The 104,653-nt window shown below is 41.8% G+C and overlaps 4 protein-coding genes across 6 annotated transcripts; 2 read left to right on the top strand and 2 right to left on the bottom strand.

The window, feature by feature from the left end:
• Positions 1-9,032: 9,032 nt before the first annotated feature.
• Positions 9,033-46,283, top strand: AGXT2 (alanine--glyoxylate aminotransferase 2; the record flags this gene model as incomplete). Its single annotated transcript, XM_084233334.1, has 14 exons — positions 9,033-9,123; positions 17,641-17,726; positions 18,835-19,019; positions 20,903-21,026; positions 22,625-22,719; positions 24,875-24,968; positions 25,601-25,694; positions 30,941-31,041; positions 31,630-31,722; positions 33,478-33,610; positions 35,425-35,516; positions 37,342-37,491; positions 41,744-41,842; positions 46,089-46,283. 14 exons carry the CDS (start codon positions 9,033-9,035, stop codon positions 46,194-46,196), a joined length of 1,545 nt encoding a protein of 514 aa, XP_084089460.1. The 3' UTR covers positions 46,197-46,283.
• Positions 46,284-65,123: 18,840 nt separating this feature from the next.
• DNAJC21 (DnaJ heat shock protein family (Hsp40) member C21) lies at positions 65,124-84,736 on the bottom strand (the record flags this gene model as incomplete). Of its 3 annotated transcripts, none has more annotated exons than XM_084233975.1 (12): positions 65,124-65,429; positions 65,942-66,017; positions 67,240-67,412; positions 71,211-71,253; positions 71,676-71,834; positions 73,068-73,155; positions 75,024-75,178; positions 76,242-76,546; positions 76,895-77,017; positions 77,313-77,436; positions 78,645-78,738; positions 84,625-84,736. In XM_084233975.1, the coding sequence occupies 12 exons, from the start codon at positions 84,719-84,721 to the stop codon at positions 65,265-65,267; spliced, it is 1,602 nt and encodes a 533-aa protein (XP_084090101.1). In that variant the 3' UTR covers positions 65,124-65,264. The 3 variants fall into 3 exon arrangements, with proteins under 3 accessions (XP_084090101.1, XP_084090102.1, XP_084090103.1); XM_084233976.1 differs by having other exon boundaries at positions 65,124-65,426; positions 71,211-71,289; positions 84,625-84,721; XM_084233977.1 differs by having other exon boundaries at positions 65,124-65,426; positions 84,625-84,721.
• A 3,409-nt stretch (positions 84,737-88,145) lies between these two features.
• Positions 88,146-97,082, bottom strand: BRIX1 (biogenesis of ribosomes BRX1; the record flags this gene model as incomplete). Its single annotated transcript, XM_084233333.1, has 10 exons — positions 88,146-88,572; positions 88,805-88,933; positions 90,169-90,270; positions 90,395-90,445; positions 90,600-90,673; positions 90,773-90,822; positions 91,091-91,161; positions 93,066-93,109; positions 94,471-94,582; positions 96,924-97,082. 10 exons carry the CDS (start codon positions 97,080-97,082, stop codon positions 88,303-88,305), a joined length of 1,062 nt encoding a protein of 353 aa, XP_084089459.1. The 3' UTR covers positions 88,146-88,302.
• Positions 97,083-98,441: 1,359 nt separating this feature from the next.
• Positions 98,442-102,909, top strand: RAD1 (RAD1 checkpoint DNA exonuclease; the record flags this gene model as incomplete). Its single annotated transcript, XM_084232863.1, has 5 exons — positions 98,442-98,636; positions 99,500-99,608; positions 100,201-100,459; positions 102,279-102,377; positions 102,726-102,909. The coding sequence occupies 5 exons, from the start codon at positions 98,442-98,444 to the stop codon at positions 102,907-102,909; spliced, it is 846 nt and encodes a 281-aa protein (XP_084088989.1).
• Positions 102,910-104,653: the final 1,744 nt, after the last annotated feature.

The following is a 104,653-nucleotide window of genomic DNA, read 5'->3' as shown; positions in this document are numbered from 1 at the left end:
GGACTATTTGGCAAAGTCGCCCAAATTCATTCAAGCTACTCACAATATTTTCTAGTGACTAGTTACAATGGCATCACCTGGGCACTGCTTGGAAATGCGGATCTCAGCCCCTCTGCACCAGAAATATAAAATCAGAATCCATGCATGTGTATATTGAAGCTTGAGACTCAATACCCTAGATGACCATTTCCACTGAAGTTTATTTTAGTGCACTAGGCAATCCTCTCTTGGAAAGTACAGGTCAAGTCTGATTGACTTGCACTGAACAATACTGTATGTATGAAAAGGGCATTTTTTTTTTAAATCTGTACATGGTTAAAGATTCACAAAATAATAGAGAATGATCTGCAGAAGTACATACACCTATGAAGAAGGATGAGTACATATTCTACTTTGAGAGGAAATGGTCAAAGACTTTGCCCCCTCGAAACCAATACAGACTAAACCTTTCCCCCAAATAGTCCACTCCTCTCCAAGATGTATATAAATCACTCTGAGGGTTTGAAAAATAAAAAAAAAAATAATGTGCTTTCAATGTATAAATTTGCATATATGGGGGAAAATGCTATGGCTGAAGACTCAACTTGAAATAAATTCCAAAAAAAAACAGCAATTAGCTGCTCACTAAGTAAAGCCAAGAATACCATTCTTTGGTCTTTCTTTAAAATAAGAGTTTTGCTATTGTTGGTTTTTATTTTATTTCATTTTTGCTTTCATGGTCTAATATATTTTCTATCAAGGAGAAAGTCAAATGAAAGGATGCAAACTAGAACCGAGGGACCCAGGTTCTAGTTCTGATGATTTGCCTTAGGCAGATCAATTTCCTCCTCTAGGCCTCAGTTTCCTCTAAAGGAAATGTTGGACCAAATAATTTCTACTGTCATTTTACACTCCGACTCCTTGATTCCATGACTCACTGGATATTTTCTAGTGCAGATAATTTAAAGCAATGCCTGTATCTTCATTAAAATAAATAATTGACCCTCATCATAGAAATGCAAGTCCTTTTCTGTGATGTACTCTATTTCACTTTGAGTCATCAGTTCCAGTTGGTCTTAACATATCCCACACACATTAATTATGTTGGTACAGTTTGTTTATGGGCAAATAATTGTGTGGAGAGAAATGACATAAGATATTTTTTAAAGACATTAAATGAGGCTTTAATTTTCAGAAAAAAATTATCTTTTACTGAATCAAGCCATGTTCATTCCTTGTTGAGTCCAGTCATCCCAAATCTCTTACATCTGGTTACCAATACTGGTTTATTTGTTTGTTTCTTCTCTCATCACGGATCACAAACCACCATTGCACAACTAGTTGAAAGAACCTTATGTTCCAAGCTACGAAAAGTCATATTTTTATACACAAACACCTAAGTATTCGAGTTACTAAGCACTTTGTAACTGGGACAAGCCAATGGGTGATTGGTGGAGGCTTATGACCCAAACTCAAAATGTTCTCTGTTCAGTTTTAATAAATGGGTTTAATGCACCCCAATATGAGCACAAGTGATTATCAGCCATGTCATTGATACTTTACAAACTCTACACTCTCCTAAGTGCCTGAGACCATTCCTGGTAGGCAGTCAGTACCGAAAACTTGCTTTCGCTGGTTTGGTTCAAAAGGGATTGATTAATCCCTTACCACCTCTATAAGAACAAGAAGCTTAATTTATTCTCTGCAGCGACTCCACTGAATCAGAGAATCCTGGGAGTTCATGAAAATCCAGAGCAGCTGGGCTCCGGGGCCGAGAGGAAATCTGGAAATCTGCTACTCAAGGCTGCCCTGCCCCTGCCCCACACTTCCAGAAAGACTTGGCCCTGCTTTAGTAACTTCCCTATTTCCTTAGAGTAGACAAGAAAGAAACAGAATTGTACACATTATACAAAGTGCCTTTCTTTACTTTTATAAAGAAAAGAGTTTTATTTTGGCAAGAAAATTGTATCAATTGGGAAAAAAACGGCTTATTTATGGAAATGCAGGGAGGAGCCAGAAAAGAGAATGACTAAATGATCTAAGGTCCAACCAGCAGCTGTTCAGTGGATTGTTTTAATTTATCATTTAATTGAATTACCATGGAGCTGATGTTGTGAATAGCATAACTCACTTTGATGCTGGCTAGGATGGGGGGTGGGGTGGGGGAAGTAAACCTGCCACCCCGTGATTCAAGACTCTCAGTTTAAAAATATATTGATGATGCACTTTTGAATACCTTCAAATTGCACATCTGGGTCTGAAAAAGACAATGCATGCACAATGGAACTTTGCACACAGAATCAAGCAAGTGACTCTGGGTTACCATTCCCAGCATTGCTAATGCAGATTTGCCATTGATGGAAGTCTCGTATGTACTTCAATGAATGCACTTCTTTTTCTGCCTTTTCAGCTCAAACACAAGTGTGCTATCACTAGAGAAGTGTGCTGAGTGCTCTCTCTCCATGTCTAGGTTGCATTACTGCCACAGAACAGGCTGAGTGACCTTATGCAAGTCCTTTAAACTCTACCCACGGTTTCCTCACCTGTTAAATAAGTGGGTTCACCTAAAATATTCCTAAAACCCCTCCCCACTCAAACCATCTATGATTCTCATGAATCATAGTCAATCAGTCTCATAAATCATAGTCAATCATGAATCATAGTCAATCAGTCTCAAGTCAGCATCCCGAGAGCAGCGCAGGAAAGCATTACTGATGTGCCCTTGGCCTGAAGCTGTGAACGGTGTGGCTATAACAACGCTTAAGGGAGAAACAGAGTTCTGTTCCTCCAAGTCAGATTTGACTTCCTTGCTTCTCTTGTTAGCTTTTCATACTTGTAGACATTTTATCCTCTCACTCTACCCTCACTATATTTTTTCTAAGAGGTAATTATGTGCCATTGCAAAAATAGGAACTATAAAAAACTAAATTATTCATAAGCCAGTATTACTTGGTCCTGCATGGATGGAGTCAATGTTCAATCAGCCACACTGATAGGCCCAGGTTGAGAGTCACATGTTACCTCACTGAAAGATTTTGCATGCTTAAAGATTCTAGCTCCGTTGATGAAGTCAAAGATCATTTAAAAATCCAGGCTACACTGGTGACTCAGTCCTGGATGTCTTAAGCAGAAACTTAAAAATACTGAATGATGACTTCAGACCTTGTGATGTAATCAGAAGTTCTATTTATAATTATGGCCTAAACTTAGCCTAAGATTACCATACATATCACCTGCGAATCAAACAGGAGTTTTCTGCCCAAGCTTATGCTTTTTAAGAAGGGGAATTTTGGTCTGAGAGCCTTGTGGTATCTATTTCAAGGAAAGGCAAAAGATATAAAATAGGACATTTCCAGAGGTTTGGGAATTTCAAGATTCTATAAAATGCTGAGAGTAGCCCACCAAACACGAATTTTTTGGATGTAGAGAATCTGTAATCTAACCTGTGTTCTGAGTTTATGGCTAAGGGTCACACATAACTCACCACACCTGCCACTGTTTAGTCCACATGGACACCTTAGATTTATGCTGTGACTTCAAATTAAGAAGCACTGAGACTTACAAAGTAGAAAAGCTTCTCTCTATTAAGTGCTTGTGGTCAATGAATAGAGACCCTTAATCTATTGGTTAACTTTTCACCTGCTGCTGATTAAAAAGAAAAATCAATTAGCCCTAAAATCTTCCCTTATTCAAGTAGTTGAATCAAAAATAATCTTTACCAGTAATGGTCAAATTACCCTTTATCTGGATCAACTTTAAAACATAGTCTGAGTTTCCCACTCAAATTTCACAAATCCTGGATAAAACCTTTTGTAATTTAACTGAAATTGAAAAACTACATGAAGTAATTTGCTTATAAAATTCTTGATAAAATGATTTTGAATTTTTAAAAGTACCTACCTCCCCTTCTTATCCTGATGTCCTTCCTCCAAAGCTGCTTATTGTGTAGAAATGAACCATGTCACGTCTCCTGCTTTGAGTGGCATATTTGATGTAACTGCCATGTGACCTGTCTGCTTTCACCTTTATGTTATTTTATATTACATTGCTTTATGTGGTTCAAAACTGTATGGCACATTGAAACAGAGAATCCTCATATTGTGAAACTCATCATGAAATACAAATGAAAAGAATTATTTAATGATTTATAATCTATCCATATGTATGATTGTGTCTGTCTGTAGAAACTGAAAAAACAAATCATGTATTTCTGTTGAAACCGTGAATGTACTAATTTTTTTCTTAATCTTTGTCTAGAAGTGGTATAATATGCCATTGTACAGATGATCTAAGGTGTTCAGTGTGTAAAGTACAATCCCACGATTGTTTAAAAGTCAACCCCCAGCTTTGCTTCACGTGCGCTCTGGTACTTCTTGAGTGCCGTTCGTGTCTTCAGTGCCTGCTTCTGTGTTCGATTGTTCATTTTAAACAATGTAAGAGTCTCATGTGAAAACCAAAGCAATTTAGAACCAGCCTGTTGGGTGATCTGTGCGTTCTGTAAAGCCATATTGAAGTGAAAACTATGTAATAGCATAAGGTTCCATATTTTCAAAGCTACCACTACCTCTGCTTTTTCTCTTTCCTTCAAAAATGCCAAGCATCATTCTTCAACATGAGGTGGGAAATTAGAAGTGATTGTTACAAGCTGCTGGCGTTTGCTTTGATTTTGTTTTACATAAGAATGTACCGTCTAAGTCACCACCTTGCAAGTTTATAGTAGGATTTCTTAATAGCCATTTTCATATTTTCTAAAAACTGGTTGATAATTAAAGGCCAAGAAGAATACATAGCAAGTCACCAAAAAAATAAACACTACAGATTTTTTTTTTCCTAAGTCACCTAAACGTGGTTACCTAAAGCCCTGGTAATGATATTTCTCACCAGTTGATTTCCCTGTCTCCCACTAGAAATAAATATTTTTATTGTTTTATTCTAACCACCATATTATAATAAGGAAAAGTTGGCCATATAGCATAAATAATCTTGTTTTTATTTTAATAACTCATTTCTACATGTACTTATTATCATAATGTCTATATTTTTCTTTTTAGCCTCAGTTATAGGAAAAACAATTTTAATTCTTCAAGTCTTTGATTCTTGGACATTGTTCTTTCTGTTACCCAGGTGTTTAGTCATTTGTCTCCTTTCATTTTGAGGGGATAACATGGACAGTTAAATCTTTGTCAATAATATAAGAGGGTATGCTAATTGCTATTATCATAACATCTTCATTTTTACTGCACGCCAAAAAACAATGCTTGCCAAACAAAATCGTAGCCATCCCAGTATAATATGGTCATTATATTTCTATTCATGTTATTGAAAATACCCAGCTCAGTGCTTGGCTCAAATAAATGTTTATTTCCCTTGACTATTCCTGCTCTATTTTTTTTTTATTATTTCACATGGAAATGGGCACAACAACATGTGTTGCTGAAGCAGTTTTCTTCATGAATTTTTGCTGCTAAAGGTAAACTATAATCTGGAAATCGTTTGTGTAAGTTAAAACAAAATGATGTTCCCCCTTTATCTTTGCCTTTCCATGTGATTGCAAAACATAATCTCCTTCCTCTGTCCCATCCCTTTCATATGAAAAGCTGCTAAAAATAAAGTGGGGTGGAATCAGGAATGTGGGAATCAAATCAGAGAAGCTCATTTAAATGTGAAATAAAGGAAGGATCAAACCATTTTCAAAATGAAATCTTTTTGAAGGGTATGATTCAACTCTATTACTAATAATATCTTCCCTGTCAAAATCCTTCAGATTAATAGATTACTACTTCCACTTTGTAGATAACCTTTTACTTTATGTGGACCCAGATTTAGAAATCTTTACCTACTCTTCATGTTTGTGTTACAAAATTGTGAAATGGTATGGAGGGGGCAGGGGTGGCTTTACAAATTCATCTCTGCCACCTAATTCTCTAATGTCATATCTCACAGAAAGTTAAGAAATTTCTTAAAAGGTCACAATCTAAAACATGTCTTCCATCAAAGAAACTGACCTGCCAGGCAGATATTGGGGCCATCTCCTTTAATTCATGGGCATAATTCATTTTCAAACTGCAAAATTAACAGTGTCATTCACCAGACACAGCAGTCATACAATTCATGATGAGTTACAGAAGATGGAGCTAATTTTCCAAAATTACTGGGTGTGCTGTCCTGAAAGAAAACAAATTGCATTTCCCATCTTGCCAGAATGTCATCTGAAACCTTAAGCCCATCAGATTTCCTACAAATTACTAACTAAGCTGTACACATCCTAAAGCCTCTCTGATTTGGAGATATAACTTCCATTTAGAAGTAGTGGACATTCTTTTTCCTGACTTTTCTGAGAATGCTGCTAAAAGTCACCACTGAGTACAATGTTTTCTGTCGGTTTTTGCAAATGCTCTTGGTTAAGAAAATTCCTAGTTGCCCATAATTTTTATCCTGAATTAATGTTAAAAGCTCTCAAAATATTTCTACATCTATTACTAACTTTAGAGAAAATATATTAATGTTAAATACCCCTCACATTCTTGGGATAAATTTTACTCGTTTGTAATGCATTTTTTGCAAAATTTGCTACCTTCAATTTGCTAAATTTTATGTAAGATTTTGCCCTTATGAGATTCATCTTTTTTGATATTTGATGTGTAATTTTCTGAGGTGATCCTACAGGTTAAAATCTTCTAGGATTATGGAAATTCCTCTTTATCTTTGTACTATCAATTCTTGCTTTATATATTTTGTGACCATGTTATTAGGCATATATATTTAAATATTCAATCTTTGTAATGAATTAGCCATTTAATTTTAAAATATTATCCCTTTTAGCTTTAGTGATTCCCTTTGTCTTAAAATCTTTATTTTTTTCCTGATACTAATACTTCTACAATAGCTTTATTTCAGGTGGTAACTCTGGTGAATCTCCATTCATTTACTTTCAACTGCTCTAGACCATTATGTTTTAAATCTATCTCTTCTAAACAGTATGTAGCTATTTTTTTTAACTTGTTCTCTCATTCTGAGATTTTTTTACCTTTAGATAATTTTCTCTCACCTGGTACTCCCTTCCTTCATTTTTTTCTTTGCAATCTACATCTATTTGCAATTTGCTGATTCTTTAATAATAATAATTTAATAATTTCTAGAATATAATTAAAGGTCCTAATCGGATAGTTCACTGTATCTGGGGGCCCAATTTTAGGGAAAGTTCTTCCCCCACACAGCAACAATTTTCAATGAAGCTCATTCTGCTGTGACTGGAAGATACAAAGTGCTTTGGTTGTGAATTTCAAGGGAATGAACAGCTGGAGAATTCCTACTGCTAACACAGAGAGCTGTGCAAAAACATGTTTCTGCCCTACATACTACCAAAAAGAGCATTGATATGGATGTTCAAGATCCTCCCTGCAAATGCAAATCTTCCTCACTTATCTGTCATCCATCCAAACATTATTATTGAACAGCAAGTTATTCCAGGCACCGTGCTAGAGGATACAGTAAGAATTATGAATTTACTGCTCATCTCCCGGAGATTGCAGTCAACTGGGACAGTAGAGGTAACCCAGGTACCCCCAGTTCTCACCAGAATGACATTTTTTAAATACTAAGTACAATAATTTCTCATGAGCTATATCCAAAAAGCCCAAATAAATAAAGCAGTATGCTCTCTGCTGCTTTTTTTTTTTTTCCAGGAAAAGTACTGCATGAAACCGGAAGGGTCACTCACAGTGTCTGAGCCATATCTCTGTGCGGTGATTCTTTTCTAACTGACCTGCTGTCACTGCCCCTCAGTCTGCACCCCCTGCACACACCGTCCTCACAGTCATTCATTATAAACTGGAATTCCTGTGATGCGTTTCCTGTAAGCCAGGTAGTTTCTGAAATCCTTTGAAAAATGTTCCCTTCCCTTCAGTTTCATGACTCCTCCATGAGTTAGGAAAGAGAAAGAATCACTTTGGAAGAGCAGTTATGTATCCTTGGTTACTCTTATAGGACAAGGCCGGGGTGTAAAGAGCAAAGTTTAGTTACACTTGGGACTTAACTCGGAAGTCACTGGTAAACCTGTGTGCAATTATAATTATTAACAGAACTTCCAAAAATTGTGGCTCAATTTCCAAAGGTATAATATACGTGAAATTGAAAATAGTAAAAAGAGAAGAACTATTTAAGGTAATAATGGCCAAGAACTTTTCATGTAGCCCCCAGTGCCTTTGTCCTTGTCCCCCATCCATAGGGCCACATGACACAGAACCCCTGCTGCAGCGGCTGGAAAGCTGAGAGAGATGAACTCCTAGGGACGTGAATGGATCTTAAAATCATGCCTGCAGCTGAATCATACATACACAAATTAAAAATGCATGCACCTCGACAATAGTGTGACAGTCCACACCAAGTGGAAGTATGTATTACGCCACTAAATAGTTGCCTATGAAGATTAGAGGTGGCTGGAGGCAGGAGTGACAAATGGGAATTTAAGAAATTAAATTATAATAAAAATAAAGTACTCGAATTCCTACTTTCTCAACTTCTTGCCTCACTCTGACACCTAAGGGGGTGCGCAGCTGTCCACAGGCTCCTCTAGCTGTTTGATGCGCCTTGTCCTTTCCTATAGAACACCCCCTCCTGGATAGTCCCCTTCTCTCATGGCAATTCCTTTGTCCAGTCACTTCATGTACATTCTCCTCTCTCTCCTGCACAAACCTCCGTTCTCAACTCCTGAGCCTTTCACACTCATCACCATCCTCCTGCAGAGAGAACCACATTCAGAGACCCCAGCAGAATAGAAAACTCGCAAAACCAGTCTAGAGGAATTTCACTTGGCCTATCTGCTTTCTTTCTCTTTTCTCATTCACAGACTCCCCTTCTCTGTCTCTCCCTTTAAGACACTTTGGCCAGCCCCAGAGCTCTGGGCTAGCCCTCCCTGGAGGCAGCAACCACTCCAGAACTCCCATCTAAATCTCCTCCCCTTCCTCCTAGTCTCAAAGTCCAACTTGCTGGGGAGCAGTTGAAACCCTTCCCTGGACCTGCTTCTGTGGGGACTTGTTTCCTACCTCAGAGAGATGACTCTAACCTGGAGACACCTGCCGAGAGCCTTGCACCTGGAGAGCTCCTTTCCCAGGATCCTCCAGGCGTGCCTTTCCAGGAGCCCCCGTGAGTGGACACCTGGGGAAAGCGGGAGTCAGCAAGGGGTCAGCAGGAGGGGAAGGACCGAGCTCTGGAATCCGTTGCCCGGATTTCTACAACACTAGACCTGTTAGGGGGAAAAGGCTGTCCTAAAGCTAATCCCATACAGGCTTTGTGGACTCCACAAAGGCCAAAGCCAAAGACACTGGGAACTCCAAATCCCATCCCCACCAAAGGGAAGGTGGCTGGGACCTGAGGGTGGGGTTCAGCAGCCAGGAACAGACCTAGATGAGCCCTTAGAGACAGGTCATCTCACGCAGGGTTCTCACCGTCCGTCCAATGCCCCCCCTTTCATGTCCAATATTTTGTTATGTCCTTTCTCCTCCAGCCATGAAATCCATGGATAAGACCTGACCATGCATAGTGTCAAAATAAAAACAACGTGGTAACTTAGTCATACTATATGAAGAAATAAAAGGAAAAATTAATTTCAATATATAGATGCTCGTGGATGACAACTTCAAATAACATAAGACAGCCCCACAAATTTCTATCTTAACCCCAAGAGGTAGTCCCACCCCCGCAATAACTCTCGGAGAAACTGAGGCTCAGAGCAGTATGGTCATCTTCCAAGGCAACCGCAGCCAGAACTAGACCCCTCCTTCCTCTCTCCCCAGCAAGAACAGGAACGTGAGGAGGCCTGGGGTAGCCAGACCCTGGGGGCCTCTTGTTTGACAGTCTGGTGTTTGTGATCTGCACGTGCATCTGGTTTCACCAGCGGCCCGCCCCCTGCCACCCTCCCTCAGTCAAACACCAGTGGAACCAGCCACGTGGTTCCCTGGCCCTGTTACAGGGCAGCCCCGATATTGAATGGGTTGCCTGGCTGTGGGTCCTCACCCCGCGCTTACAAGGGACTTATGAATACTCCACTACAGGCACCCACAAAAGGTTAATAAAAGGTTTATTTACAAGGGAAAGGGAAATGAGGAAATGTACAACTCAGGGAGAAAATAGGGAAATAAAGTCTTTAATGCGTCCTACCCGATCTGCCGACCTGGAAACCCAAAGGCACTCTCAGAGCTGGCCGGATGCTGCGAGCTGGCGGGGAGCCAAAATGGGGGACCCCTCCAAAGCCCACGCGTCTGGCTTTATACCAACCTGGCGCTTAACCCCACCCTCAGGTCCCAGCCACCTTCCCTTGGGTGGTGATGGGATTTGGAGTTCCCAGTGTCTTTGGCTTTGGCCTGGGGTGGGGGTGGAGTCCACAAAGCCTGTATGGGATTAGCTTTAGGACAGCCTTTTCCCCCTAACATCCCCACAAACCGGAAGGAGGTAGAGGCAACCCATGACTTTCCCATCATCATCAATTTTATCTTTCTTTTCTCCTTCTCTTGACATTTTCTCTCCTATTTTCTCCCCATCATCTCAACAGTTGCACCTCTTTGAAACCTAAGCACGCTTGACGCCTTAAATACATTATGTGCCTTCACCCTCAGCACAACATGCTAGTGAGTGCTCCTGCCCTTTCCCAGAGGCCTGCGAATGGGATAAGAGATGGCAGAAGAACTGAGAAATTTGGTCAAAAGCAGAAACAGCAGCAATAACTCAGGCTTCAAATCCAGGTCTGCCTGGCCCCAAAAGCAGTGTGATTCCACCAGCCCCTTTCTCGCCCTCCTGTTTGGATTTCTCTTCCCCACCCTACCCCCCACTTCCCGTCACAGCTGTTCCAGCCGGAGCACCATTTAGCCCCAACATTTTCCGAGGAACTAGAATTGTACACAGTCTTACACTCCGTACGGGGGACACTATGTGAAAATAGCAGGTGTGGGCAGAGCCGGGGAAAATGCCCTCTCTGTCACCCCTTCCCCTCGGCTCCCCCACCTCCTGGGGGCCATGGAGCTGGCTGGGGTGGTAGCCGGGGTGCTGAAATGCAGGTGAGGCTTGGTGCCTGGAGAGTTTAACTCACTGGGACCCCTTCACACAAGGAAACTCCAATGTCATCTTCACCTGGCCTTTCAGAGCCTTCCTTTCTCCTTTCACCTGCACATGTGCCCACCAGGGCTTATTTATCTAAACACATCCTCCTTACACACACCCTCCTTGAGAACTTGCTGTGTGTCCGCCATGCATTCCATCAACCTTTACTTGAACACCTACTATGCGCCTCCGTCGTAGACAGAGTCACAGCGAGCAAAACAAAAGCCCTGCTCTGTGTGCCCCAGTGGGGGAGACAGAACACAGACAGACAAGTAACTAGGCAGAACAGATCCAGCAGAGATACATGCTGTGAGTAAGCCCAACCAGGGCGAGGAGACAGAATAAAAGCAGGGGAGGAGAGGGCAGGGCAGGGGAGGGGAAGGGAGGTGGGGCCTGTCATAGGCTGGGATGTCACCATGTGAGGTGTGGTCAGAAATGCAAACATAAATACCTCCCGATCCTTGTATTATACCTGCATGTATAATGTACGACATGTGTGCATACAATCGTTGACTCAAACATGCTTCAGCCGTAGTTAGACAAAGAGCTTATTAGCTAAACAACGTGAGGATTCAAACCTGGGAGACAGGCTTGACTCAGTGAGCTCCAACACCACTGGTCTGAGTTCCTTTACTATCTGGTGTGGAACAGAGAGTCACCAGGGAGCTTTTGGTTTTCACCTATAGGTTTAGATCTTTGGGTTGATGCTATCTTTATGCAAAGGAGGGCAAATGCCAGGGTTTAATCATCTTCCTGACTTCTAAAGAATGCAGTGTGGAGGCACAAAGCCTGGGCCCCATTGTTTAAAACTTCTTTGCAGGCCCTTGATGGTCAGTGGAGTGTGAAAGGCAGCACATGCCTGAGGGGCCGCCCCCAGACAGGACAGGACTGCTCAGACTTGTCTTTGCTCTCTTGCTTGCTAGACTGGGGAAGGGTGTCCCAGAAAGGTCACAGGGGTTCACACATCATGTCTTGCCTCTGTTCGATAGTACAGTCACTTTGGGCTAAATAGCGACACTGAGAAACAATTTGTTTTCAGTATAAAAAAAGTAGAGAAAAGGGCCTCCCTGTTGGCGCAAGGGGTTAGGATGCAACCTGTGAGGATATCTGCAGCCACTGCAGCACGAGTTTGATCCCCAGCCATGGAGCTATCCATGGTTTAGCAGACCTCTCCTCCCTCAGCAGCTGCTCCCCTCAGCCGTGTATTTCAGTCAATCTGCCCATTCTGCTCCCCACTCTGTCTCTGGCGAATCCTCTCAAACCCACCCATACACCTCTGGCCTGTACCCCAGTTCTTGTATGCATAAATAAATAAATGTTTTTTTAAAAGTGGAGAAAATGTTACAGGGCAGTCTCCTCTGCAGCTTCTTCTCTCCCGGCTCAGCTCCACCCTCCATTTGGGTGGGCCAGGGAACCTGGAACCTCCCCCTTTCCTGGGGACCACCCTGATACAAAAATATCTCAGAGTGCTATCTTTTGTATTTTTTTTTAGATAGAAGATACATTTTTCATTTTTGTACAATGTATGCATTTTTACCTCAGTTATAGTCCCCGTGAAATTTCCACCACCCATTTACCATGCACCATCACCATAGTCCCCTGTGCTCTTCCCACCCTTGTTTTGATCCTTCTCCCTTAATCAAAGTTAATTAAGTTAAATTATGATTAACTTCATCGTATTTCTAAGGTGGGGTATGCCCCTGTCACAGCCTGCTCACCCACAGGAAAGGGGCTCTGGAGGGCAAATGAAGCCCACTCCAGCTAAGAAACTTCCCAAGACGCCTGCGAAGCCTTTTCTGGGGAAAAAAAAAAAAAAAGAAAAATTTAATTAGCCCTAAAGAGAGGTCTCCTGCCTGTATGGCCCAGCAGTCCTTGCTGCAGTCTGCAGAAATGATTTACCCTGATTTAACCCCCAAAGGGTTGACCTCAGGGAAAGCTGCTCCCAAAAGTGCCCAAAGGGCAGACTCACCAAACTGGGAAACATGCAGCTCTTGCAGAAACCATCTGCAACTGACCCTGCTCACTAAAGGGGCATTTACTGGGAGGCTAGGGAGGGAGGGAGGGGCTGGAATAATCAGCCTGAGGGTGCTGAAGTGGGTGGGATTGGGCGAAAGAAGAAGCCCAGATGGGCCTGCAGGAGCAGCAATCTCTCCCGACAGGAAAAGCCTCACAGGTACTGTCTGGCTCTGGTAGGGCCTGCTATTCCTCCATCCAGGTCTTTCTCAGGACTTCAGAGCCCAGAGAGATGGCATCCTTTCCCCCATCAGTGTCTCAAGCCCATGTCCCTGTCCCCTGGTAAGAGCCAGGCTTCTGGGGGCCTCCGTGGTGGCCCAAGGGGTTAAGACACAGCACTATGAAGCTATCCGCAGCCACTGCAGCACTATGCAAGTTCGATCCCCAGCCAGGAAGGTGACCCACATGGCATAGCAGACCTCTCCTGTCTCGCCCACTGCTCCCCTCAGCAGTGTACTTCAGTCAGTCTGCCTGTTCTCTTCCCCACTCTGTCTCTGTTGAATCCTCTCACCCACCAGACCTCTGGTCTGTACCCCAGTTCTTGTATGCATAATTTTTTTTTAAAAAGGAACCAGGCACCTGGTATTATTATCAGACAACTGGGCAGAGCGGGCGCCCCACGCAGTGATGGAAGTGCTCAGTCACCGCCGTCCTAGGTAGCTCCTGCAAAGCATGGAGCAGTTTACGAGGAAAAGGATCCCTTCCTGGGCCTGGGGCTGGCAGCTGCAGTTCAGTAGGGAGAGGATGAGAAAAAATTTCCCCCCAAGCAACCACTGCTCCACTAAGTTGAGCAGACCTCAACTTAGTCTCAACAGGCCTCCATGGAGGTGGCATCTCAAGCCCTCACATTTCATCTGCACTGCCTCAGCTCCAAGGTGAATGCTAAGAGCTGTTGTTCCTAATTCCTTGGCTACTCTAAGTATCAAATGAGATACCCCAGCGACAAGATTTTTTTAGGTTACCTAATATGCTATACAGAAATGAGGCATAAAATTAGCTCTTTAATAAATCAATGTTCTATCAACTGTGATCATTATGTATTTTCAAATATTTTATAAACTTAATTTTTTTAATAATTGGAAGAGTAAGAGAACTCCTGGGTAGATACACTTCCTGTGCTGAAAGTTGGTTGTGGATGTTAGAATAATGTCTATCATTTTGAGAATTTTCCCTAGTGTTCAAATGCCCACAGGAATTGATTTCTCTCAACTACCTTGCTCAACAGGTTTTTGTTTTTTGATACTATGATTTGGTGGGTAAAGAAAACAAAGTTAAGGGAACTTGTCTATGAGAACTAAGTGGTTTGAAAATTAAACCCTGTCAGCCATTTGGCATTTATTATTCAGGGTAGTGTTTTTCTCCCAGTTGAATGCCACCTTTAAATGTCTTGTGCTGTCCAGGTAAATTGAAGTAGAAATTGGATGAAAATCAATAGCTGCTTGTGTTTAATATCAGGCTTTAAAAAGGCAACATCAGACCAGTTAAAGTGATTTTTAAAAAAACCATTCAGCAATCAAAAAAGATAAACTCATGCAATTTGCAGCAACATGGAAGGCGCTGGAAGGGATCATGCTCAGCAAAATAAGCCAGAAAGAAAAAGAAAAATACCGGATGTTCTCACTCATAGCAGGAATTTAGAAAACCTAAATAAGGGACCAGGAAAAAGACTAAATATAATAAAGTAAAAATCAAAATCAACAAGCAACTATAAACCAGAGACACACGGGGGGTAGGGGGGTTGGGAGGAGGGATTAGGGTGAAAATAAGGGGGGGGGGTGTGGGAATTGTATGGGGACTATAACCAAGATGAAAATGCATCCATACATTGTGCAAAAATGAAAAATGATGTAAAAAATTGTATAAAATTTTAAAAAAAGAAACCAAAGGATGCCTATCCAGAAGTAGATCTGGGATTTGATTTTATTAACCCTGCTCTCAGTTATCCCATCTCCACACCTTTTGTCTCTGTTCCCTCCCTCACTCACACAGCCACCTGCTGCAGACAGGCACAGGCACACACACCATGTCCAAAACCCAAGAGAAGTCTTATCAATCCTTAACTCTTATGTCATCCTCAAAACATAAACTGTTTTGAATAAGAAATGCAGGAAATCATTGAGATATTCAGATTTAAATTTTTGTCCAGCAAATAATGGAAACCAAAGCTTTTTTGTTTCTTTTTGTCCATCCATTATTATTGTGGTTATTTTTATTACTTATTTTGGGTTATTTAATGAGAAGGGAGAGATGAAATGCAATAGATTTCTGAGGTGTTATCTAGATTGATTTTTTAAAGATTTATTTATTTATGCATACAAGAACTGGGGTATAGGCCACCTGTGGGGGGTGAGACAATTCACCAGAGACAGAGTGGGGAGCAGAACAGGAAGATCTACTGAAATACACTGCTGAGGGGAGCAGCAAGCACCATGTGGGTACCTCCCTGACCGGGGATCAAACTGTGCTGCAGTGGTTGGTGATAACTTCATAGTGCTGTCCTTAACCCCTGCGCCACCTGGGTGGCCCTAGATTGATTATTGCTTTACTTATTGACTAGTTTTCCTCCTTGCATGTTTTCTTCCTTTTCTTTCCTTCCTTCCTTCCTTCTTTTCAAGCATAGAATTTTATGTATTTCAGTCGGAGCCCTCATTCCACCATCATATTCCTACCAGTTTGGTGAGTGAATTGACGATGAATGAGTGAGTGAGTGAATGAACAAATCTACCTTGACTGTTAACATGTTAGGCTTTTATCAAATCTTTCTCTCCAACTTTCTTCCCCCTCCAGCCTATTTTTGTAACTCCTAGAACCTTGGAATCAAGACAGCTTACAGCTTTCTCAATGAGCAGTTCCAATTTTGCAGATAGGAAAATAAGATTGAGTGAGTGAAAGGAATTTGAATTCTTAGAAATACTCAGGATTTTTTTTCCATCTACCTTAGAAGAGTAAATACTATAAAGAGACACAATGAGAGCTTTTCAAGAGATGAAATTCTCAGAAAACTTAAGGTATCATTTTTTTGGGTCATGTCTATACATGCACAGCCAAAAGTCACTTGTTTTAAAAGAGCAAAGTAATGACATCAGCAATTATTTAGAGCAGAAAAGTAAATGAAATCTCTTTGAAAGAAACCATATTCACAGCGGCTACTTCTAGCTTCATTTAAAAACACAATTGTTCATTGTGTTTCTCAGGACTATGACTTCAGCCACACAAAACACTCACATTTTATCCATGGATTCAAACCCCCACACTGAATAAAAGCCACATTTCCTCAGCGCTGAGAGCCTCCCACCTATAAAGTTATCTCGATATTGACCTTGAACCTTCAAAACTTAGCAGTGTCCTTTCCCAAGAGTACCTATAAGGTCTCTAGACACTTCTTTCAGCCTGACATTCTCCAATCCCATTATTCCATTCCACTTCTATAGTGAGGTCAAAATCTGCCAGAAGTGGGGAGAGAGAGTGGTAATGAATGATCAAGAGTACTAGGCAGCGAGTCCAGAACTTGGAGCTTCATTCTCACTCTGTAGAGAGCTCGCTGAGTGGCCCTCAGCAAAGTAAGTCAGCACTTCAGGCTCATTTCCTCATCTATAAAATGAACATCTTGACTTACAAGACAAAGCCTGAAGGCCCCTGCTAGCTCCATATATTGAATGGCCCTCTGGCTCAGTTTCCCTTTGCTTTGTCTTGTGTTGTCATGAGATTTGTGTTGTTTGAGGCAAAGTCTTGTCTCCCAGCTCACTTGTACATGAATTTGTTAATAAAGGACATTGCCTAGCTCCTCTCTCTCCTCATTCCCTACAACAGTGGTCAACAGTCCATTATTGCTTGTTTATTGATAACCAGGGACTGGGAGTGGGCTAGGTGCTGGGATTTGGCTCAACACTTAGGGAACACCCCCAATAACAGGACTCACCCCCACAGCACACCACACTGGCAGACATTTGGTCAACTGAAAATGGAATCCCTGCCAACTCGGAGCAAAGAGCTCCTCACATTCGTGAGGGACCCTAGGAAAATAATCGAGACTAGCCCCAACTATCCCCCAGGCCCTTCCTGACTAGATTTGAAAGAAAGTACCTTTTGCTTTTTCCAAAAAATTTATTATGAGATACTAAGCTCTTAAATCCAGGATGGGGGCCTCCCTAGTAGCACAAGGGGTTAAGGCACAACCTATGAAACTACCCTCATCCACTGCAGCACAAGTTCAATCCCCAGCCAGGGAGATACCCACATGGTGCAGCAGACCTCTCCTGACTCACCCGCTGCTCCCCTCAGCAGTGTATTTCAGTCAATCTGCCTGTTCTGCTCCCCACTCTGTCTCTGGTGAATCCTCTCACCCCCTGAACCTCTGGCCTGTACCCCAGTTCTTGTATGCATAAATAATCTTTAAAAAATAAAAATAAATAAATCCAGGATGATTTAAGTGAATTTTTAAAACTAAGAAGTAACAAAGGTGCCAAGGACCTTGATTGAGGTAATGGAGATAGTTTTCACAGATGGGCTATGTGGTGTTTCATTGGGAATCCTAACTCATCTCACCTTCAGTAGGCGCTTTCTGGATGTCTGCAACCAAGCTTGGACTTCATACAAAACCCCAAATGCCTCCGTGTGACTTTACACCAGAAAAATATCAGGTAAGCATTCAAGCTTTAGGAAAACTCAAAAGAGGTTGTTCTTCTTGTAGGACTAAACTGTTTCCTCTGGAAGAACACACAAATGACCCTGCCTGTCCCTAAGGCATCCCATCTTAGTCTGGCCTCTAAGTCACTGTGGGAGCACCTGAACTCTCTTATTTATTGTTATACTGTTGCACGAATTGGGGTACGTGAGAGAAAGAGGAGAGAGAAAGTGACAAAGACACAGAGAGAGAACAAGGAAGTGACAATATCTGGATCACAGGGATGTACACACAGACTCACACACATACAAATAGAGAGCTGACCTTCGTTGTTGAAAAAAGCACTTATTTGAAGTAAATGTCTGAAGCTATGTTATACTATCCTTGAAAATAAAAAAAAAATAATAAAATAAAAAATGAAGTGCTGGTGCTGTAGTCTTTATCAAAAGAGATATGATGACCCAAATTTGCCTAAAACGCAATTTGCTTACAATTTTGCCTGTGTCACATGGCAATGCACATCCTGACTGTCCTAAGTCCATCACCAAGGAATAGAAAGTTATTTTGTTCTCAGACCAATAAAGATTGCTCACTCTCTCCCTCCCTCCTCTTGTATCCCTCCACACTCTCCTTACCCCAAGCATCTTATTCTGCTTAATATTAACAGGTTTGAGGTTACAGAATCCATAGCTAGTCAGGAAGCACCCAAAATGGAAAGAAGTATGGTTTTAACTTGATAAATGAACATTAGAATTTCACATTCTATATTTTCAAAAAAAAAAAACCTACAGCAAAAAAAAAAGAACTTGGTTATTCAGACATTTACTTCCAATATTTAGATTTACTATAGTAAAGCGTGAATATCAAGTCAAATGCAAGCTTTTCCAGAGGAAGGAAAGTTCATCCACCTTCTTCATGCTGGACCTGGCAGGAGATAGGAAGGCTGCATTGCCTGCAAGGACGACCCTGGGCAAACGCCCCCATGAGCCTTTGCAGGGAAGCAGCCCAGGGCTCCAGCAGCAGAGGCGAGGCCCTGGGATGTGGACCTGCTGCTGTTGAACTTGTGGGGAACACGGAGATGAGGAAAAGGAAGTTTTAAATACATAACTCTTGCCTTTCCACAGTCGCTTGCCTATCACCGCGTCCTGGAGACCCACGACAAGCATCTTTCTCCGGTGTCGACAGCCTATTTTCCGAAACCTTTGTTGCTCCACCAGGGTCATATGGAGTGGCTATTTGATCACGAGGGAAAGCGATACCTGGATTTCTTCTCTGGGATTGTCACTGTCAGTGTTGGGCACTGCCACCCGTGAGTAGCCTTAACAATCAGGGGTTTTTGCTCCACAAGAAGGGATGGGAAAGGCTAATGGTCATGACAGTGATTCAGAAACCCAGCTAAAATCCCTCTCCTTATGGCGATGTTTATGGTGAATGTACTCATATTTCTTAGGTTCAAAAAAAATGAAACACTGCACATTTTCTTTTCTTAACAATGCAAGAGTTAGTCATTCTTACTGCTCATGCAACGTGGCATCTACCAGTGCTCGGAGTGTGGCTGTGTTTCTCCTTGCTAGCCAAGACTTTTCCGAGGGAAGGAAAGGGAAAATGCAAGGGCAGATGTGCCTGGTGTGGGATGATGGGAAATGAGAGATAACTGTCAGCTCGAGGATCTTCTATGTCAACAACTGAGTGATGAAGGGGGAAGGATAAGAAGATGTAATCACCGCTGGAAATTGACACTGGAAATGTAGGGTCCAGTGAGCTTGAGATTCTCTGCAACCCTGACCGCTAATCACCTCTCACAGACGCCTGCAGAGGACCTTGTGCTTTTGGCTTCAGAGCAGCCATCTTGTTTTAATGTCCATCTTTGCTTGTCTTTAATAGTCTGGCCAATAAAAGTCACATTAAGTGGGACAAAAAAAAAAAAACACCAGCAAATCTAAATAATTGATCTGATTTAGATTCTTCTGTTAAAGTAGAAGCAATGAATCCTTTCTTAGTAGTTGTCAAGCATGCGGAGTTGGACCTCTGGGGTCCAGCCCTCACCTTCCCACCTGTAGCTTTCTCCTTCCCCTTTTCCATCTTCAGGAGTCCCATGAGGGGTCCTGACAAGATGCAAAATAAAGTTCACATGCAATTTAAAGCACAAGACAAAGACAGATGAAAGAAGAAAAACGTAGGAAAATTTTACACATTCTCATTGAATCCTCCCAATAACTCTCATCGCTGTCCCCAGCAGGGAGCCACTCTCGCTGGATCTCATGATCTCTGTGCCTCTTGTGATCTTCTGATGCTTCAGCTTGCCCCTCTAGAGCCTACAGTGGGTGTCTTGGCTCCTTCACAGCACTCTTCTCTTCTCCCTGTACTCCCTTCATCCCTTATTATGCTCCCTTATTATCATTCCCTCCAGAGAATCAGTCCCACCATATCTCCCCTTTCCTGGTCATTTAGTGGCTGTATTTCCTCAGTCTCACCCAACATAGTCATAAATACTGACCCAGATATTGAGGGCCACATATTGGCATTTCCTTAGAAGGAAAAGTGATCTTCTATTCATGCAATTCATGGGTCCATAATTTTTTTTAAAGATTTATTTATTTATACAATAGCTGGGGTACAGGCCAGAGGCACGGGAGGGTGAGAGAATTCACCAGAGACAGAGCAGGGAGCAGAACAGGCAGAAGGACTGAAAGCATGGCTGAGGGGAGCAGCGGGCGAGGCAGGAAGGTCTGCCGCGCCATGTGGGTTGCTCCCTGGCCAGCTGGGAAAGGAACTGGCACTGTAGAGGCTGCAGACAGCTTCGCGGTGCTGAGTTCAACCTGCTGCACCACCAAGGAGGCCCAGGGTCCATAATTCTTGAGAAGAATAAAATGGGAAGACACCCAGGCTTACATCTAGTCATTGTTTTCCAAACCTGTTGAAGGTAGAAGACATTCCTTGGAAACAAAGAATTTCTTTTCTAGAATCCCTAATGATCATTCCATCTCCTCTTGAATGCTTCTCTGGTGAGGAATCCGCTACCCTTGAAGCAACACAGTCCATTGCAGGACTCTGATGGTTGAAGAAGTTCTCTCATGTGTGGCTGAAATCATCCTCTTGAGACTCTTTAGAAACAGCCATGTATTTTGGTTCAGTGGGAGGCGGGACATGCCCACTGTCTGGGTAGGTAACTCCACTCCCTTGTTTTCCCAGGAAGGTAAACGCTGAGGCACAAAAGCAGCTTGGCCGCCTGTGGCACACAAGTGCTGTGTTCTTCCACCCTGCCATCCACGAGTATGCAGAGAAGCTGTCAGCGCTTCTTCCTGAGCCTCTAAAGGTACAATGTTCCTCTTGAACATGGGCACCTCAGGAGTCCTGCACGGCAGCCCTGGAGCAGGAACATGGGCAGGGAATTGGGTCTGGGTGCTGAGCTTCAGAAAGGCTGAGCTAATGGCCACAGCCGAAAGCAATCAAGAAGAAAGGCCTCTGTCCCCCGGTGGCGCAGCGGTTGAGCGCTGGGTTACGAAGCTGCTCGCGGCCTCTGCGGCGCCGGTTTGATCCCCGGCTGCGCCCCGGCCACCGCAGGAGGGTCCCGCATGGCGCGCAGACCTCTCCTGCAGCCCGCTGCTCCCCTCAGCAGTGTACTTCGGTCCTTCTGCCTGCTCTGCTCCCCGCTCTGGCTCTGGTGAATTCTCTCACCCTCCCGCGCTTCTGACTGTACCCAGTGCATGTATAAACAAAACAAACAAACAAATAAATAAATAAAAACATGCCTCTATAAAAAAAAAAAAAAAAAAAAAAGAAGAAAGGCCTCTGACTTTGGGGAAACAAGCCAATGTTCCCCTCATTCCCCGAAGCTGCCTCTCCCTGGGTGCTCTCCTCACCAGCGCTGCAGAGCTCACTCAGCAGCAGCCCCAGCCCTGCCGGCACTCTCCTCTCAATACCTCAAAAGATTTTCCTCTCCTTCCTCCATAGCCCCTCTGAAAAGTTTTTTGCATTTCTTCTTTTACAAAGAACAGAGTCATGGTTTGGTTTGGTTTTCATAAAACTAATATACCATTCAGTTCATTTAGTCTAAACGCACTTAGTGTGAAACTTAATGTTTCACACCTGGGACAATCGCTCTTTTTGCTAAATGACATTATTTTTATGCATCTGAAAGGACCAATTTTTCAAATCAAATAAAATGTTAGTTTTAGCCAAGATTTACATTCAGATACTCCATGAGTTTGTCCATACGCGCTACTTAGAGCAGTGTCCAGTACCTGAGTTCATTATTTTTATTATTTGACTGTATTATCCAGGTGCACTATGTACTGTATTATGGGGAAGAAACGAAAGAAGCTGCAGTAGCTGCAACTAGCTCTGCCCAGGCATGTTCAGGGAAGGGCACAAGCTAGGAAGTCAGCGAGGCACGCCACAGTCCCCAGAACCTGGGGGATCAGCCCCTTGCATTTCTCCCCTTTCTTTGGACCAGGATGGCTGCATTTTTGCTTTGTTGTATCAACATTCGCACATGCTGAACGGACAGGCTGGATCAGCCTCTGTGGCTGCAGGATCAGGAGGCTGCCCTGCCCGAGCCTTCAGGACCAGATGGGTGCCTTAAGTTTAGCAGTCAGGAGATCCGATGCTTGGATCCCCTCAACCACAGCCTTGTACACCCCTCAACAGGTCTCCCCACCTTAGCGTTTTGTAGGTCACCAAATAAAGCCAATGAAAGTCAGGGATGTTTCACAACTGGGACAATCGCTCTCTAGCCTTTAACTGCTGCTCAATGAAGAGCTGTAATTAATAGAGAAATTAAATGACAGGACTGCTGATCTGAAGGGAGCGCTCCTTAATCAACAGAAGTCGGGAGACATGTTGTTGGCATATCTGAACTAATTGCGTAACTTGAATTAAAGCAGGAGGCCATGGTCTTCCTTTTCCCTCCAGGTCATTTTCTTGATGAACAGTGGCTCTGAAGCCAATGACCTCGCCATGCTGATGGCCAGAGCGCACTCAGGTCGCATGGACATCATTTCTTTCAGGTAACCACACGGGTCAGCTCTACTGGCGTTGTCTCACCCACATGCTAATGTGCATCTTTCAGCTCACATGGAGTCGTGTCATTTAGTGCCGCTCAGAGGGCCTTTCCCAGGGGTATTTTTCTCATCTGAGGCTTTAGAGAATGATCAGCCCAATGAATTTTCTGACTCTGCAGCCCCATTCAAATTGCCCTGGTCCACGGCAGGGTCCTTGATGTGGGTAAAAACAGCCTGAACTCCATTGCGTCATAGGTCTTCTTATAGAATTAAAAGAAAGGGGGGCCTCCCTGGTGGCGCAAGGGTTAAGACGCAACCTATGAAGCAATCTGCAGCCACTGCAGCATGAGTTTGATTCCCGCCAGCCAGGAGCTACCCACATGGCGCAGCAGACCTCTCCTGACTCGCCCGCTGCTCCCCACAGCAGTGTTCTTTGGTCATTCTGCCTGTTCTGTTCCCCACTCTGTCTCTGGTGACAGAGACCACACCTCTGGCCTTACCCCAGCTCTTGTATGCATAAATAAATAAATCTTTAAAAAAAAAAGAATTAAAAGAAAGGTCACATGACATCTTTTTAACTATGAAGATATTGTTTGACTATAACAAAGGCCCATAGCGTGCTTGGCCCTGGGACAGTGGTGGGTTCATTTTAATCTCTTCTTATGAAAAGAAGCCCAACTTTTTCATGGTGCCATCTGCACCAGTTTGTCCCCTTTTATTCTCTGTCAGTTCAAGAGATGCCTAACTAACCCTATTTCTATCTCTTTGGGTATCTTTGAGAACCAATAACTATAAACTCTTGTATTAAAAATAGTACAAACCTAAGCATTTTGCTTATAATTGTTTCCCTTAGGTAATTTTATATAGCATATTTGAACAGGCTCTTAAAAGGCTCATGTAAAAGACACAAGTGACATGGTATAAGCTGACACTATGCAGAAGTAGTCCTACTTTTTTCACCTGTCTAGCCGTAATGTCTACCTAAATTCAAAAAAAAACCTGACCACCACAAAATGTGCTTACTATGACATGTTCAGTACTACACGTTTCACATAAAATGCACATGCAGTTATTACAGGCATAAGGAAACATTTGTTATCAAAGAAATACAGCAGTAAGAGTGGTGAGAGATATTTTATCTAACTAAATATTTCAAAGGGCCTCCCCTGGTGGCGCAGGAGGTTGAGCGCCGCGCTGTGAAGCTGTCCGCAGCCTCTGCATTGCCGGTTCCATCCCAGCCGGCGAGCGTACCACATGGTGTGGCAGACCTCTCCTGTCTCGCCCGCTGCTCCCCTCAGCAGTGTGTTTCAGTCTGTCTGCCTGTTCCGTTCCCCACTCTGTCTCTGGTGAATCCTCTCACCCTCCCGCGCATCTGGCCTGTACCCAGATTCTTGTATACAATAAATAAATCTTTAAAAAATAAATAAATGAATAAATAAATGAATAAATAAATACCCCAGAATATGTGTGGCCAGGTAAATATTGATCTATGCAAAGCAGTCGTGGTAACCCTTGGGCTCAACACAGTCTGTAGCTCTTCTTTCGAGACCTATGACCATCGTTTTGAATCCCCTTACTAGCCTTAAATCCTCATGTAAGGGTAATTTCATTTGGGAAATTGTCAAAACTCACTTGAAGCCAAGGCTGGTGATTGAGATGATTTATACCAAATACGACTGTTTTGGGTCAAAAAGAAAGAAAACCTGTTTCTATCATATGCAGAATAAAGTACTCAGAAGGCATTAAGAGAGGAGTCCCCAGAGGTCAGTAGCTGCATCATAGGAACACATATTTGGCTTCCTGAGGTGACTTCCTTGAAGACTAATTATTCACTGAACATAACATTTCTGGCATGTTGGGAGGAGATGAGTCTCGCTACCTTAGAGTAACTAGGTAGGGCAGGTGCTAAGGCTGAGTGCTTGACCAGAAGGCCACCAAAAGCCCTCTCATAATTTCTATGACACAGTCTAGAAATGGTAAGTAAATTCCCCAAAATAGAAGATTTCTTAGAAATCATTGGTGTTACTTGTTAATGGTGTTGTTTCATCGTCACAGCTTTCACAGACTTTCTCCTTTGTGGTGTCAGTGTTCCACAGGCCAGCGATGAAACAAAAATGAACTTAGTGCCATCCCCTCCCCCACACACCTTTTTTCTCTGCAGAGGAGCCTACCATGGATGTAGTCCTTATACCCTTGGCTTGACAAATGTGGGACCCTACAAGATGGAACTCCCCAGTGGAATGGGCTGCCAGTCAGTGAGTTTTGAAATTTTGTTTCGTGTCTCTAATGGTTTCTGGGTACAGGGAATAATCAATTGGAGTTTCTAGGTATTAAGATTAGCAACTAATATAAAGCCTATCATTTATGGGGGGTTCAATTTGATGTAATCAAATTGCAGATCATTTGGGGGAAATATGTCTTAGCAAGGTCTTTAAAGTCTGAATAATAATTAATGATAGGGAATTTTAATTTGATTTTCTTATATATAAAATCAGGTAAATGGAAAATAAATGCATTCAAATTAGTTCTCAGAGCCTTGAATGCATAAAATTTCTAGAGCATCCTCTTTACACTCACCACTGTTCTCTCTTGCTAGTCCCACTTTACAGCTTCAGAATCAGATATTTAATCATCCTTATTCTTTCCAATGCCCTGACCATCAAGCCCTTGAGCTAGTTGTTCCCAGAGTGACACTGAAATTAATTCCCTTTGTAGCATGCCCACATAACTGGTTTCTTAGAAAAAAATATCTCTTCAAAGCAGAATACTAGGTTTTCATTGTGAGTGGGGAAGGTGTAAGAAGCCCTCTTGCCTCGATGGTAACATATGTTCCCCAAATGGGCTGTCTCATGTTCATGTTTTGCCAAACTCCTTTTGTCATTTTCAGACGATGTGCCCAGATGTTTTCCATGGCCCTTGGGGAGGAAGCCAATGTCGAGATTCTCCAGTGCAAACAATTAGGAAGTGCAGCTGTGCACCAGGTCCAACCGGGCATGGAGGGGGGACATGGTAGAAGGTGGGGTGAGGGTCGGAGGGTAGAAGGAACTTGGAGAAATGAGACCATTCCTGAGTGAACAGATTTGGAAAAAAAAAATTGGAACGGGAAAAGCCAAGGAAGCAAAAGTAGAGATAACCTCTCATGGATCACGTGTCTCATGCCCACGACCTCTGCACCATCAGCGCGTCCACCCAGCTACGCGGAAAACAGACACTTGCCTGGTACTTCATTCAAGGAGCTGTTCATTCTATTAGCAAGAGCTCTGCAATCAATTTTAAAAGAAAACCAGGTTGGTGGGATTGCCAGTTCCCAATGGAGGAACGGGAGGAGGAAGAGAATACCTTCATAAATCTCAAAATTCCAGTTAAAATCCCCCCAGGACTCCAAATGCCAGCCAGAAGGCAAGTTTCTGTCAAAACATGGGGCCATTCCCGAAGGCTGCTGACATCTTGTGAATGTTTATAAGGCATTCTCACAGGAGCGTTTCTGTTTATCAATAACATTCTTGTTTGCATTCCTTGCCTGTTATTAACGCGAGAGAGAGGAGGCACGGAAACAGCATCTGTTCTTGGCTGATCAGCTGACACCACCTCATACTGGCCATCACAGTTCAAGACCTTGTGAATGGCTGCTCCTGAGTAGTGCTGGAGGAACAAGTAAATGCTCCAGCCAAATGATCTTTAATGGAATAGCATGAGTCACAGGCTTGAGAGGAAGCATGCAGTTGGAAGTCATAAACATCAGCTTTGAAAGGAAGAAAATTCACAGTGTACTTAAAACTGGGATAATGGCAAAATGGAGGTAGGTGGATGATAAGGTGAGCCCTGGAACAAGATGTCACTGTCACAGAACTTCAAACCATAAGAAAATTTGAAGCTAAAATTCAAACTATTTTTTTAAAGTTGAGGAAACTGGAGTCCACACATAAGAGGCAGGAACATGAGGACATGACCCCAAGTCTTCTGGCTCCCAAGCTCTGAGCACCTTGCTGAAACTGATGCACCAGGAGGACGAACCCAGGCTTGAAAGTACTTCCCGGACCACTGGCCAGGATGGAGGACACACCAGAATTCAGGAGACCCGACTTCCCCCTGCCCTTACCATGGATCCATGATGATCAAAAGCTCCATCTTTTGCTTCAGTTTTCTCATGCATAAAGTGATGATAGCTGTGGCTGCCTCTCTGTCCCCTTATCACAGGTCTTCATGAGCACAAGGAAGGAAAAGCACATTTTGCAGAGAAAGGACGTAACAGCCAGGGGCAGCCACATCTGTATATTGTCCTTCTCAGGCCTCAAGAACTGAAATTGGTTGGATGCAGCAATCAGGTCTCAATCTAACAGTAAAACCACCGGTGCAGAACCAGGTAGGCAGAAGCACTCAAAAGATGGTTCTTTCCTCATATGTGTCTGCCTCTCTCCTTCCTGCCTGCCTCCTCCCTCTTTGAGGTCATCTCCTCTGCCTTAGTCCAACTTGAAAATCCCAGAACCCTATGGTGAATTCTCTAGTGGCATCTGGAAGCTGCATGATAGTGACAGTTGTCCATTTCTATTCCTCTGACCCTGGCGTAACTGAAGTCAGCTGGTTTCCTAATGACCGTCTTGAAGAGACAAGACTGAGCACATCCTTTACACAGAATGGGAATACAAAAGAGGTTCCAGCCTTCTCTAGTGCTTTAAAACCCAAGAAATGCTTGGTCTTTGTGGTTTAAAAAAAAAAAAAAAAAAGGTGTTATCTGTATCTGTTTACAAATGCATCTCAACACATAAGGACTTTACATATGGGAGAGTCTAGATCTCAGAGCCTCCCTGGCTTTGCTCTCTGGCCCATGCATGCTCCTGTCTTGACAGCGGTTGCTTTCATCTTGGAATTATATCATCACTTCCTGCATGGGCAGAGGCAAGGATCCATTATGTAAGCCTGATAGAAATGTTTACATGGTAGGTTTTATTAAGTTCCTCCACCATCTCCATCCCCCAAGGAGTTTTTCTTACAGGTATTCAGTTCAGGCCCTGAATTTCAGATGTAACCTGTGATAAAATTCACCACTTGACACCCACTGCCCACACCTAGTGCTGACCATGTTATTCTCCTCCTTCTGCAAGATAAGATTCTTTTTCTTAAAAATTGCTACTCTTTCTTGGTTCCTTCCTCTGCTTAACTATTTCTATACCACCAGCGAAAATTCAAACCTCCAACCTGACTCTTGCTTGCACAGCATCTCAGCAGAACGGCCACTGTTGGCCCCTTGGTGTTGTCATGGTGACACCAATGCCCCAAGTCGCTCCAGAGGCGGCCTGATCTGGACTTAAGGCACCGAGCCAATGAAGTAACATGCAATGCAGTAAAAAGCTTTTGAACAAAGGTCTAATCCATCCTTAAGGGTCTGTGTAGGTTGTTTTCCTTAATAAAAATAGGACATTTCAATCTCTAGAAGCATAGATTTATTTGTCTACTTTATTCTGTCCATCAAACAACATAAGTGATACTAAAAATGTGCTTTCTGGGTTTGCCATCCTTTTCATTACTTCCTTCTTCACACACCCCCCACCCCCAAAGCCAACTAGCCAAAAATATCCAGTATTTCTGCAAGCAAGCTTTCCCAAACATCATATGTGGATAGAACTATGTTGGAGCCAGGTAGTGTTTTTCCTATGTTTTAATGAAGGCTGAAATATAAACTATAGTCATGTTGCACTGCAGTGGAAAATGGCTGAGGGTTTCTAGTCCTAATCTCTGGTCTTCAGGAGACAAGGGCACATGCACGCCTCTCAGAAAGCATTACAACAGGGGATCTCCCCACTTGCTTTCACTGTTGCTGGGGCTGGGGTCTGCATCACATCCACATCTCTCTCTGCAGCCTCCTGTTCACCATGGTTTAAGTCTGGAGACCATGTGGAGCGCTTTAGAACCAATTACAGGGCCTCCCCTGGTGGCACAGCAGTTAGGCGCTGGGCTGCAAAGCTGCCCGCAGCTTCTGCAGCACCGGTTCGATCCTCGGCCACCAGCAAGGGTCCCACATGGTGCGCAGACCTCTCCTGCGGTGCCCACTGCTCCCCTCAGCAGTGTATTTCATCAGTCTGCCTGCTCTGCTCCCCGCTCTGGCTCTGGTGAATTCTCTCACCCTCCCGCACTTCTGACTGTACCCAGTGCTTGTATAAATAAATAAATCTTTAAAAAAAAAAAAAAAGAACCAATTACAAGTGTGGATGAAAACTCAAAATGTTCATCCATACATGGACATCACCAGCCTGTGAACTTTGGTATTCCAGAAGCTTCTGTTCCCTGTGTTTCCTGCTTATCTGCCAGTTTCTACCTTTAGTGATGACATTCAGTTGGAGGCTTCTGGAGCTTGGATAAGTCTCCTGCATCATCTTCCCCTCTTTTCTGGGGCTCCCCATCCATACGCTGTCATGTCTGCCTGTGGGGTAAGGCTCTAGTGAGGGAAGACTCTGTCACCACCCCAGGAATATTTCTAGCATCATTAAGCAGAGTGTGAGTGTAAACAGGGTGAGTACTACTAAGATGTCTAAGTGAGATGGACAGGTGTTACTGGTAATATGACGACCTGGGTTATCTCCAGCTAAAACCAATTTAAAATTCTGAGTAAGATCTGAAACAGCTTCTTCACACCATCAGTACAAGAAAGTAAGAATTCTCAGAAGCCCAAAGAGGCGATGACAGCACAGCAGCCAGTTTTGCCAGTGCGTTTGTCAAACTCGTTGAGCTTGAACTTCACTGTTAGGGCTCTGTGGGGAATAGGAAAGAGACAACAAAACCTGGGGCCCAGCCAGAATATGGGCTCTGATAAGAGAGACTCTCCACCCATAAAACTGGAAATCCCCACCACTACCCCTCTCCTCCATGGCTCACTACAACAACCTGTCACACGCCAAAGTAACTGCAAGGTCTGGAGCTGAAAGGAAATGGTGGGCACCAGAGGGAAAATTCAAACTGCAGACTGACCACGGGGGGAAGCTTGCAATCCAAGCTGCACTGCTGCCAGGGGACCATGAGAGGAAATTCATACTGCTCGCACCTCTGTTCCGGGAAGCTGCCCATGGTCTCTGGGGAAATTTCTTGTCTCCAGAATGGCCTCCACAATAAACTCAAATTCTCAAAGAATTTTGACAAGTGGCATTCCAAATAAATTAAACCATCAGCCCAGAGTCAAAAATAATAAACATACAAAGAAACAAAACTCCACCATCAAGAAACAGACCCATCAAGATTGCAAATGATGGGATTGTCAGACTGACTATCAAATGAATAGGCTTAATGTGTTTAAATCAAAGGAAATACCAGTTTGAAAATATGTGCAAGGGATAAGGAATAAGAGAATGACAGCAAATTTTGAAAAGGAATATATATTTTAGTAATCAAAAAGTAACAACTGCAATTTAAAACCTGGTGAGTGGGTGTTTCAGCAGATTAGACCCAGGCAGAAAGAGGGTCAATGAACTGAAGATACATCACTGGACCAAGGACACTCTGATCTCTTTCCAGATGAGAAATATCTACAAGTAAAATTGTTCAATGCCTCACTCCAGCCACAATTTCTACCATTTATTTCCCCCTTTGATTCATTAAACATTTATCAAGCACCTATGTGGGCAGAGATTTCAAAAATGAAAGAAGTGAAGTCCTGCCCATAATGGATTCTGGCCTTATAGGGAGGCAAGACCTGTAAACCATGAGCACAGGACCAAGTTCCAAGGGTTACAACCGATGGTGTCATGCAGCTTTGTACATTTCTCTTTAGACTGAATTCTAATTTCTACAAACATATATACTGACTCCAAAGACTGAGACACTTTGTAGCTTTAAAATGGTCTAGCAGTGATGTGGCAATCGAAAGGAAATACTGTTCTTTTCCAATAAATTAAACTCACACCACAATTGCATTTGAGTTAAATCTACCCAGCTGAGAGGGTGGGCATCCTGTGGTCAAACAACGATTCATACCAGACTCTATGGCCCTTCAGGACATGTCTTCCCCAAACAGAAACCACTGAAGTGGTTTGTTTATCCCCGAGCAAACCTGAGTGTGGCTGTTAGAAGCAGAGTACAAGTTATTCTGACAAAGAGTTTGCCTTCAGAAGTTGAAGTCTCCTGGGCTGGTTTACTGTATTCATAGGGACCTGGTCATCCTGCTCTCTTGTTTCCACATTTCCCCATCCTTCTAGATGCCATTGTCACATCTTCAAACTCCGTGTTTTGTTTGTTGCAGGCTGCTGCCAGGCTAAAGACCAGTATATTGAACAGTTCAAAGACACTCTGAGCACCACTGTGGCCAAGTCAATTGCTGGATTTTTTGCAGAGCCAATTCAAGTAGGTATATTAAACCTTAGACATAAGTGGAGCTGAATTTTAAATGATCGGAGAGTTTTGACGCCAGATAGTCTAGAAAATTCCATTTGTTTAAGTGACTATTGCTGTGTCTTTCTCACAAAGGTAATTCATTTTCTTGGTCTCCTTGAAAAATGAGGACGCTCATTTTCCACTGACCTTTAAAAAATCCATCCCCTGAATTCCTGGGCTGAATGAATAGACAGACAAAACTACTGAATTGCTAACATTCTAAAGAAAAAGACACTTTGACCATTTTTATTTGCTTAATAGCCACCCTTTCTTTAATCTTACCAAATATCTTTAATCTACTTTTTTTTCTAGTTTCAAAAGAGAATGAACATTTTCCTCCTTTTCCAGGAGGCAAGGTATGACAGCAGCGCCCCCTCTGGTCACCCAGAGCTGGAACAATTCTAGAGACTAAAGTAGAGTATTGCTCTGGGAATGATGTTAACAATCTTCTCTCTCTCTCTCTCTCTTTTTCTCTCTCTCTCTCTTGTCTCCCCTTTTATTAATATTTCCAAAGGCCTTGGCTGTTATTATAGGTCTTCATGGTTTGGTCTTTGGCAGGGGGTGAATGGAGTCGTTCAGTACCCAAAGGGATTTCTGAAGGAAGCCTTCGAGCTGGTGCGAGAGCGGGGAGGTGTGTGCATTGCAGACGAGGTAAGTGGCCAGGAATAGGTGTGACCTGTGTAGTCAGAAACAGAAAGACATGGAAAGAAAGCTTTTTTAACCCTCCCCTGAATTCCAGGCAGAAAGCATCTAGGAGATCCAAGGTGTGGGCATAACAAGGTAATGAAGTTTTTGCTAGTTGACTGGATGGCTTGTTAGTAAATGAGATGGCTCATTGAACAAGTAGACCAGCCCTTACACATCCAAATTGAGCTCTATCAAATCACTGCCATCAGGCATAGATGATGCTGTATCACTGACCACACATTTTAAATTCCGACTTGCAGATTGCCTCAGTGGCAGTTTATAAACCACATAGGAAATTAAATCTCATAACCAAGTTTTCATTTTAATTTTTGCCAAAATTGCATGAACTAGCCTAGCAGCAATCTTCTTACCATAATAGCGTATATGGAAAGTATATCTTAGAGGGAAAGAAAACAGCTCAAATTCAGGAGGACCACCATTGCGGATATTCAAAAAAAAAATAGTTTTAAAAAGTTCTAAAATTCCTTGAGTTAAGGCAGCATCATCAGAAGCAGCATGCACTTCCTCCAAGAAGATGGCTTTGAAGGAAGTAAAATCACTGGCTCTGTGAATTCTAGCCTCTGTGTTTTTAAGAGGGATCGATTTACTTAGAATCACACTTAATATTAGAGTCTATCAGAAAAAGCAGTCATTTTCCCACTGAGAACAGCAATGGAGAGAAAAGACCAGAGGTTGGCCAGTGATGCTGCAGCTGTGCTCCCGGCTCATCCCTGGGTGACCCATCGCGACTCTCCTTCAGTGGGTGCACCACCCAGGACAGGCAGGAACCAGTGAGTCGGTTTTGCCTCTTTTCTTCCCACCATCTTAGCCTGAACAGTTTTCCTCAAAGATTCCCTACAGCAGACACAAGGTTGTCCCTCCAGTAGAATTCTGTTGCAATTTCTTTTCTTCTATATCCAAAAAGGCCAGGCTTATTAGAAAAGAGGAAAGGGGAAGAAAGCACTTGCATAGGCACTAGTGGGCAGAAAGGGCTGCCTCTGAAAGGGACAGGTTTGTTAAAGATACACCCGCCCAGACACAGGCGGGATCTTGGGATAAGAGCTGCCTGCAATGCATTCCTGTGGAGCCAGGGCTCTGTCATCCGAGGTGAATGGATGACCCCATGGCAACCCAACTTTCCATGCCTGTCCTCTCTTCCCCCTCCCCACCCCTCAGAGCATGAAAGAACCAAAGACCTAGCTGAAGAAAGTTCATCAGCTATTAAAAAAGAAAAAAGAAAGTATATCCATGGGTTTACAATGAGCTGTATGAATGAAGAGTGTAAATGGGGCCTTGGGAATACTGAGCTGTCACTAATTTGTTGGACTAATTAGAACTGAAAGGTAGATTGAACGCAAAGAAAATACAATTTTTAGACTTTCCTATGAAATGTGCTTTTGCACTTTCGAAAAGATAATTGGAAACTGTTTAGCAGGGGTGGCCATCAGCGTTGCTCTTCATATTTCTACTGACAGGTGAGTTAGTAGAAATTCAGAGGAGGGCTTACAATACATCCAGCATTGCTCAGCTAGTAAATGACTTTTGATGCCTAAAAGCCCGGGCGCAGATTAAGCTATGTCTGTGATAAAACCAGGATGTGATGCTGATGGCTGGCCATGAGGCAGTGGCAGAGAAGGAGGAAAAAATGGGAGATCAGAGAGTCTGAAAAGTCAGCATTTCTTGGAAGGTTTCCAATGGCTTGGGATTTGTTTCTATCAGGTGCAGACAGGATTTGGAAGGTTGGGCTCTCACTTCTGGGGCTTCCAAACCCATGGTGTCCTGCCAGACATTGTCACCATGGCCAAAGGGATTGGGAATGGCTTCCCCATGGCAGCTGTTGTTACAACACCAGGTAGGACCTGCGGGAAGGTTGTGTTTGCTTCTGGGCCTCCTGCATCAGTGATGATATAAAGCACGTGCATGGTAACTCATGTGGGCTGGAGTGATGGGCGTTACATGATGTATTCCTCAAGCAATGCAGAAAACAGCCTGTCTGCCCAATGGTGGGACAGGAGAATATACACTTTCACTTTCTACATCCACATGTTGACCTTTGAGGTACTTCAGAGGCAACCATGTGGATGTAGAAAGTGAAGTATGATGACCCAAGATATACTCACCCTGAAACACTTCAGAAATATGTCACTAAAGCCTTCCTGTGAGATTTAGAGATAAACATATCAAGATAATGATATATATTTCCCGTTAGCCCCAAGAGTGGAGTGTGGGGAAAAAGGCTTAGCTACTGACGGTTCCATGTAAATTGCACAAATCAAGCTTTAAGGTATTTTTGATTCACACCACATATTAAAGATTTGGTTACCAAACTCTTGAGAAGCTATTTTTCCTTATCCATAGTCCACTAGGGCTGCCATAACAAGAAATTAGAAGATGGGTGATTTTATTTTATTTTTTTTAAAGAATGTATTTCTTTTTTTTTTTTAAGATTTATTTTATTTATGCAAGCACTGGGTACAGTCAGAAGCGCAGGAGGGTGAGAGAATTCACCAGAGCCAGAGCAGGGAACAGAACAGTCAGACTGACGAAACACACTGCTGAGGGGAGCACTGGGCTAGACAGGAGAGGTCTGTTGCACCATGTGGGACCCACACCGGTGGCCGGGGATCGAACCGGCGCTGCAGAGGCTGCGGGCAGCTTCGCAGCCCAGCGCTCAACCACTGCGCCACCAGGGGAGGCCCGAAGATGGGTGATTTTAAACAACAGACATTTATTTTCTCCCAGTTCTGGAGATAGAAGTCCTAACTCAAGGTGCCAGCAGAGTTGGTGTCCAGTGACATCTCTCTTGTATATGACCCTCTTTTTGCTGTGACCTCACATATCATTTTGCACAAAGAGAGAAAGCTCTGGTGTCTCTCCTTCTTACAAGGACACCCACTCCTTTTGGATTAGAGCCCCACCCTTATGAACTCCTTAAAACTTAACTACCTCCCTAAAAGCTGCATCTCCAGACACATTCATGTTGAATTCAACATATGAATTTGGGGGCACAATTCTGTCTGTAACATACACTCACAAGTGAGTAAAGAATGAATTAGAAATGATGCTGTTTACAACACGAAAGTCAATCCAGTAAGTCCTCACCATAGTTGGGAGGTTTTTGAAACTAAGTGAAATAACAGAATGAAACTAATTTCACCAGAGGCTAATTGATATAACTAGGAGTTAACTTCCTAAGGTATATTTCTGGTCACAGAAGCATCACCAAATTCCTAATGGAAGGCTCAACTATTCAACAAAAGCTTTCTAATACACAACTCTCACTTGTATTCATCCATTCATTTCCCAACCCAATTTTTTCAGTTCAGATCATGGGTGGTTGGAGCCTATCCAGCAGCTCAGGGCATCCAGTGGGACACCACGCCTTTCCATCCGGGCACTTCATATACACTCATAGTCACTTAGACAGGGACGATGTAGACACGCCAATGAACCTCACCTGTACATCCCTGGGATGCGTGAGGAAACCCACACCGACATGGGGAGAATATGCCAACCCCACACCAACAGTAGCCCTGGCTGGAATCTACTTTTTTCTCATGGTTGTTATGAAACATTATTTGAGGACCTGCTGTATAATCCATAGTGTGGTCGAGCTGATAGATAGGAGTGTGTCACTCTTTATCCACCTTCTATTTTCTCTCCCAGAGATTGCCAAGTCCTTGGCTAAACGCCTACTGCACTTCAACACCTTCGGAGGGAACCCCCTGGCCTGTGCCATTGGGTCTGCTGTGCTTAAGGTACGTCCCTGAGCCTCACTCACACCCGCGCCTCATCCAGTCGCTGCTTCCACACAAGCACCTGTTACCAGAACCCCCTCCTATTACTAAAGGGGGGAGTTAATGACCACATCACAAATTTGTTTCCTGGTTAGGATTGCAACTTCACCCTTTTTGCAAAATCTAGTTTGGGTACTTGAAATATTGGATAATATATAACCCTCACATGCCTGCCTGGGAAACAGGTGACCATAGGTAGCCTGAAAGGTCTGTCATTTGAATGACCTCTTCCAAGGACTTGCCAGTTGCCATCCTTGGCTTCCTCTCCTAGTCTCCCTTCCCCTCGTACTATCATAAGCAGAAGCACTGAAGAGAAATGCCCTCCTTGTGAGGATAAGGATGTGTTTCAGCTCTTGAAACACATAAATGACTGCACAGCCCCACTCCGTGGGTTTATTTAGCCTAGACTCTCATCTGTTCAAAAACTAATTTTTAATTGCCCTTGCTAATAACATGTTTCTGGAAAAATGTCCAAGAAATGAACAGCAGTGATTGTGGGGAGGGGAACTGGGTGGCTGAGGGAGCAGGGATTGGTGGGAATCACTCTTATCCTCTATCCTTTCCTATTTTCTGATTTCTAAATGAAGCACATGATTTACTTGTTCAAAAAATGAAAGGTAACGGTATTTGAAATAAAAATAAATAAGTAAAAACCATCCTTTTCATGAAGAAGTATGTTCTAATATGATTCAATCATAAATGAGCCGGGGTGGGTGGGAATGTGCCGTTAACTTTTTGAGTAAACGTCGCCACCTTTTATGTAAGCACTGTATTAACCTCAACCAATTTTGAAGGTGCAGAGAGCGGAAGTGAAGAAATAGGTCTTAAAAACCCTCAGGATAGCCTGGAGGCATGTGATTGATAGCAGCTAGATGGAAAAGCGGTACAGTTCATGTATCTGGTCAAGAATCACTGGTTTCTGAACAGAATAGGTGAAAATCCTTTAATGTCTTGCAGGCCTCAGCTCAGCCTGCATGGCCACAGACCTGTGCACGGGCCTTGAGCAATAACAGCCGGCATCAGGGCAAAGGTCAACAAGCCCCAAGTGGGCAGGCCTGACGTGTCCCTGATGGGAGCCTTAGTCTCCAGTTCTCTGCAAAACCAGACAAACATGAACCTCAGGACTATGACCCCTGCGGTACAGAGTGTATTCAGACGTGGCCTTTCTTTTTTGCATTTATACCATTTTCTATTGAGGTAACGCTGACGTGTACCGCTGTATGACTTAGGAAATAGGATCACACCTCTTCACACCAGACCAAGGCACCCCAGTCCTTCACCCTCTTCATTGGGCTGCCTTTTCTCTCCACTTCTGCACCCCCTCTCTGGTCACCTCAATTCTACTCAGATCTCTAGCGGGGTTTGTTTTGGTTTAGTGTAGTTTTGAGTCTTGCTTTTATATACATATATTTCACATATGAGTGAAATCATCTAGTATTTATCTTTCTCCTTCTGATTTTTCTCACTCAGTATAACCCACCTCCAGTCCCATCCTTGTGAGATGTAGCTTTTACTCTTTCCTCAATTCTTACTTAACCTTGAGGATGAAGAGTTAAATAGTCCCTACCCTGTACCCAGACTTTTTGTTTCTCCTCACAGTGAATCTTGTTATAGTCCATGACCACGCTGACCTCTGGGGTCCATCTGTGGGATTAAGTCTCTGTCAAGGAGTCATACACCTTTACCTTTCCACGTTTCTCAGTCAATTTTAGAAACTTTGTTAAATACCAAGTCATTTGGGGTGCGCTCGCTCTCTCTCTCTCTCTCTCTCTCTCTCTCTCAACAGGTAATTAAAGAAGAAAAGCTACAGGAAAACAGTCAAGAAGTTGGCACCTACATGTTACTGGAGTTTGCAAAGCTGCGGGATGAATTTGAGATTATTGGAGATGTCCGCGGCAAAGGCCTCATGATCGGGATAGAAATGGTGAAGGATAAGGTGGGTGCGGACCTGCTGCTCAAGGGAGCTGCTAGGGGACACAGGAGGTAGAGTGGGAAGTGGGGCAGAAAGCTCCCTTCACGGATTCTCAGAGCGAGTAGGAAGGACAGTGACTCCACAGAGGGAAACGTTTGGAATAGACGCAAAACACCAGCCAGTCAGCAGGAGGTCTGGAGGTGTGAGAGAGAATTTGGGAGCGAGGCTTGATGCCCTTGCCAGCCTGGGCAGAGGGCACTGGAGATGACCAAATATTTCCAAGTGTAAAATATGGGAAAGGGAGGGAATTACTTAGCGAGGGGCAGGTGGTCCAGAGAGCTAATGGCAGGGAGATGGGTCAGAAGAAGGTCATGGCTTCAGGTAAGGATTTAAAGATCAACTTGCTGGGTTTTGTGTTTGATTGTGAATTTCAGTCTCTCAAGGAGCCAGGGAGACTCTGACTTTCTGATGAGGTTCCCCACTGTGACTTCAAACTCAAGGTCAACAACTGAATTTAGCATTTTTCTACAAATCCTTCTCCTCCCCCACCCTCAAGTTCACAGTCTTCCTCAGCCTGCCCTGCTCTCCCAGCCTCTACACCAAAACTAGAAACTGTGACTGCTTCTCTTATTTCTAAGGTCATGTCCTGTTGATTCTTTGTTGGGTCTCTCAAATCCTCCTCTTTGTTTCTGCTACTGCCCCCTACAGTCCATGTCAGTGGGAAACTGTCCCTCTTCTCTATACAAGCAAAGCCCAGATCCTCTGAGGAGAGCAACACTAAGAGAATCTTGGCACAGGAAGAATAGCAGACCAACACTTGGCCCTAACACTTGTCCACAGGGACCCAGCCTTCCCTTGGGGAACTTCTAGCCATCTGGTTTCATCCTCCCGTCCTAGTTTAGGAGGGTTGATGCTCAATTCTTCCAATATTCAGACCAGACTATGGCTAGGAGACTCTTCCATCAATATTACACAACAGAGCCAGCTTAAAGCTGGAGTATTTAAATAAGACTTTAAAGTGGAGGGAGTCCTCAGGCAAACAATTGTCACAGAACAGTAAGCCCTCAGGCTCAGCAGCCAAACACATTCATCTTCAGCTTGTGGTCCAGTCAAGGTCTGTTTCAAGGCTCAGAAGAGTCCATCCCAGTCCAGGGATTACTCCGTAAAAGTCCAGACTCCAGATAGTAAAACCTCAGAATCCTTCCAAATGGTAATTGATACAGAACAAGATAAACCATGGGACAGCCATGCTATAATGCATAGCATCTATTTGACATGGAAAGATGTGCAAACTTTATTATGGAGAAAGTAAAACAGGCTATAAAATGGTAGTCATAAGTATGGACTCTGAAAATTAGACCACCCAGGTTTAAATCCCAGCTCCTTCTTTCCATATTTCTATTCATTTTACCCTCAATGTCACTTACATTCCCACCTGCAAATATGTCACTCAAACATTTCCCAAGAGGGGCTATACTACTCTCTTCTCCCTCTGCCTCCCTCCCTCTCTTTCCTCATCTTGCCCTCCCTCCCTCTGAAAATCCAAGCCTTTTCAAGATCCACCTCTTCATCACACCTTCCCCAAAACAGGGGCTCCCGCCTTCAAGCATCCCTGGCTCTCACTATCTAAAGAGCTCCTTTGAAAAGAGCTTTCAAACCATGTATATGTTGCCTCCATTTTCAAGTGCAAATGCTTTATTTCTCTAAATAAGTTGTGCACTTTTGAGGCCAAGAAATATGCAGCTGGTAAGTGCTATTTCAGTGTTTGCTGATTAATTTCAGGATCCTGCAACACTTCAGACCACATTCATGTAGTTGTGACTGCTCAGAACTTAAAATTATCCTGCTGGACAGTAACCCCCAAATCAGGATTTTATACTATAAAATACTATTAGTGGGGCTGTAAATTCCACATCCTTTAGACAGCAAATTATATCTATCAAATATTTAAATGTATACATTTTGATCTAGCAATTCTACTCTTTGAATTGTGTCCAAGGAAACACTCATGGAAGTGTGTAAAGATATACACACACACATTTGTGTATACATATGCACAGGTATGAAGGTACATTTGCACCATGGAACACAAACATTTGTTTATAATCATGAAAAACTGAAACCACATAAATGCCCCCAAAACGGGAGAATAAGCATTTACCATCAAACAATGAACCATTAGATAATCTTTCAAAAAGTTAAAGTCCAATTACATTAACATGAAAAGATGTTAAAATGTTAAGAGCAAATTGCAAAATATGACAAAGCATGACTTCCTCTTAAAGATATACATGGAGATGTATTGGGGTGCAAAGAAAAGTATCTGGTTCACACCAAATTATCAAGAGGAGTTTCCCTAGGAGTAGGCCTGGGGGAAGGTAAACTTCCCATGTTTACCTGATGTTCTTCCATACTTTAAAGGTTTTTCCCAATAACCCTGGGTTACTTTAATAATCATTGAAATGCAGATTTACAAAAAAAAATGAAAAAAAGATAAGCATCGAGCCACACTACACGGAATTCAGTGACTAACGTGATTATCATGCATCACCCCCCCACCCCAGGGCGGGGTCTGAGCCGCCTTCACTGTGGCTCTGCCTGTTAGTTTCCAAGGCTGCTTTTTCCCGTGGAATGTGTACAAGCTGATCATTAGTCACAGCAGAGGATGCCAGGACATGATAAAATGTGCAAGGGAGCAGGGGGGGTGCTGGCCTCCTTAGCTGAGCTGAGGCCAAGCTCCACCTCTTGATCCTTAATATCAGCCAAGAACCCACCAACCCATCTTCCCCTCAGGAAACCCTTCAGAAGGTGCAGGCTCCTGACCGCTCTTCCCTCAGCAGTATTTTATTTCTTTGCTGTCCTCACAGTTTAGCCCTAAATGATTTTGTAGCATTTTATTTCATTTATTGTATTGTATTTTAGTTTTCCCACTCTAGTAGATGAGATCCTTAGGGGAAAGCAGAGATAGGTGATGACATTTGGGGGACCATGAGGGGCTCCTAGTCTTTCCCCCATTCCAAATTCCATTATCCAGTGGCCTCAAAATAGTATGAACTTTCAGACTTTCAGACAAAAGACAGGTGCAAACATCTCTGGGAAGTCCAGCCTTATTCTGCCCTGGGACAGGGACATCTAACCAAACTGAAGGGTTTGGGGGACCGAGGTGGAGCTGCAGCTGTGGGGGGAGGGGCATGGGTCCTGAAGCCCAGAGGGAGGGGAGGAAGCTCTGTGGAGAAAATGATGCTGGAGGGAGCCTCTCTGCCCTCACAAGGACCGCAGGGCTGGCCCACAAGCCAGGAACATGCCTTGAGCGTCTGCACCCAGAGAACCAGACACGGTGTTGATGCCTTTGAGTGTGTGTTGCAGACGAGCGGGGGCAGCAGTGACGCTCTCCGCGCTCAGTGGGAGGATGGAACCGTAGTGCTCAGCCCTGGCACTTGAGGGGCATTTTACAAACAAGGCTGCCTAAGCCCACCCCAAAGATTCTAATGCGCTCAGCCTAGAGGGAGGCCCACACCGCTGTAGCTTGAACAGGTTTCTAGGTAAGGCCGACTTGAAGTGCAGTCAGTCTTGAAAGGAGTCAGAGGGAGGACAGAAAACACAAGAAGAGTGCAAGCCCCCCCAGTCCACTGTCACAGGGGCAGGGGCCGGGAGTCAGCCGGCTGTAACCCGCAGGTAGGGACCAACTTCAGATGCCTGGTGACCTGCAACAGCTTCTTGGTTCCCACCCCGCTTACCTCTCCTAACCCTGGTGGGGTCAAGGGAGTGGGAGAACTAGTCTCACTGCAGGAAAGATGAGGACAAAGGGCCCCACCCCAGCAGCCCAGGCCTGCAGTGGCCCAGGGAAAGCTTGTGCTCGTGCCCTTGCACAACTTCTGAGCCGTTTCCTGGACTTTGGAATGAGCTCTTCACAAGAGCAAAACAAGTGAAGAGTTGAGAGAATTTCCACATCATAACACGACTCCAATTTAAAGAGCCAAACTCCCAGGGTAGCCATGAGCAGAGCCAAGCTTTGGTGGCTCTCTGCATTCGACTTTATATTGTCTTTGGGAATTTAGGGTGAATTGGAATATAAACAAATACTTTCAATAACACTCTCTGCCAAAATCTAGTCCAGCAATCAAATCTGATCTAGCTTTGCTCAATTTCAGAGACGGAGACTGGAGGAAAGAAAAAAGCATTGGTTGTTTCAGTTGCCTTTTTTTTTTTCCTCTTGGAAATAATGCCTTTAGCCCTGCAAACACAAAATGGGAAATATTTTCAAATGCATTTACAGATGAGCCGTCAGCCTCTTCCCCGTGAAGAAGTAAACCAAATCCATGACGATTGTAAAAACATGGGGCTTCTAATTGGCAGAGGAGGCATATTTTCTCAGGTAAGAAAAAAGTTGTTCCTTTACTTAACACATTGGGGTAAGTAAAGCATCTCCCTGATGACTCACTTTTCTCAGATACACCAGTGGGCCCCCAGCCTCACGGCCCCTAAGATGTGCTCAGGGATTTTCAAAAGAAAGGTGCAGTGAAGCCCTCAGACCACGAGGGGGCGCTGTGCTGAAAGGCTTTGGCTGGTGCAGGTCTTAGAGGCAGAGCATACTGGAACAGGCTATAAAAGAGCTGTGCAGGTACATCAGAGACTTTCAGCACAGGTCATAATAGATCGTGCCTGCTTCTCACTCTGTTTCAGTGAGGTCTCCTGCCGCACACTCCTCAGAGAAACTGGAAGCTAATAGGCAAGCTCTCTCTATAAATCCATCTCCCTACACAGCCAGTCCCCTTTCCTGAAGGTTCAGAGAAAGCGATGTCTCTTCTGTTCAGATAGAGACCTTGCACCTCTACTCTTCTTCCACCTTCACTCCAGGAAACATCTGTGTTCTCTCATGTCATCTGCTTTTCCTCAACGTGTTACACTGTAAACAAACAAACTTCAAAGTCTCCCACCCCAAACCAAACCACATCAAACAAAACCAACCAGAGTGCGCACTTTTGCTGGGACATGCTTGGTTAGTTTTTGTTTTTTTGTCCTGGTCACAAATATTTTTTGGTACAAATCAGACAGAGCAATTTAATGATTAAAAATCCCAAGGCCTGTAACTTATAAAGACATAAAACAATTCATTGTTTACTTGCTTAGTTACTCCTTAGTTATTTGGCAAACACGTAAGTGCTAAGCAGCAGTTCCTGTGCTGGATACTAAAGGTACAATGATAAATAAATCTTCATGGAGCTGTTGGGAGAGAAAGACATAAACAGCGAATTACCATACAATTTAGTCAGCTCATTTACGTCCATAAAAGGGGATTTTTTTTTTTTTTTCCCAGAGGAAAGAGATGGAATTCCTAGGTTAGCTTTTCTGGCTCAGGTGACCTTAAGCAGTGAGGTCAACTCCAAGCATGCATGGAAGCTCAGAAGATGTGCAAGCACACAGGTGTGGCCAGAACAGAAGGGTCGGGCAGTAAGTACTAGTAATGAGAAGCCTGGGACTTGTCAGGCACTGTTTGAAGCACTTTGCATGTGCTGACTCACTTACCGCTCACAACAAATCTGAGATCAATACTATTGTTATCCCTAATTTACAGATGAAGAAAAAGAGGCACAGAGAGGTTAAGTAAGTGACCCAAGTCACACAGCTAGTAAGTAAGAACTAAGAACTAAAACCCAAACTCAGGCAGTCTGATTTCTGAATCTGTCCTCTGAAGAGGATAAGTACAAGAGAGTACAAGACTGGAGGCAGGGAGCCCGGGTGGAGTCACTGATGCTGTTTGAACTCAAGCAGTCATGTTGGGAATAGAAGACACATTCTAAGAGCAAATTTGGAAGTGAAATTTCAGGCATGGGTATGAATAATGAGGGAGAGTTAAGGGCAAATCTGGGCTCAGGGAGGTCGTGGATGAGTTCGGCGTTGAGCATAGTCCATTGAGGCATATGGGCATCGGTTCTGCAGACAAATATGTAGCTCAGAGGGAAGGACTGGGGTGAAGAGCCAATCTGGGAGTCATCAGCATGTAAGTGGTGAGATGAGGAACCTCCTGGGAGGTGAGTCTACATAAGAAGTGTGAAGAGATGAGGGTAAAAACCTGGACCACACCAACATTTAAAGGATAGATGGGGGGCCCGCCTGATGGTGCAAGGGGTTAAGATGCAACCTATGAAACTATCTGCAGCCACTGCAGTATGAGTTAGATCCCCAGACAGGGAGCTACCCACATGGCCTAGCAGAGCTCTCCTGACTCACCCTCTGCTCCCCTGAGCTTTCAGTCAGTCTGCCTCTTCTGTTCCCCACTGTCTCTGGGGAATCCTCTCACCACCACCACCACCACCCCTCCACACACACACCTCTGGCCTGCACCCCAGCTCTTGTATACATAAATAAATCTTTTAAAATAAATAAAGGACAGGTGGAGACTAAACAGGGGTAGAGACAGGAGAGTGGAGACAAAGGGGGCAGAGATCAAAAGGTTGGCACTAGCCTGAGGACAGCTGGAAGAGCATTGCATTACCATAACAAAAGAGTGAGGTCTCTGAGGAAGAGGGAGGGGCCAAAGTGCAGCAGAGAAGACCTAGGTGGGTAAAGGGGAATATGGGCCTGCTGTAGCCCATACTCTGCAGTCGTCCAACACATGGAGTGTCAGGAGGTGGCTGAGGACAGAAACCAGACTTGGATTGACATTTGAATAGAGGGAGGGCAGAGAGAAAAAGAATGGCCAGTAAGCATCAACCAGTCTTTTAGCAAGTTTGGATAAAAAGAGAGACTTGCGGGGCCTCCCCTGGTGGCGCAGCGGTTGAGCACTGGTTTGAGCTCTGGGTTGTGAAGCTGCCCGCAGCCTCTGCAGCGCCTGTTCAATCCCCCGGCTGCCGGGCGAGGGTCCCACATGGCGCGCAGACCTCTCCTGTCATGCTCGCTGCTCCCCTCTGCAGTGCGTTTCGTTGGTCTGCCTGTTCTGTTCCCCGCTCTGGCTCTGGTGAATTCTCTCACCCTCCCGCGCTTCTGACTGTACCCAGTGCTTGTATAAATAAATAAATAAATCTTAAAAAAAAAGAGAGAGAGAGACTAGCATTTGGAGGTAGCTAGGTGGAAGTGGCGGGGGTAACACATTTTTATTTGGTATGGTTTGGATTGGGGTTATGAGGGCCTTTAGCCTGTTTGTTATAGGTGGAGAGAAAGTTCAAAGAACTGAAGATACAAGAGAATATGGAAATGTTTCCCAGAGTGAAGGCCATGAGGACACAGGTGAACAATTCTTTCTCCACATCTTCAGGCAAAGGCATAAGAATAGATGTGGGCGCCAAGTTTATGGAAAGATCTTGCCTGACAACTTCTAAGAAACATGAGGCAGGATTGCCTCTGAAATTGAGTGAGAGGCATAAGAGTTGAGCGAGGAAATTGAGAAGAATGACAGAAGGTTGAAACAGGAAAGGAAGCTGAGAGAGGACAAGAAAAAAATTAGAAGTTAGAGATCCTGAATACAGACCTAGTGGTGTGATTGCCTGTAACCCTTCTTGGCAATCTGCGTGGGAGCCGAGCAGTTCAGTTATAGCTTTGATCAGGGCCGGGACTTGGCTGTGGTGTGGGTGTAACCCCAGAAGGTGGAAGTGCAAGCAAAGTGAGGGGGCAGCTGGGAGAGTAATTCAAACAGTCAGCCGAGTGCTCTGAGTTGGGAGGGGACGGAGGGAAGAGAGCTGAGCTGAAGGTAGTGGAGGAATAAGCAGACTGAAGTGCTTCGTGGAAAGGGCAGCTGGAATGAGAGTCAGAAATTGAGTTTTGCCTAGTGAAGAAGAGGCTGAGGGCACTGGTCGTGGGTATGGGTGGATACAGAGCAATGGGGATGAAGGTTATGAAAATTGTAGCAGAAAAGAAAGAGAGAAGCTGGTTGTAGGCATGGAAAGGGAGGTCACGCTCAGTGGTGGCAGGATGCAGCTTAGATAGGAGCCCAAGACCTCAGCAAAGGTGGTGGAAGGACCAGCAGCAAGTAGATGACAAAGAAGAAAGGGGCAGGTGTGAGTGGCACCAGAATTTTTGTAAACAGGAGTATGAATGGCCTGGGTGTAGCCGCACTTTTCTCAGATACACCAGTGGGCCCCCAGCCCCACGGCCCCTAAGATGTGCTCAGGGATTTTCAAAAGAAAGGTGCAGTGAAGCCCTCAGACCACGAGGGGGCGCTGTGCTGAAAGGCTTTGGTTGGTGCAGGTCTTAGAGGCAGAGCATACTGGAACAGGCTGTAAATGAGCTGTGCAGGTGCACCAGAGACTTTCAGCATAGGTCATAATAGATCGGGCCTGCTTCTCACTCTGTTTCAGTGAGGTCTCCTGCCGCACACTCCTCAGAGAAACTGGAAGCTAATAGGCAAGCTCTCTCTATAAATCCATCTCCCTACACAGCCAGTCCCCTTTCCTGAAGGTTCAGAGAACGAGATGTCTCCTGTGTTCGGACATAGATCTCACACCTCTACCCTTGTCCCTGGACACTCCCTCCACCTTCACTCCAGGAAACATCTGTGTTCTCTGGTATCTTCTACTTTTCTTCGACTTCTCACACTGAGAATGTAGCATGGTAAGGCTGGTCTATCCTCAGTCATAGTTGATTCTGTGAACATCCCACTGCTCTGTTTTCCCTTGTCTCTGCAGACCTTCCGCATCGCGCCCTCAATGTGCATCACTAAACCAGAAGTTGACTTTGCAGTGGAAGTATTTCGTTCTGCCATAATCCAACACATGGAGAGAAGAGCTAAGTAAACTTTTAAAAATAAACCACAAGCCTCAAGAATTTCCCATTTATGTTCGTTAATTCGAAAAATTCCAGAACCACTGTAAAAGTTGTAAAAGACACAGTTGGTTGCCATGTTTATTAGCAGAACCCTTGGTATCTTGGAGACTGTCCTTCAGGAAAGGCCCGCTATCCCTAGCATTGAGAATGAGTCCTAACGAGTCTAACTGAATTATGTAATTGATTGGTATGTGATACAATTTTGGGCACCGAGTCCTGAAGGAAAATCTTTCAGTAGAGGTGCCTTCAGGGAAAGATTTCTGCACCTTTACCTCTTCACTGCTGGAAGAGTCCTCTCCTTGCACTGAAGTGTCCTGTGTCATGATGGTTTGCTCAACCATGTCAGCCATTTGAGAGGCTGGAAGGTGGAAGAGAGCTGAGAGCTTATGGACATCAATGAATCATTGACTTAACCAAGCTTGGAGCCGACTTCCCTTGGAATATCTTCTTATAAGAGATAATAAATTTGCTACATTTCCCAAAATTTTTGTTTTCTCTCATGACAGCCAAAGTATGCCAAGAAATGATGCAGATGACTGTCCTACTCTCCTTTAACTCCCTTAAAATGTCTGTCAGAGTCTTCTCCACTTCCATGGCTATCATTCTCCACTTCCATGGCTGGACTAAACCCTTGTTATTCCTATTGTAACAGTCTCCAAGACCAGAATTTCCCAAATTTTAGTCACTTGAATACACTTTCACAGTGTTTCTTCCCACATGTGTATGCTGTCTTAGAACTGACAATATTTTTTCCTTAATTTGACTTTCCTTTACTTAGATATATTTAATAACCCTTCTATAATTATGATAAATGAGAAAATCAGTACTTCTGGTCATAAGTAGAAAGTAATCATAAAACTAAAGGCAACTCAATGGAATGTAAGTCAGTTTGAGCAAGCCAGCACTGCTTGCAGATGGTCTCTGCCTGGGTTCTCTATTATTCAAAATGGAAATTAGAATTTATTTGAGGGGTGTAAAAAGACACTGACAAACTGAGACTCTCTCCCCAACACAGTGGAAGAGGGTGCACAGAACTGAAAAGGAAATAACTTTCTCAGCAGGCAACTTGATGTTTATTTAAACTATGTCCCAGTGTGGAGACAAGTCCTACTGGTCTACCCCCTGAAGTGTTGGCTCCACTAACACATCCGACACCTCACTGCCAGATCTCTCTCTCTCTCAGGAGTGGGCTCCAACATGGCATTCCATTGCACAAAACCTTCTCCACTTCCATGGCTATCATTCAACCCTGGACTAAACACTTGTTATTCCTATTGTAATAGTCTCTAAGACCAGAATTTCCCAAACTCCAGTCATTGTCTCCTGGATAAGATCAAATCCCTTAACAAGGAGCTCAATGCCCTCCAGTATGCAATATTGAAATAAGACACTTTAGAAATACTCTAATTTGGCAAAGTGGAAAGATCATTAGTTTAAAAGTAAAATGACCTAAATTCTAAACTCTGTTCTTCCACATATTTTCTGTAGATGATCTTGGGCAAGACTTTCAACCATTTCTTAACCTCCTTTTGTTCTGATGCATATCAATATTAGCCCTTCCTACTTCCCAAATTCTCTTGGGAATCAAGTGAGCTAATGGATATAAAAGTGTTTTGTGAACTAATGAGCTACAAACAGAAATTTCTTCCCGGGCCTCCCTGGTGGCACAAAGGGTTAAGCACCGCACTATGAAGCAATCCGAAGCATCTGCAGCATGAGTTCAATCCCCGGCCAGCCAGGGAGCTGCCCACATGGCTCAGCAGACCTCCCCTGTCTTGCCCACTGCTCCCCTCAGCAGTGTATTTCACTCATTCTGCTTGTTCTGTTCCCTACTCTGTCTCTGGTGAATCCTCTCACCCGCCCCTGATCCCGCATCTCTGGCCTGTACCCAGCTCTTGTATGCATAAATAAATAAATCTTTAAAAAAAAATTTCTTCCCTTCAAACTGCATTTCTCTTCCTCCCTTCAATTACAAGATCTCTCAAGAACAGTTTGTTCTCCAGTTATACTTCCCTGTCTCCTGTTGTGCCTCAGCTACTGGGATCTCATTCCTGTCTCTCATTTCTTGGAAATTGCTTTCTCAAAAGGCCACCAGTGACTTACTTATGACCAGAGGGGAATGTTTCCTTTCAATGTTCTAAGCAGCTTCTCCTTCTTGAATAATATTTCCTCGGTTTCTGCAAGGTGGTCCTTTTATCTCAGATGGTTCCTTCACAGTCTCTTTTTCCCCACAACCCTTAACTACAAGATTCTGTCCTGGGCCATCTCTTCTTCCATACTCTACTCTCTCCCTGTGGGCAACGTCATCCACTTCAGAGATCTCACCTCTCTTGACTCTACTGATGACTTCCAAATATTCATCTTCACTGTCATTCTTTTCTGAGCCCCAAACCCAAGATTATAGCTGTCTGGCCACTTTCATTTGGATGTCACAAGGACACTTCAATTCAACATATCTCACATGAAACATACTCTTCTCTGATGCCTTCTTGATTAATGGTACCTTTTTTGTCTTAGGTTCACAATTTAGAACATTATTTTTCTCCAAGGTAACTTTTTGCCTTGCATGACTAAATCTCATGAACACTTTTTCCAACATCATCTTTCCAGTGTGGCCCACTTATGCCAAAATTTGGGTTATCATCATCTCTCCTAAGCTATTTAAACTGCTTCCTAACTTGTATCCTTGTCTGCTCTCCTCTAACTGGTATCAAAGTCACTTTTTTTTTATTATTTATGCATACAAGAACTGGGGTACAGGCCAGAGGTGTGGGGGGTGAGAGGATTCACCAGAGACAGAGTGGGGAACAGAACAAGCAGATCGACTGAAATACACTGCTGAGGGGAGCAGCAGGCAAGACAGGAGAGGTCTGCTGCACCATGTGGGTATCTCCCTGGCTGGGGATCGAACTCACATTGCAGCGGCTGTGGACAGCAGCACAGTGTTGCGCTTAACCCATTGCACCACCAGGGAGGCCCCAAAGTCACTTCTTAAAGAACAAATATGATCCCATCTCTCATTTCTTGAACCCTTTGAGGGCTCCCTATTGCCCAAACTTCAACTGCTACAACATTCAACAACTTTCACGATTTGTTCCCAAACCACCTTTGTAAGATTTAGTCCCACTGTCTTTCCACGTCATGCATGTTGGTCCATTGCCCCAATAACTCACTCTACCTGAAATGTTCTTCCCCTCTTGTTTGTCAGTGAAAAGTATGGGCCCAAGGACTTTGGACAAGATAACCTGCACTTTTTACTTAAAGGCAAGTCTTCCCACTGTCAATATTCCTTTTCTTTTAAGATAAAGGAAGGGAAGCCCATGGAAAATAAAGCTTATGATAATGATTTAAGAATTTAGCAATAGATGAAACAATAACACATAATTTTAAAATGAAGCAAAAGCAAAAAAATGTTTTTTCTTAGTCTAAGATCCCTGCCAACGTCAGGACATCCTCTCCTGGACAAAAGAGGCTGAAGGATTTGGTTGTTAGATAATTCAATAAAACATCATCCTTGAGCCCTATCGGGATTCATGCATACCTCTCTGTGCACCTGGTTAGTAGTCTCCCACCTCCTGGTTAGTGCCCCACCTCCTGGGGACATCTAGATTAGAAGCCAGCAATGGCCTATCAAAAGGAGGCAGGGTCTGGGGCTTGTTTTTTTGACCATGAATGTTGTGTGGTTCTATCCAAGTAGCTAGTGATCAGGATAAGTTACTTCTTCTGGAAGAGAAGTTGGGTGTTTCAGAGGAGTAAACCATCAGAGATAGAGCAGGAAGGGCCAACACTGTGGTCTCAGAGCATGCATGACTTTTCATTTCTTTCACTCATAAATATGAGGCGTTCCTGCTTCTTCCCATGTGGAGCCGTGGGCAGAAATTTAGCGCCACCATTTTCCCCCCTTCCATTTTCTGCTCTACCCACAGGAGGTGGGATGCAAGCCAGCTTACATAAGCAAAGGTTCCCACATTCTTGCCAAACTCTTTTTCACTTCCTTTCTTCTTAAAACTGTCTAAAGAGAAGATAATGAACACTCAGCTCAAACTTTTTTTCCACACAAGGAACATATTGACAGTTAATCATGTGACTTCACTATAACATTAAAATGTTGGCAGCTGTTTCGAAACCCTTGAAATGTCAGTCCACTCTAGGGGGAGCAACTACGAAAAAAAGAAGTCACCACATCAAGCTTTGGCTATACCATTCGTAGCAATGGTTATAAAGAGACATAAAATGACACAAGTAAGGAATACAGGATGGAACGATGCTCTTACTTGTGTTATAAAGCTTCACCTTTTATATCACTATCATGTTTAACTTCCTAGTCATTCCAGCTAATCTCAAAAAGTATGTTGGAGCTATTGGAGGACTTCATTCTTCTTCCCACTTCAGAGACTTAAATCCCAATTCTTTCTCACTTTTCCTGCTAAGAACAACAAAAGCTAACAGAAGACCTCACATTTGCCATTTCATCCTCTGTTGCTGCCTGAGCAACCATACCTTGTTGAGAGCTGTTTCCAAGGCCGCTGTGTCCTCCAGCAACGGACTGCTCTTGGCTAATTAAAGCTGAAGGCTCACTTCCAACTGTGTGCAATCAATAAAATAGCCCAGCTTTGCCCCCATTAAAAATAGAACTAGTAGATACAAAACCACAGAGGATCTGAGCAGAAACAAAAGGTTTACCTAACTTAGTAAGAGTGAAGACATAGGAACAAAAAGCTTAATTATAGCAATCCCTTTAGGTTGCTTTAAGAGAACATGCATAAACCTGGGTCTGACTGGTGGGAGATGTAGGGAGTACTTGGAGAACAGGCCTTGTGCTCTAACCCACAATGGGAAGAGTCTTGCGCTCTAACCCACAAGAAGAGCTGCACGAACACAATTTAATTAAGAATTGGGTGGGGGCCGGGTTCCTAAGCACAGAGCAACTGCTGGTTTTCCTCATTATCTGAAAATAGCACATTCCTGTTTGTTACGATAGGGTAGGTAATCTGAAGGGTTATTTTAAGGATAATAGATAAAACAAAAAAGATATGACATAATCATGTAACATAAATTTAGAAATGTATAAGAGAATTAGAAATATGCATTTAGAAATAGATATAAATATTATATGTAAATAATTTCTAAGGTGACTTCAGAAAGAAATGGAAACCACTTTGAATTGTGAGTAGGCCATAGTGATAGTAGGAAGAATTGAAAGCGTTCAGAATCTCTTATTCACTCTCCAAGGGGGTGTTGCAATTCCTTGCACTTACCGAAAGCCCAGCCCCCAATTCACCCTTCTGCCCGTCTCACATTTAACTCATTGGAGAAGCATTGAAACCACCCAGCAGGAGTTTCCATCCTGTCCCTGTCGGGTTTAAACCCCCCAGTGTCTTCCTTCCACCCCGTTTCTTGCTGCCCAGCTGTGCCTCTGGTCCTGACCTGGCTCCCCGTGACCTGCCAACACTCTTCTCCCCACCTGTCCCCCACTCTCCCACCTGCAGTTCTGCTCTCCCCAGGCTCCCAGGCCCACCTGCCACCCTTTTTCATCCTTCACAGAGCTCAAGTTATGACTTCACATAAACCTTTGCCCTCCCCCTGCCTTGTCACCAGGCCCTTGCTGCAGAAATTGTTCATTCCTTACTTGGATTTTTAATCCTACCTTCCTCTGCCTTCTTCTCCTATCCTCCTATAAATATGGTTCTCCCATTTAAAAACAAATTGACTTCAAACATATTTCTCTTCTAAAAGTGATGCTGCTGGAAAAATTGTGGGGTCCTGCTGCACCCCTCCTCGCTCCCGCCCTCTTTGTACTTCCCAGGCTGACTCCTGTGACCCTGTGACGGTCAATTGTATGTGGCAACTTGACGCACCATGGGACACCCATCTAGCTCATTCAGCATTGTTTCCGGGGGTGTCTGTGGGGTGTTTTAGGAAGAGATGGGCATTTGGATTGGTGGGTTGAGTGAGAACGATGGACCTGCCTCCCGCCTCCCTGGTACGGGGGCCATCATCCCATTTGATTGAGGGCAAGGAAGATTGGAGTCACCTCGCCAAGCCTGAGCGCTAGAGCTGGAGGGAGGCTCTCCCCTGCCTCAGGCACTCCTGGTGCTCATGTCTGCAGACCCAGAGAGGAATCCACACCTCAGGCTCCATGGTTCTCAGGTCTTCAGACCAGGCTTCGCTTTCCTGGGTCTCCAGCATGCGGATGAGAGATTGTGGGACTTCTCTGCCTCTATATTCATAAGAGCCACTCTGTTATATCTCTTTATAAACCCCTCTATAGATATGCATGTATGTAGATTTACAGACATAGATATTAGGAGAGATAAAGGCATAGACAGAGATACATCCCCTATTGGTTTGTTCTCTGGGAGAACTCTAATACAGTCCCCTAGCTGCCAGATTCAACAGAAAATCTTCAGCTTTCACCTTACTTGGTCATCCTGAGGTAGCTGAGACTGCTGGTCACTTTCTTCTAGAAATTCTTACCTCCTTCACTTCATATTTTTTGGCTCCACAGGGTTCCATTCTCTTACAACCTCTTGAGTGTCATGCACAGATCTATTTGGCTGGCTCTCTGATGCTGGCGAATCCCAGGGATTTTTACCTTGACCTTTGTTTTCTGTGCTGTTTATTTGGGTGATTTCACCCATTATCCATGACAGCTTTACTGTGTAGAAGCTGAGATTCCCAGTCATCCCCGCAGCCTACAAATGGACATTGTTAACTTGCGCATCTCCTCTGCATACCCATTTCTTCTCCTCCTCCTCCCTGGGCCCACACGCTCTCCTGGTCTCAGTGACTAATCTGACTGCCTTCTTGCTGTAAGGGCATATCAAATCAAGAAGAAAAACTAAGACTGAGGCGATACTGGGAAAGTTCCATAGAAACAAAGTCATTACAACAATATTGCACTAAAGGGAAAGCAACAGAGGTTCTTCCCTGGAGCCCCAGCTTCAGAGGAGCCCCATTCCGGCCTTCCTCTGGCCATGCCCCTCCCTTTGGAGCAAGGAATGTATAAGGCCGTAAGGTCTAGACTATAATCCAGACACCCTGGATCCCAGAATTCCAGAATCTCCTGCTCAAATGCCTCCAAGCTCACTTGCATGGGAGACATGGGTCTCTTTCTGTAGCAACTGGTTGCAGAGGTTGAGATGGAACTTGGATATGAGAGCTGGGGAAGCTACATGCACAAACCAGGAGTGGGAAGAGAGTGGGATGAAAAGTCAGGGGGCAGGTCTTCCTGGGGCACTTTCTAGTAGGGAATGCAAGGAATCTGAGAAATTTAAACCCAGCCCTTCAGATTCTCACAGTGATAATGACCAATGTAGGCGGATAAAGCATATTTAGCTTAATGGTGTGTTAACTTGATTTGTGACTTGGAAACATTTCGACATATGGTATGTGGGTCTCCATTTGTTCTCTTCCCCCAGATCCCATAAATTCTAGGGGTGTGCCTGCACTTAACTGTATGACTTGATGGAAGTGTAGGACTTGGAAAAGCAGAGAGAGATGGGATGCAGAGACTAAAACAATAAGCTTCTAGTTTGGTTCCTTGAGATGTCATTTCTCCTGCTAACTCCTATAAGTATTTTGATTAATTTCCATTATCCTGTAGACTCCAGGCTCCTAAATCTTTCATCTATTTCAGACATTACCACCATTCAATGTTCCTGCCTGATGTGTCCACTTTTAAGTGCAAAACCGGACATGGGGGTGGGGGAAGGAGCAGTATTACCCCTGTTTGGACTGTGCCCAGCTACTAACACATCCTAAAAGCAGCAGCCCCTAACATTCCTTCCACTCAGATTCCTGGTGACAGTGCTGCCAGCTCTAACCCCCACTTATTTCCATGTCCTATGGTTTAGTCATGCTTCTTCCTTCTATTTTATTTCAACTATATTTTGATGCAAGTCAAAAGGTGGAATACTATTCGGCTATCAAAAAAGATAAACTTTTGCCATTCATAGCAGTGTGGGTGGAGCCAGAAGAAACAGTACTAGCAAAATTGGTCAGAAAGAGAAAGACAAATACCAGATGATGTCACTTGTATGTGGAGTATAAGAAAATAAAACAAAGGGTCAGATAAAAACAAACTAAAAGCTAACCCTTGAAAGCTGACTGTGGAATGGGGACAACCAGAGATGGAGGCAGAAGAGGGAGGGATGAGGGCAAAGAAGGGAGAGAAGGAAGGCCAGGTGTCTGTGGGTGGACTAGAGTTTCTTGGGTGGTGGGTGCAATATGCAACATTGCCTGAAGGGGGCATCCTACACTTCTGTAATGGAAACAGTGATGTCAACCATTATTAACTCAATAAAAAAATTTTAAAAAAGAAATTTTCATTTTTCCAAGACTGAATCAGGAAGAAACAGAAAAACTGAGAAACATGAAAGATCAACCAGAAGGAAGAAAATCAAAGTAGTAATCAAAACTATGCCAAAAAATGAAACCTGGATTCAGTTGCACTAGTGAGTTCTACTGAAACTTCAAGGACTTACACCTTTCCTCATCCTTTTCAAGTTCTTCCAAAAATACCAAGAAAGCTGGCACTCTTCCATTGTATACATTGCAGAATGAGCATCACAGTAAGTCTAGTTAACATGTCACCCTATAGTACGATTTTTCTCTTGTGATGAAGACTTTTAAGATTTACTTTCAAATATTTAATAAAATATTATTAACCATAGTCACCATGCTCTATACTACATCGTGACTTAGCTGACACAGTTAAAATACTATCACAAGAAAAAATTCTGGAAATAAGCAATATGTGCACACTCAGTTTATTTGCTATCTGTAAGTTTGGACCTTCTGATCTCCCTCATCATTTTGCCCACCCCTCTCTCTCCACCTCCCAGGCGACAACCAATTTGTTCTCTGTATCTATGACCTTGGTTTCTGTGTTGTTCTTGTACACATTTGTTTAGTTGTTTTAAATTTCACATATAAATCATATAAATGAGATAATGCTGTATTTTTGATTCTCTGACTTATTTCATTTAGAATAAAACCATCAGGGTCCACCCACATTGTTGCAAATGGCAAAATTTCATCCTTTTCCTTATGACGGAATAGCATTCCACTGCACATGCATACAACTTCCTCACCCAGTCATCCATTCACAGGCACTGAGGTTGCCGCCACAGCTTGGCTATTGTAAATCATGCTGCAAAATATGGGTGAGTGGGGTGTACATTTACCTCTTTGAATGAGCGCTTTCCTTTCCTTCAGATAAGAGACCCAATTTGGAATTGCCAAATCATATGGTAGGTCTACAGGTAATTCTGAGGGAACTCCATGCTGTTTTCCATAGTGGCTCCACCCCCACAACAGTGCAAAAGGGTTCCCTTTCCTCCTCATCCTGACCAGCACTTACTTTTGGTCTTTTTGGGAACAGCCATTCTAACAGGTGTGAAGGGTGTTTCCTTTTGGTTTTCATTGCATGGCCCTGCTGGTTAGTGATATTGAGATCTTTTCATGGGCCTGTTGACTTGAGCACCCTTCTTTAAAGTTAGAACAGGGCCTCCCCAGTGGCGCAGCGGTTGAGCGCTGGGTTCCGAAGCTGCCCGCAGCCTCTGCGGCGCCGGTTCGATCCCCGGCTGCTCCCCGGCCACTGGAGGAGGGTCCCACATGGCGCGCAGACCTCTCCTGCCGCCCGCTGCGCCCCTCAGCAGTGTACTTCGGTCCTTCTGCCTGCTCTGCTCCCCGCTCTGGCTCTGGTGAATTCTCTCACCCTCCTGTGCTTCTGACTGTGCCCAGTGCAGTATAAACAAAAAAACAAACAAACAAATAAATAAAGCATGCCTCTATAAAAAAAATAAATAAAGTTAGAACATGTATTCCTGTGACTTGCAGCCTGAGGCCTGTGGAGCTGCTGTCCTGGTTATTCATCTTCACTGTAGCTTTTGCTTACAGTAACCAAAGCTAGTCTACCTCCAAAAGCACTTCACTATTATTACCAATTATAACATTGCAAAAGGCACCCTTGGACTGCTGAGTCTTGCAGGGAGGTGGGGGGCGGCACTAAATAGCATTTTTCCCCGCCTGAGCTCTAAGCCAATTGGGAGAAACGGGGTTAAAGCAGATAGGCATCTCAATAGTCGCTATGGGCATCTAAATACCTGCTATACTACCTATCAGAAGAACAGACAACAGTGCTTCGATTTCTAAGCCCCAGGGTGAGAGACCATCCATTCATAGCAGCCCTGAAAGCCAAGCCTTCCCACCTCCCTGCCAGCCCCTTCGTAGAGGTAGAGCTTTTGCTGCTTTGTTCCCTTCACCATAGGCCTGGATCAAACCAGAGCACTCAACTCGAGACAGGCCCACCCAAGGGAGAGAGCAGGGGACCGAACCACCCATGCTGTTCCTCTTCCAAGCCCGCCAAATAACCACACATTTTCCTCAAGGACAAGGCTGTCCAGGGGCGGAGAAAGACTGAACAGTTATTCTCGACAGGACTGAGCGCGTAGTGAATCAACCCATTCTCACTAGTATAAAGCTGCTTTGCTGCTGTCTCCTATAAAGTGTGGGAGTTGGAGGAAAAGATTAGAAATCTGGTAAATTTCCTTTTCTGAAACACAAATTGGATGGTTCTCTTACCCACAAAGCTGCAGGGTTTCTCTTTAGGAGGGCCATGTTGATGTGGCGGAGGAACTCTTGTTCAATCCAGAGCCTGATGGAGAACTCCTGGCTGATTTGAATAATCAGGTTTTAATGGTTCAGCTGCCCACTCTCAATAAGGGAACTTCTCAAAACTCCTTGCAGTGATTTGCCATCTGCATCAGCAACGCTTGAACACAATTCAAGTTTGGAGAGAAAGCAGATGCTTGCAGTAACAATCTTTGAGACAATGTTCAGTGAGAGAACTGTGAATGAGTACCCCCTCCTTGTCACCAAGGGGGCACCTCCAACTTCTTTGGCAGGTTGTTCCCTGAGAAGGGAGATGGCCCCAACTACAGACTGCTGACAGCCAAATGGGACCATGACCTCGAAAGGGTTTCTAACGTTGGCCGACGTTGCCTTAGTTTTTTGTTCGGTAAAGGTACCAAGCACTAAATGCTTGAAATGATTAAGGTATTTCATCATATATGTTAATGCTCTGGAATTACATTCAATACCTACATATTTGGTAGGAGAGCATCTTGATGTCACTGGCAGATAGATATGCGTATGTGTTGTTCAAAAGAAAATGGAGTTGCTCGCAACTATTTTCAATTCTTTCAAGTTTAAACTTAAGTTCAAGATTTTTTCTTTAAAAGTATGCTATAAAGAATTTTATGGTTTGGAGCCTCCCTGGTGGCGCAAGGGGTTAAGACACAACCTATGAAGCTAACAGTAGCCACTGCAGAAAGAGTTCGATCCCCGGCCAGGGAGAAACCCACATAGTGCAGCAGACCTCTCCTGATTTGCCCGCTGCTCCCCTCAGCAGTGTATTTCAGTCAGCCTGCCTGTTCTGCTCTCCACTCTGTCTCTGGTGAATCTTCTCACCCTCCACACCTCTGGCCTGTACCCTGTTCTTGTATGCATAAATCAATCTTTAAAAAAAATTGTTTTATGGTTTGGCTGAAACATATTGAAGACACCTCTCATGCCCTGAGCACAGGCAAACCTAGTAATGCAGACCAACTTTTCAAAAGATGAGCTTTGACCCAAACACTTCTCCCTGTAGGAATTTAGCCTATGGTGAGGGAAAAAAATACAAGGAGCATAAAGTTAAGTACCATATACATCAAATATAATGGTGAAAAACTGGAAAACCTAAGTGATCATCAATTATATCAACCACATATAAATCATGTATCATGCAGTCTTTATTTTTTTAAAATTTTTTTTTTATTTATGCATACAAGAACTGGCACTACAGGCCAGAGATATGGATGGTGAGAGGATTCACCAGAGACAGAGTGGGGAGCAGAAATACACTGCTGAGGGGAGCAGCGGGCAAGTCAGGAGAGGTCTGCTGCACCATGTGGGTTGCTCCCTGGCCGGTCTGGGGATCAAACTTGTGCTGCAGTGGCCGCAGATTGCTTCATAGGTTGTATCTTAACCCCTTGCACCACCAGGGAGGCCCCTATCATGTAGCCTTTAAAGTGATATTAACATGGTTGAAATGGAACTCATGAATATTGAGTGGAAAAGCAAGTTATAAAACAGCATGGGGGGGTTCAAGTTTTCTAAAAAAATGTAGCTGATTAGAAACAGTCTTGGCAGATATCTGTTTATAGGTGGGATTCCAGGTGATTTTTGTCTTTTATTATTCTTAATGCTTTTCAAAGAGTATTTTATAATCCCATTAGCAACACAATTTCCAAGCAAAGATGAAAACAGTTTTTGAAAAACTGCTATTCCTTTCTGAAAAATTAAGATTAAACTCCAAAATATAAATATGATAAATCACCTGACAGTCTTGCCAGCAACACAAGACCCTGCCTTCTAAAACACTTAGAAAGTACTTCCCAACTAGTCAATTATGCAGATTAGCACAAAAGTATCACTGAGAATTATGAATAAAATCAGTGCAAACAGATGTGTCCTAGGATCCAGGTTGCCTATAAAATAGGGCATCAAAGTGAGCCCATGAGCCTGGACTGTGGGGAGTGGGAGGTGGTGTCCAGAGGGCCCCCTCACCAGACTGGCAGGCTTCTCTGGAACAGCAAGTGGAACTCAGCCCAGGATCCTGCTGTCACTCAACATCTCAGCATTTCTGACAGAGGGTACTGACTGTCCACACGCAGGAACACAGAGCTCACTGTTCCCCGAGAGAGCGATTCCATTGTTAGACGGCACTGCTGAAAAAGTCTGCTTCAGAATCTGCTGAAACCACTGTTACCTTCAGAACTATAGAGTGAGTTTACTGCCACTGAAAATAAGACATCCCTGAAAGATACAAACTACATGCCATTTTATCAAAATGCTAAGATAGCATGACCTTTTCATATTTAAAAATTGTTAAAATTTTTTCTAAGTGACATTCAAATGAATTTTAGAGCAAAGGATAATTTGAACCCTTTAGAAGGCATGTGGCATCTGAAAGTTCGTCAGTGATCTTGGGGACCCTGACTGGTTTTAATGGCAAAGTAATTATCTGAACAAATACACTGAGCCTTCCTAACATAATGAAGGGCCATTGATCTTCAAGACCGTTTCCATTGGTGTCACACAAACCACACTAAAATAATGTACATTCAGTTTTAGCTGTTAAAATTTTTATCCAGAATTTCAATATACACAATAGTATTTTTGAAAATATATATACTATAGGATCAACATAATCTCAGATTTCTTTCCAAATTACCACCTCATTGTTTAGATTATTTCAGAAACTGAAGCCATTAAATAAGCAAGAAAATTATAAGCAGATTGTTGAAAATAAGTACAAGCTAACAGTTAATGAACGCCTGAGTGTCAAGCATGGTACTCACACTGAAAAGCCTTAATCTTTTACACATCTGCAACGTTGGTCTCATGCCCATTTCACAGATTTAAAAAAAAAAAAAAGGCTTAAAGACTTTAAATGTATTGCCCAAGGTCATAGTGTTGGTGCTGGAATTTGACCTAGGATCTGTCAGTTAAGAACCCATGCATGTCCTTGCCACTCCTTACTCTCTCCTTTTTCAGTTAACTACACACAAGTTGAAATGTGAACCAACCCAGGCCAGTTCCCTGTGAGACAAAGTGCCTAACAGTGGCCTCCCTGACGTGACATAGGTGTTTACTGCTTCTGAGAGCACAGGACTGCAGGCTGGGGCTCGTCGTGACTGGAGCTCGTCGTGACTGGAGCACTTGTGCTTTTGCTGCTCTACCCTGTGAGGATTCCCAGGCCCTGTTGGGGACTGAACTCGAGCCACTACCTCTTTACGTAAGACGGGGGTGAATAAGGATACCCCACATCTTTAAGGGAATGTCTCAAGAGTGGCTCAGATCACTGGCCAGATGATTATCAGTACAAGAGGCTGAGGTCATCTTTATATTCTAGGTGGTTTTGTGCTCAGCTAGAAATTGGAGCTCCAAGAGAGAAAGGGAGAGTGAGTATCAATAGCCAAGTAACAGCCTCTGCCATAGTGTGCATAGGGAACACGCCAGGAATAAAAAATTTTAAATCTCTTCATCTTGCCTTTTGTGTGGGTGCATATTACGCTAATGTGAAGGGGAACATTAGTTTGCGTTAGTGTCTGAACTATTTCATGAAAATCAGAAACATCCCTCGAACCCACCATTAAGAATTAACAAATGTGGGCCTCTCTGGTGGCGCAGTGGTTGAGCGCTGGGTTGCGAAGCTGCCCGCAGCCTCTGCAGTGCCGGTTCGATCCCCGGCTGCTCCCCGGCCACCGGAGGAGGGTCCCACATGGCGCGCAGACCTCTCCTGCCGCCCGCTGCTCCCCTCAGCAGTGTACTTCGGTCCTTCTGCCTGCTCTGCTCCCCGCTCTGGCTCTGGTGAATTCTCTCACCCTCCCGCGCTTCTGACTGTACCCAGTGCTTGTATGTATAAATCAATAAATCAATCAATAAATAAATCTTTTAAAAAAAGAATTAACAAATGCTAGCATTTTCCTTCGGGTTTTTCAAAAATGGACTCAGATGAGGTTCCTTTTGCTGCCACACCGCCCCAACGCAACTCCTCTCCCTTCCTTTCCAGAGGCTATTACTTTTCTGATGACGTCTTTACTATTGATGTTTCAGTATTTTCTCTACAAAAAAATCAAAGTGGTATTTCTTAGAACTGTATCAGTGGCATACATTTCATTATCTGAAAGCTTATTCTCATTCAGTGTTTTCTCAAGGGCTATTCCACATTGACATTACAGATGCTCATTTATCAGGTTGATTGCCAATTTACAAATAGGCCCAAATGTGCTTATTCATATTCATGTTCACGGATATTCAGGGCATCCAGCTGTTCCTAGATACAAACAATTCAGCTGTACACCCTGGTAAGTCTCCCTGTGCAACTGTGCACGGTTCCCAGAGTACTGCCCCTCAAGGACCCCTTTAAGGAGTAGATGAATCACATCAGCGCTCTTATCAACGACAGATTCTCATTCAGCAGGAGTGGGGTGGGCCTGTGGAGCCCAGGCTGCTGCTCTGGAGACTCTCTAAGTGTCTATCTGGATTTGGGGGTCATAGGGCATACATATGTTCAACTTTCCTAAGACATCAGAAATTGAACCAATTACTCCAGAAGAAATGAATGAGTTCCCACATCTCCATCCTCATCAACACTTTAACTTGTACAACTTTTCACCTTTTGCCAATGTGAAGGCATGAAACAAGTTAAAAGTCATATTTTCCTGATTATCAGTGACAATAATCTTTCCACACTGACTATTCAAGTTTTTTGTTTTCACATTGTAGGGTAAGGTAAAAAGTATCAGGCTTTTATGCCCTCCCGCCATCAGGATAGATGATGGATCCTTGTCCTGAATGCATGCCTGATGGCGGGCACCTGGAACAGGGTGTGGGCATAGGTAGATGGGATTCACCTGGGCTAAGTCTGGGCTTTTAAGGGCGGCGTCACGGGGACGCCAGCAGAAGCCGAGAAGCGGAAAAGCAGGAGAGCAAAGAAGCAGAGAGAACGCCAGAGAGCCCAGAAAGAGTGAAGACTTGCTGGGGGCTGGGAGGACTGCCAGCCTCCCGGCCCCCCAGCACCCCTGCCTGCCGTGTACCTGGCAAATCCAAACAAAAGCCTGCAAAAAAGCCACTGAGGGCTCCGGGACTCTTTCCTCCTTTACCCCGGTCTGCATGGGATCATAGAAATCCTGCTCAGTGCCCCTTCCTGCCTCTACACACATATTTTTCCCATTTTTTTTAACGCAGCAGTTCTGAGTGTGGGGGACCTAGTAGGGGTCCACAAGGTCTTTACTTTTTGAACTACCTATCCATGTAAACCTCAGTTTCCTTCATTTAACCAAGACAGAGAGCAACAGACTGATTATAGAGGCAGGAATGAGAACCCAGCTTTTCTATGAAGCAAAACATTAGAGTTGCAAAAATGTCAAACAATGCCTCTCCACATTAAACTGTTTGAAAAAGTTATTTTCCATCATTGTTATTTAACATTATTTTTAATAAATTAATTTTTTTAAAAAGATTTATTTTATACAAGCACTGGGTACAGTCAGAAGCACAGGAGGGTGAGAGAATTCACCAGAGCCAGAGCGGGGAACAGAACAGGCAGACAGACGAAATACACTGCTGAGGGGAGCAGCGGGCGGCAGGAGAGGTCTGCATGCCATGTGGGACCCTCGCCTGGGGGCCGGGGATCAAACCGGCACCGCAGAGGCTGCAGGCAGCTTCGCAGCCCAGTGCCCAACCGCTGTGCCACCAGGGGAGGCCCCTAAATTAATGTAATTTTTAAGTTACATCAATTTTAATTTCTAAACGAAGAGATCAACAGATCTAACCCACTTACACAAAAACTGTTTGGGGTTCTCAGTTTTTAAGAGTGTAGCGGCCATGAACCAAAAAGTTTGAGAACTGCAGTACAGCTGCACAGCTGTCACTTTTTGTTGATCTGTAGATGGTTCTTTTGTTTTTTAATGTATTGTGGGTACTAATCCCTTGTCAGTTATATGTGCTGTAAACATCCTCTCCTGGTCTGAGATTCTTTTTCTTATGACGCCTTTTGTTCCACAGATGTTTTCATTTTAATGATTTCTATTTTCCAATTCTGTGCATTGCTAAAGATACAACGTACCTATTTTGAAAGAGGAAAAGTCTTACTGGGCTTTTATAGGAAATTCTAGTTTTGGCATCACTGAATGAATTATGAAAAGAAAACAGATTTTCCCTAATCCTCTTCTCCCAGATCCCTCATTCTATGCATTTTCCACATCTGTGCTAATTTCAACCAAGACAGGCAGTTACCATCAACCTTTAACCAGATGAATGTAAAATACGTGGCTCATTATTTTATATTCTGTTTTGTCTCATACAAGCAAAACTGAATGTTTGCTATTCATAAACTATCATTTCACTGGTGGCAGAACACATGTATGTTAGTTTCCCTCTTTTGTACATTAAGAAACAAATTCCTATAAAACATAACACATCCAATCCAACATATACTCTCATCTGCAAACATCTTAACCGAAAGCCTGCAATTTAAATTAAACATTTTGTATAGTTCTTGTATTTAAAAACCACTTTCATATAACTATTTTATTTGACCTTCATAATAATCTTGTATAATAAATGGAGACAGTATTATTATGCTAAGAACTGTATTACAGCTAAGAAAAATGAAGTGCAGGAAGGTAGATGATTCATCAACATTCATCCACATACAGGATTAGAAATGAGATATGATTTCCAATCACAGCTGATGAAGATCTCTTGAAAATTATGGGTGTTTTTTTGTCAATCAGAATAAAAAAGAGAATTAACCCCAATCAATCCCCACGTAAAGCAGAAGCCAATTAAGTACCTGCATGGTCAGTACAAGACAAAGACAAGGTCTGAGGTGCATCTGCAGGACACTACCTGCCTTTCAAGATGACGTCATGCTTTCTACTGTATACTATTAACACATGACTATGTTCTCTTGTCATTAATTTCCTATTTATAATTACAGCCATTTCATCAAGTTCAAATTGAAGGAAGGTAGATAGGGCTCAAATGAAGCCTGGGAGGAAGAGATCAGAAGATACAAAATTGACTTGTATTTCCCCTGAAGGGATCAAGAAAGGGAGGAAATACAATTAAGGAGGAACTAGAGGTAGGAGTTAGAAAGGCAAGAAGGTGAAGAAAATACCTTTTACATTTTCTCTCTATCTCTACATGGAAAAGAAAAACTTTTAAGATTCAAATATGAAGTTCTGAGCCAGTCACAGGGACTGGTCCACACCATCACTGCTCTGCAGGCGGCTCGCAGAGGCCTCGAGGCATGGACTCTAGGCCTGGAGCGCAGAGCACTGGAGACTCAAGGATGCAGGAGAAACGACTTTGAACAGGAAGCATATACAGTTCAAGCCAGTGAGTTCAAAGTTTCTTACAAGAACCATTAGAATTCCTTATTTAATCCATCTGAAAACTGACTCATCACTTACTGAGAGCCAGACAATTTGGCTACATTCACTTACAATGATTTCCTCCACTTTTAAACAATATTCAACTTTGCTATAGAACAGCTGCATAAGCATCAATCCTTTTATAAAATTTTTCTTAAAAAGCTTTTCTACATCAGATGGAAAGAAACAAAGTAAAAAACTTCTGAAAACAGTGGTGGTGGTGGTGGGGACATCCAAAGCAGAACACAGCACTGTGGAAGTCAGTATAAATTCTGAACCATCTGCCGCCATGCGCCATCATTCTTTAGGGCTGCCACCGTGCTGAGGAGGAAGTGCCATGTAAATTAATTTGCTTCCACCTCCCCAATTCAAATCAGAGGAGGAAACTGAAAAGATAGATCCTGTTGATAGTTAACAATGAAATCTCAAATTAAATCAACAGTTGTATCTCAAAGAGATCTTATTCTTGAAGAACAACCATAAATCTTAAATTAGTTTTTAACTATGACTGGCCTTGTGGGGAAAAAACATATAGCACTCAACGAAGGTCACTTAGAAATACTTTTAAAACCTGACCTGGAGTCATGTTTTTGGGTGGAAAAAATATGGATGGTAATTTTAAAATGCTGTGTCTTTGACAGAACATGAAGCATCATAAAATACAAAGCACTGAATCATATAAAAATAGTTAATGTGAAATTCACAAAATAGAAAGGGGCATTTGTAAGTGTTAAAAATAATTTAATTTTCCCTATACATTTCTGTCCACATGAGCCAACAGAAATCAAGAATGTATACTTTACAATATTTACCTGTTTGAGACATTCAAGTCAATTCAGATGGCAAAAGTAGAATTCAATCACTAATGAAATGTTTAAAAAATATATATTAAACAAAAAAATGTTTTTTTACAAGATAAAAAATAATCTTCCACAATGCAATTAATTGCAGATCACTGAAATTTTAACTCTTTAGGTGGTTTCAGTTCAGTTTTTGGTTTCAAAATCTAGCAACAATGAAAAAGCAAAAGTGTTGGCAGGATTTCTATCTGTTTTTACGTTTCTCTTTCTTGTTTCGACTACTTGCCACGCTGTTTAAGGATGAGGAGGAAGGTGCTCTTGCATGACCTGTGGCCTTTAGATGGTCAAAAAGTTTATTCCGGGATGGAAATTCACAATGGCAAGTTGTACAGCTGATGAGAACATCGCCCTGAGGAAGGGGGGGGAGAGGATAAGAAACAAAGGCAAGTGTTATAACTGAGAAGAACATTTTATGTTTTCCTGTAGGAACTAAACATCAAACAAACAAAATGAAGATCTTTTAACAAAACGGACATCAACCAAGACAGGCTCAACAGAGAGCTACTCCTGGGAGACAAGCCCCATTAACTAACGCCAGCAACTTGAAGAATCCTAAGCTATTCACTGGCATGTACACATAAACTAGACCAAGTTTTAAATTTCAAAGTAATGTCAAAGAAACCAGTAATTGTTCTGGTACAGTCTGACATTTCAAATGGACTTCCTTTACTTTAAAGGAAAAAAGTGACCACAGCACAGATATAAATTCTGGTTTTGTCAAAGCAAAACCACTGATGGATTCGCCCCTTTGCAGCAGGTGCAGAGAGGCTCACCAGAGACGCACTCACTTTCTGAGGCTCAGTCTAGATTACAGGCTTACACAAGGCCTACAGAAGTGATGTAAATGTGCTTCAGACCTACCATTGTTTGTGGTTCAGCAGGTACTTTGACAGATTTTTTCATCTCTTTGGCTTTCTTTCCTTTGGGTTTAGGAATGCTGAAAAATAAACGAAAGAATTCGGCACAATCCAATAACATACCCCTTCCAGCTGTCATCTCATTCCCAAGAAAACTCCAAAGAACATCTTAATGACTAGCTATAAATTTGGCACAAAAATTAAGAAATTAACTTAAAATAGTCGAAACACAAGCCAAAACAAGAACCCTAAAATATCTCTTAATTTTCAGTGCTTTTGTAAAAAAAGCAAAGTGCTTAATAATCCATTCATTGAAGCAAAGCATCTTCAGTCAACCAGCAGCACTCACACATAATCTGACAGTGCAGTTCCTCCAAAACACAGCTTTTTGAACCTAAGCCAGTCTCAAGACTCAGTTTCCTCATTCATAAATTGGGAATAAACACCTAGCATCACACCTTGTGTTAACATCTGCTTCTAGGCTCCCACAAGACCCGCTTGTGGAGTCCCCTATCTTTTCGTACAGGATGGCCCTATTCCAGGTGTGGATGACGTGTTTCCCACACTGATGCCACTTCAGCTCCCTGAGGTCGGAGCTCACTCTGCACCTGCACTGCTGCGCCACCGTCAAGCATTCTCAACTCAGGCGCCCACCTGACTTGTCGCCAGAACCCTTATTCATTGTGGTCCTTTAACAACAGGGACCTAAGGCTACTTACTGCTAAGATCATTCCTCAAGGAGTAAGAAACTATTCTGTTCCAGATGAACAGAGGAGAATGAGGACATCAGACAAGGAGAGGAAAAAGTATGGCTACCTCCCCTGACTGAGACTGTCCCAAGCCAACCACCATCGCCTGGGGCGGCACCAGGATTCTGGGCTCCTTCCAGTAGGAAGGCCCCAAGCTGTAGACATCTATCCTGATGTCCCACACTGTGGGGTGAGCACAGGAAGACAGTCATGAGCACCGAGGTTCGGATAATGGTGCGCCAGGCCAGTGGGGCATGGCATCACCAGTGGCCTTGTGTACCTGTGAGTGTCAAGGATTACTGATCCAGGACAAAAGAAGACCCTTAGCAGGATAAGGTAAACAAAAACTGTATCAATCTGAATCCTGATTTGGGTCATGCTCTAGCATTCTCATTGCAACATGCTTCTATATACACAAGCATGATGTCTGGATCTATGTGTAAGTCACAGATATACCTAACTTACTTATCAATCAAGAGATTTTCTCGATATGAAAAATTGTCCATCCTAGCAGTATCAAGCACTTAGAAAACAACATGCAATTCTAGCTCACCTTTTAGCTTCACTTTTTGGTTCAGCACACAGTTCGACAGTATCTGTGACACTGACATTTTCTTGGGAAGTAACTTCCAATTCTTTGGCATTATCTTGATTTAAGTTGGTGTCTCCTGCATCAACCTTTACTCCTTCTCCAGTTCCATTTTCATTGCAATTATCATCATAAGTCTAGGTAATAAAATATTGCATACCATTTCAAAATAAATACTATAGAACTGGATTCTTACACTATGGGGCCAAATGGTTATACTAAACAATGATAATGTCCAGTAAGCACTGGTAGTAATACATCTTCAAGAAATAAAAAGGGAAGGCCGATAATACAAGCATGTGAATGTTTTTACAGAAATATTGTTACCATGCTTCCAAACATTGCTTCAATAGTGTAAAAAAAGTATGACATATTAGCCAAAATGCAAGAAAAATCATACAGATGCTAATCGGATTAGAATTCAATTCGATGTTAAGTAATATCTACAAGCAGAATTAGGAATGGTATTTATGCATTTCTGTATTTTCTAAATGATCTATAATGAGCAACCATTACTTTATTGTAAAAAAAAAAAAAAAAAAAAAAAGAAAAGAAAAAAAACCAACAACAACAACAAACCACCAGGATTGTAAAAGAAAGCTGCCTGGCAAACATGCCTTCACCAAGTACAACTACTTTTGAGTTTGTTTTGGGTAACAATTTGCCAAATTTGCCTTTTCTCTTCCTTCCTTCTTTTGTCTTGCTCTCTCTCCACACAAAAATTCCTGATCCTGAGCTAAATATTAAAGTAAGCTGCAGGCAGACAGCATGACACCGCATATCCCTAAGACATCCCCTCTGTATCTTCAAAAGCTCCTCATATTCAAGAATTTAACAATGATTTATTGTTTAAGAATTTAAGATGATTTAAGAATTTAACAATGATTTATCCACATTCACAATCCAATAATCCCTTTCTTTGGTAACCTCTGGGTAGAGGATATAATCAAGGATCACATGTTGCATTTGGATATCCTGTCTCTTTAATCTTCTTTATTCTAGAACTCATCTCTTCTAGCATTCCTACATTTTTGTTTTTCATGATAATGGTTTGATGACTGTTTTGTAGAATGTCCCATAGTTGGGCTATGTCTGATTGTTTCCTCAATGTAAAATTAGGCTCAACATTCCTAGCAAGAAATTTAATACAAAGATAATGCTGTGTCCTTCTCAATACATCAAGAGGCAAAATGCCACTCTGTCCCATTTCTCAGTGATTTATTAATTTTAATTTTCAATTCTACCTTTAATGAAGTCGAAGAACTGCCAGATTTTCCTACAGTAAAGTACCTTTTCCCATTTTTGATTAATAATTTGCAGTTTTACTTTGAGATTAATTCAATCCTGTTCCCTATTAACTTTCACCCAATGGATCTGATATGTACTGATGACTCTTGTGGGAACCATTTATTATACACAGATGCAGAGCAGGTGAGTTTTCCATTTCTACTCAACTCTTCTAGGATGACATGTTTCTATCCATCTCCTTTCTTGAATTTTCTCTTTTTTACCCTCATATAGATAGGATTTTTAAAAAACAAAATGCACGTGTAAAAATCACCATTATTCTTTTTGATAACTTAATTTTCCCCAAATTTCGCAGGCTCTTAAGCTGGCTTCTAGGTACTTCTGATGTATCCCCACCAATTTTTAAATTATTTAGCTTCATGCATAAAGTGATCCATTTCACTTTACTTTCCCTGGCCCAGCCCCAGAAACAGTCCTTTCTTCAAGGACCAAATCCTCTTTCCTTGAACTGGGGAAGGGGATTTAGAAATCATATTATGTGCACCAGATATGTTTCTTGCAACTGGGGCGTCACAACTTCAAAGCACTGCCTGAGGCAGCACCCAGTAAGTCCTCACAGCACCCAGTACCAACACACTTACTTTCTTAAATCATGAGCCCGCATCGCTATCTCCCTCCAGTAACAATCCAACCCTACAGTGATGGACTGCTCAATCTAGTGTTGGACAAAGCTTGGTCTTTGTATTTTCCCTCTCTCATAAGAGAAGCTGGTTCCCAACAATACTAATACATGTACTCACTTGCTCTGCTCTACAGTCTACATGATACCATCAAGATATCTAAGAAAGTTCAAGGTTTTATCTTTCGCAGTTAATTTTGACCTTATATCCCATGGAAGGTGTTCTTTCCATGCACGGCATTCAAAAGTCACACAGACTGATTCTTCCTCTCAGTCATCCAGGTCATTTGTTTATAGTGAATTCCAGCTTTTTGAGATTTCCTTTATAATTTTTTTGTTCTATTCAATTTTTTTGACCTTACAGAAAACTCAGAGTTTCACAATTCTCAGTATTTGCTACCTCCTATTCTTTAATCTAACAGCAACTGACTCCTCCCTACCTTCCCCTTCAAAAAGTTTAGAAAATACCAAGTAAAGTGCTGCATAAAACTAGGTCTGACTGAGGCTTTGCTCCCTGGCATAATCAAAAATCACAAACAAGAGGAAAATATAAAGAGAAAAATAAAGGACTATAGCTTTAGAGGACAAAGTAGCCAACTAAAGCAAAGGCTCCAGTTGAAAACTCAAATGCATGTATTTATTACTGCAAATCACACAACCTATTTTTCATAACTTGAGAAGTGATAGACTTGGGTTAGCATAAATTCCTCTCCATCTGATTTGTCCTTATTCTAGTGTTTTAATAATGCAGAGGAGAAAGTGTCCAAAACCAATGGCTGTGAGTCTAGCGCAGAAGCTGGCATGAGTCATTTTACCAAGGCACAGACAATGCTTTCTGGCTTTACAACTGCAGCCAAAGGTCCCAACATCACAATTTCAACAGCAATAAACTCATGTCATTTATCATTTTTTGGAGATGAAACAAAAATATATTCAGTTGGATAAGTATGTCAAATCTAAAGTTTATCTTTGTTTTATGAAATTATTAGTGTTACGTAAGTTCTGTTAAAATCAGTTCTAGTCTTTTAAAAAACTATATTTAACATTTAATGATTAATCTAACCTAATACAACTAGGTTTTATTAAAATGACACAGAAATCAATTCCATTTCCATTAGAACCACCACTCCCTTTAGAATCCTTACTAAATCCTTTGTTACCATGGGTTCCAAGATATCCATAAGATTATTACTTACATGTAAAACATAATTCTTTTATTTAAAATAACTTAAAAGATTTAATTTGGAGCCCAGCTGTGAAATATTTAACTACTTAAATTTCTAATACAAGAAGACATTTTAAAAAAAAAAATCACAAACATTACAAGTTTCTAACCTAATGTTCCTTTTGCAAACATTTATGTCTATTGTTGGGAGAATAAATTCAGACTTTCAATAATCAACAACCCTATATGAAATCAGTAATTTTCAAATACTTCTGCCTTTGCTGTCTTCACTTAAAATTTCTATCACCTAGGTCTAAATTTTATTTTTTCTTTTATTGACATGACTTTGTAACATTACTTAAGTTACAGGTGTTCATGCAGTACATGCCATATTATTCATTGTATTTCATTGCATTATTCAAAACTACGCAATTTTATTCTTTACCCTGCCATTGTCCCTTTTACTGATTCAGTCATTCTTTTCTTCCTTCCCTTCTGGTTTCAAGTGTATCTTTGTTTTACTTAGTGTTGTTTTTTTCATATTCCACAAGAGTGAAATCCATATATTTTTTTAATTTAACAAAGTCATTCAGCAAATTCACAATAGGGGAATTACACATGTAAAAAAATTTAAACACAATGACAATATTAATGAATAAATTAGGTACATAAATACAAGGGGGAAGGAAACACTGGAAAAAAATTTTTTTCAACTCAATCTGTTTTACAATCAACATAAAATTACAATGATAGTACCCCTCTTTAATACAGATTATAATGAATGAACAAGAGTACTCTAACTTTTATATTTGATATTTAATGTTACTAAAACTTTCAACATACCTGTGTTGGTTTCTGTTTCTTTTTCTTCTGTTTCTTAGAAAGTCTAGGAGTAAAAAAAAAAAAAATCGAAATATCAATACGCGAATTTGTAAAAAGAAAAAAATATATTGAAATACCAGTGACAGAGAGGGAAGTAAAATGGTAAAAACATTTAATAATATAAAGCATTAAAAGAAAAAGGAAACAGTCACATACCATGTCAGCAAATTGAAACAATGGCCCAAGTGACAGTAATTAGCCTATCAATTGCCTAGGTATAAAACTGCTTAGAAGTACACTCATAATATATTCTATAAAAATTACAGTTAATGTCATGTCTTTAACCACGGCAATACTATATAATGAGTTTCCTTAACTGGCAAAATGTAGAATAACTTTTTGACATAAAACAGCATTTAAATACAATCTCTAAATGTGATAAATATGTCTATTTATTTTAAAATAAGTAACTTATTTTAAAGGTACTTCTGTTTTGGTGCATCCTCGATTTCTTCTTCAGAATCATCATTCAATGAATTTTCATCAGCTTGCTGTCCTGAAAAGTGTTCCTCCTCCTCCTCCAATTGTTGTTTTAACAAGGCAACCATTTCCCGATGCTTCTTTGATTTTTCATGGTTTCTCATGCTGAAATAACAATCTTATGTAACTCCCACAAAGTTAATTCATATGTGCCCAAATAAGTTCCTAGATCAACGCAACTGAGTTAAAATTTACTCTTGTCCCATTAACTAGTAAGCAAAATGTCAGTGACACTATAACAAGAAATAGTACCTTGTCAGAATTCTTAGGCATTAAAAGAACAAAGTGACTATGTGCTTTTTTACTATATCCCAGCATTCTTCTCCAGATTCTCTTTTATTTTTTGAAATTCATTAATTCTGAAAATTCAAGTCTTCCCTGTTGTTCCCTCTTAATCACCGAGCATGTACTAGGTGCTCCTGAGTTTAGGGTTATGCAATGGGTTTCGAGGGATCAGGACTACAGTCTAACTATAAAAGGCAGATCACCTGGGCACGAGAAATGGTGACAAGGGCTTGAAGTTCAAGAGCAGTTTACCTCCTTTTGCTTTTTTTTCAGCAGATTCTTTCACTTTCTCATGGGGGGGGGGGGGGTCTTTTCTCCTTACCATCCTCAATGTGAGTTTAGACACCTCTCTATCCTCTGTCTGAAATTCTATGAGCAATGTTTATTTCAGTTTATCTATGGACTACCTGACACTTCACGAAAGAGTTCTAACAATACTTAAGCTATAAAGTTAGAGTAGAAAGTAGGAAACCTGTGTCACTATCAACTTTATCTCATCTGTTCAGAGTTTGGTTTTCTAGTTTGGTCTACTATTCTTCTTCCCACTAAAATTCTCCTTCAGAAGGAATCCATATTCTCTCCCCTCTTTAAAAACAGTATTATTTTCAGTATTACTTCTTTATCACTATTCCCATATAATAAAGTCCTTCCACATCAGCAAATATCCTGTAGGCAGGACATGGTTAAAGTTCCTAATCTTGCAGCAGTGGCTTGCACAGGAGTGTGAAGGCTGGAGATGAATCTGCCGCTAACAGAAGAGGGGACTAGTTTTGATGTAGCCTCCCTGCCTGTGTGACTATGCCTTCCTTGTCCAAATAAGCAACATATATACAGGATAACATATATATTTAAAAATCAGCCAATACATAGCAATATTGATATGAGTGAAAATCAGTACAACAGTCTTAATTACTGGCAAAAATCTTTTTCCTCCCCTGCTGGAGACAAATTCTCTAAGATGACATGTAAGGGGCAGTGACCATGACCTTGGCCTTTCGCAGTGTTAACACTTCCCCTCAAAAGAAAAGGAGAATTCAAAGACATTACACTTACGCCTTTTCCGTCTTGAAAGATTTGTCACACGCTGGGCAGTAAAGGTCATCATAAAGCTCAGCATCTTCAGCCTCATCACTATCTTTACCTAGGAGAGGGAAGCCTATAGTCAGAACCCCAATGCACACAAAACGAAAACCTGTTAACAAATCACCTCTCTTTATTAGAAACTAAAAGTTCTTTATGTCCTTACAAAAAATGTTATCAGAATTTGAGTTGGTCTTTAAAAAGCAGCACTGAATTGAGGGAATACTTGCAAACAAATCACTTTATATTTTAAGTAATTGTCGTAAGTCTTCTTCGACGATCCCTGAAATTCTCAAAGTCCTGGGTATGAGTTAAGTACAGAAAATCAAGCACCACCATCATAGCTCTACCATGAAGCAGTATTTTCAACAGGGGATTTTTAGTCTACCCCTAAGCAAGATTTGGTTCCAACACATTTACAACTGTGATCTACTCTTAAATGTTGTTGAACTTAGCTCACCAAATTTCATCACTGTGAAACTGATGGGTCACAAATGTATACATGTCACATAAAGTCCAACACTGTTTTTACCAATTCATTTTTCATAAACTTGAGGCTTTATTATGAAACAATAATTACTAGCAGTAGAGTCCACATACTCTTAACTAAAAAGTTCAATGGGGACTACACCTGGGGGGGGGAACATTATTTAAAACTGAACAATGATGTAAAATATAAATAAATGAATAAACAAATAAAAGTTTCTGTACATTTCACTTTCTATCTTTATAAAACTAAACAAGCAAATTGACTGTTAGTTGGTTCTTTAGAGTAAGTAATGTTAATATGATCCTGATGGACATTTTCATTGCAATCACAATCATTCAAAACACATACCATCTAGTGTTAATGTTTACTATATGATGTTATTTCTCAAGTAGGTACACACTTTGAATATCACATACATGAAATAAACTTTGCTTAATCCAGTAGTTAATAAAGGATGTTAGATTTGAGGTAAAATATGAATCCAAACATGCTCAAGACATAGCTTCTCAGATATTAGTTTCCTCATCAGTTAAATGGTGGTAACTATAAGCAAGACCTACTTTTGAGTACCATGTAAAGATCAAGAGAGATCTTCCATGTGAAAGTACTTTATAGGTTCTAAAACTATGGTAATCAATGCCACCTCACGTGTAGAATGCTTTATAATTACAAAGCACCATCATACATACTACTTCTGATTAATAGTTCATTTCCTAAACATTTTAAACGTATGTCATATTAGCATTTAAGCAATTAGTCTGAAAAAACGTTATCAATTTTATCAGGAAAACTAATAAACAATGCTTAGATCCCTCAATTTTATCCCTCACAGCATAACCAGAGGCAGTGGGGAAAAGCAGGCACAGATATTCTCAGTGCTTGGTAAGTACCCACGTGCCTATGCTCTCGTGAGAGCAGCAAAGGACACGACTTAGCACACCAAGCGAGAGCCCCTGCGCGAAGTCAGACACGAGAGGAAGGACTGATATATTCCATGTAGACTACTGTACAGTATCAGCTTTTCTGAAGAGCTTCCATTAAAACTTGACCTAGAGCTTAACTACACATTTTTAATAACCAGTCAATATTACACTGGTCAATATACTTACATGGCTAGAAGCACAAATTGTTTAAAACATGGTGAGAAAAAGTCTGTTAACCAATTTACTGGAATTAGGCTACTTTAATGATAGATTACCTTCGTTTGGCCCATACAATACTGTTTTTCAATTTAATCACCTGCCACACGTAAAACAGGAAGGTAAAAATTCAGGCTTCTAGCATCCCTTCAAACACACACACAGCAGTAATAGACTGGAACTCGGGTGTTCTATAGATTTTCATCATCCCCCACAACTCTTTAACGGCACCTACAGGACACAAGTCGTAGGCACAAAAACACGTGTGTTCTAACGTCCCCTAAGGAATAGAGAAGTTACCATCCTGTCCATCCTTGGGCTCTTGCTCTTCCTCTGTGTCTTCTTCTCCTGATCCATCTCCAAATTCCTTTTCATATCGTGCCTCCATCTCCCTGAGCTCCTTCTCCAAATCGGCCACCGTCATCCAGCTCTGTTCTTTGTACTGCTCTGCCAGCCTACACACACAGCACAAGCGCACATACACTTCTTTAGACTGAAAATCCATCTCCCTAGCAAGCATCTTCTCCCAAAACTGAAAACCTATGCTGAGTTAAAACAGGAGAAGTCACTTACATCTCTTATCTGGTTGATTTTATAATAATGGGTTTGAAGTGTAAAATTCTTAATCATTTACCAAAAGTCTTCAAATGATTTAAATCTTAAGTATTAAGTGCTATTTTCTTTTCTTTTTTTTTTTTTTAAAGATTTATTCATTTATGCACACAAGAGCTGGGGCACAGGCCGGAGATGCAGGGGATGAGAGGATCCACCAGAGACAGTGGGGAACAGAACAGGCAAACTGACTGAAACACACTGCTGAGAAGAGCAGCAGGCAAGGCAGGAGAGGTCTGTTTTGCCATGAGGGTTGCTCGCTGGCTGGCCAGGAATCGAACTCGTGCTGCAGAGGCTGCAGATCGCTTCACAGTGTGGTGCTTAACCTCTTGCACCACCAGGGAGGCCCAAGTGCTATTTTCAAAAGCTATGGGGCAGGCAGGTAGAATTTTTAACAAGTAATTTTGAAAAAAAAAAATGACATAGTGCTATCAATCAAAAATTCAAAACAGCAAACAAACTTGAAGGCACCAAATGATGTAAATATCAAAGTGTGCACTGAGAAGAGGCAGCAAGGCATGGTGGTTAAAGGGCACCAGACTGAATCCTGGGTCCAATTCCCAACTCTGCAATTTACTAGCTATGTGATCTCCTGCATCTCTCCTCAAAAGAACAAGGATACAAATCAGAACTTTCTTCACAGAACCATTGTAAGAAAAGCATTTAGATCAGGGCCTTGTAGAGTGTAAGAACTCAATTAACATTTGCTTTTATTAAATTCTGTAAGAATTTGTAAAAATTTCAAGTATAAAGGAATTCCAAAGGAAAAAATTCAATTAAAAAATTTGCATATAGTAGATAAAATAATTGTCCAAAGCCAGGATTAAAAAAAGGAACCTACTGAGGTTTCTTCTGACACCTCCCTCTACCTATATTTAGAAAAGGATCCGGCCATGCATCACGTACTTTGCCTGCTTCAGCTTCTGCTGCCGTCTCATTTCTTCGGCTTTCCTTGCCTTCTCTGCGTTCTGTTCTTCCACAAGTTTTCGGTGAGCCTGCACTCTTTTATCTCTTTTGCGAATGAAAGCCACCAGCTGACGGACAAGCTCATTCTTCTCTTTTCTCGCTTTGTCTCGAATCTTTTTGTTTTCTTTTTCCATGGCTCGTTTTTCCCAGCGGTTGGAAGCCTGTCTTGTATCATATTCTTCTTTCCAAGCAAAGTTCTTTTGAGTGCAAAAACTCTGCCAGTAGGCATAGAAAGGATGAACTACCTGTTGACAAAAAAAAAAAAAAAAAAAAATAGGTAAGATGCTACTTTTTTAAATTTTTTTAAAGGCAGTAAATATTAATGATGCAGAATCCTTTTTTTATGTATTTAACATTACTATTAATCAATTGGAGAGAGTGTCCTTTTAAGGCTTACAGAATAACAAATTTAATGAGGAAATAAATGGGATGGGACCACATCAATAAGAGAGAGAAGTAAAGGGGAAACTAAGAGGGAGCTGAGAGCTCCTTCAGTGAGGGAGAGTCACAGGACCCAAACCAGAATCCATAATTTTAAAATGAAGAAACAGGGAAAGATACATTGATAAAATGACAATGCGTTTTTCTTTTACCGTATCATAGTCACTCTGGGAGTCTCCAAACGTTGGGAAATCCTCAGCATCCTCTTCTAACACAGATTCTAGTTCTTCCTTCACAATCATTTCAAAAACATTACGATAAACCGTATAAAAGCCCTAAAAACAGTAAAAGAAACACAAACTTAATAATTTTGTAATCTAGCCAGAGAATAAGATTTTAAAATGTACAATGTGGAACTTTAATGCTGAAGAATTAAGACTCGAGACTTGTCAATGCAAGCACATTTAGGTTTCAACTGGAGGTTTTTATATGCTGACAGTTTAAACATGAAGGCAACGTTTTTCCAGTTCTCAAAACAAGCAGTTTTACTTTCTATAATATTAAGAATTCTCTTTGTGTTGAAGAGCCTTAATTAAGCAATTGACAAGAAATTAGGAGTTCTTATCTTACCTTTTCATCATCTCCATAACCAGAGTAACAAGTAACAGTGAAATAGTGAAGCAAATCTAAACTGTCATCCTGATATTCTCCATCAAATCCACCTTTAAGCAGAGCTTCTCTATGATTATCATACCTAAACAAACAAAATTAGTATCAGTGAAGGCTAAATTATAAGAATTCAAAGACTCCTTACTCTGAAGCAGCCCAACTACCATTATTGTATATTTTCATCTATCCAATCCACAACCAGAAAGTTTTAATAAAAATATCCCCATGAAGAAACTAATCTTTCAAAGAACTGCTGAGTAAAATTTGACTGCACTTCTAGTAGTATACTAGAGGCAGACAGCACTCTAACACACTGTACAGTAACAGCCTATTTAAACAGTGGAATTTATTAAGTTGAGGAGTGTTCTGACTCTCTCCCAGAAAGGCAGCTACATTTTCACAGAAAAGAAACATTATTAAAGGCGGCAGTACTGAACATAATCTGGTTCACAGACTATTATCTGGCAATTTTTTAATAAGTACCAGAATAACTCTTCCTATGTTTATGTAAAAACAGGAGCTTCACACAAACATAATCACCCCCCCCCCATAAAAACTATGAAGGTAGATATTATCCTGTTTGATGTAACTAGAATTGAAACTCAGCAATATATTAATCATAAAGCCAGTAGGCAGCAAACTGGAATTTAAAACCAGGTCTCCTGCACTGACAAGACCACGGTCTTAGCCACTATACAGTATTGCCTCCAGAGAACAGGAGTGAACAGGCAGGAGCTTTTAAATAAAAAGACCCTGGCACAGGGGAAAAAAACTAAGAGGTTTTTTCTTCTAAGGCCATGCTGCCTAATTCCTGGAGTAGGGAAAAATTCAGGGTTCTCTGATTTTCATGTAAAAGATAACTTTATAGGGTTTTTCCGTACAGCTTTTACATAATGTAGAAGCATTAATTCAATCTCTTCATAGAAAGTAGTTATTTGGAAACAGTTAATATTTTATCCGTTTTTTTAAGGGCAAGCCAATGTTCTTGTCTGATATCAGCAAATTCATCATCTACCACATGGACCCCATTTAATGAGAACCCACTTTGTAAGTGTCCAAGCTAAGACTAGTTTTGCCAAGTTTTCTGCTTTTCCACCTATAAAATCATATAATTGGAGGAATCCTCCCTAAGTTTCTTTCCTACCCAGAACAGCACTTCATGTAATTTCATATAATGATTAGGTGACTTCAAAATACACCCAAAGCCATTTAACATTTTAAGTTTTTAAGCCCTCTGTTAACAATTTTTTCCCCCATAATACACTACAATAAAAGGGAGAGTGTGAAGCTCACCATGCTCTTTCTTGAGGGTCACTCAACACATCATATGCTGCTTGGATCAATTTAAACTGTTCAGCTGCTTCTGCGGCATTATCCAGATTTTTATCTGTTAATATGAAATTACAGAAATTTAGGCATCAATAGAGGACAGACTCTAAAAGGGACGTCTTCCATCACAAATGCCATAAATAGATGAGGAGTGTACAAAATCAGGGAAAAGCAGAGATAATGGGTGACAGCTGATAATTAGGATCTGTTTTAAGAATCTATTTAAGTAGAAATTTCACGCTTTTCCCTAAACGTCAGTGCACCACCAAGTACTCAATCTGGATAACCTCATAGAAAATTCTAAGTAGTATACATTTAATTTTAGAAGGAGCAAAATAAATCAAATCAGTTACAGGAAATTATTTAGTGCCAGATTATGTTTAGTGCTTACACTGTCTTCAAATTTTTCTTTCTTATCCATGTATACCAAAATAAACACCGAGAATTAAATGTGTATCTATATACCCATAAACTAGTTATTCATGAAACTTAGAAAGCATCTTTGCCTCAGGGTGGCAGCCAGCTTCCAAGATGGCCACCAAGCATGCCCTCCTCCCATGTCACCAGGGTTGGTCTGTGGGACAAACAGCAAAGGTGATGATGGTGTGTCATTTCTGAGATTAGATTATAAAGACTGCAGTTTCCATCTTGGACTCTTGTAATCACTCTGGGAATAGCCAGATGCCACAGCATGAAGACATCCAGGTGTCTTCTGTGGAGAAGCTCATGGTGTTCTAACTACCACCACCCTATTTTCTCTTGCAGCCTTTACTGTGGAAGCTGGATAAGCTAAGATACAAGCAGGTATTTTAGCTTTTCCAGCCTCCCTTGCTGCTAGAAATGCATATGGGACACAGTTCTGATAAATGAGATGAAAGTAGAAGTCTGTTAGTATATTCTCTTTCCTTCCTCTTTCTTCCTATTCTGTGGTATGTGGACATGATGACTGGAGCTTCAGCAGTTCATCTTCAGACCATGAAGGAAAAGTCAAGTGATTCTCAGTGATATCACTAAACTGCTAAAAACAGTATCAACAGGCACGGACTTCCAATCTTTCACGTATTAAGAAAAATAAACTCTTAAGTTATTTGAACCATTGTTAGGTTTCTGTTCTTGCCTACTAACACCACCATTTTCCACCTTGTTGTGGCCCTGTTGCAATTGGGTTCTAAGTGATATAGGACATCCAGTACTCTGCTGTAATTATTTTAGATCTTGATTACCACTCTTTGACAGATACTATTAGTTGCCTACCCATTATCTATTCTTGTTTTCCTAACAAAACCCTGACTTGGGGAGATTCATGCCCTCAGCTGGAGTGAAATCATGGTGGGTTGAAAAGCTGATATGTGATTCCATTTCACTTTACTGGTATTAAAAAAAATAAAATTACAACTCTAAAACACTCATCAATAGAATAAATTGTGTGCTGGCCACATAGAGGAGAATTGTTTTGATGTCTTCAAGTTAAGGCCTAAAAAAATGCCAGCTGTGAAAGCAACAGAAACAGATTTTAAACTGTACCTCATCTGTTTAGTTCCTGGGCTTGGAGAAGCTAATGTCAATTCATCATGTGATACTCTCAGGTATAAACCCTAGGTGGAAAACACCTGAATTTTGTTCACAATACAATGTACCCAATTTAAAAAATTCACTTCCTCAGCCTTTCTTGAAGTAAAGTTTTAGCCAATCAGAGGTCAAACAAGTTTACTAAAGTGAAGTTTCCTAGGTGAGCCAGTGTTTTCCTGATGGAGGGGAGGGGCTTGGGTGACACTCATCTTACACCCATAACCCAGCTCCTATGTCTTGCTCAAAATTACAATAAAATGTCTGCAAGTAGATTATAAGGATCGCAGCACAGACCAGTAGCCCATCCTTTCTTCCAGTAACAACTGAGTCCTGATTTTATGCAGGCAGCTGATCCCCAGAACAAAGACACCTATTCCCAGTTTCCCTTATGTCAGTAAAATCCTCAAAAGTATTTTGTGATGGCTTTTAATGTCATCCCTAAAAAGCAACTATCAACACCCTCTGTTCCCACTTTATCTTGCCTCCATCCTGCTGCCTGGGATCACCCATTGCCATCTTAGACCATCGTGAGTGAGGTCCCTCCTGAGTCTGAGGAACTGCTATGCTGGGCTCCCGACTCCTCTTATGCTCCACATGAGCGCAATCAGCAACTTTCTTTGTGGCTTAGCTGCTTACACCTGATGCAAGGACTCAAGCTGCACGGTCAGAAAGGCAGCAGGTCTTAGATGGCCTCATCAAACAGCTGAAGGTACCAAAAGTGTGTTAAAGCCACTTTCGTAGTTTATTTTTACTTTAACTGTAGGTTTTTACATCTCAGTTAGGTCTTAGCTTTATTTAATTATTAAATTCTTTAACACTCTTTACGCAGTATGTCTATTAACTTGGGTTAATCGCATGACCTCTGGATTCTTGTTATGTGAGAAAAAATAAAAGGTCCACTTTGTTTAGCCACTGCTGTGAGCTACCTATCACATGCAGCTGGACACAATCCTGATATCCTCCCAAATTATTTTTAAAAATTTTTCTGAGAAATAAAAAGGCAGAGTTCAAATAAAAGTCAGAAACCAGATCTTGCCACATAATAACAAAAAAGGTGACTGTTTGGGATAAGTAGGCAGGTTGTTCTTCTTTACCTCTGAATCAGTACTGTGCCTTGTTGTCCTGTTCTTTTCACTTTCTTCCCCCCAGAAGTTTGGACAAAGCTACAGCTTTCCATCAATTTGTTATATGAAAACACAGTCTAAATCTCTTATTGAAGCATCTTTTTAAATAATGTGCTTGATCTGTGGTAAAGCTTTTTATTTTGTTTAAATGTACTGAACTGGCTGACTCCAAGCTAAACTAAATTACAAACACATGAGTGCAGTAAGTTAAAAAGCAATAATAAAAATGAAAAGTCCATATTTATTTGCACAAGTCACAGGTATTGAAAATGCAGTTAAAAGTTTAAGAGGCATTCTCACACTATTCTTTGTGCTTAAGCCACTCATGCACACTTCCCCTCCCTCACAAACCTTTCAACAAAAGCCTTTGGAAAATCTCATGAATCACAGCTTCTAAGACTTGCCTGACACCTGCAGGGCTTGCAGCTTCTGAGCCACAGCACTCAGAAGGCAGCCCTGGTGCTGGAGTCTGGTCACCCCTGCGCACAAACTGGAATCCTTTGGGGAGTGAGACTATTTGGCCATCAGCCCAATTTCTTCCCTTCCTGCTTCCCTCTCACAACCACTCATCATTACTCACTAAGAGTTTTGGCGTTTGGCTCAGGTCCCATGATCCTCCTTGGTGACCTCAATATACAATGATCTCCTGGTTTCCCTATCTCCAGCCTTGCCCACACCAATCCATTCTCCCCAGTTCATTCAGAGATACATGTAAAAGACAAACCCATCATTCCTCAGGCTTCCAGCTCTTCCATGGCGTAGGTTAAAGTCCAATCTATCTAATTCAATGTACCACAATCTTCAAGACATGACCCTTGCTTGCCTGCCCGCCCATGCTTACCTCTTTCCCCTTCCTAGTCTCTGCCTTGCTATCTCTTAGCTTCCTCCACCTGTGTTGCCTGAATCCCCACTTAGATCCCCACTTAGATCTCAATGTTATTTCTCGAGGGACACATATCTACAGCAACTATACATTAAACCCAGCCCCAGGTCAGGTACCTCAGGTAATAAGCATCTTGTATTTGCCTTCATACTACCCTCTGCTCACCAGGACTAAAACTGCCTGCTTTCTTCCCTGTCTCCCAGCAGACTTCACGTGACACGGTACGTGATCATCTGTTCACACGATAAAGAGGATGGGGGAAAAATATTCATCAGACGAATTACTGAAAGCCTGCCCTTTACAAGGAGTATCTCACCAGGGATTAGTGTTGACTCTACTGGAAATTATGCTCAGTTCCTCAATAAATGAAACAAAGGTAATTTTTTAACAAAGAAAACTGAGGAGTCACTATTTGAGGTATATATATTTTTTTGAACCACAGTCCATACGCTAATCCTGAAACTAACAAAGTACCTGATACACAGAATGAAATTAAGCATTTGCTGAGGGACAGACAACAAATTAATGGGCCAGCAAAACAAAGCATCAAAATCATGCATCTCCTAGGAGAGTATGTACTCCTTAAGTATATAGGCATCTTTAAAAGATATTTAGGATGCTATGCATGATGATGACATTTAGAGAAAATATTTGCATTTACTTCCTAATGGATTTGGTTTCAGAGTAGTTCACTGATATTTTACTAGTACTTGCACTGTTCTCCCTTGCATTGACTTCCAATTAATCACCAGATGTGGCAATTTTTCCTTTGTAACATCTCTTTAACCCTTGCCTTTCAACCCCTGGCCCCAACACACACCCAAATGCACACATTGCGTCCCAGCCTGGTTTGGCCTTTACCTGTCCATGGTGGACTCTACCTGACTTCTGTCTCCCACTGTCAATTCACTCAGTACCTTCCCAAGACATCTTAACAAACAAGCCTAAACTCTCCATTACTGAAAAAACAAATTTCATAGCCCTTATCTGACATTCAAGGCCCTTTATGACCTAACCTCAAACTACCACTCAAAAACACTTTAATATCGCCATCAAATTATGCACTTGGTCACAAGAATTCTCTGGTTCATCCTTTCCCACCCAGGAGTCAATAAATTCCTTACTTCAACTTTCCTAACTTTTGCCCACTGGTAGCCCCTATTACTCTATGAGGACATGTCTGCACTATCTCTGGATTTATTAATTTTGGATAGATCTGCTGATTTCCTCCTGGGAGGAATATTTATCTCTTCCCTTCCAAAATCTTTCTATCCGATTTTTTCAGTTCCTCGGCTGGCAAACATAACTTTAAGTAACAGACCCATGTTTTTTTATTACATCAATTACAGACAGTACATCTGACACTAGGTCTTCACCCTTTCCTTCAGCTCTTGTGCCAACCCATATTTCCAAGCCCTTAGCTCAAGTGATATTTCCAATAAACACTGCCTTCAGCCAACCTGTCCCTTGGATCATTTTTGTCCACTACCATGCTTTTCCCCACTGTTAGTTCACTTTCCCCCATTCTACTCCTCCAGCAGCCAACGGCAGTTCAGGCTCCGCCAAGGGGAAGCCTCGCGCCTGCCTTTCCTCAGTCCCGCCCTCCTCAGGACTCCCGGGGCCCTTCTTTCGGGTCTATTGATCCAAGTAGCCATTACACACGCTGTGCTAGTCTGTTTGCACCTGCAATTTAACTTTCCCTAAGAGCAAGGCGTCTTCTCCCAAGAAGGCTGGGAGGGTCCTGCCTCGGCGTCTCCACAGCCGAGGGGCGCGGCGCACGCCCCGAGGCCCCGGCACCTCGCGCAGCTGAGCCCCAGCTGCGGGCTCAGTTTCCCAGCCCGGATGATCGGATTATCTCACAGAAGTCGGGCAAGGCGGGTCCACGAGCACAGGAAACGCGTGCAGGAAGGTACTTTCAGTAAACGCACAAGCCAGGAGGGCACGGGTGAATCCCGAGTGAATTTCAAGGTCAGCCCGGCGGGCGCGGGGGCGCGTGCACCCCCAGACCTTCACGCGCCCGGCCGCCTGCCTCGGGGGGGGGGGCCCGTCCCCGCAGGACACTCAGGGGAACTCCGGGAGAGCCGGGGGGCCGGTGCTGCGGCGGCAGCCAGCCCGGGGGGGTCCCCCCGCCTGCTCCCGGGGTGTCTGAGGGGGGTGCGGGAACGGGTGAGGCCGCCAGAACGAGGCTTGGGCACCCGGCGGCACTAGGGGTCAGGGGTGAGGGGTCAGGGGCTAGGGGCGGGGGGGCTGCCGGGGCGCCCGCGGGCGAGGCCGGCGGAGCCCCGAGGGCCCGGCGGGCGGGGGTCGGGCCGGGGCCGGGGCCGGGGCGGGCCGCGAGGCGGCGCCGGCGAGGCCGCGGGGCAGTTACCCGGGTGCCATCTCAGGGCCAGCTTGCGATAGGCCTTCTTGAGCTCCTCCTCGCTGGCGTCGCGCCGCACCCCCAGCGCCTCGTAGTGACACTTCATGGCCCGGCCGGGCGGGGGGCCGGGGCCCGGGACGGGGCCGGGGCCCGGGCCCGGGCCGAAGCGGCGGCGGCAGGGCCCGCGGTCCTCCTCGGCGCCCGGAGCCTGGCGCCCGCACCGGGCCGGCCAGCGAGCTCGGCGGCGGCAGCGGCGCGGGGCGGCGGGGGCGCGCGGCGGCGGCGGCGGGCGGCGCGGCCTGCGGCACGCGGGAGCGCGGAGGGGGCGGCGCCGGCGGCCGCGACTCCGCATGGGCGGGGGGCGGGCTCCTTCCGGAACGGCCGCGCGGTGGGCGGGGCGTCGGCGGCAGGAGGCGGGGCCGAGGCGGGCCGGGAGGCGGGGCCTCGATGGCGGGAGGCGGGGCCGCGGAGGAGGCGGGACCGCGGCGGAGCGGGGAGGCGGGACGGCGGTGGCGGGACCGCGGTGGCGAGCCGGCAGGTGCGGCAGGTGAGGGCAGGTGCGGGCAGGGGCCACGTGAGCGTCATTGTGAGGGGCACAGATGCGGGTCGGTGTGAGGGGCAGCGGGTGGGCGGCGGTCCAGAGGGAGCCAAAGAGGGGTCCAGAGAGGACTCCGCCCGTAGAGGCTTCTGGAAAATGCCTGTGGTTCTGATGATAATTTGTCAAGAGCCCTGCTTTTTACAGATGAGGCAACCGAACTGGCTCGCTCAAGTCTAACGGCTGAATTCGATGGGAGAGAAACCAGATTTTTAAACCCTTTTCAGTTCCCTTCAGCTGCCAATAGTATGCGACCTCTAATAGTGCTTATCCTGACCAATATGAATGAAAACAAAAACTGTAAATAAGATGACTTAAATTGGAACAATTTAAGAAGGAAGCATCAGCACATTTTAAACAACATACTAAATGCTGCACCACCAATATTGGATGAAATTGTGCTGACCCCATCCACCTACCACTCTTTAATCCTAACTTTTCTGGCCTATAATCCTACATTTCTAAAATTGATTTAGGTTAAGAATGCAGTTTGGCTGATCTGATACACTATAGGACAGAAGATCTATGCAATTGATCTATACAATTTGATGTGGCAATTGTTATTAAAACACATCAACACACCAATACATTTCATTGTTCCTGGAACATTTACTTGCTAGGTGTTGCTTACATTTGCCAACCATGGTTATAAATAACATCTGTTGCTAACAAACATCTGTTGTACAGGATTGGGGTACCCAAAGTTTAGGAAGGATGTCCCTTCCCAAATATCCTGTACCTCCACAATCAAAACAAACCCACTCATGGCTCTATACACCACTGCCCAAAGAATTCACTACTCAAAATTCACACATATGCCTCTTTTCCAAAGAAAGAAGATACCATTTGGTCTTAGTTTGTAAAGTGGTAACAAAGGATTGTGGAGTCTTTGAAGGGAAAAATGAGGTTTCTCCTCATCTGACAGTGGAATGGGGGCAGGGATGTGGACAAAAAGTGACAATACTTTTTCATCCTCTAACTAGTTTGGCTTTTCTTACCTCAGTCACTTGCCTCTTTTTCCTCCAGAGGAAAGATTTATTCTTGCCTATAACCTACCAAAATTTAAAGACAATTATACTGGATATAAATTTCAGTCGGAAGGCAGGTTTTTTATTAAACAGGGAGACTTCTAAAAGAACATGGAGACGAGAAATTCTCACTAAAATGAGGCACTTTTAAATGACTCAAAGGGAAGTATTGTAGACCAGAAAAATATCACTCTGTTGAAATGATAATCAAAATTGTTAAATTGGAAATAAAGCTCTTGCAATATACATCTAAAAGGTATTGGCTCGAAATTTACTTGTTGATCCAGTTTATTTTATAACCTATAATTAATTTCTTGAGTTACGGGTATTTAGAAGTAAATCCTGAATACCAAGATGGCTTATTTTCATCCAAGTCTACATTTAATTGCCTTGATAATGGCCCTTTTTGCACTTAATCAGATTTGAGCTTCACTAGTCATATACAAGTATTTTAAGTGAACCTCTGACCAGCATAATTTAGATCTCAAGTAGCCTAATTTAGATTATTTCAAACTAATTATAGACTCGGGCCTTAATTTCTTTGCAGAAATTAAGATGAAAATAAAGGCATAAAATTGAAGTGCGGGTGTTAATCACTAAGATGTCTAGAATGTACTACAAAAATGAGCTTACAAATCAGCAAAGTAACTACCACACAAAGCAAATTTAGTCACAAAATATCTAATCCCAAGAAAAGTATTCATTTTTTTCACCTGTCAAATTGACAAAGATCGTTTCACCATTGTCAAGGGTAAAAGGAAATGAACCCTAACCTCTGAAAGTATATTTTGGGGGGGGGACAATCAAAATGTCTTAATGTTCACAACCTTTGACCCAACTTGTACTTGCACAAAATAATTCATAGAAATGTTTGCTGCAAGCACCTATGCCAGAGAAAGAAAACTGAAATACTCAAGCATCTAAAAAAGGGATTGAGGGCCTCCCCAGTGGCACAGCAGTTGAGTGCTGGACTGCGAAGCTGCTCGTAGCCTCTGCAGCACTGGTGGCCGATCCCCGGCCACCGGGCGAGGGTCCCACATGGCGCGCAGACCTCTCCTGCTATTTGCTGCACCCCTCAGCAGTATACTTCATCACTCTGCCTGTTCTGCTCTCCACTCTGACTCTGGTGAATTCTCTCACCCTCTCACGCTTGTGACTGTACCCAGTGCTTGTATAAATAAATAAATAAACCTAAAAAAAAAGATTCTTAAAAAAAATAAAGGATTGAGTATACAGGTATTACATAGAGTGGAATACTGTGCAATTACTAATTGTATTATAGGACATGTTCAAATGTTTAATGTGAAATAAAAATAAGTGGGTGACACCATCACACATGCATGATCCAACTTGATTAGTTATATACATATATGTATATATATGCATCTATCAGCACCTTATCTTGTCTTTCCATTCTCTCTCTCTTCCAGAACAGTAAGCCCAGAGCTTTTCACTTCAAATAAGTTCTTTCATGAGGGAAAAATCTAAATATTCTGGTGCCTCCTAATCTTTTCTCTTTTGACTATCAATTCTTCACACTATTAGTAATAGTAATTTCAAATGTTGATTCTCAAAATCTAAGAATTTCATTGTAGTTCTTGGAAGTTAAGAAAAGATCAAAAGTTAACTTTTACAAGGCCTCTGTAACAGGCGACTCAGGGACTCAAAATGTCTCAGTAAGATGCTTTCCTTTCTCCCAGTCTATCCCCACTTTACTATCCAAAGTTATGCTCTCAAAGTGCCTAAAGATTTGTCTTACAAGTGATGATGACGCACACATTCGTTTGAATTTCAGCTTTGCTAATCCAAGAAAACAGGCTTAAACCTTAGTGTGCTAAGTATTTTAATACCAAATGAGCCTTCAAATGAAAAAGAAATTAATTGATGAGTTCTGGTGATACTTTATTTAGAAAAACATAGCCATCACTGAAGCCACAAAATTGTAACTTTTCTTTCTTTTCAAATGCTACACTAATTAGCTATTAAGATAGTCCTGAATAAAAGTATTTACACAATGAATACAAAATAAATATAAAATAACTGAAAAATCAATTCTCCATTGACTCATTTTGTATTCCTACTGTTCATCTTCTGCTTCATTTTTCTTTGCCTTTTGTAAATTCTTTTCTTTCTTGTTGTTAAGTCAACTTTTGGCTCTGGTTTTACCCACTGTATTTCTACTGGTTTTTCCTCAGCTGGTGTAACAAAAACATCTTCAGTGGGATCATGTGGAAGAACAGTCTTTGGTTCTTTCTTTCTTAGTTTCTGCACATCTTTCACTTGCTGTTTCTCTTTGTATTTTGCGGCTGTGAGGGATCTTATAATACGCCGATGCTAGAAACAAAAACGTTAGGTGTTCTTGAAATAAACATTTTCTAATGGCAACGATATTCACTTATGAACCCTATTTGCCTTAACAATGTGTCATTTTAAAAAAAAAAGTGATTTGCAAGACTGTATGCAGCAAACCCAAGTTCAGTCTAGTTGACAGAATAGTAATTACTTGCCTGAATTATTTTGGCTAAACAGTTCTGGGACAACAAAGATAATAAACAAAACAACTTACCATGTTTGGTGACTGGTAATGAGGATTTTCATATAAAGTTGGTCCTCCAAAACTTCCCCGGAAAATCTTTATGAGATTTAAGACAAAACGAGGTCCTATTTCTACAAGAGCAGCATCTTCTTCTATGATCTTTAATAAAAAAATTTCATTTGGAGTTAGATATACATATTATTACTAAAAGATGCACTAGCTGTAACTTCATTACAAATGTGCCTAAAAGATCACATAAACATAGAGGTGAAACTTAGCAAGTGGTCAAATCAATATTTTCAGAAGTATATTACTAGTTACAGGTAGTTGTCATGGGAAAATGTTTTGTCAGTATGTTCTTTTAAAATCCTATAATGTGAATTTCATTGTTATTTTGCTTCTTACAACACGAATATTCTTAAACAACTGATGATAAAAATATTTTTAATACCAGAACCACCATAACAAAATATATTAAAGTATCTTATTTGAAACCTTATTAAAAGTTAAATCAATAGCTGAGTTGTTTTTGTAACTAATTCAAATTAGATTAAAAGACATATAAAAGGAGACATGGTCATTTTTTAATACTACATATTGAGGCCACTTTTGACCTGCAAATATTAACATTGTTGGTTCAGGTGTATCTGCCCTTAGAGGTTAAGAAGGGATAATTTTTATTTTGCTTTGCTGTTCTCTTCTTCCACCTCTCCATCTTTGGCAGACTTCTTATCCTGCCAAACTCCTACTTCAAGATTTCCAGACACCTCTCTTCCTGAATGAGTCACTGTATGATTCATCTAATAGTCCCATCAAACACATTTTATACGGGTCGTTTTTTCCTAAATCTTTACTCCCTTCTCTCCTCCCAGGTAGAGTCTATCCTCTTGGGGTAGAAACTTGTATTTACTGAACATATAGTGAATTCATTTCTTAGGAAATCTTTATACCATACCAACTGATAAATATGAAAAGAAGTAGAGAGAAATCATTTAAGGTATAATATAGTGCCATTTGCTCCAAGTTTCTGTGTGGAAAAGAAAGCTATTTAAAATACAAGGATTTAATCTACATTTTCTGTGTCCCAAATGCTATGCATCCCAATTTATGTCAAAGCATAATTAAAAAATTAATTAAAGCTCGGGGCCACCCTGGTGGCCTAGGAGTTAAGTCTCAGTGCTATCACCATTAATGCCTGAGTTTGATCCCTGGCCAGGGAGCTAACCCACTTATGGGGCAGCAGACCTCTCCTGTCTTTCCCTGCTGTTCCCTTTACCCGTAAATCTGCCTGTTCTGCTTCCCACTCCATCTCTGGTGAATCCTCTCACCCCTTGCACCTCTGGCTTATATCCCAGTTCTTCTACATGTTGGGAAAAAAAAAATTTAAAGCTAACCTGAAAGTTCCGAAACCATATCCTGTTATCCAAAATTGTGAATGTAAACACATGATCCACAAATGGTTGGCTTTTGGGATGATACCGTGGGGTGCTAAATATCTAGTTTAAAAAAAAAAAAGTTATGTTATATATCATGTAGGCGTTAGACAGCTAACTTATGAAAAAGCCCAAAGGACGATATTCATTTGTATTACTAGAAGTTCTTTCTACAAAAGATATTTACCTGAATTAAGAGTTCTTTTAACAATGCATAATGTGGTAATTCATCAAATGTCTATAAAAATAAAGTACACATATTATTTGACAACAATATACTTTGTTTAAAACTTTTATGTTTAGTAAATTGAATTACATAACTATAGCCAGTAAAAAACAAACATGCAGAGTCAGAAAAAGAAATTAAATTACATTAAATGAAAGACACTTACCGGGTCAAAAGACAGAAGGGGTCGAGAACCTTTTAAACAGTTTCCAGTCATCTTCAGCTCAGCTAGTGTATGAACTAGAAAAATTACAATGAAAATAAGTTATAATTTTGATACAATTTCCCCAAAAGTTTTTCAATTTTTTTCATAAAGTATTTTAAATTGAGTCAACTTACTATTTTGAACAAGGAATTTAGCAGATGGCCCATGAGGTGAATTTGAAAGCCTAAAAAAATATGAAGGAAGCTTTTTCAACTAACTAGCATTTAGAGTGCAATAAATGCTCATGACCTACTCAAAATTAAAAGACAGCACCAGGTTTTCATAATATTCATGTATTTAGTTTTCTTTAAAGGTTTCAAATTTTTTAAGCCAAATGAGTTTACTCCTTCCCTGCCCCCCCTTTTTAAACATAAAAGAATGAAAAGAGGTCTAAGAACAAATAACAAATCCACTGAAAATACTAAGACTTTATTTTTTATACATTTTCTTACCACATATAGAGATCTTGTTTCTTTTTAGCTTCAAAATAAATACATTTGTTGCAGTTTTTCATTTCACAAACCTAAATGGAGCAAGGAACAAAAAAATTAAGGGCATTAGAAAAATGAGAACTAAAGTAATTCAATGTATTTAATACGCAGATTCCGCAAAAAATATTTTAATAAAAAACAATTCAATGCAATCAACATTTTTAATCCCTTCCCCCTCCCTCTAAATTACACAGGTTATGGGCCTCCAAAGTTTAAATCTAGGTAAAATTCTTTATTCACAGAAAACAACCATTATAGGTCCTTGGGGATTCTCCTCAACATGTTTTGTCCACCTCTGGTGGAAGAATCTAAACTTTCTGGTCAAGCATTTTAAAGTTAACTGGACTCACTTCTGATCACTGGGAACCTCTTCTGACAACTGTTCCATGCACAAACTACAAAATTTAGAAGCAGAAACCCTAGGGATAATGCACACTACAATTAGCCTCACTAATCCTAGGAAAATGCAGTCCTTATAGAACCAAAGATATCCTTAATAATGGTCATTTCTAATTCTAGCTTATTTTAAGATCAAAAAACTTAAGTTTTTATCTTCCTAATTTATACTACCATTTCTGTGATTCAGTTCTGTAAAATCACTAAAGGATTAGTAAAAAGCAGAAATACACAAAACTACTTTCACGTTCAATTTAACTTCAATGTCTTGAAGATTTATAAAATCATACTTAAGAAATACACAAAAACAATATAGTAATGAAGACCTGTATTACTATGGTCTCTAAACAATCTGATACAGTTTGAAAAAATAATGAACTACCTGAAACCTTAAAACTAGTAAGTTAAAAATTCTTAGGCCCAAAGTTTTTGTTTCTTACTGGTCTTAGAATCAATATAATAGTCAACTGGCCAGCCTCAGTTGCTGAAAACCTGTACTATTTTATTTCTCCTCTTTTCATCTGAAATTCTAGTATTTGTTTATAACTTGTCTCCCTCACTAGATTATAAGCAGGATGACAGGGGCATTGCTTTATTGAACAGTATTCATAGCACACAGAATAATGCCACGATACAGCTGGGCCTCAGAAGTGTATGCTAAATGAATAAAAGTCACAGTTTAAAAGAATTACCTGAAAATAACTTGTGTAATTTTTTAAAAATCTACTTTAATTAAGGTTAGTATCTTCATCAATATTTTGCAACAATTTAACATGTCATTAGTTTGTAATATCTTAAACTCAAATACCACATACAGCATTCTGAATACTGGAAAAATGCTTTCTATAAAATGGGGGTCTTTAAAATATTTGTTTCTAATTATATTTGCCAGTTGATAGTTTTTATAAGTATCTACTATGAATTTAGCTCCGTACTAGAAATGGGGAAAAAAAGAATGAGATATGCTATCCATGTCCTTAGGAAATTTCAATGTGCTGTTGAGACAAACCAAATTAAGAATGATCAAGAAATAACATATACTGAAACACTAAATTATGAGACACAGTGAATACTATAAAAATTTAGAAGGCAGATTACTGAGGAGTTAATAATACTTGTATCTTCTAAAACAATTTAAGTCACTAAATAACTGACTTTTTAAAAAAATGAACTACCTTGGGGCCTCCCTGGCGGCACAAGGGGTTAGTCTCAGTACTATGAAGCAACCCACAGACATTGTGGCATGAGTTCGATCCCCAGAGAGCTAACCCACATGGTGCAGCTGACCTCTCCTGTCTCACCCGTAGCTCCGCTCAGCAGTGTATTTCAGTAGATCTGCCTGTTCTGCTCCCCACTGTGTCTCTGGTGAATCCTCTCACATCCACCCCCCTCACCCCGGCATATCTGGTCTACACCCCAGCTCTTATATGCATAAATAAATAAATCTTTAAAAAAAAAAAAGCCTACCTTTAGTATTCCAAAATATTTTTTAAGTGCAATATTCCTATAATATATTATTTTAATTAGTTTCTAAAATTACCTCATTAATCACGAATAACTTATCTTTGCGATCCATTTTAGTATCTATAAAAAGGCAAAAACAAATAGAAGATTTCAAATCATATTTCCAGAAAATTACATTTAAAATGTTTTACAACCTATATTAATTTTTATAATTATAAACATATAACCTCTTTAAACATCTACATTCTTTTTAAACGTAAAAATTAGTTCTGAAAAAGTATAAATTATGATTTAAGTATGTTTCTCCATCTTTATATAGTCTTATGAATTAATTTTAAAAACAGAAAAATCTTCACAAATCAAGGTTCTATGACTTCAGATTAAGGAAACACTCAATACACTATAATTTGAATTGAAAATTTCCTTCAATTTTGAATCATAGGTGTCACAGAAAACTGATTTTAAAAATTGGTTTTAGATTATCATGTGGAAAAAAATCTCCATATAAATTTTCTCTTACTACTTTCAGAAAGTTGAAGATTAACAGTAGATACCAGTTTGAAAAACAGTTAAAAATTAAAACCAGGGCCTCCCCGGTGGTGCAGCGGGTTCAGTGCCGCACTGTGAAGATGTCTGCAGCCTCTGCAGCATGGGTTCAATTCCCAGCCCGCCAGGGAGAAACCCACATGGCATGGCAGACCTCTCATGCCTCACCCACTGCTCCCCTCAGCAGTGTCTTCAGTCTACCTGTTCTGCTCCCCACTCTGTCTCTGGTGTATTCTCTCACCCTCCTGTGCCTCTGACTATACCCCAGTTCTTGCATAAATAAATCTTTTAACAACAACAAAAAAAAGGAATGAAAACCAAAACCTCCCAAGACACAAAAACAGCAGTGTGACTGCCAATTTGAAACTTAAAAAGAGACCTTCACTTGCCAGTGAGATGACCCACTGCTAAAAAGAATAGCTTGGATACTAAAAGTAGGCTGAGCCCTAAGATGAACTGGGTGCTTTAAATACTAGCCAAGGTCCATTAACTTTTAAAGTTTTACTTTTTTTTTTTTTTTAAACTAAGAAAGCAATACATAGCCATCCTGAATCATTTAGTGGGATAAGCCAACTCCTGACCTCAAAGAGCATTACAATTAAAGCATTCCTGGGCATTCAAGAAATGCTTCAACAGTATCAGGATAATTGTTTAAGAAAGTGAAGAGATTTAATGAATTTTGCACAGAACTTCTAACATCTGAAAAGATAAACTTTTGGGGCATTGTGGTTCTAAACCTTCCATGGTTGAGTCAAGGAAGTGTGACTCTAAGTGGAAATATATAAATAGGCAAATTTATAAATACAACTTTTTAAATTGAATATATTTGATACAACCTTGTGTGAATTTATGACATTCATGTTACTGTGATCCATTTCTACACTGTAAAGACTATTGTTCAAATGTTTAAAAGTATATGATACAAAGGTACCTACCTGCTTTTGAATGAGGCATCAACATTCTCAAGTCCTGCATCAAATGTCTTGTTCTGAAATTTATTCCTCTGGAGGAAAAGATGAGAATACGTTCCTTATTTTTCCACTTGCCCTAAAGAAAGAGAAAGTGTTTTAAAAAATTTTTAATTCACTTAAAACTATCTTGTTTTATCACAAAACTTCCATGTAGCAATTTGGATTCTTTTAATTCAATCAATCCATAGCATTCACTTACCAAGACTGGCCCCCCTGAAATATTCTCTTTGGATTTCTTCTTTTTTGGTTTTTCTTCAAACTTTCCAATTCTTCCTCCTGATTCTAACAATTCTCTCTTATACCTCATTTAACTTCAGCTGAAGGTTTAAAAACAACTTAGGTAAGGTACTCTCTCCAAGTATTTGCCTTCGCATCTCAAATTCAACTCTAGAATACAAAACCTTGAATCCAATAAATTCCTTGCTATTTTTCTGATGATATCAGACATTTTACCTACCCCTGCCTCTCTGTCTTCTACTTGCCACCAATCATAACCACTATGCTGTCAATTAACAACTCTTCCGTCTTTTCTATTCACACAACCCTAGTGTCAGACCCTTACAATCTTATACCAAGTGCATATTTTCTAAATGGTTGCCTTCTCTAATAGATATGATCTACTGGCTCCAACTGTATCTTTTAAAAGCACTGTTACAATCACATCCTCACCTCCCAAGGTTGTCTAAACAAATCTCAAAATGTTGTATCTTTAACAATGGATTCTAAAACACATATTTTTATCTTACTATTGCCTCAGATCAACCTTACACATTAGCCTATCTAGTTCTATTTTTAAATTTTCAGCACTTTTCCCACTCCAATACCTCTCACCTATTTCTTTTGGAATTCCTTTATATTGTTCCCTCTCATTTTTGAACAATGAAATTCCAACCCTACTTTGAGATCCAGCTCAAAGACTAGCACATTCATGATCCCTTACCAGATTACCCTGGGATAAAGTTTTCTTTATCTACTGCCATTAAATTTTGCATATTATGACTCAGATCACAGATACTATCCTATTTCTTCCTAGCTCCTTAAGGAAGGGTAAACTAACATTTACTGAAAATCTACTAAAAGTTCAGTTTATTTCTCACAAAAGTACATAATTTCTTCCCCTTAACTCGTGGATGATAAAAGAACTCAAAATGTCACACCGTTAACAGTAAGACTAAAATTTAAACACGTTTCTTTCACGCCTCAGAAGTAACTGCTTCCCTAGAATGTGCTGCCACAGCACAGAGTCATTGGTTTTCACCTACCAAGAGCTAGAGTACTATGCTAAGCTTAGTACTCTACAAAGTACAAAGACTTTAATAAATCAAAGCAATCCTTGTCGCCACAGAGCCACAGGGCTCTCAAATGGTTTCCAATTCTAAACTTGAGGCAAGTTAGGGCCAACAACTAATCTTATTTTGAATAAAGAGCGGCAACTTACATTAATTGTTCCTTTCCTTCTCAACTCCAACATTTCAGGAGGAATAGGCTACCAGTCTAGTTTCACAATTCCAATGCAAGATGAAACCTAACTTAGTAGTGTCTGGAACATTAAATTCTGTTGAATACCAGTGAAGCTCATACTATCTAGTCTAGCTTCCATTATCCCTTGAGAGGCAAAGACCTGATCAAGTATGTCATAGTCGGTCCCCAGGACAGCAACTTTTTAAAGGACGGCATAAGCAGCTTCAGGATCCCTGACTGACAGTAATTCACCATGGCAGGAAATACTAATCACTAGAAAAGATAAGCTCAAAAGCAAGCAGTATTTTTAAAAAGCATTATCTCTGGCCCCCACTTTGTTACCAGTAGTCAAAACACTGGACCTTAATACATTGAGGAGTCACCCCCTCATCCGCTATGGGAGCAGGAAGTACGTTCAAAGACCCGCAATGGCGTGGAAGCCTGAAATCACCACCGGCACCGACCCTACGTATACGGTTTTCCCTATGGAAGAAATACACGTGACCAAGTTTAATTTATAAATTAAGCACTACGAGAAATTAATCGCACTAATATAACAACTACAGCAGCATAACGCAAGAAGAAAAATGTTAGTGTGGTCGCTCACATCACCTTATTGCAATATTTACAAGCACGGCTGGCTAAAGATAACTGAAAACAGAAAAAGCGAAGCGCGGATAAGGGGATGCCACTGTAACTCCTAAGATGTCCCCCGCGCCCCCTTTTTTTGGGGGGGCCCGAGTAAAAGTTCCGAAATGCGCCTTCCTGCCGGCTGCCTGCTGGTCACATGCACACGGCTGATCTATAAACGCTGTGGCCAGTCCGGCCGGCTAGGAGGGCCGAAGCCCAGCTCCCGCGACGGCCGCACGACCGCGAAGCCGGCCGAGGGACGGGTAGCCCCGGGCAGGCCTGCGGAGCAGAGGCTGCCAGTGTAAACCCGGAGCTGCCCTCGCTACCTTGCAAACAGGGCCCGGGATGCGGTCTCTGTCTTCTTCCTTCGCCTCCTCCGCCGTGTTGCGCCGCTTAGCTGGCGGCGTGGCATCTTTTTCGCCTTTTTTCGGCTTCTTGGCCTTAACTCCCAAACCTCCACGCCGTTTCCTCTTGGTCGCCGCCATCTTGCCTCACCGCCCTTATTCCCGGCCTTCCTTGCGGCCCGGCCGCTCCCTCCCCTTCCGCGCTGCAGGGTATGTTGGGCTCCGCGCCGGTCCTCCAACTCTATGGTGCCTCCTTCCGGCCTCTGCGGCACTGCGCGCTCGGCGCTCTAGGACTCCAGTGTCTCGGTGGTGACGGTGGCCGAGGTGGCGGGGCGGTCTGAACTGAGTGGCGGGAGCCGCTGCGCTTTCTCCCCTATTTCCTGGAAGCTGCAGATCGCTTCTTTAGTCAGCTGGTGGGGGAGAGCTCTCGGGGGGGCTGGACCCCACCGCAAAGGTAGGGTTTCTGCGCCCCTGGATCCCGCACGCGTAGCTGCTGCGGCCGCGCGGCGGGCAGGTGGACGGACTCGTCTGGGTCTCAGGCTCGGTGCGCTCGGGTCACCTGCCCTGGGGGTGCTGCGGGGCGAGGCCGGGGGCGCGGGGCAGCTCAGAACCGTGGGGAGTCTTCGCCCCAACTTGGGAGTGGCGACATTGGCCCCCAACTACCGTGTTCGTTGCATGTTTACATGTTCACAATTTTTCGTGTGTTAACGTTCTCTAAGAACTAGGAAGCCATAGTTTGGAGAGAGAACTTCCCCCAAGTTAGAGAGTAACTTTGAATGCAAGTTAGAGTGACTCACTAGTGATGAGAAAATATATTTTTCAGCAAATGAATATAATAAAGATTCCAGCAGAACTTCCAGGCCAGGGGCAATGAACATGCCAATGCAGGCACAATCAATAAGTTTGCTTACTTACAGCTCCTTCCCTTTCAAGATTCATGGCCAGGGCCTCAGCAGTCCTATCTACAAGGTCGGGCAGCCGGCCAAGCTGGTATCTCTCTCCAAGGCCAACCCCGAATGCCTGCATCTTTTGCCCCTTGCCTTGCCCCCCTTGTCTGGGGACTTTGCCGCAAATGGAAGTGCCAGCTGAAAAATGTCCGTGTAACAGATATGGAGACAGTTGTGTATAAAAGGAACTCTTGGTCTTTAAACGGGTGCTCAGAACTTACGGGGCTCCCCAGGTCTGGGACCTCATGCATGAGTAATAAAGCTTCTCCTGACCTCACCATTCCTGAAGTACCGCTTATTCTTCCTCTGCCTGGGTAAAAGGCTGGAATTCATTTCTACAGCACTAGTAAGTGGCAGAGGTGGAGGTGGGGTTTTACCCTGGTCAGCTGAGTTCAACACTCTGGCCCTGTCTATGTCGCCTCAGGGTGGATTGAGGTCCCGGGCCTCGCCAGTGGTGATGGGGAGGTTTGATGGTTGAGTCTCAACTGTGTTTATTCATGGGCGCAGGCCTTGGCCCCTAGAGCATCCTTCCAGGCTGGATGTGCTGGGCACGATGCCCCTCCTAACCACACAGATCCAAGATGAGAACGACTACAGCTTAGTGGCCAGCCTCGACAACGTCAGGAATCTCTCCACTATCTTGAAGGCTATTCATTTCCGAGACCATGCCACATGTTTCGCTACTAAAAATGGAATCAAGGTTACAGTGGAAAATGCAAAGTGTGTGCAAGCAAATGCTTTTATTCAGGTATGGACACAGGCACCTTGAACCCCGTGACATAGGATATTCTTCACCCAGTTTAACAATACAATGTCATTGTATTATTGTCATTGTTTGAATTCTTTGTCTCTCTTGGTAACATTCTTTTCTTGTTTTACAGAGAGATGATCAAACTGTCTAAATTTTACTAAGCTAAAATGTAGAGCAGGCACTCTTCTGAATGTTTTATGTATTAAACTCACTTAATTTCTCATACTAGCCCTATGTGGTAGGTCTGTTGTTGTTCTCATTTTACTCATGTGGAAACTGAAGCATAGTTTGATTTGCCCGGTTCGCACACCCGGCAAGTGACTGAGTTGAAATGAAAACCTGAAACATGTTTCTAAAGTATATGATCCTTACAACTACCTGTTATTAAAAAAGATTTTTCCTTTTATCGGTTATAATGGAATTCTCTTTGAACACTCAAGTACACAGTATCACTTTGGGTATAGAGGGATAAAGACATGGTTCCTATTCTCAAAAGAAATTGAAAATGCACTTGTGCATTATCAGCTTATTTTGCTTTTTTCCACATGACAGTCATGCTGATGGGCACAAAAAAAGAAATAAGGGAGAATTGGGTGGAGGTAGTTTAGCTGCAAGAAGCTAGGTGCAGGACGCTTCATAAGGTTTTACATGGGACCAGAATCACTGCCATGCCTTTACCTATTAAGCAGTGTAATTCTAATGGAAAATAATTGAAAAAAAGCTTAAGATTTTTGGATCAGTAATCTGAAATTATTTTCCTGGTGTTGGTACAATATTGTTACTTTAAGTCTAGAGTCTTACATGTGAGTTTCATTCCTCTATGTATAAAGACATTTTCATGTTTACTTTTTTCCCCATAGGCTGGAATATTTCAAGAGTTCACAATTAAAGAAGAATCTGTTACTTTTCGAATTAATTTAACTATCCTTTTAGACTGCTTATCTATTTTTGGATCAAGTCCTATGCCAGGTGAACATTTTATTATTATTATAACAGTATAAAAGCATTACACACAATGGTCAAAATACAGAAAATTTATTAGTAACTGATAGACGTATTTCTTTAAAAAAAATCACTCATTTTTCACTGGTCTGTCGTGAGTTCTGACTTCACAATATTAATAGAAAATGTGCTTGTGGTTCTCTTCATTTTTGCAAAAGTATTTACATCTTTAATTTACAAACTTTTGGGATTTTAAATTTGAACTGACCAAAAAAGGAAACTTTGAACATGTCTTAAATAATCTTTAACATTGTGAACATTTGTTAGTTTTCCCTAACTTGTCCATAATTACGCAGTTGGTGGCAGAAAGAAATAGAAATCAATTCTCTTAACTCCCAGTTTATTGTTTTCAAAATATGTTGAGAATTTTTTTGAGTCATAAATTATGTCTATTTTCACATGCTTTCCTATAAAATACTTATGGTTAGGGATTTAAGATTGGTTATTCCATTACTATGGACATAAAACTATAAATACTCTTGTTATATGTATCATTTGTAGAGCCACTGAATTCAGAGCTATAAAGCAAAGCCCAAAGTATGATTTCTTTCCTTAGCAGGGACTTTAACTGCACTTCGGATGTGCTACCAAGGTGATGGTTACCCTTTGATGCTGTTTCTGGAAGAAGGAGGTGTAGTAACAGTGTGTAAAATCAATACTCAGGAACCTGAGGAGACTCTGGATTTTGATTTCTGCAGCACCAATGTTATTAATAAAATTATTCTTCAGTCAGAGGGGCTCCGTGAAGCATTTTCTGAATTGGATATGACAAGTGAGGTCCTACAAATCACCATGTCTCCTGACAAACCGTATTTCAGGTACTTGAAAGCAGTACAATTATATTAATGTCACCTTGATCTCCCTACTTACAGTTGCTTAGGATGCAGAGCTTTTATTATCCATGTTCTTACAGTTTTTAAAACCTTAGAGAGTTTTTATCCTTACCTTATCCTTTTGCAGATCAGGAAACTTAAGATCCAGGAAGGTTAATGCACTACTTAAAGCTTCCTAGTTAGGTAGTGTTGGTTTCTAAACGAGTGGCCCAGTCTCTTAATTCATGAACTAGTGGTTGTTTTATTGCTTTACCTATTTCCTCTTACAGATCAGGTTAATTATGAGGACAGTTAGGTTTAAACTTTGGAAAAGGTGTTCATATAATGTGGTATCTCTTTTCCTTTCAGGTTAGTACAGGATACACAATGAAGTAGTTGTTTTCTATACACGTTTATTCACTTAGTATGTATTCATCACCTACTGTACGTAGCTCCTTTATTAAAGAACACCATAAAATCAAGATAGAGAGGCCTGTGAAACAGCACTGGAGGAACAAAATAGCATGCCATTAAATACTAAAATATAAGAGAATAGTACATGAGTGTTGAGGAGGGATTGGTCTAGGTAAGCAGCTTAAGGGAGGGCGGTTTTTAGTGGGAATATAATGTCAAAACTGTCAAGCTGCTCCCGATTGTGCTTGCCCAGCAAATTATGAAATGGCAAGTCATTTTTCAGGATTAGAATTAGTTTATATAGAGAGTGTTTATATATAATGGCTTCTATTCAAATATTTTAGAATATGAAAGACTAAAGGGGCTAAATACATATGGAATGAGAGGTATAAGTTCTTTTTATATATCTACTTAAGAACAATTTCAGGACTATATGGCATGAGGCAGTTAAAATTTTGGCACGAAAGTTGTTAAAATATAACCAAAATGGAAATCAACAGAAGCCTATAAGTGGCAGTATGAAATGAAATTTCAGGCACTTTAACAGAATATTTCAAAGGATCCACATCTAAATGCTCTCTCTGTAAGGGTAAACTAGATGGATCATGGTATTGTTTATCTTCAACATGAACAATAATTCGGTGGTGGGGTACTGCAAATTGAAATTTTTTACTAGATACGTTGAACTTGAGGGAGCCTGTAACACTAGGGAGTATTTGGGATATACAGCGAGCTCAGGAGGTAAGACTGAGAATCTAGATTTAGGAATCATCATTCTGGCTGGGCATGGATGGGGTGGCTCTGAGAAAAAGGGTGCCTTAGAAGAAGAGGGGAAAGGTAGATCCAGGGAAAACCCAGCACCTAGGTTATCTATCAGGCTACTCTTAAAATAATCTAATCCCATAACATGATAAAGTTCTTAAAGACAAAACAAACATGTATAAATTTTCTACACATAAACCTCAGGTATTACCAAGCCAAGAATACCATAAAATAGCGTGCAGAGCAGTCTTAAGCTATAGAAAAGCCGTTAATTGTGTGGTGTGGCAGTAAAGATAGGGAACAGAGGATTGCAGACTTGCAGATGATACAGATCTGTTCGTCATTATTCCTAACTTACATATTTCTGATTTTAAGCTTGAGAAAAAGTGAATATCAGTCAGATTACAATTCCTTTTGTGACTGATGTTTTTCAAAGCTGTTTGTTGCTAGCTCTTCTGTACTCACAGCATCTTGTGGAGTCTTTCTTAAGGTCATTGTTAAAGTGTATTGTCTGTATTTGTTTACATATCTGTTTTCACTCACCAGAACGAACTTCCTTTAAAGGAAGTGTTTTGTTTTCTTTATTTAGATAATAATGTGGGTTATTGTTGGGCCAGTGAATAAATGAATTGTTCATTTTCTGCCATAGGTTATCTACTTTTGGAAATGCAGGAAGCTCCCACCTTGACTATCCCAAAGATTCTGATTTGATGGAATCATTTCATTGTAATCAGACGCAGGTCAACAGGTCAGTCCTCGTCACAGAAATTACTTTTGGTGATGAAGTTTAAGTTAAATATCAAATTCCTATTACATTTTTCAAACTTTTTAATTTGTTTATAGTATTTTAAAAAGTGAACAATAGGGTTCTTGATTTATTCAGGGGATTTTGGCTTGTAATAGTGGTACAATTCTTTAAATGAAGAGAAATATTAGTAAATTGGACAAGAATTTGATTTTCTTGTATTCGCTACTTGGTAATTTTTGGCTCATTTTTGTCCTTTACTTGGGAGTTATGAGCACTGCTTTAAGTGTGTTCAAATAACAACTTTTTATTTACTAACAACTTTATTAACAACTTTTTTACATTCTACAGATACAAGATTTCTTTACTGAAACCCTCCACGAAGGCATTAGTCTTGTCTTGTAAGGTATCTATTCGGACAGATAATCGAGGATTCCTGTCTTTACAGTATATGATTAGAAATGAAGATGGACAAGTATGTTTTGTGGAATATTACTGCTGCCCTGATGAAGAAGTTTCTGACTCTGAGTCTTAACTGTGACAGTTCACTGTGACATTTCTGTAAACACTCATGATAGGTCATGTTCTCATTCTGGGTATAGTACTCTTCATGATTTCTTTCTGGCCTTTCTAAAGGGAAGCAACATGGAGAAGAAAGGAGCACCCTGAGTTGCTGTGTATTTTGTAAAAAAGAAAATGTTTTCATGTAATAATCATAGATTATCTAGTACTTTGACTCTCCCAAGTTTCTGTCTTTTGAATTCATGGGAATCCTAAGATGAGTAAATTATGTGTTCAGTTTAAGTATGATATTTCAAGAGTCTAAAACTTTAATATTTGATAAAATCAATCTGAAATGTTCTTTTATTTACTTATTAGAAAAAAAAAAGGTATATGGTCATTGCTTATTAGTTTGAATTCTGGAGGCCCTACCTTAGGTTAGGGTACTCGAAGTGTGCTTAGATCAGCAATGTCGGCACCCCCTGGACACATGTCAGAAACTGTAGGAGTGGGCCTGCAAAAAAAAGCTTCCCCCAGGAAATTCAGATGCTTGTTAAAATTTGAGAGCCATTGTTTTAAAGGATACCTTGTTAACGACAGCTTTTACTTGGACTGGATTGCTCTTACATGTGATTTCTTCTCAAATATTCTGAAGTTTAGGCATTTCCAAACAAGTCTGAATAATAACTAGACAATTGGTTTTTAAAGTATACAATTTTGAAAAAATTTGTGAAGAGGATACGTACATCTTCAGAGTTACAGATTTCTTTCTTCTCAGTATTGCTCAGTGCAATAAATAATTAATAGGTACTTTCTGTTTTTAAGTTTCTCAAACAAAGATACAGAAAACCAGTTATTAAGCGATTTTGCACTTTCCTGGGTAATTTTCAATGTAATTATTTTTATATCATGTAAATATTTAATAAAGTATAATGCTAAAATTATCTAACATGTTTCCCAGTAGAAAAAATATTTAAAATGAAATATCTGTGCCGTGTGACAACAGCTCAGTGTCTCTCAGTGAGCAGGTACTATTGATCTTTTAAATGGGACAGTTCCAAATGGGAACTGCAGTCACCCAACTGCGGGATTCATTTAGTCTCCCTGGTCATGGTCTTACCTGGTGCTCTTCCACTGGTGCCCTGGGTGATGGTTGAGAACTGCTGAATGACAGTCACCAGAATCAGGATTTATTTGAAATGCCCTATTTTAAAATAAACCTCATAGCATATAGGAAACTGAAAAGTATAATAGCAAAGCCCCTCAGGGAAAGATTATATATATATATATATATATATATACACCAACTACCTACTACTATAGCTAGTAAGTATTTAATAAATATTTGTTAGATAATAGAATTTCCACTTTCAGGTTATATTTTTAGCATCTTGTTAGTCATTATTTCCCATTATTTGCCTCTGAATTTATTATTTTTTTTTTAGTGATGCATAGACCAAATGGTCTTTATTAATGTAGAAGCCAGAGCCATGTGTGACAGGTAGTTTCTGCTTTGGTGACTTGGAAGCTGGAAAACTTCACAAGCACTACCTAGGACCAAGTATGTCCCTAAAAGGCTATACAGTTAACCAGTACAACTCAAGACTTCTCTGAGCCAACACAGGGTCGGGGCCATGGCCTTACCTTGTCAGAGATTGGGGAGTGAAGATACCATAAGGGCTCAGGAAACTCAAGATCCCTCCAACAAATGGGCGAGCACACAGGTCAGCTCCACTGAGCACACTAGGTCGACTGCCAGGTGGTAGTGATGAATGGCT

The sequence above is a fragment of the Talpa europaea genome, assembly GCF_964194135.1.
Source record: "Talpa europaea genome assembly, chromosome: 5".
In the NCBI taxonomy this organism is placed as follows: Eukaryota; Metazoa; Chordata; class Mammalia; order Eulipotyphla; family Talpidae; genus Talpa; species Talpa europaea.
The sequence above is the reverse complement of the archived record's forward strand: the minus strand, read 5'-3'. Positions and strand labels throughout refer to the sequence as shown.